The sequence below is a fragment of the Nycticebus coucang genome, chromosome 2 (assembly GCF_027406575.1).
Source record: "Nycticebus coucang isolate mNycCou1 chromosome 2, mNycCou1.pri, whole genome shotgun sequence".
Classification (NCBI taxonomy): Eukaryota; Metazoa; Chordata; class Mammalia; order Primates; family Lorisidae; genus Nycticebus; species Nycticebus coucang.
The window spans coordinates 26,027,996-26,167,565 of NC_069781.1; the positions used below are offsets into that span (position 1 = coordinate 26,027,996).

General features: G+C 38.8%; 2 protein-coding genes and 1 pseudogene across 5 annotated transcripts; 2 read left to right on the forward strand and 1 right to left on the reverse strand.

The window, feature by feature from the left end:
- Window positions 1-21,974: 21,974 nt before the first annotated feature.
- SHOC1 (shortage in chiasmata 1) lies at window positions 21,975-115,318 on the forward strand. The gene is made up of 26 exons (XM_053605743.1): window positions 21,975-22,019; window positions 27,334-27,457; window positions 31,912-31,999; window positions 34,312-34,496; window positions 38,043-38,208; window positions 38,400-38,496; window positions 40,046-40,211; window positions 53,371-53,493; window positions 65,592-65,699; window positions 74,671-74,793; window positions 75,747-76,163; window positions 79,101-79,220; window positions 80,160-80,336; window positions 84,510-84,614; window positions 88,697-88,875; window positions 89,182-89,254; window positions 93,272-93,341; window positions 94,420-94,598; window positions 96,272-96,389; window positions 97,881-97,992; window positions 99,822-99,943; window positions 104,970-105,063; window positions 108,210-108,341; window positions 108,554-108,703; window positions 109,905-110,874; window positions 115,097-115,318. The coding sequence occupies exons 1-26, from the start codon at window positions 21,975-21,977 to the stop codon at window positions 115,195-115,197; spliced, it is 4,344 nt and encodes a 1,447-aa protein (XP_053461718.1). The 3' UTR covers window positions 115,198-115,318.
- Window positions 115,319-115,519: 201 nt separating this feature from the next.
- On the forward strand, window positions 115,520-116,837 carry LOC128568196 (26S proteasome regulatory subunit 4-like; annotated as a pseudogene).
- Window positions 116,838-125,818: 8,981 nt separating this feature from the next.
- GNG10 (G protein subunit gamma 10) lies at window positions 125,819-131,765 on the reverse strand. 4 transcript variants are annotated; one of them, XM_053565904.1, is made up of 4 exons: window positions 131,133-131,749; window positions 127,365-127,487; window positions 126,890-126,951; window positions 126,259-126,396 (listed from the first exon to the last, which is right to left on the reverse strand). In XM_053565904.1, the coding sequence occupies exons 1-3, from the start codon at window positions 131,211-131,213 to the stop codon at window positions 126,925-126,927; spliced, it is 231 nt and encodes a 76-aa protein (XP_053421879.1). In that variant the 5' UTR covers window positions 131,214-131,749; the 3' UTR covers window positions 126,259-126,396; window positions 126,890-126,924. The 4 variants fall into 4 exon arrangements, with proteins under 4 accessions (XP_053421877.1, XP_053421879.1, XP_053421880.1 ...); XM_053565902.1 differs by lacking the exon at window positions 126,890-126,951 and having other exon boundaries at window positions 125,819-126,396; window positions 131,133-131,740; XM_053565905.1 differs by lacking the exon at window positions 126,890-126,951 and having other exon boundaries at window positions 126,265-126,399; window positions 131,133-131,269.
- Between the last annotated feature and the right edge of the window lie 7,805 nt (window positions 131,766-139,570).

Sequence of the window (139,570 nt, forward strand, 5' to 3'; positions counted from 1 at the left end):
ATACCTGGCTAATTTTTGTTTGTTTATTTGTTTACTGTAGAGATGAGGGTCTCAGTATGTTGCCTGGGCTAGTATTGAACTCCTGGCCTCAAGTGAACCTCTTACATCAACCTCCCAAAGTGCTAGGATTACAGGTGTGAGCCCCTGTGCCCAGCCCATTTCTTTTTCATACTTCTGACTTCCACATTTTGAATTGGTCCTTTTAGATACCCATCTATCCCAGTTTCATTTCTAACTATTTTATAATCTTATACTCTCTTAAAGGGAAATTATGTCCTAATTTACATTTTTCTAACATTCTTTTGTTTGTTTTGAGACAGAGTCTCAAGCTGTTGCCCTGAGTAGAGTGCTGTGGCATCACAGCTTACAGCAACCGCCAGCTCTTGGTTTCAAGTGATCCTCTTGCCTCAGTTTTTTCTATTTTTAGTAGAGACAGAGGTCTCGGTTTTGCTCAAGTTGGTCTCGAACTCGTGAGCTCAAGCAATCCACCCGCCCTGACCTCCCAGAGTGCTAGGATTCCAGGCGTGAGTCCCTGCGCCTGGCCAACATTCTTAATATATTTATGGTTAAGGCTTTGTCAGACCATTCTATCAGGAATTCATCTCGCTAACATTTCTGTTTCAATTGCTGATTTTATTGGCTATCTTTATTAGCAATAAATTTGTGTTTTGGGATCTGGTTTATAGCTTTAAGTGAGATTTTATTATTTTATGGGTCCCTCTCTCTTTCAACCTCTCTCCTTATCCATTTTTGCTTGTCAGCACTCTGGGTTCCTAATTCAGAACTAAGTCTCACAGTAGTGTATCAGTGGTGATATTAGCGATGGTATAGGTCTAATCGTAACTGTTGGGTTTCTTGGCTCATCTCCTAGTTGCAAGGCTAGGATCTTGACCTTGGCCTCCTGGGTCTGCCGCTCATTGGAAGTTATGGCTCCAGGCAGCAGTTAGGAGCAGCTCATTTTCATTCTCTATTCACAGTGCTGAGGGGGTCCCACCACTGTCTACATCTGTGAGCTATGTGCCTGGCTCCAGTCTCCTATCTCTTATGGAGCATTTTCAATCCTGTTAGCCCCATAAAAGCCAAATCTACAGCTGCCCCAGCTCTAGTCTTTTTCACTGCTATGAGTTTCCATTCCTTTTTGGATTTTAGATATGTTTGTCTGGTATTTGAGCCTGGCTCTATCTTTTGGTTTTCTTGTTTAATATTTTATTTTTATGATTGCTATGTGTAGGGAGCAAAGTGGGGTTTTCATGGTATAAACACACAATACCATCTTAATCTGAAAGTCTGTTTGCTTCATATTTTGGTCATGACTTTCTTTTAAATTTCTTAATTCTTATCCTGAAATTTCTAACGGCTTTTCTTTCTCTTTGATTCATTTGCATTAGCATTTTCCTCAAGTTTTCCAACTTTCCAAACTTTAGTGGAGGAACGCGTTTTGGAAGATGTCTCAGGGATATTCAGAATCAGAAATAGGGGAACAGATCCTTAGGCCTTTGTGAATCTATCTTTACATCTTGCTCAGGTGTTAGTGTGTGTACAGCAAAAGGTGACATTACAGCTAGCAAATCTCTCTCTGTGGGGAGTGGTCAGAATTTTAGATGGTCTGGAGAGGTTTTACCTTAGGACAAAGGTAAAACACCTGGATATGGGTTTCTCTGGCGTGTATTTAACTGGTTGCTCTCGGTTAGAAGAGTTCCTCTCTGAATCCTGCATTCCCTTGGGCTGGCTGTGGAGGAAGGGAGTCACAGTGAAGTTCAGGCACAGAACATCTGTGTGCTTCCTTTCCAGACAGTACCAGTCCGCTTTACCTGGGCTGGATTGCTGAGATATTTTAAGGCAGGGGGATGAGCATGAGGTAATCATGGAAGTCAGAGTTATCTGGATCCTCTATTAACAGGATAACCCCATATCAGAGGAATAGAAATTAACCTTCCCATGATTTGGGTGTGGGGAAGGCTTGGGGTGGTGGGAGTTTTTCATAGCTTGAAGATGCAGCATGCGTTACATAATATATTCTCTTTTATGAGATGGTCTGAATAGAACAGGGGGGAAGACTAGTAAATTCTGAGGTATACGAAATGTTTTCCATAATTTTAAGAAAGTCCTACTGGGTGACATGCAGAATACCTGTTTAGACACATGGACCAGTAATCAATCTGTGAGTCCTCAAACAAAGATCTAGTGGTTAAGCCAGTTCTTGCTATACTGTATTGCAGCAATATTCGTCTGTATCTGTGTGAAGCCAGACTTCCACAGTAGACCAGGAAGATGTCCCAGTAACAATAAGCAATGCAGTATCATCATTAGCACTTGAGCAGGGAAGTCAAGTTTTTAGGTTCCTCCTAGCTCTACTACTTGCTAGCTATGTGACCTTGAGCATGTTGTCTGCCTTCACTAACCTTCCCTTTGCTTTTCTGCCAAATGCAATGAATAGTATTTACCTCAAAGATTTGTTGTCATGAAGACTAAATGAGATAATGATGTAAAGTACTCAGCAGTGTCAGCACAGAGTGAGGATGTTATACATGTTAGCAATTATTAATAGCTACTAGCTCAGGAGGCCCTTCTGGATCCTTATCCTTAACCACTGGAAGATGATGGTGGGAGGATTACTTAAAGAGAATAAAGGTGTTCTCAAAGGCCAAGGCACACAACAGGAGCTGAAGAACTGTGTTTGTTGTATTAATTCTAGGTACCGCAAAGATCCAGCTTCATAATTATCCTGGGGTTGGTTCAGAGGTTGGCCATTAATAAGATTATGTGGCCTTCTCAGATGGCAAGCCCAAAGAGGATATGGTAGGATTTAACCTAGCAGAATTCCCTGTTGCTCACAGAAGAGCCCCCTTTTTGCCAAAGGTTTGGGGAGCACCTTAGTTTTAGGTTTGGAAAAGGCATATAACAATGTAATGGGAATATATCTCACAGTCACACACATTTATGTGTGCAAAATAAAAATGATTTCCTTATGACTTATTTTAGCTCTGAAGTTCTTATTCACTGATGATGGAAAAACCTAACCATGTAACCCAAAGTAATCTCGGTTTAAATTCAATCTTTTTAAAAATAAATAGTTAGCATTGGCTGGTGCCTTTATCTCAATGGTTAGAGCATCAGCCCCATGCACTGGTGGTGGCAGGTTCAAACCTGGCCAGGGCCTGCTAAACAAAAAAATGAATAAATAGATAAATAGTTAGGATTTTCTCCTTTTACCTCTTTCCATCCCTTCTTAGGAGTAATCTAAGTTTTGAATGGTCCAAATTCCGAGTGTCTATCATCCTGACTTTCGTAGAGAGGAGCATGGTTCCTAGTTGGCTTTTGCTAAGATGAATAATCCATTTTCCCTTGTATTGGTTGCCTGACCCCACCATAACCATGCTGAGATGTCTGCGTCCCCTGGACTCATCAGTCACCAGGACTCCACAAGTCACCCTGCATCCTCCTCTTCCTAACCCCTCCAGGTCCACAGGCCTCACTTTCAGTCATTGTTGTCCTCCTTTTGAAGGCATATAATTTTTTAAATATTTTTAATGTAGTAAAATATACATAACATTAAAATTTCCATTTTAATTATTTTTACTCATAAGTTTACAATTCATTGTTTTTCATATTTATATTGTTGTACAACCATCACCACTATCCATCTCCACAACTTTTTCATCATCCCAGACTGAAGCCCAGTACCTACCAAAGAATAACTCCCCCTTCTCCCTTCCTCCAGCCCTTAGTAACCACCATTCTATTCTATCTCTATAAATCTGACTGTTCTAAGCATCGTCTGTAAGTGTAGTCATACAGTATTTGTCCTTTTGCATCTAGCTTATTTTACTTACCATAATATTCTGCAGGTTCATCCATGTCATAGCATGTATCAGAATTTTGTTCCTTTTTAAGGCTGAGTAAGATTCCATTGTATGGATACACGATATTTTGTTTATCTATTTATCTGTTGATGTATATTTGGATTGTTTCCACCTTTTGGCTATTATGAATAATGCTGCCATGAATATGGATGTGCAAATACCTGTTTGAGTCCCTGCTTTCAATTCTTTTGGTATATACCTAGAAATGAAATGACTTATATGATATTTTTATTTTTATTTTTTGAGGAACTGCTGCACTGTGGAAGTTCTCCACAGTTCTCCTACACACCCTTGCATGAACTTCTCCCACATCATGCAAGGGTGTGTAGGACTCTGAGAGGCTGCCGTTTAGACCCATCTACCTGGATACCACATTCAGTCATTGGGCCTCCTTAGCTCAGATGCTGTGCTAGAGACAGGCTTTACCCCAAAGTGAGCCATTCCACCAGGCAACACTCTGAGGAGCTTGATGATGGTTATCTGTTCTCAGAGCCCCCTACACTTCAGGAGAATAGCTGATGTGCTTCTTTTATATCCCTCTTGAGACTCAGCTTGAAGAATGTAAAGGATAGAAACTACACCCATGAGGCTGAGTTCCTCCATGTCCTCCCCAATTCTCTTTCTCCTGCCAAGGGGTAGAAATTTTACTTCCTTTTGGCTAGAAAAACCTGCTTTTACATCATTCTATATTCTTCCACAGTCTGATAAGTGTGGTCTAAACTTTATATTTGGATCTTGACTCTTGATTTACAAAGCCAAGCCTCTGAACTTAAAAATACTTTCTCTTTTATACAGACTATTTTAAAGTCTCTGCTTTCAGGCCTATTTCCTCTACTATGAATTTCAAGAGCCTGCATTAGAACTCAAAGCCAAGAATTCAACTTTTTGTTCTTGGTTGTATAGGCAGTACCTTTAGAAGGCATTGCTGCCACCCCACTGATCTGGAGAGGGAGGCTTGTTTAAGAAAGTACAACAGACAAAAGGAAAACAGCCCTCAACATCTCAAAATATTATATATCAGTTAGCTTGGCTGTAACACTGATCAAGGATACAAAGTATGTTAGTTATTATTAGTAGGAATGAAAGACCAGTCATTTCTCATGATCATAGCATAACCTGAGAACATCAGAGAACTCAGGAAGCTGAGAACTCAAAATAATAGGATCCTCATGCAAGTAGGAGGAGGATCATAGGCAAATGCCAAGATCCTAGGCAAATAACAGCATTGAAAAGCTAGCATTAGTGGCTAGCTGGCTAAGTTGAAAGGCCCAGGAATAGGATAAAACCCATATCATGTAAGTGAACTACTTTACATCTTACAGTGTTCCTAGCATCCCTCTGTTCGGCATTTTAGCCTGAAAGTCTGCCCAAAGAGCCTTAGCAGGATTGTGTACTTTTATCATGCACTCATCCTTTGATCATCTAAAAGTACTTATCAGTAGACCATTGTTTAAGGAGAAATTTTCTCAATAGGGGTGTATGTGTGTGTATAAAAGTGTATGTGATGGGCGGCGCCTGTGGCTCAAAGGAGTAGAGCGCCAGCCCCATATGCCAGAGGTGATGGGTTCAAACCCAGCCCTAGCTAAAAACTGCAAAAAAAAAAAAAAAAAAAAAAAAATGTGATTTTTAAATACAATTTTCTTTGATTTTATTATTTTATACCAAGGAACAACAAGGACAAAATCCACTTTTGAATTCCATAAGCACCACCGCAGAAAAGAAACCTAAAACTGCTGAAGGTTGACAAAAGCTGATTGAACAAGGTGTTGCAATTTAAGATTCAGGGTTCCTTGGTTCTAGGCTTTTTCCTCATCCTTTACTAGCTGTGGCTTTGACTATGTCAGATAGTCTTTTTCTGTGATCATGTTCCTTCCTTCACTTGCAAAAGGAGGTTAATTATAAGGATCAGCCTCCCTCCCAAAGCAGTGTTGTGGCTGTTGACTGTTTTAATTAGCAAGGCTTATAGTACTGAGAATTATCAACATAAACCATCTACAGTCTTTATTAACAATGAGTGGAGCTGCAAATGTCACATATCTGAAGTTTTTGACAAAATGAAATAATTTGTGGAGCACTCTACTTCAATGAGTGCCATTTCAAAAGAAATAAACATTGCTTATGACACAGCATAGAATTTACATACATCTCCATGGATGCTTTTCTGGGAAATAAAATCTTAAACCTCAGGACCCTGAAAGGAAATGCAAATTAACTCCATCACCTTCATGAAAGAGCCTTACTTAGTCTTTACCATTCTTCTTTTGTCTCCTTTGGCTTTGATGAATCGTAGGTCATAGAAATGAGGACTATTTTTCCCAAGCAGAAAGAGGCATGTAATCTTCTCAAAGTTAATGGGCACTAATGTGGGTATCATTTATATCATGTGATAGTAGAATAGGTAACTACTCAATGATCTTTGGATAATGTTCACCAAATTCCAATGTGTTATCAGCTGAAGGCTTGTAGAGCGTCCAACACTAGAGGAAAAGGACCCGTGTCTGCCAGCATGCTACTGGTGCTTATGCATATCTGATGTTTCTACAACAATCTTAAGAGTATATTACATTTGGGCGGCACCTGTGGCTCAGTGAGTAGGGCACCGGCCCCATATGCTGAGGGTGGCGGGTTCAAACCCAGCCCCGGCCAAACTAACAACAAAAAAAAAAATAGCCGGGCGTTGTGGCGGACGCCTGCAGTCCCAGCTGCTCGGGAGGCTGAGGCAAGAGAATCGCGTAAGCCCAAGAGTTAGAGGTTGCTGTGAGCCGTGTGACACCACGGCACTCTACCCGAGAGCGGTACAGTGAGACTCTGTCTCTACAAAAAAAAAAAAAAGAGTATATTACATTTGAAGAAATTTAATATCAGAGAAGTTTAAGAACCTTCCTCTTCACGATAGCACCAAAATGATAGAACCAAGACTCAGACTCATGGGCGGCACTTGTAGCTCAGTGGGTAAGGGCACCGGCCACATACACCAAGGCTATGGGTTCAAACCCAGCCCGGGTCAGTAAAACAACAATGACAACTGCAACAAGGAGCCTGTAGTCCCAGCTACTTGGGAGGCTGAGGCAAGAGAATCGCTTAAGCCAAAGAGTTTGAGGTTGCTGTGAGCTGTGATGCCATGGCACTACACCCAGGGCAACAGCTTGAGACTCTGTCTCAAAATAAATAAATAAATAAATAAATAAATCCTGACTTAGACTCAAGCCAGTATGACTTCAAGCCTAGGTTTTCCTGAGATAATACATGAAAAGTATTTGGAACAGTTCCTGATTCATAGTAAGTTCCATGTAAACATCAGCTATTGTTTCAGTCATTATTATTACATTGCGGTGTCTGTCAAGACAGTGTTTCCTCTTTCTTCTGACAATGATTCCCCTGTGTCTGGAGATACTACTTGAAGACAACATCCTTACCAGATCTCAGTCACACAGAAACTTGAGAAAAAGTTTACACTGTACCAAGTATCCAGTGTGTCTAAGTTGTAGGTAAAGGGTAAAGAGGCTCTTTCCCACTTTAAAAGCCAGTTTTTCAAAGTTGTTTGGGAGTTTTGAGAGTACATCTTCTTCCCATTGTTTGCCTTCCCTCTGACCTTTGTGTTCTGACATTTTCTTGAAGACCCCAGGGGTTCTAGACCAACCATCATAGATTTACCTCTTTCTTTAACTTTGTGAGACATGATTAAGTCTTGGGACATGCATGGGATGTGCATCTCTGGCATTTAGCACAAATACACAGATCTGTGAATAAGGGAGACTTGTTTCCCTTTGCTTGAGGGAGATGTGAAAAGACACATGGACGCCACAAAGGACAGGCTCAAGGCACAAGCTACTCTGCATAAAACCTCATTCAACTTTGAATTAACCTTCTAACACTACCTTTTACGTGCCAGAAAGGGAGTATAAGTTTCCTTCTCTAAAGTAAAATAGGGAATACGGATACATCTTTTACACAAATGTTTTACCTTCAACAGCTATCCTGGTAGCCACTCTCAAGTTTCCTAAAATTATACCTGTTTTACCATTAAGTATAGATGGCAGCTGAAGTTCCAGTATATATGAAACTGGTTCCAGTGTTATATTTTTATGTGAATTCAGTTCACATTCTGATGGATAAAAATGAAAAAAAAAAAGTAGCTGAGGATGTTGGAAGAGACATTAGGGAACTCTAAGGAAATAAGGAAGGAAAGTGAGAAAGTAGATGCTGAGAAAAAAATCTACAGAATCCTTTCTCTTACCCCTTGGGAAATCCTGAATGTTCATGCAAAATGTCATTTGTAATTAGGGTGATTTGACTATGACAGCCCCAGTTTTTTCCCTGTTGCCCAGCCATGATTATTAATTTTATTCTCAAAAGTGTCAGATATGAACAATAAATTATATAGTCACCTTATTTATAATATAATCCCCAAAATTCTGGCTTTGTGTCAGCATAGTTGAGGATTACATTTTAGCAAAACAAAATTCTGATTTATGTTTCAATTTCCTGATATACAAAGGAGTATAGAAATATTGTTGGCACTACACTCCACTCTAAGAAGGTTCTGACAAGCCTTCCCAAAGTAATTGAATTCAGTTACCTGGGAGGCTGAGGCAGGATAATTGCTTGAACCCAGGAGTTTGAGATTGCTGTGAGCTAGGCTGAGGCCCTGGCACTCTAGCCTGGGGCAATGGAATGAGCAAGACTCTGTCTCAAAAAAAGAAAAAAGAAGAAAATTAACATGGATGCTACAATCCTCTTACTTGGTCTCAGTGTTGCCAAAAATCAGTATCTTGAGTCTCTCTGAGGATATATTATTTTGAAAGTTGATTTAAGTATTTTCCTTTAAAGCATACAAATATATGCTGGAGAAAAGGATATTCAGTACTCTAAAGCATATCAATACAGGGAAAATGAAAAAAATGTTTACAAACAGAGAATTTAACGATTGGAAGAATATTTTCTCCAGATAGAAGGTTCACCACTAGCATGACAGACCTAGCTTCTCTCTACACTTTTAGTTGTACCAGTGTGCTAAAGCTGGCTTTGAAAGGTGATTGGTCAATTTTCAGAAATTGTGTAGTCTGTTGTTAAACATAGTGATTACTAAAAATTAAAGTACAGCCCAGGCACAGTGGCTCACATCTGCAATCCCAGCACTTTGGGAAGCCAAGGTAGGAGGAGAGAGTCTTGCTCTGTCTTTAGAAAAAAAAAAGGAAAAAGAAACCTAGTAATAAGATTGCAGGATCAAATGGAAGGTCTATTTTGAGTTCTTTGAGGATTCTCCATACTTCTTTCCAAAAAGTCTATATTAGTTTGCAATCCTACTAACAGTATAAAAGCATTCCCTTCTTTCCACACCCTTGCCAGCATCTGCAACTTCAGGACTTTATAATCCCATTACTAGGCATCTACCCTGAAGAAAAAAAAATCATTTTACCATAAGGACATTTGCACTACATTGTTTACTGCAGCTCAATTTACCATTGCCAAGAATGGAAACAACTCAAGTGCCCATCAAACCATGAATGGATTGATAAACTGTGGTATATGTGTACCACAGAATACTATTTAGTCACCAAAAAAGGATGGAAACTTTACATCTTTTATATTAACCTGGACAGAGTTGGAGAAAATTCTCTTCAGTGAAATATTACAAGAATGGAAAACCTGGCTTGGCACCTGTAGCTCAGCGGCTAGGGCGCCAGCCACATACACCGGAGCTGGCAGGTTTGAACCCAGCCCAGGTCTGCCAAATAACAATGACAACTACAACAAAAAAATAGCAGGTGTTGTGGTGGGTGCCTGTAGTCCCAACTGCTTGGGAGGCTGAGGCAAGAGAATCACTTAAGCCCAAGGGTTTGAGGTTTCTGTGAGCTTTGATGTCACAGCATTCTACTGAGGATAACGTAATAAGACTCTGTCTCAAAAAAAAAAGAATGGAAAACCAAGTATCCAATGTACTCAATACTAATATGAAACCCGAAGATAAACTAACACACACCCACACAAAAGAAAAACTCAATTAATTCAAGTTGGAGGGAGGAAGGTGGAGGTGGTGGTAGGCTATCCATTGCAGGATATTTAACAATGGGGGGGGGATTGGTCTGCTCCCACCTAATGGGCACAGTGTAAGGGTATATGACACACCTGGGGATTCAGGTGCAGGGGAAACAACAACGGGGATATTACTTAACAAACACAAACACTGTAACCTAATTGTTTGTACCCTCATGTTAATCATGTTAATAACCCTCATGTTAATAACAAACCTTATTTGTTAAAGGTGTGTGTGGCACTGGTGTTTTTAACTGGGCAATACAGATCTTAACATAATGTAGCCTAAGATATTTTATCATGATTTATGATTTCCTTCTGTCTAAATGAACAATAAAGTAAGAATGAGTCATAGCCTAGAATACTCTTATGTTTGATGACCAATAAAACTCTCACGATTCTCAACCTGAACGAAAATATTCTTGACATTTACTCATTCATTCAATACTTATTCAATAACTACTAAGCCCTATAAGGAATGGAATAGTTTTCATATGTATGACTAGAAGTGTGTGGAGAGTGGGAGAATAGTTTCATCTAAATCAGGATTTCTTAACCTTAGATCTATTGCTGTTTTGGAACAGATCATTCTTTTTTGAGAGCATGGTGGGGGTGGTGGAAGGCTATCCATTGTAGGATATTTAACAACATTTCTGACCCCTAACCATGATATGTAAGGAGTGCCCCCTCCCTAGTTGGAACAAGCAAAAACTGTCTCCAGATAGGCCAAAATGTCTGTGAGGAATAAAATCACCTCCAATTGAGAACCACTAGTCTAGATGTTGTTGGAGTAGAATAGGGGGCCATTAAGAAATAAACGTGTAGGCTTGGTGCCTATAGCTCAGTGGCTAGGGCGCCAGCCACATATACAGGGGCTGGCAGGTTCAAACACGGCCCGGGCCTGCCAAACAACAATGACAACTGCAACAACAAAAAAAATAGCCGGGCATTATGGTGGGCACCTATAGTCCCAGCTACTTGGGAGGCTGAGGCAAGAGAATCCCTTAAGCGCAAAAGTTGGAGGTTGCTGTGAGCTGTGATGCCATAGCACTCTACCAAGGGCAACACAGTGAAACTCTGTCCCAAAAAAGAAAGAAGAAAGAAAGAAATGGATAGACTGTGCCTTGTTTGAGACTCTATTTCTCACACCGAGAACATTGCTAACATATGCTGACACACTCTCTCTATATACTGAATAAATAGAAATAATGATTGACAATTGGCATTGAAGGCCTAGCTAAAGTTGCCTAGCATATATTCATAGTAGAACCAGTGAGCTGAATTTTGTGATTTTTGTTATTTTCTCCCAAAATGATTTAGAGTCCAGGCACAGAATAGGTGAAAGAAGCCAGGAACTAGAAGAAGGCTGTTGAAAGAAGGTGGTCAGCAGTAGTAGATATTATTTTTTCTAGCCATTTTTCTTTCATATTTTTCCTATAAAGACCAGTTGTCTAACTTCCTATTAAGTTTGTACATTAAGCACATAGTAGGTGTTCAAAAATTATTAAGCAAATTTATAATCTGAGGTACAAGATTAAGTCTAAATTAAAAATATGAAGTGATCACAATTTCTATTTTACAAAACCTTTTATTAATGGGAAAGGCCTACCCTCAGCTTTTCATAAAATTATTTTTCTTGCATGTGGAATTATTATTAATGTAACATTCTTCTTTCTAAATTTAGTACAATGCTCCCTCTTCTTCATTTTTTTTAACATGAGACATAAAAGCAACTGTGGATATCTCAAACGATATTAAGAATTCTTTTGGAAAAAAAAGAAATAATAGTTTTTCTACATTTTATGATGTATTGGCTACCCTGGATATTTGAGTTATTGCTATAACTTATTCTAGCTCAAATTTGGACCTTTGGTTCATTTTCCATTAAATGAACCATAGTGGTGCTACGTTATGGCTTTTGTGGTCCATACAGCGGAATTTCCTATAGGTGTGGTTAATCTGGTGAAATATCTACGTGTGTTATCTACACAATCATTCTTTGGCATCTCTACAACTTACCTGTTGAAATAATAAAAACTTATTTTCCTTTTTATTCTCCCACACTCTTGTAACATTAATTTCCTCAGAAATAACATTTATGTAAATGTCTTGTTTTCCTACCAGACTGAAAGAGTAGAATCTATTTGCTCTCCTCGGCTAGTATAGTTCCTTGCACATAATATGTGCTTAAAAATAATTGATGGTGGCCAGGCACGAGGGCTCATGCCTGTAATCCTAGCACTCTGGGAGGCTGAAATGGATGAATTGTTTGAGCTCAGGAGTTCGAGACCAGCCTGAGCAAGAATGAGACCCTGTCTCTACTAAAAATAGAAAAAGAAAAAAAAAAACTAGCCACGCATGGTGGCATATCTGTAGTCCCAGCTACAAGAGGATCACTTGAACCCAACAGTTTGAAGTGGCTATAAGCTATGATGATGGCACTCTACCCAGGCTGAGAGAGTAAGACTCGGTCTCAAATAAATAAATACATAAATACATAAATAAATGTAATTGACAGGCTGGGTGGGGCATAGACCTATAGTCCCAGATACTTGAGAGGCTGAGGTAGAAGTCTCACTCCCTTGAAGTCAAGAGTTTGAAGCTTCAGGGTACTATGATCACACCAATGAATAGCCACTGCACTTTAGTCTGGACAACATACCAAGACCCTGACTCTAAAAATAAAATAAAAATAATTGATGGATAAATCAATAAATCATAGGGTAGAAAGCAAAAGACCTGACTTCTAGCTCTGCCTTGACAATTTTGGGCAAATTCCTTTAATTCAATGGACTATAAAATGTGAGCAATTTTAGTGTAAATGTTACCCAAGCAAATGTTAAAGTGTAGAGTTAAACCTTCCATTTTCCCCCAGTAAATGGTAACCTGATTATCACTGTTTGGAGAGTCAAGTCTGAGCACAGATAAAGTTTTTATCCTGGCCAAAATTTCACCCTACTTTTAAATGTGTGCAAAAGATCCAAAAAGCATGTGAGATGTGAAATGGCCCATAATCAGGAAAAGGTTGAGGGTATGAACTTGTGGGACAGAGAAAATTAATAGTGTTTACAAAGGTAAATGTTGCAAAACTAGGTTATGGTAACATTTGTCTTCTTGCATTCGGAAAAAAAGGTAAACTGGGCGGTGCCTGTGGCTCAAAGGGGTAGGGTACTGGCCCCATATGCCAGAGGTAGTGGGCTCAAACCCAGCCCTGGCCAAAAACTGCAAAAAAAAAAGAAAAAGAAAAAAAAGGTAAACTACATGAAAATGAACTATTAGATTCCTCTTCTATATCTGCAAAAAAATGATTTACATGCTAATACTACCACAGTTCCTTTCTAGCAGTAATTATCTAGTTTAATTAGATTAATATGTGTGCTAAAATGTTTACTCTCAATCGGTTGAGGCAAAACAGTCCCTTAATGAAGATCACGATAGCATGTGAGGTTACACCTATAGATTAGCAACCAGAAGACAATAAGTTACTAATGTAACACATTTGTGCAATATTCTTCTCATTCCATATATCCAGATTTTCTGCATGGTCTGGTTTGAGCTAATCTATAATTGTCTCAAGCTGATTATCTGCTATAATCATACCATGTTAACTTTGGTGTGCATGTGGATGTGTGCACTGAAAACCTACATTTAATAGATAATGTGAAAAAAGTGATAGTCTATATTTCACAAGAATCTAGCTGTAGATTTAAAGAAGTGAATTAAAGTAAATGTTCATCTCAGTGCTTACTCTGACTAAGGCATTGTGCTAGTTACTAAAGTACATAAAGATAATTAAGACATGGTCCATGGCCATGATCTCAAGAAGACTGCAGACTGGTGGGGAAGGCAGACATAAACAAAACAATTATAATGCAAAGCATTATAACCCTGCCCAAAGGGTTACTGACAAACATTGTAGGAATGACAAAAGGTAACAGCCAATCCTCACCAAGAGTATCAGTGGGAGGAAACACTTGAACTGGACCTTATAGAAAAAACAGGATTTAAACATATGATCAGAATACCAAATGAAATAGCAAGAACAAAGACTTAGAAGTGAGAAAATTGTAGAGATATTCAGAGACTAGCAAATGGTTCGGGGTTCTACAGTAAGTGGGGCTGAGTGGGGCACTTGTTCCATGCTAAGGATTTCAGATTTCATCTTGTAGGTGACAGAGGACTGAAAGAATTTGAGCAGGAGAATAATATTCTCAGTTAGATGTTTTAGAAATGTCCTGACAGCCGTGTTTAAAACTGCCTGAGGAGATGAAAAATAAGAGCAACTTCAGACAAGGATTTGTGAGCTTCTTAAAAGCAAAAGTTTGATTTCAAAGTCAGTGCCCAGTATTGTGCCTGGCATAACGTACATTCTCAGTAAACATTAAACATCGTAATAATGGCCTTACCGGCACAGCATGTGATTACAATAATGAAGTTTAATATCATTACAAGAGATTTCCACAGATGTGTGGAATTGGTCTGGACAGAAGGTTTTTCCTCCCCTCCAATTAAGGCTCGTCAGCTTAGTTTATTTTCAAGTATGTATCTAAATTTATTTTATTTGCATTTAGATTTAAATAATAACAGTGAATTAAAATTTATAGAGAAAGATTAATTGTTCTAAGATTCTAGTCATATATAAAATTTCAGAATTTTATATCATAAATGATGCAGAAACTTTATGTACTGGAAAAAAAAAAACAGACAATTTAGATATCCTAAAATTTCCTGTAACATATAAATAAAACTACCTTTAGAAATTCAAAAGATAAACAGGAAGAAAATATTTGCAAAACATGGCAGATCTAGTGCAAATACTCCTTTTAGAGAGTGTATGGTTTAGTTAAGTGCTTGGATCCTGAAGCTAGACTGCCTGGGTTTGTAACGCTGTCTCATACTTCCTAGTTAATCTGGGGCAATAGATTTATGTTCTCATGGCTCCAGTTTTCTCCTCTGTAAATTGGAATTTGCGATATTTATGAACTTATTAAAAGTTTCATCCCCAATGTGGCAGAGAGCCTCAAGGCAAATATCTGTTCTTTTCTTCTTATAATAATAATACAATCTCCAACTGTACATTCTATACCTTCTAGCCTTTGCTGCGGCTGTGACCATGTGAGTAGGGCCTGGATAATGAGATGTAAGCAGAAGAGTCATGTGCCAGCTTATGGGAAACTTCTTTAAAAGATAACTGGACACCTACTGGATCTCAAAATTTAAAAGTAGGAAATTACTAAAGGTTGGTGATGATACAGAGCAATGGTTCTCAACCATCCTAATGCCTCCTAATTCCACAACCCTTTAATACAGTTCCTCATGTTGTGGTGACTCCCAACCATAAAATCATTTTCGTTGCTACTTCATAACTATAATTTTGCTATTGTTATGAATCGTAATGTAAATATCTGATATGAAGGATGTATTTTCATTGTTACAAAGGGGTCGCGACCCACAGGTTGAGAACCTCTGATATAGAGTAAGAAGAACACTCAAAAATTGCTAATGACAGTGTAAATTGGTACACTTTGATAAACAGTGGTGTTATTCAATAAATCTGAAGATATACATACCCAACAATCCAGAATTTCTTCCTACATTTATAAGCTACAGAAATGGATATGTGTACTAAGATACATGGACAGGATATTAATGGTAGTATTTCTGATAGCCAAAAATTGTAATAATCCTAAGGTCTATCAACAGTAGAACAGATAAACTGAGGTATGTTTATACAAGAGAATAGTATTCAGCAACAAAACTGGATTAACACACACACATATACACATAACATGCATTGAACAGATGCAGCAAGAACCAAAATAACACAATCATCAAGATTCAAAAATAGGACAACTATGTCATCTAGAAATACATACTTTGGTGAAACACTTTAAAGAAAAGCAAGGCCATGATTACCATCAGGATTATAGTAATCTCTAAGTCTACAGAGAGATTTCCTCTAGGAAAAGTTGTGATTAGAAAAGGAACACAGGGCTTCTGAAATTCTTGAGATACTGTTTCTTGACTTGAGGGGAAGTTCCATGAATGTTTCTTCATAATTTTTAAAACTATACATTGTGGTATGCACTATTCCATATGAACATTATATTTCATAATTTAAATTACAGATACATAAAGAGACTTTGGCTTCTCCTCTTTTTTATTCTTACCTCCATTCTGTCGCCTGAACATAGATACTGCCACCTGAGACCAAGAGAAGAAAGGCTACAACACAGAAATATCAGGATCATGAGCTAGAAAGAAGGTAAGTCCCTGAAGACTTTGCAGGGCAGAATTCCCATATCAGTCCTGAACCTTGTACCTCTGCATTTTATTTACGTGAAAGAGAAATTAATTTTATATTATTTTCAGTTATTTATACAGCCAAACTTGATTTTAACTAATACATGTACATGTAAGATTTTTCAAAAAGACAACCTACCTAATAGAAAAAGTCACCTCATCTCATACATACATGAATATACACACCTGTATACATATATACACATAACACAACCATAGAATTAGGAAACTCATGAAAGAAGAAATCCAAAGTGTTCATAAACACCTAACACATCCTTAATCTCAGCAGCAATCAGAGAAGTGCAAATTCAAACAAGACAGCCAAACTTGATTTTAACTAATACACGTACATGTAAGATTTTTCAAAAAGACAACCTACCTAATAGAAAAAGTCACCTCATCTCATACATACATGAATATACACCTGTATACATATATACACATAACACAACCATAGAATTAGAAAACTCATGAAAGAAGAAATCCAAAGTGTTCATAAACACCTAACACATCCTTAATCTCAGCAGCAATCAGAGAAGTGCAAATTCAAACAAGATGGTATTTTTCATATATCAGACTGGCAAAAATTTCTTAAGAGCAATATATTTGGTACTGTTGACTAATCAGGAAAACGATCCCTGTCAGGCATTGTTAATATAAACTGCCATACATTTTTGGAAGGTAGATTGGCAATATCTATTAAATTCAAAATACTCGTAATTTGAGCCAGCAAACTAAAACAAATCTACACCTTAGAAATTATTCAAGAACATATGTCTGAGGATTCTTATTGTGGTATTATTTGTCAAGGTAAGAAACTGGTAACAATCTGTAAATCCCTAGTAGTGGAATGTTTAGATAAAATATGGCACATACTTACTAAAAAGATGAGTTAGAGCTATATATTCTGACCAGGAAGTGTGTTCGCAATATATTATTTAGTGAGGAAAGTAAGTTACCCATTTTTATATAATTAGCCAACTAATTTTGGGCATGCATTTCTGCATAGATATGTATGTACATGAAAGAAGGTGTGAAAAGATACAACCTAGATTGCTAACATCGGTTACCTGGGAGTTGAGGTGGGAATGGAGATTACTTTTTAAATATACATCTTTGGGTAGTTTTACTGGTTACAGTGAGTATGTGTTATTTTTGTAACTTTTGCCAAGACATTTACTTTAAAATTGGTTTTTATAAAAAGGTATACATCTAAGAATACAGAATAATAAATGTACCTCAGTTCCAGAAGAATATCTTTAAAATTTATTATTGGCATGCATTAAATACATATGACTACAGCAGCTGCACAAACCTGTACAAAACAATGCAAGAAGGAACTAAAGAAAATAATGTGACTTACCCGCTGTTTCACAAGTCATATTTCAACCATTTGTTAGTAAGATAAATAAATGCATGTTACTTCTTGCAATCTTTTGGGAAGGAATTTAATACCAAGGCCTTGTAGTGGAAAAGAAAACAGAAGTTAAGTAATACAGAAAAAAGGACAATTCTTCGTCTTCAGCCAAGTCTACCGATTTTTTTTTTTTTGAGACAATGTCTCACTCTGTCGTGGTGTCATCATAGCTCATAGCAACCTCAAAATCGGGCTCAAGCTATCCTCTTGCCTCAGCCTTCTAAGTAGTTGGGACTGCAGATACCCACCACAATGCCCAGTTTTTCTGTTTTTAGTAGAGATTGGTCTCGTTCTTGCTCAAGTTGGTCTTGAACTCCTGAGCCCAAGCAATCTACCTGCCTTGGCTTCCCACTGTGCTAGGAGTACAGGGGTGAGCCACCGCGCTCAGCCTGAATCTAGTGATTTGTAAGTGTGTGTGTGTGTGTGTGTGTGTGTGTGTGTGTAAGGGAGTAGCTGTCAATCAAGTTATAAAATACGTGTGTCCCAATTCCAACTCATTATCTTCCTGCCCCTACTCAAATGTTCTTCGTTATCAAGTCTTCACCAACACCTTGCCAGACACCACTTCTACGCCTGTCTCCTTCCTTTGCCGTCCTCTTTCCCTAAATTTGTTTGATTGCTAAATCTTGTCAATTTTACTTCTGGGATGCTTCCGCCCTTGCCCTCCCTCTGTCCTGCTGCTTTTTGGCAGGACTAGCAAATACCTAACCCAAGATACACTCTCAAGCCCATACTCCTTAGCTGGCTTTTCTCAACCCTTCATCCTGGCTCCCCTGGCTTCCTGCCGCCTTTTTCGCTTGAGTCTCCGCCCTGTACTCTGAAGGTTTTGCTCACCCCGGAACTCGGAGCTGGAGGGGTTGTGCCCTCGGGTCCGGAGGCGCCCCTAGCGGTTACCACCAGAAGACCGAAGTGCCCAGGCAGAGCCGGAGCCGCGGAGAAGTGGCGGGCCGGGGGGCGGGGCCTGGGCTGGCCAATAGAAGTCCTGAGTCCGTTGCCTGGGCGGGCACGTGTCTAGTGGGCGGGAATTCCCTCAGCGAAGACCCAGAGGAGGCGATTTTACCTCAGGTAACGCCCGGAAGGCTGCTGAGAGGAGGGAGGGAGGAAAATGTTCTCCAGGCGAGGAGGAGAAAAAGATCGGTATGGGGGCTGAAGTATGGTATCTCAGAAATTTCTGGAAAACACATCTGTGAGGCCTCGCCAATGCAACCCTGTTTAGGCCAGACCCGAACCAGCGTTGAGAATAGAGGATGTGAAGGGCCCCACAAAGGCCAGTGGGAGTTCATCCCTCCAGGAGAGGCAGTCTGGGTGAACAATCTGAGAAAATACACAAACCTTGCTTCCTCTGCTTAACTTCCCTTGTTAAGTGTGATTTTAGGGCGGTGCCTGTGGCTCAGTGGGTAGGGCGCCGGCCCCATATACCAAGGGTGGCAGGTTCGAATCCTCCCCTGGCTAAACAGCAGCAAACAAATAGCCGGGCGTTGTGGCGGGCGCCTGTAGTCCCAGCTGCTCGGGAGGCTGAGGCAGGAGAATCTCCTAAGCCCAGGAGCTGGAGGTTGCTGTGAGCTGTGACGCCACGGCACTCTGCCAAGGGCAGCAAAGTGAGACTCTGTCTCTTAAAAAAAAAAAAAAAGTGTGGTTTTAGGCGAAGGAGGAAAGAAGGGGAGAGAGCGCCCGCGGCCTTCATCTGGTGGTAAGTGATGGAAGCCGGCCCCGAGAGTCACACTCCCCTGTACGTGGTTGAAAATAATCTCGTGGAAGCTTATGGCCTTGGCCTTGTGTGTTAAGAGCCTGGCCCAAATATTGTATGCGTTTTCATCTGGGGAGACGGATGCCCGTCAGGAGGTAACCCAAGAGAAACAAAACCTTTAGAAATAGGCAAGGACAAACATTCAGAAATTGGGGTGGCACTTAATGGCTCAAGGAGTAGGGCGCCGGCCCCATATACCTGAGGTGGAGGGTTCAAACCCGGCCCCGGTCAAAAACTGCAACAACAACCACACACACAAAAAAATTTTTGAATTCTGCAATTCAAAAGTTGATCATTTTTGGCTTGGCCCCCGTAGCTCAGTGGTTAGGGTGCTGGCCACATACACCGAGGCTAGCAGGTTCCAGCCCAGCCCTGGCCTGCTAAACAATAATGACAACTGCACCAAGAAAAAATAGCCGGATGTCGTGGTAGGCACCTGTAGTCCCAATTCCTTGGGAAGCTGAGGCAAGAGAATCGCTTAAGCCCAAGAGTTTGAGGTTGCTGTGAGCTGTGACGCCACAGCAGTCTACCGAGGGTGACAGCTTGAGACTGTCTCATAAAAAAAAAAGTTGATAATTTTAAAATACCGTCTCTCTAACCTTGATTTTGTTTCTTTTCCCCTTGTCTTTGATTTTAGAAATAAGACCAATTTATCCCTCTTCCATCCACCCACCACTGTAAGATGGATTCAAATATCTGTATCATTATGAAATAAAATTGACAAAATTCTAAGAATGTATATGTAACATATGGTATCTTATTTAAGTACTACATATTTAGCATGAATTTTAGTTACTGTCTTCCACAGAAAGGTAATTATTTTTTAAGGTAATTAGAGTGATGAATCTGAAACAGAAAGAAATATTAGGCTTCACGGGAAAAGAAAATTTAAGATCAATGCTGACAGTAAGTTGAATGAGTAGGTAGAGTTGAGTTTGTTTTTAACTTTTTGAAATGATTTAATAGATATTTTATTCTGAAAGCGCAATATCTAGAAGTGGAAATTCTGGAATCACTATTTGCTTCAAAGATTAGTGATACACTGTGTAGAAAAGGCATAGAAGTGCAATGATTGGAAACATTCTCAGGGGAGAAATCACAAGAAAATGTCATGTAGGCAATATTTAAATAAGAGTAAAAGAAGGTGGCCACACTATGCATTTCCCATACATGCTGGCACCACAGAATCTAATGATATTAAAGGTAATACAAATAATGCATTGGGCTCATTTTAATTGGAAAACTTTTTATAATATCTAAAAATTCTTCTGAGTCATTAATAAAATGAAAGAGCTGTGTTCTAGATTGTTTTAGAAGTTTGCTTTTAGTTTTTTAAATCCAGAAATTGAGTAGTTAAGAATTTTCACTTGGGGCGGCGCCTGTGGCTCAGTCGGTAAGGCGCAGGCCCCATATACCGAGGGTGGCGGGTTCAAACCCGGCCCCGGCCAAACTGCAACCAAAAAATAGCCGGCGTTGTGGCGGGCGCCTGTAGTCCCAGCTACTCGGGAGGCTGAGGCAAGAGAATCGCTTAAGCCCAGGAGTTGGAGGTTGCTGTGAGCTGTGTGAGGCCACGGCACTCTACCGAGGGCCATAAAGTGAGACTCTGTCTCTACAAAAAAAAAAAAAAAAAAAAAAAGAATTTTCACTTGATGACTGAAAACAGGGATGGATTCACAGCCCATTAATGTAGACACTGTCTTCAGGTCTTCTGAAGTACCTTGACCGTAGATAGGGAACTAGGTAAAACTTAAACAAATTTAGAATAATAGTGAAAGTAAGGCAAGACTATTTGGTTTTAAGATGTTTATCATGACTAAAAGCTTATTGATAAACTACTATATGAAAACTTCTAGTTTACATCTGAATTCCCCAAGGCATTTTAAATAATCAAAATATGAAGAACTATTTGATAAACTGGACTCTATCCCATATTAACTTCTAAACTGTAATTCCTTGAGTTCTCACATAAGTGAGAACCCTCCTGGACTAATTCAGTTTTCTAAATTTTACTTATTGCTTCATTAGGTGAATTCGTTGATTTGCCAATAACTCATTGATTTGAGAGTAATAATAGCGATAGCTGCTTAATTCCAAATGAACTAGTCACCAGGAAATTTGAAGTTCAGGCTTTAAATTTTCTAAGTAAGAGAATAGAAATAGTTTTCCAATAGTTTCTGAATTTATGAAATCCTCCACTGCTTCATTTCAGCACAGAATTCTGCCCTTGGTTATGCAATTTTAAGACCACTTGAGAAATATGGTTACTTTGGGAATACTACTCTGCCAATCTTGGGAATTCCAGCCACTTTTGCAACAAAATGATCTCATTAAACGTGTTTCAACCTACCAATTAACAGTTATGTGATTTAAACAATATGAGAAAACATGCAGTTTTTTACCAATGTACATTACTTTGTTTTATATCAAATATCATAGTAATGATGTTATTTTTGTTTTTATCATTCAAAGCCTTTTTTAAAATGAGCGAACCAAAGTTTTTTGATTAAGAGCGATATTCTGCTTTTGACTTTGCTATTTTGCCAACATTTAATTTTAATTTTTCCATTTCCAGACTTTGAAATTTGTACGGCTTTCAAAGAAAGAAGATATGTTTCCAGCATTCAAATATTGTGCCATAGACTACTTACATGAGGTAGATTATTACTGGCTTAGCAAGAATTATGAATGTTATCTACAAGGGGTATTTGCGAAACTTGGTAAATGTAGAATGTAAATGTTTTCGCCAGAAAGGCTATGTTAACCACTGTGATAAAAATGTGTCAAATGGTTTATGAAGCGAGTGTATGATGCCCCATGATCATATCAATGTATACAGTTATGATTTAATAAAAAAAAATATATATATATAATAAGGATAATACTCTTAAAAAAAAAAAAAAAAAAAGAATGTTATCTACATTCACTACAGGTTGAGTATCCCTTATCCAAAATACTATACTTGGGACCAGAAATATTTCAGATTTGGATTTTATTTATTTTGGAATTTGCATATGTATTATGAGATATGTTAGAGTTGGGACACAAATCTAAACATTTAATTCATTGATTTTTCATGTGTACCTTATACACATAGACTGAAGGTATGTTTAATAATTTTGTACATGGAACAAAGTTTGTATACGTTGAACCATCACAAAACAAAGGTCACACTATCTTAGCCCATGTGGCATCATGTTTGTGCTCAAAAAGTTTCCAGTTTTATAGCATTTTGGATTTCAAATTTTTGGATTAGAGGAATATTCAAGCTGTATGTGATAATTTTGCAGTAATCCTGAGATTGATCCTCAGTCTAATTACTTTTAGATTCATTTTAAATTACTTTCTACATTTAATATACCCTAAAAATCCCACTTTGGGGAGGAAACTATTAAGTTAAAATAATTAAACAATTAAAATCAAAATGAATCTAAACCTGTCAGGAGAAAAAACTTCCCTTGGCAAGTTCGAGATGGTTTTATTAAGTCTGAAGTGATCTTTTTTGAAAGGAGTAGAGAAAAATCAATTCATTTATCTTTATGATAAGATACCATCAGCAGCATATATTGAATACTTATATGGGTCCGATATTTTGCTTGGTGTATATGATGTTTTACATCATTTGTTCATCATAATTACCCCATGAGAAAAATACTATTATTATATAGGTTTTATAATTTCACAGGTTAGGTGACTAGTGTCCAGAGATGTTTAATAGCTTTTATAAATATCAGAGCTAAAATTCAAGGCCAAGCACCTTGTTAAAAAAAAGTAAAATAGTTGTCACACAACAATTCATTGTTCTTATAATTTTAGTTGACAAATTAAATTTTCATTTCTTTACAACTTTAACCCCATCTACCAGGGAAAAATTATCTAGTATAACTAAAACTGTGTTATATTTATGAGAAAAAAGAAAGACATACAGGCATCTTAAGGTTTTATTATTCCCTCATAACTGAGGGAAGGAAGCTGTTGTGCAGTTATGAGATGTAGATGATAGAGAATCAAAAGTCATTATAATACAAACATATTTATGAATGTAATACAAACGTATTTATGAATGTAGTGGCCTCTTGCAAAATTAATCTGTACTCAGGCATCTTCAAACTTACTCTTGCCCATGGTATAATTTCTTGCAGGTGTATCATATCCCATGATCTAATACAATTGATTGATATGATACCAATCAATGACAAATCTAGCAAAAGATGCAGGAATTTGTAAACTTTATGAAAACAGTGCTGAAGAACCATTCAAATAATAAGTAAAGCTGTTATCAAATGAAGGTCTTGCAAAATTTAATCAGTTAACAGACAAGAAGAAGAGAGCAGCTTGAGTATCAAAAGAGTCAGAGAAGCCTTGGGAAAATCTTTAAATATTTTCTAAAAATATCTTTTTCATGATCAGATATGAAGCAGTGACTGATATCATGCATAAAATCACTTTGTGGGGCAATTACGACAAAAAATAATTATAAGCTAATTGTAAATGAAATATCATTAGATATAAAACTTATGTTTCATAATTCTATCTCATTTTTTAGGCAAAATAACTAACCATGCTTTTTTTCTCCCTATTTACTATGAATCTTTGGTCCTCTTTTGATATAAATTACCCTAAGTGATCTTTTCCTCTTTACTGTTTATTCCTGGATGATGAGAACGTCTTAGTTATTATGTTACAACACCTTTAGCAAACATTAAAGTCTTGGAAAATAATGCAAAAAGCTATCATTTGTCCAAATATATAGAATAGTGGATTCTGTGGGAAGGTTTAGTCACTGGGTGAAGGTGTCTTCAAAGAGCTATTATTGAAGATGGGCCTTGAAACATGAATGGGACTTTGATAAAGAAAAATAGCGGGAATTTTCAGAGATACACAGTAGATCCTGGTATAAATGACTGCTGAATGTTGAGGGGGTAGTTTAGACACTAGTTTCCTTATTTAGAGAGAACAGTTAGAGTAATAGGAGATAAAGTTTGGAAAGTAAAGGTAGAACTAAATTGGTGAGAACTTTGATTTACAAATATACTTAACTGATACAATCAATATTCCTTTAAAGAAACAGTTTTATTTATTAGATTTTATTCTAATTATAAACATATTTCCTGGTTGTAACAAGTGAAATAATGCAAAGAGACATAGAAGCAAAAGTTAAAACAGCCACATTATATGATTTATTGAAGAAAATCACATTGTCGAATAATATATATAAATGATATCTCATTTTTTTCTCAATAACACACATACACCTTTAGCCAAACCTTTAGCCAGAGAAAAGAATGTGTAGGAGAATACATGAAATTATTACTGATATTACTAGAGATCTTTACTTTCTCAGTTATGTGGTTTTGTGTTATTAGATACAGGCATATCTCAGAGTTCATTTCCAGATCACTACAATAAAACAAATACTGCAATAAGGCAAGTTACATACATTTTTTGGGTTTCCCCATGTGTTATAAAAGTTATGTTTATACTATTTTGTAGTGTGTAATAGCAGTATGTCTAAAGCAAAAAGTATACCTTAATTTAAAATGTGAATGAACATCTGTACCTTGAAGCAACTGTAAATTTTTTAGTGGTGGAAGGTCTTGCTTCAGTGTTGAGAGCTGCTACCTGATCAGAGAATGGCGGTTGCTGAAGATTACGTGGATATGCCAATTTCTTAAAATAAACAGCAGACCGAGCAAGGTGGCTCATGCCTATAATTCTGGCACTCTGGGAGGCCAAGATGGGTGGATTGCCTGAGCTCACAGGTTTGAGACTAGCCTGAGCCAAAGCGAGACACCGCCTCTAAAAATAGTCGGGTGTTTGGCAGCCGCCTGTAGACTCAGCTGCTTGGGAGGCTGAGGCAAGAGAATCACTTGAGCCCAAGAGTTGGAAGTTACTGTGAGCTGTGATGCTATGGCACTCTACCAAGGGCGAAAAATGAGACTCTGTCTCAAAATAAATAAATAAAAATAAGACTGCAAACAAAGAAATTTACCATATCAGTCATTACTTCTTTCATGAAAGATTTCTCTGACATGTGAAGTTGATCCTGTTTGATAGCATTGTACCCACAGTAGAACTTCTTTTAAAACTGAAGTCAATCCTTTAAAACCTTGCTGCTGCTTTACCAAGTTCATAATAACTTCACCAAGAGTAGATTCCGTCTCAAAAAACCACTTTTTTTGCTCATTCATAAGAAGCAACTCCTCATCCATTTAAGTTTTTGCATGAAGTACAGCAATTCATTTACATCTTCAGGCTCCACTTCTAATTCTATTTTGCTTGCTATTTCCGTCACATCTGCAGTTACTTCCTTCTCTGAAGTCTTGTACCCCTCAAAATCATTCACGAGTGTTGGAATCAACTTCTTCTAAATTCCTGTTAATGTTGATATTTTGACTCCTTCCCATGAAACATGAATGTTCTTAATGGCATCTAGAATGGTGAATCTTTACCAGAAAGTTTTCAATGTACTTGGCCCAGATCCATCAGAGAAGAGTCACCATCTAAAATAGATGTAACCTTATGAAAATGTATTTCTTAAATAATAAGACTTGAAAGTTGAAATGACTCATTGGTGTGTAGGCTGCAGAATGAATGTTGTGTTAGCAGGTATAAAAACAACGTCTTGTCCCTGTTCGTATCTATCAGAGCTCTTGAGTGACTAGGTGTGTTGTCAATGTGCAGTAATGTTTTGAAAGGAATCTTTTTTCCTGAGCAGTAGATCTCAACAATGGGCTTGGGTGGCACTTGTGGCTCAGTGAGTAGGACGCTGGTCCCATATACTAAGGGTGGCAGGTTCGAACCTGGCCCTGGCCAAATTGCAATAAAAAATAGCCTGGCATTGTGGCGGGCACCTCTCCAGCTATTCAGGAGGCTGAGGCAAGAGAATCGCCTAAGCCCAAGAGCTGGACGTTGCTGTGAGCTGTGACGTCACAGTACTCTACTGAGGGCAACAAAGTGAGACTCTGCCTCTTAAAAAAGGGGGGGCTTAAAATATTTAATAAACTGGGCGGCGCCTGTGGCTCAGCGGGTAGGGTGCCGGCCCCACATGCCGAGGGTGGTGGGTTCAAACCCGGCCCCGGCCAAACTGCAACAAAAAAAAAAATAGCCGGGCGTTGTGGCGGGCGCCTGTAATCCCAGCTACTTGGGAGGCTGAGGCAAGAGAATCGCCTAAGCCTAGGAGTTGGAGGTTGCTGTGAGCTGTAGACGCCACGGCACTCTACCCAAGGGTGATAAAGTGAGACTCTGTCTCTACAAAAAAAAAAAAAATTAAAAAAAAAAAATATTTAATAAACTGTTAACATGAACAGATATATTGTCACCCAGTCTTTTTCGTTCCATGTATAGATCACAGGCACAGTATATTTAGCATAATTCTTCAGGGCCCTAGGATTTTTGGAGCAGTAAATGAGCATTGGCTTCGATTTAAAGTCACCAGCTGTGTTAGCTCCTAACAAAAGAGTTAGCCTATTCTTTGAAGCTTTTTGAAGGTTGGCATTGCCTTCTGTCTAGCTGTGGAAGTCCTAGGTGGCATTTTCTTCCAGTAGAAGGCTGTTTTGTCAGAACATGTACAACATTTACCAATTAAGTTCACTGTCTTATATGTGCCCCCAAACAATTACAATAATAAAATCAAAGATCACTGATCACAGATCATTATAACAGATAAAATAATATTGAAAAACTTTGCAACATTGATACAGTTACCAAAATATGACACAGAGACGCAAGGAAGTACATGGTATTGAAGAAATGCTGCTGAGAGACTTTTCCATGCAGGATTGCCATAAACCTTCAATTTATAAAAAATCCAGTATCTGTGAAGCATAATAAAATGAGGTATGTGTATATTTTATAACATGTGTGTATTTTTATTTAAAGAAAAATAGTATAAGTTTAAAAGAAGAATTTTAATATTCCGAATATTGATACATAGTATGTTAAAAGATTTTATTATCTTTCTTACACAGCATGTAGTTAGAAAGAAGTCTTGCATAGATGCTTTTCTGCTTCGAATCCCTTCATGTTTGTATGAAGATGAAAGTTATTATTTAGGAGTTACTGATAATAAATTTAGGATGCCGTGGACAAGAGGTATGTTTTTTGTTATTTCTCGAAAGTCTGTTTTAATTAATTATTTTAAATTTTAGCACGATAAATTATTAATAAAATGGGCTGGACATGGTGGCTCATGCCTGTAATCCTAGCACTCTAGGAGGGAGGTTGAAGAAGAAGGATAGCTTGAAGTCAGGAGTTCAAGACCAGATGGAGCAAGACCCCATCTCTACAAAAAAAAAAAAAAAGAAAAAAGAAAAATTAGCTGGGCATAGTGGCAACATGCTGATAGTCCCAGCTACATGGGAGGCTGAGGCAGGGGGATCACTTGAACCCAGGAATCTGAGGTTGCAGTAAACTATTATGATAGCACTGCATACTAGCCAGGGCAACAGAGGGAGTCTGTCTAAAAAAGGAAGGAGAAAATTAAAGAAATAAAATGCTATTATTTTGGAATTCATACCATAATTCCAAAAAGTTTACAAGTTAATGTTTTTGTTACAGAACTCAGGTAACTATATAAAGAATTAAAAGCTTATACTAGATATATATAGAACACATAAAAGACATGATGGGCTCGGTGCCTATGGCTCAAGTGGCTAAGGCACCAGCCACACACACCTGAGATGGCGGGTTCGAATCCAGCCCAGGCCTGCCAAACAACAATGGCAGCTACAGCCAAAAAATAGCTGGATGTTGTGGTGGGCGCCTGTAGTCCCTGCTATTTGGGAGGCGGAGGCAGGAGAATCACTTGAGCCCAGGAGTTAGAGGTTGAGCTATGATGCCACAGCACTCTACCCAGGGTGACAACTTGAGGCTCTGTCTCAAAAAAAAAGACATGATGAAAGGTGGCACCTGTGGCTCAAGGAGTAGAGCACCGGCCCCATATACAGGGGATGGCAGGTTCAAGGCTGGCCCTGGCCAAAAACTACAAAAAAAAAAAAGACATGATAAAGACTTAAAATAGTCCAACATTCTAAACACATATTATAATAGTATTTTTCTTGACTAAGGGTGACTTTAAGTTATAATGATATAATGAATATAAAATTATTATTATTTTTTTTTTTGAGACAGAGCCTCCCTCTGTTGCCTTGGCATCATCCTAGCTCACTGCAACCTCATACTCCTAGGCTCAAATGATCCTCCTGCCTCAGCCTCCCAAGTAGTTGAGACAGTAGGTACTCAATCACTGCCCCTGGCTAATTTTTCTACTTTTTGTAGAGATGGGGGTCTCATTCTTGGTCAGGCTTGTCTTGAACTCCTGATCTCCTGCTTTGGTCTCTCAGAGTTCTAGGATTTTAGGCTTGATCTACCACACCCAACCAAAATTATTTTTAAATGTATATGTATGCTTCTATCAAGTCATAGATTAAGAAAGAGGTAGCTTCCTTGGAGAAGTCAAGTCAGTTAATAGCATTTATTTGGTATGTGTTATGGACCAAACACTGTTTACAAATACTAAGGGCATAGTTAACCAATAATACATAGAAATAGTTCCTGCTTTCAGTGGGTTTTCAGACTGGTAAGGACACAGCAATAAAACCATTAAATATCTGACATTAACAAATGTATAGAGAAGACATAATAGTATAATGTGATATGAATTTTAAGAGTAGGGAATGTTATTTCCTAATATGTTAGGGAAACATCTCTGTGAAGAGGTGGACATTTGAGTTGAGGCCTGAATGATGAGAAAATAACAACTGTGAAAAGATATGAGGGAAAAGCCTTTCAAACAAATGCAGAGTTCTTGACTCAGGAATTAACTTCATGAGTGTAAGGATCAGCAAATTAGGCTGTTATGTCTAGGTAATGGAAAAGGGCAGGTCTGACAAGTAGACAGTTTTTGAATGATATAATTTTATAGGCCATAATTTGGAGTTTATTTATTTATTTATTTATTTATTTGTTTTTATTATGGCTGCAATAGACTGAATGTTTATGTCCCACCAAAATTCATTTGAAACCTAATCCCCATTTTATAGTATTTGGAAGTGAGGACTTTGGGAGGTGAGTAGGACATAAAGATGGTGCCCTCATGAATGGAATTAGTACCTTAGACAAGTCCAAAGAGCCCCTTGACCTTTCTGCCATGTGAGGACAGTTAGAAGATGGCTATCTATGAACAAGAAAATGGACTTTCACGAGACAGTGAATCTGCCAGCACTTTGATCTTGGACTTCCCAGCCTCCAGGGCTGTGAGATATAAATGTTATTTGAGCCACCCAGTCTATGGCATTTTTGTTATAGCAGCCTGACTGACTGAGACAATTGCTGATGTTGGGGGACCATTGGACACTTTTAAGAAAGGGAGTGACGTAACCTAATTTATGCTTTAGAAAGATAATTCTGATTGTCTAAAGGGTGGAAAGGATGGGCATTGGAAGTCAAGAGTAGAGACTGAGAAATCAATTAGGAAACTATTATAGTAGTACAGAATATAGACTTTAGATAAAAAGATGATGGTGATTCAGATTAGGCTTACAGAAATGGAAATGTGAGATGTAGTTAAAATTGAGATTATTTTAGAAGTCTAGCAACACTGAGGGGATTAAAAAATTGAAGAATAAAGAATTTCTCCTAACCTTAGCAACCGGGTAGATAGATGACAGTGCCATTTCCTAAGATAGGAAAAGGCTCACAGAGAAACCAATTTGTGGCCAAAGTTAATAACTTTGCTTTGGCCAGATTATTAGGCATCTAAATGGGACATTAAGAGGGCAATTGGTTACATTAATCTTGAGCACAGCTGTGCAGGACAGTTCTCTGGGTGGCTGGGGCCAACCTATTCTTCTTCCTTTCTCACTTGCAGTTACTTCTTAAGAATAACTATAAAATATGCTAGGAATGTGACATAATGATGTAGAGGAGGAACTGGCCAGAACAACCCAGGCTCTGTTTCTTTCCCCCCCTTGAAACAGGATGTCTTTCAGTGTTTTAGCCCAGTGTGTCCTATAACCCTGGAATATAAAACTCAGGGTGGTAAGCTATCTGGGGTTCCTCAGCTGCTGTGCAAGTGGGGCACATGAAGACAAGACTCCATCCACCCTGGGCAGCTTTCCTGAGCCTTAAGGGGCTGGTTTGCAAAGAATCTTAGGCTTTTCTTATCCCTTGCTGCCTATTTGTAATAAATCTGCTTCATGTGACTTGTTATGTGGGTAGTCTCAACATACTTTGACAAGCTATTAACCAGTTCACAGTGAACCCGTGTCATAAGCTGGAAGTTCAAATTAGAGTTTTCAATATGTAGATGTAGTATATATGTAGATTGCACATATATTCATATAAAACTGAATATAGTCACTGAGAACTTAAGTATAGATAGAGCAGAGAGTATAGGGAAAGGTCCTGAAACCCTCCAACAGTTAATAGTCTGACATGGAAGGAGGAATCAGCTAAGAAGAGATAGGAGGCCAGGCACAGTGGCTCACACCTGTAATCCTAGCACTCTGGAAGGCTGAGGTGGTAGATTGCCTGAGCACACGGGTTCAAGACCAGCCTGAGCAAGAGTAAGACCCCATCTCTAAAAATAGCCAGATGTTATGGTGGGCGCCTATAGTCCCAGCTACTCAAGAGGCTGAGGCAAGAGAATCTCTTAGCCCCAGAGTTTGATGTTGCTGTGAGCTATGACGCCACAGCCCTCCACTGAGGGCAGCATAGTAAAACTCTGTCTCAAAAAAAAAAAAAAAAGAAGAAGAAGAGATAAGAAAACCAGATGAGTGTGGTATTGTAGAATTCTAAAGAAGAAAGTGCTTCAAGAAGAAAGAAGTAGTCATACGCACTGAGTGGCTTCTGTTAAAAGTCAAGTAAGATGAGGATGGTAATAGAATGAAAGTGGACAGACATCTTATCTGTACTCTTAACCATTAAACTTTAATAATTTTTTGGTGAGGCACAGTCTCAGTGATTTGTTCAAGATAAAAAAAAAAACAACTAATAATTCTGGAGGTGGAATTTTCTCATTCTGTTTCTACTGGTGGTAGACTACTCAGCTGCTTGTTCTGACGCTAGCATTTGATATGATCTATCTCATTATGGGACCCAGGTTCTAATTTGGAAGCTGAACTATAGATACAATTTTAAATAGAAGATTGTATGTGGTTAAGTATGAGAGTGCTACTGACAATATGATGGACTTTCAAAAGGAACATATCAAATTGAGCTGGAATGGTTCATAAAGACTTTATGAAGCATAGCATGAGCTGTTCAACAGGACTGTCTGGGATGGTAGTGATGTATAAGCAAAAGAGAGGCTATAAAATGAGGATGATGTATTCAGGTGATATCCTTCTGAATGTAGTTAATTTGGGGGAAGGGTAGGTTGATAATAATGAGGATAATTAAATATTTGAAATCAGGTATCACTTCAAAAAATTAAATTTATGAACAAATAAAGATAACACCATAATGTAAAAGGTAAATGTTTGGCTTTTTTGTATTAAGTGTAAAAGACAATTCTAAAAACTGATGTGTACCATCCTCCTTTCTAGTCTCAGCTATTCCGGTTTGGGGAATGACAGATAACTCCATCTTTGATCAATGGAAAGCAAGTCTCGCTGTGGAGGATTTCCTTGAGAAGTATGTGTTTGTCTTTAACCTCAAATTTCCCTTTTATATCTAGAAGATGATAAACAGTGAGTTCTCTAGGTACCTAAAGGGGGAAAGTCCCTTCCTTTATTTCCTCATAGATTTTTCTTCTTTTACCTAAAGAAAAAGCCCTAATTTGAACTACAAAAAGAGGTTATATTACAGAAGTGGCTGGACTCAGTGGCTCACAACTGAACATCTAACTCATTCAACATTGTTAATGTAGACATAAATTCTTGATTTCAGTCCAGATATAAAACTTACCCTGTTACTTCACTTTGTGCACAAAATACTGATCAGATCCAGGAAGGATTTCATTATTATTCACATATTCAAGCTTTAATAATTTAAGTTTTTCTTAATTGTGCTTAAAAGCCATTTAAATGTGTGTAGACCCTATGTACCGTGAAGCCCAACATACCATTCTGTTATCTAGGAATTTAAAAATCAGATTAGGGAGATAATATATCAACATAGAAGAAAAAACAATGCAAAAAATTAAATGGCAGTAAAAGATGACCAACATAAGGTCTATCACAAGTCATAAGGCCAATAAGAAGTATCTATCACATGAGTAAACTCCTGAGTAGCGAGGAATCAGCAAGATACAGTGAAAAGAGCTCTGTGCTATGGATTAAAAGATGTGAATTTCAAATCTTGACCAGAATCAAATGCTAACTATTTGATTAGTCATTTTACCCGGGACCCACAATTCCTTTAAGATACTGTATCAGTGCTCTCAGACTTTACTAAACATATGAATCACCTGAGAATCTTATTAAAATTCAGATTCTGATTTAGTCAGTCTGTGTTGGGCCTGAGATTCTGCACTTCTAATCTGTTTCTAGGTTTTGCTGATGCTACTTTTCCAGGGACCTACTCTAAGTAACAAGATACAAAATTCTCTCTAAGATCTCTTTTTACCCTCTGAGTTAGATGGGTAGGGAATTTGTAAGGAAAGGTCAGCTTCACAAAGAAGTAGAAATTGAGCTTGGGCTGGACATTGAAGAAGGAATTAACTTGACAAAGCCATTAAGGCAGAGGAAACAACATGTTTGAAGAAATAAAGGCAGGAATATGCAATAAGTACTGTATTCAGCAAAAGCAATGACTAGACTAGTTTGAAAGAATAGCCACCCTATCATATTTGACCCTCCGTTCATTTTGCAAAACCAAGATAGATTCCATGTCAAATAACATAGGATCTGTAGCACCACCCAGAACCAAATTCATATTTCTCAGCCCTCTTGTAACCAGACACAGCCATGTGACCCTCTTCTTCCCAATGGAATATAAGCAAAAGAGGCTTATGCAGTTTCTAAGGAATGTGAAAGAGAAGGGACGTGTTTTTCTCCTTTACTTTTTTCCTTCTTGATGACGGAATAAGGATGTAATAACTAGCTACAGTAACCATCTTGGACTATGCTAACAAAAGCTAAATGCAGGAATATTGGAGTGGAGCCTTAGTCTCTAACATTGTGGAATTGCCTTACCAGCCATTAACTGTTAACCTACAGAGTTAGGGGTTTGTTTAAGTCATTATTAATGTCTCTTTTGTCTCATGCAGTAAAATTTAATTTTTATTAATTTAGGAGCTAGTACAATTTTGTATTAGCTCCTAATACAAAACTTAGTAGGAACTTTATTTAGTATTACATAGATTTCCTAAATCTTTCTTTTCTTTCTCTTCAGTGTTCTTTGTTTCTTTTTCCTATTTTTGTTGCTTCTTAACATTGATTCTAAAGCCTCAATTATTTTACTCTCGATAGTTTGTCAGTATACTATATTTAACATATATAGGCATTTTCTGTTCTATGTACCTGAAAAACCTTATGTTCTGCAAAATTTCGCACCAAAAATAATGGTCATACAGTAAAATTAGTTTTCATGTAGTCCTTGCATTGTTGTTCATAATAGCAGACAATTAAAATAAAACTTAAATTTCCAGCAAGAGGAAACTGGTTGAGTAAACTGTGATTTACGGATACAATGAGATCTTATTAATCCATTCAAAAATGAAGTGAATGTACATTGATTGACAGTAAATGTACTTCATTGTTTAGCAGAAAAGAACAGGTTACAGAATACTCTGCTCATGATTCCACTTATGTTTTAAAATATTCAAAAATAATTGAGAAATTTACATAATTTTTGCATTCATCTGGAGTGATGAAACTATGGATGATTTTTCTGTGTATCTGTTGGAATTTGATAGTTTTTTCTACAATGAACATAGACTATTTGTTAACAAAAATGTTTCAAAATAAGACATACATATAATCAGTAATTTTATAATGTCATAGAAAAACAATTACTGGAACGGTGACCCAAATTAATTGTAACTTTGAGGAAATTGTTCCAAGTTCAAATCCAAACTCTCAGACTGAATTAGAGGAAGCCAGTTTATATACCCACAAGGACTACAATGAAGTCTTTACACCTATCAACTGTTCAGAAAAATGTCCAGCACTTCCAGTACAGTACCAAGGTAAAACATTTGTTATTTCAGTTGTTGTAAAATGTTTCTTACTGTTATACAGATTTTCATTCTGTGAGTTTTAAAATTTTTTATTTGTACATGATATTGGCATTTTATGTATAGATTTCATCACGTAGTAATCCAAATGTAATGGGCAGCGTCTGTGGCTCAGTGGGTAGGGCGCCTGCCCACTGAGCGTGGCAGGTTCAAACCTGGTCCTTGCCAAACTGCAACAAAAAATAGCCAGGTGTTGTGGCAGGCGCCTGTAGCCCCAGCTACTCAGGAGGCTGAGGCAAGAGAATCACCTAAGCCCAGGAGTTGGAGGTTGCTGTGAGCTGTGACACCATGGCACTCTACCAAGTGTGATAAAGTGAGACTCTTGTCTCTAAAAAAATTAAATAAATAAAGATAAATAAATACTATATTGTGAATTGGTGGTTATTTTTTATTTTTCAAAACATGCTAGAGGTTTTCAATTTCATCTAATTTATGTGAAACCAAATTCAAAGTAGAGATGGAATAGTTACATTATTAGGTTAGGAAATATACTCAGTATTACAAACTTATTATCAATAATAATTAAAAGTATATTTTATCCAAACTATATTCCAGATCTTACTAGAGGGTGCTAACTTTCTAACCATGTTAAAACTTGCTAAGAATTCCTTTTCTCATGTGTATAACAGCGTATTCCCTTTCTAAATTATAAAATTAAAACTCTGTTATATAATTATGATTATCATTTAATAAATGTTGTAGCTTGAGCATGATAAATAATTTGATTCTTTTATTTTTGTGTAGAAACATAAATCATGTATATAAACTTTTTAGCTTTGGCAAGTGGGTATGTAATGATATAGAGAAATAAATTCCTCTTATAGTTTGAGAAGAGAGGAAATTAATTGTACTTAACTAAACTTGAAAGCACAATATGGTAGAAAGAACCTGTATTTGGGATTAGAAGATTTGAATTGTCAGTCCAAAAAGGAAGTAGCACCCTTGGTAAAATAATCATAGTATAATTATGAAGAATATTGGTTGTGGTGTGATGCTGCCCCCAAGTGGTTCAATTAAAAAAAGGTGGTTGGAAAACAACCTCATAACTGATGTGTGATGTCTCCCACAAATTCCCAGAAATGTCAGAATGAGGCTATAGATGGGGAAGACAACTGGAGGGTCTGTGTTTGGAAGTGGAAGGTAGATAGGGGATATAACTATTTGGTTTTTTATTGTTAATATATGTCTTTACTATTAATATATTGATATGATTTCATTAATACTTATAGAATGGATTATAAATAAATCCTTTCTAACTTTCTCAGATAAACGGCCTTAAATATGAAATTGATTGGCTAGCTTTCTTTGGTGTATCATAGGAAGCTTTTGGTCATGAGATTGTCAGGAATTCAGCAGGTTCAGATAAATAATCTCTTAAGAAGCTAGATCATATCACAAGTTCTCTTTTGAACCAGGCAAAGGGATTTTCCCTGCCTGGCCGTGTTACATGACATAATTATGAGGAACATGTATACCAGTTATGTAGTTAATCATGGGAGACATTTCTATCTGAAAACTCCATACTGTTTATTCTTCTCTCATGCCATTCTGTATCACTTAACTGAAAAGCCACTGCCAGAATAGAAGATCATTGTTCCCCGCTCAAGGTGGCTTTCACATTTGGGAGCTTGGTTTTATGAGCAATTCCTCATCTGAACTTACATTTCCCTTTTTCTCTATCTAGTCAGGAGCTTATTGAAGAATGGGAATAGGTTTTATGTTCCCTCCTATGGGTCAGAAACTGTTAAAGTTTGTAAATTAAGCCAAATATTGCAGAGTGGGGATGTAGAGCAGGGGTTTATTCCAGCAATTAACTGTTAGAAGCAGTGTTTCTTTTTTTTATATGTAAACCTTCTTTAATTCTAATTAAAAGTTATTACAGGTTTTTTTTTCCTTTTATTAAGTCATATATACATAGATCATGAATACATTTATGCCTTTGTGGGATTCAATATGTTGATTTTTTTGTACAAATTGGAGTGCTTACATCCAACTAATTAATATAGCTTTCCCTCATTTACTTAATTAATGTATTAAGATATTTGTGTTCTATACTTGATAAATTTGACTTGTACCCTTGCAATATGCTCCATAGGTGTGGCCCCACAGTTTACCCTCCCTCTATCAAACCACCTCCCTTTCCCTCCCCCCTCATCCTGGGCTATAGTTGTGATTCATCTTTCATATGAAATGTGAGTGATTATAAATTGGTTTCATAATAGTACTGAGTACATTGGATTTTTTTTTCCATTCCTGAGATACTTTACTAAGAAGAATATTTTCCAGCTCCATCCATGTAAACATAAAAGAGGTAATGTATCCATCTTTTTTTAATGCTGTATATTCCATGGTATACATATACCACAATTTATTAATCCACTCATGGGTTGATGGGCAACTTGGGCTTCTTCCATGACTTGGCAATTATGAATTGAGCTGCAGTGAACAATCTGGTGCAAAAATCTTTGTTGCAAAGTGATTTTTTGTCTTTTGGATATACACCTAGTAGAGGAATTATAGGATCAAATGGCAGGTCTACATTTAGATCCCTGAGTATTCTCCAAACTTCTTTCCACAAGGAATGTACTAGCTTGCATTCCCACCAACAGTGCAGAAGTGTCCCTTTTCTCCAGTAAGAGTAGCCAAGAAGTAGTGTGTGGCTTAATATATCACACTTCTCAAGTAAATACTTTGCTTTGAAACTTTCACTGTAATTAATTTTATAGCAACCATCTATGGTTAACTTTTTAACCTTAGAATGATAGAACCAAAATTAGTCCTATTTGTAGGTTCCCTAGGCCATCTCCATTCCCTGCATGTCAGAGATTCTGGGGGATGGGTTGGAGACTTTAAGAGTCAGCAAAGTCAAAGGCTTCTTTTTGTAGAAACAGAGTCTAACTTTATGGCCCTCAGTAGAGTGCCGTGGCCTCACACAGCTCACAGCAACCTCCAACTCCTGGGCTTAAGCGATTCTCTTGCCTCAGCCTCCCGAGTAGCTGGGACTACAGGCGCCCGCCACAACGCCCGGCTATTTTTTTTTTTTTGGTTGCAGTTTGGCCGGGGCCGGGTTTGAACCCATCACCCTCAGTATATGGGGCCGGTGCCCTACTGACTGAGCCACAGGCGCCACCCCCAAAGGCTTTTATTTCTTTAAAATTTTGCTTGGGTTGCTCCCAGCTATTTTGAAGCATAAGAAATTTTCTTTCCTTGATTAAACTAATTTTTGTTAATCAAGTATAAGCCTTTACAGGTGTTTTAGAATATTTGGCTACTCCTTGATGTATTAAATAATATTAAAATTTCTTGCACTTTTAAATATGTTAGAAGTACTATGCTACTTGCTTTATATGCACAGTACAATGAAGAATTGAAACACATTTTAAAATGTGTCTGAAAAACTCAAACTAATGACTTATTACAGTAACTCTCTAGACCGACCCTTGTGTGTAACTTTTATATTTTTTCTCTTATTATTCTACATTTCTTATTTCTTTTCAGATTTATGTATTGATGAAGAAGAAATAATATTTTTAAATAGATTAATGACTTATAAAAATCATCTACCATCTTTGCATACTCTCTTGAGTAGACTAAAACTATATTTGGTAACGGACCCCCTTTTAGATTTTAAAGAAAAGATCTTCACAGAAGCTAATTTTCCCAGGTACAGTTAAGCTCAATGCTGTAAATATTTTTAAGAGGAAAAAATAGTCTTTGATCACAAATTTAGATGCTATCAATAATAATATTGATTATTGCTTTACCTTCATTTTAATTTTGATCTTTAAGTGATTTGGTTAGCTACATTTGGTGCGTAACGTGCTTTTAGTAAACACTAATAAATGTCTTTTTAAGGGAATGCTTCTCTTTTCAAGAAGATCTGGAAGTTTTTGTGAAAGAAGACTTGTGTATGTATGAAGAGAACTTTTGTAAGGAGAAACTAGAAGATACAGTAGGTTTAACAATCTTTTAAATATTTAAAGGTTGTACTGTTTTTTTTCCAATAGTATTTTTATGAAAGTAGTAAAGCACACTTTTGTGAATTTTACCATGTAATTTGGCTATCTATAATTGTCAGGTTAAAAAGATTTGATAATGGAATAAATGTTAATAAATGTGAATGAAAGAGTCAAATTACTCCTAAATAATGATCCACAGCCTTGGTGCATTTTGGAAGTACCTGAGGAGTTAAAAAGAAATGTTGAAGCCTGAGTCCTACCCAGATGTATTTTGATTTAATTGGTCTGATATAGGGAATTTAAAAACCTCTCCTGATAATTCTCATCAATATACCTGGTACAGAAAATTAAGTAGTAGTAATGTCCAATTTACCAATTGGAGACTGGAGCTAGAAATGTTGATTTGTGAGTTATGCACAAAATAGATACTACTTGAGCTGTAAGAGAAGTGATCTCATGGAAGATGTAAGAGAAGTGATCTCATGGAAGATATAACTGGTCCAAAATGAAATATTATGTGCTATCAGTGTTTAATAAAAAAGATAACATCTTTTGCATTTTTTTTTATCTTTTGCATTTTAAGGACCAAACTTCTCCTTTTTAGCATATAGTTCCTATAGCACACAAAATCATTATTATGATATTAGTATGTAAAGAATTCTAGCAGTTGAGAGTACAATAACTATTTGCAGTTCAATGAGCTAATAAAAACAAAACTAGGCCCATATAGATTAGATGCTTGTACAAAATTACTTTAAAAAGTTTTTTTGAGGGCTGTCTGAAGGTAGTGAGTTATCTCACTTGATTGTTCACAGTCAGTTACAGATTGAACTCCTTGTTCTACTCACTCCCCCCTTCTCACTACTGCACTTGGCTAGTCTTAAAAAAAAATTAAATTAAAAAAAAAGTTATTTTGAGGACGACTGAAAATTTTTTATACTTGTAACTTTTGTTACTAATTCAAAGGATAGGAACATTTAAAGAGTTTCCTTACAATTAAAAGTTTAACATAATGGTAAAAGTATTAATTCATTATTGGCCCCTTGTTTCTGGTCTTCCTTTGCCACCCCTATTAACTCTGAGAGTGGTGTATGAAGTCAGTCTCATTTGTCAGACTCCAGTTGAAATGAAAGAGAAATATATTCCATGGAGTGCAGTAAAGATCCATTCCATCCTGTCATCTCTTCACTTTCTCCATTTACCATCTCTCATCTGCTGCAGGATTGTTTTTAATTTAAAATGTTTTAAATTCACTATTGTCAAAAAGAAGACATTTCTGCATCTCGAGATACTGTGCATTACTAATGTAATGAGCCACCATAAAAGACATTACTCAGAACATTGCTTGTAATTAATATATTCTTGTTTACTACACTTATGGTTTTTAAATGTATCTATAGCATTATAAGTTTTGGAATATGAATTTTGTTTAAAATTTGGTATACCATTTAAACAAATATTATCCATTTATGAAGTCAAAATACATTTTTTGAAAACCTCCCTAAAAACTTTTAAAAACTGTATATTATTTCAGCCATCAAGTTTTTCCTGTTAAGTATGAATTCTTTTTTTAAGGGTCAATTCTTATTATCTACAATCTTCAGACAAGAAACTGATATTCCATCACCCTCAGAGCAGAAGGAGCCATTAAATTTAATGCCAGAAATAATAAATTATGTAGATGAAAATGAAAAGCTTTTCGAAAGAGGTAAAGAATTGATTTTTAGGGCGCCGGCCCCATATGCCGAGGGTGGTGGGTTCAAACCCAGCCCCGGCCAAACTGCAACAAAAAGATAGCCGGGCGTTGTGGTGGGCGCCTGTAGTCCCAGCTGCTCGGGAGGCTGAGGCAAGAGAATCGCGTAAGCCCAAGAGTTAGAGGTTGCTGTGAGCCGTGTGATGCCACAGCACTCTACCCGAGGGCGGTACAGTGAGACTCTGTCTCTACAAAAAAAAAAAAAGGATTGATTTTTAAATGTATCACTTAGAGTAACAACTTAATAATGTTTGTTATACAGGTCCTTATACATTAAAATACTTTCTGAACCTCCAGATATTGTAAAAATATTCTAAGATTACATGTTAAAAATCTCTGAATTAGGCCAGGAGTGGTGGCTCATGCCTGTGATCCTAGCACCCTGGGAGGCCAAGGCAGGTGGATCACTTGAGCTCTGGATTCAAGACCAGCTTGAGCAAGAGCGAGATCGTCTCTACTAAAAATAGAAAAAAAATAGCCAGGTGTAGTGGTGGGCACCTATAGTACCAGCTACTGAGGAGGCTGAGGCAAGAGGATTGCTTGAGCCCAAGAGACTAAGTAAGGTTGCTATGAGCAATGATCCCCATGATACTCTACCAAGGGCCACTGAGTGAGACTCTTTCTCAAAAAAAGAAAAAACCTCTGAATTATTATTTATGACATTCTTTCATCATTGTCATTCTCTTTATATGACTTTCAGGCTTAAAACTTCTCTGAAATGAATCTGCCATTTCAAGATAATTATACAAATAAAATTAAAATACCTATAACTATACTAATTTTTTAAACATTATTTTCTTAAATACAATAGAAATACCATAAAGTTCTGTACTGACTTTAGTTAACTATAGAGAGCATCACATTAAAAAACTCAGAGTTGGGATTTATGGAATCAGATGACTGGGAGAGTCATAACCTAGAATTTACATGGTCATTCACAGTTAGGCTTACTAAATATTATTGAATTATTTTTAATAAAAATTTCAGCCCAAATATTTAACTGTCCTCTTATAACTTCCATTTGAAATCATCAAAGGTAAAAATTTCACAAAGGAATGAAGGTACATCTATGCTATCTATTGAGAAAATCCATGCTTACTATCAATAGATCACATGAAGTAATTCAGACAGATAAGACTAAATCAAGGGAATTACTGGTCAACCTCCACTTCAAAGTGAAGGAATGAAAAGCCAATTTGAGAAAGTGGGTTGAAGCTATACTAGAATTCAAAATACATCGGAGCTCATAACTGCAGGGTGGACCATCGGCTTGCTGGAAGGATACAAATCTCAACTCTAAATGCTAATGGAAAAGACAGCCAAAGACATGACTGAGTGATTGTATTATTATACTCCCAGCCTTCAGTTGGCTGAGATGCTAACAAAGTAAAACAGAATAATTACCACAGAGGAATTCTAACAAGAAAACGTATGTATTGAAAGAGCAAGGGATGGATAATGTCCCAGGCACCTTTGAGTTGTGACAATACCAGTAAAACTGCTTAGGACAGAACTAAAGTTACTTGCTACAAGGATATCACAAGCAATAACTTTCTCCCTGTTTCCATAGTCAAATGGTAAGTAAAACTATCTATAAATTTGACTATTTTGAACATTTAACAAAAACATGAGAAACTATGTCTTCTAATCAAAGAACTACTATGTATGCTGTTACAAGAATTGCACCTAAAAGAAGAAAGAAAGCCAAAAAGTAAAAAGTAAACAGACAGGCAAAATGTATCAGAGTGCTGATAGAACATACACCAAAACAGTAGTATTAATATAAACAAGTAGAATTCCAGCTAAATGGGTCAAACATCTCACTCTTTGAAGTTTGTGGCTTTTGGAATTCCTACCCCAGCTTAGCTTCCAATGATTATGTAGATTTTTCCCATTTTATTTTCCTTGATGGTTGAGGAGTAAAAGAAGCTGTGCATGGGGTAATATTCACCTGAGTCAGCATTTTCTTCAGAACTTTAATCTCTACTTTTCTCTAAACCATTAGTTCTCAACCTTCCTAATGCCGTGGTCCTTTAATACAGTTCCTGTGGGTCGCAACCCACAGTGAGAACCACTGCTCTAAACAGAAAATTGGCCTACAATAAAGCAATGAAGATACTTTAAAAGGAAAAAGCCATGAACAAGGTTACAAAAAATTAATTTAATGGTACTTTGGCTGATAGTAGAGTTTTTTTTTTTTTTTTATTTTGATAGTAGAGTTTCTTCTCCTTTTTTCAGATCTTACTACCACGCACGAAGTTGACATTGAGGATAGAGTGATAAACTGCTGCTCCACAGAGACTTTGACCGTCCAAAGCCAGAGTGAACCAGAGTGCCATGAACCAGAGAGCTGTGAATCAGGTAGAAATTTTGAATACATCATTGAACTTATGAGGGGTTACCTGATACAATACATTCACATATACAATGTACCGTGAGTCGCTTTCATATTTAAAGTATATTAGACTCCTAGTTGTCTTTTTTCTCTTATCTGCCCCTTTGTATTTATTACTAACATTAACTCAGAATCTTATCAGCATCAAAACTGAATTCTACATGGAAGAGCATTACAAAGATTAGAGAAGAGGAATGGCAGAAACAGCAATAATATTAAAAATAGAAATCTTAAATTCTTATAACCCAGTAAGAAAAATTTTATATTTTATAGCAGCATTAGCAATCTTGCAGATCTTTCATACACTTTAAAAAAAAATTTTATCTCCCTTGGGCGGTGCCTGTGACTCAAAGGAGTAGGGCACTGGCCCCATATGCCGGAGGCAGCGGGTTCAAACCAAGCCCCGACCAAAAAACTGCAAAAAAAAAAAAACAAAAAAACTTTTTTATTTCCCAAAGCAATCCTATCATTCTTTCTTCTGTTATTATTGTTAGTAATATTACCTTACCAGATTTGAAATCTCAGAATCATCTTTTGCTCCAGTGCAATGCCCAATTGTGTTCCTTCTTAAATGTATTGATGATATATAGTCATTTAGCTACATGTATAATTGGATTAATTTAATCATCTATTTGGAAGTTTACTGCTTTATTTACGAAAGTGATAAAACCATACTGACTACCCTGTTTCCCCTAAAATAAGACATCCTCCGAAAATAAGACCTACTTAGGAAAGATAAAACGTCCTCTGAAAATAAGACCTAGCTCATCTTTAGGAGCACACCTTAAAATAAGACACTGTCTTATTTTCGGGGAAACGGGGTACTTAACAATAAGTGAGGATTAGGTTTTTAAGTGCACTCTATAAACATATAACTCTGTGATAGACCATCTAGAAGCCAGACTCGTTAAGGTAAAGAATTACTATCCAAAGGCCAGCTGCGGTGGCTCACATCTGTAATCCTACCACTCTGGGAGACCGAGTTGGTGGATTGCTTAAGCTCAGGAGGTCAAGACCAGCCTGAGCAAGAGTGACACCCCGTCTCTAAAAATTAGCCAGACATTATGGCAGGCACCTCTAGCCCCAGCTACTCAGGAGGTTGAAGAGGATTGCCTAAACCCAAGAGTTTGAGGTTGCTCTGAGCTATGATGCCATAGCACTCTAGCAAGGGTGACAAAGTGAGACTCTGTCTGAAAAAAGAAGAATTACTATTCATAATGCTTTTCGCTTAACATCACTAATATTTAGTATGGAAATAAAAATAGTATTATTTCAGGCAGCTGCCCATAGCTCAGTGGGTAGGGCGCTGGCCACTACACCGACGCTGGCAACTTCAAACCTGGCCTGGGCCAGCTAAAAAACAATAATGACAAGTGCACCACGAACAAAAGAACAGCTGGGCTTGTGGCAGGCGCCTATAGTCCCAGCTACTTGGGAGGCTGAGCAAGAGAATCATTTAAGCCCAAGACTTCGAGGTTGCTATGAGCTATGATGCCAGGGCACTCTACCAAGGCCAACATAGAGAGACTCTGTCTAAAAAAAATAAAAAATTAAATTAAAAAAAAAAGAAAGCCAAAAGGCAAAAAGTAAGCAGGCAAAATATGTCAGACCCTTGAGAGAACATTTACCAAAATGGTAGTATTAATACAAAGAAGTAGAATTCCAGCTAAATGGACCATAGATCTCACTCTTTGAAGTTTGGGATTTTTGGATGTCCCACCATAGAATAGCTTCCAATGATTATATAGATTTTTTCCCATTTGTATTTTCCTTTAGTAATTTTGATTGATGGTTGAGGAGTAAAAGAGGGTGTGCATGGGGGAGTATTCACCTGAGTCAGCATTTTCTTCAGAAGTCTCACTCTCTACTTTTCTCTAAACAGAAAATTGGCCTGCAATAAAGCAATGAAGATACTTTAAAAGGAAAAAGCCATGAACAGGGTTACAAAAAATGAATTTAATGGTACTTTGGCTGATAATAGAGTTTCTTCTCTTCTTTTCAGATCTTACTACCAAGCATGGAATTGACATTGAGGATAGAGTGATAAACTGCTGCTCCACAGAGACTTTGACCATCCAAAGCCACAGTGAACCAGAGTGCCATGAACCAGAGAGCTGTGAATCAGGTAGAAATTTTGAATAGATCTTTGAGCTTATGAGGGGTTACCTGATACAATACATTCACATATACAATGTGCTGTGCATCCACTTTCACGTTTAAAGTTTGATTATTAGACTCTTGAGTTGTCTTTTTTCTCTTATCTGCCCCTTTGTATTTATTACTAACATTAACTCAGAATCCTATCAGCATCAAAACTGAATTCTACATGGAGGAACATTACAAAGATTAGAGAGGAGGAATGGCAGAAACAGAAATAATATTAAAAATAGAAATCTTAAATTATTGTAACCCAGTAAATAAAATTTTATATTTTATAGCAGTATTAGCAATCTTGCAGATCTTTCTTACGCTTCTTAAAATTTTTTTATCTCCCTGGGGCTGTGCCTGTGGCTCAAAGGAATAGGGTGCCGACCCCGTATGCCTGAGATGGTGGGTTCAAATCCAGCCCCCGCCAAAAAAGTACCAACAAAAAACCTTTTATCTCCCAAAACAATCCTATCATTCTTTGCTCTATTATTATTGTTTGTAATATTACCTTCCCAAATTTGAAATCTCAAAATCATCATTTGTTCCAGCGCAATGCCCAATTGTGTTGCTTCTTTTTTTAATTTTTTTTTATTGTTAAATCATAGCTATGTACATTAGTGCAATCAAGGGGTACAATGTGCTGGTTTCATATACAATCTGAAATATTCTCATCAAACTGTTCAACGTAGCCTTCATGGCATTTTCTTAGTCATTGTATGTAGACATTAGTATTCTGCATTTAGTAGGTTTCGCCTGTACCCATTCTAAGATGCACCGTAGGTGTGTCCCCATCCATTACCCTCCCTCCACCAGAACCCCTCCTTCCTTCCCCTCCCTTGGCCCTTTCCCCATATTCTTGTGCTATAGTTGGGTTATACCCTTCATATGAAAGCTATAAATTAGCTTCATAGTAGGGCTGAGTACATTGGATACTTTTTCTTTCATTCTTGAGATACTTTGCTAAGAAGAATATGTTCCAGCTCCATCCATGTAAGCATGAAAGAGGTAAAGTCTCCATCTTTCTTTAAGGCTGCATAATATTCCATGGTATACATGTACCACAATTTGCTAGTCCATTTGTGGGTTGATGGGCACTTAGGCTTCTTCCATGACTTAGCAATTATGAATTGGGCTGCAATAAACATTCTGGTATAGATGTCTTTGTTATATTGTGATTTTTGGTCTTCTGGGTATATACCTAGTAAAGGAATTATAGGATCGAATGGCAGGTCTATTTTTAGATCTCTAAGTATTCTCTAAGTATTTTGTAAGTATTCCTTACAAAAGGAATGTATTAGTGTGCATTTCCACCAGCAGTGTAGAAGTGTGTCCTTTTCTCCACATCCACGCCAACATCTCTGGTTTTGGGATTTTGTTATGTGGGCTACTCTTACTGGGGTTAGGTGATATCTCAAAGTAGTTTTGATTTGCATTTCTCTGATGATCAAGGATGATGAGCTTTTTTTCATGTGTTCGTAGATCGTGCATCTGTCTTCTTTAGAGAAGTTTATCTTCAAGTCTTTTGCCCACCCTGAGATGGGATCACTTCTTCTTTTCTTGCTAATAAGTTTGAGTTCTCTGTGGATTCTGGTTATAAAACCTTTATCAGAGGTATAACCTGCAAATATTTTCTCCCATTCTGAGGGCTGTCTGCTTGCTTTACTTACTATGTTCTTGGCTGTGCAGAAGCTTTTTAGTTTGATCAGGTCCCAGTAATGTATTTTTGATACTGCTTCAATTGCCTGGGGATTCCTCCTCATAAAATATTCACCCAGGCCAATTCCTTCAAGAGTTTTCCCTGCACTTTTTTTAAGTATTTTTATAGTTTTCTTTTTTTTTCCTTTTTTTTTTTTTTATTGTTGGGGATTCATTGAGGGTACAATAAGCCAGGTTACACTGATTGCAATTGTTAGGTAAAGTCCCTCTTGCAATCATGTCTTGTCCCCATAAAGTGTGACACACACCAAGGCCCCACCCCCCTCCCTCCTTCCCTCTTTCTGCTTCCCCCTTCCATAACCATAATTGTCATTAATTGTCCTCATATCAAAATTGAGTACATAGGATTCGTGCTTCTCCATTCTTGTGATGCTTTACTAAGAATAATGTCTTCCACATCCATCCAGGTTATAGTTTTCATGTCTTAAGTTTAAATCTTTTATCCAGTGAGAGTCTATTTTAGTTAATGGTGAAAGGTGTGGGTCCAGTTTCAGTCTTTTACAGATTGCCAGCCAGTTCACCCAGCACCATTTGTTAAATAGGGAATCTTTTCCCCACTGAATGTTTTTAATTGGCTTGTCAAAGATCAAATAACGGTAAGTAGCTGGATTCATCTCTTGGTTCTCTATTCTGTTCCAGACATCTACTTCTTTGTTTTTGTGCCAGTACCATGCTGTTTTGATCACTATCGATTTATAATACAGTCTCAGGTCTGGTAGCGTGATTCCTCCATCTTTCTTTTTATTTCTGAGTAATGTTTTGGCTATTCGAGGTTTTTTCTGATTCCATGTAAAACAAAGTATTATTTTTTCAAGATCTTTAAAATATGACAATGGAGCTTTAATAGGAATTGCATTAAAATTATATATTGCTTTGGGTAGTAAAGACATTTTAACAACGTTGATTCTTCCCAGCCATGAGCATGGTATTTTTTTCCATTTGTTAACATCCTCAGCTATTTCTTTTCTTAGAGTTTCATAGTTCTCTTTATAGAGATCTTTCATGTCCTTTGTTAGATAAACTCCCAAATATTTCATCTTCTTTGGCACTACTGTGAAAGGAATAGAGTCCTTGACTGTTTTTTCGGCTTGGCTATTGTTGGTATATATAAAGGCTACAGATTTATGGGTGTTGATTTTGTAGCCTGAGACATTGCTGTATTCCTTGATCACTTCCAAAAGTTTTGTAGTAGAATCCCTAATGTTTTCCAGATATACGATCATGTCATCTGTGAAGAGTGAAAGTTTGATCTCTTCTGACCCTATGTGGATACCCTTGATTGCCTTTTCTTCCCTAATTGCAATGGCTAAAACTTTCATTACAATGTTAAAGAGCAATGGAGACAATGGGCAACCTTGCCTGGTTCCTGATCTAAGTGGAAATGATTTCAATTTAACTCCATTCAATACGATATTGGCTGTGGGTTTGCTGTAGATGGCCTCTATTAGTTTAAGAAATATCCCTTCTATACCAATTTTCTTAAGTGTTCTGATCATGAAGGGATGCTGGATATTGTCGAAAGCTTTTTCTGCATCAATTGAGAGAATCATGTGTCTTTATTTTTTAGTTTGTTTATGTGCTGAATTACATTTATAGATTTATGTATATTGAACCAGCCTTGAGACCCTGGGATAAATCCCACTTAGTCATGGTGTATAATTTTTTTGATGTGTTGTCGGATTCTGTTTGTTAGGATCTTATTGAGTATTTTTGCATCAATATTCATTAGTGATATTGGTCTATAATTTTCTTTTCTTGTTGGGTCTTTCCCTGGTTTAGGGATCAAGGTGATGTTTGCTTCGTAGAATGTGTTGGGTAGTATTCCTTCTTTTTCTGTATTTTAGAAGAGGTTTAGTAATATAGGTACTAGTTCTTCTTTAAAGGTTTGGTAGAATTCTGACGTAAAGCCATCTGGTCCTGGGCTTTTCTTTTTAGGGAGATTTTGTATAGCTGATGCTATTTCAGAACTTGATATAGCCTGATCAACATTTCCACTTTGTTCTGGCTAAGTCTTTCAGAGAGTAAAGTTTCTTGTAATATTCGTTAAGGATTTTTTGAATTTCTGAGGGGTCTGTTGTTATTTCATCTTTACCATTTCTGATTGATGAAATTAGAGATTTTACTCTTTTTTTCCTGGTTAGGTTGGCCAAAGGTTTATCTATTTTATTGATCTTTTAAAAAAAACAACTTTTGGATTTATTGATCTGTTACATAATTCTTTTGTTTTCATTTAATTCTGCTCTGATTTTGGTTATTTCTTTTCTTCTACTGGGTTTGGGGTTGAAATGTTCTTTCTTCTCCAGTTGCTTGAGATGTCCCATTAAGTTATTAACTTTCTCTCTTTACATTTTCTTGAGGAAGGCTTGCAGTACTATAAATTTCCCTCTTAGGAGTACCTTTGCGGTATCCCAGACGTTCTGATAGTTTGTGTCTTCATTGTTGTTTTGTTCCAAAAATTTGGTGATTTCCTTCTGAATCTCGTCTATAACCCACCTATCCTTCAGCGTAAGGTTACTTAGCTTCCATGTTTTTGTATGGGTATGCAGATTCCTGTTGTTATTGAGTTCAACGTTTATTCCATGATGGTCTGAGAAAATGCAAGGGATAATTTCTGTTTTTTAAAATTTGCTGAGGTTATATTTGTGGCCTAGGATGTGGTCGATTTTGGAGTATGTTCCATGGGCTGATGAGAGGAATGTGTATTCAGTTTTGTTGGGATGAAATGTTCTGTAGATGTCTGTTAAGTCCAGATGTTGAATGGTTAAGCTTAAATCTAAAATTTCTTTGCTTAGCTTCTTTTTGGAGGATGTGTCCAGCACTGCTAAAGGGGTGTTAAAATCTGCAACTACTATGGAACTGGAGGAAATCAAGTTGCTCATGTCTGTTAGAGTTTCTCTTATAAATTGAGGCACTTTCTGGTTGGGTGCATAAATATTAATAATTGAAATCTCATCATATTGAGTATTGCCTTTAACAAATATGAAGTGTCCATCCTTATTCTTCCTTATTTTGGTTGGTTTAAAGCCTATTGCATCTGCAAATAGGATTGCAATGCCTGCTTTTTTCTGCTTTCCATTTGCCTGGAGTATAGATGACCATCCCTTCACCTTGAGTCTATATTTGTCTTTTAATGTAAGGTGAGATTCTTTTTTTTTTTTTTTTTTTGTAGAGACAGAGTCTCACTTTATGGCACAGAATCTCTTCTCCATGAGATTATGAAAAAGAACTTTCCAGACTCTGGTAGAGTGCCGTGGCCTCACACAGCTCACAGCAACCTCCAACTCCTGAGCTTAAGCGTTCTCTTGCCTCAGCCTCCTGAGTAGCTGGGACTACAGGCACCCGCCACAATGCCTGGCTAGGTGAGATTCTTGTATGCAGCAGATATCTGGCTAGAGTTTTTGTATCCAGTCAGCCAACCTGTGCCTCTTTAGAGGACAATTTAAACCATTCACATTAATTGAGAATATTGATAAGCCTTTCGATAGTCTGGTGGACATTTTTAATCCTTTTGCGACTGTAGAAGTTGGAATTTGATCAAAATTTTCTGGGTGGGTGTACTTTTGTGGTGGAGGATTACACTGGTCTTTATGGAGGATAGGTCTGAGAATATCCTGGAGAGCTAGTTTAGTTATGGCAAATTTCTTCAACATGTGAATGTCATTAAAGTAATTTCTCCATCATAAATGAAACTCAGTTTAGCTGGGTACAGGATCCTGGGTTGAAAATTATTTTGTTTAGGAGATTAAAAGTCAATGACCATCCTCTTCTAGCTTGAAAGGTTTCAGCAGAGAGATCTGCAGTTATTCTAATATTCTTCCCCTTGTAGGTAATGGTTTTCTTTCATCTGGCTGCTTTCAGAATTACCTCCTTCATATTAACTTTAGTGAAATTGATTATGATATGGTTGGGGGATGTCTTATTTGGGTTGAGTTGTGCTGGAGTTCTGAAACTGTCTGCTATCTGAATTTCAAAATCTCTTGGCATGTCTGGAAAGTTCTTTTTCATAATCTCATGGAGAAGAGATTCTGTGCCTTGTGTAGCCACTTCATCGCTTTCGGGGATCCCTATAAGACGAATATTGGTTTTCTTCAAATTATCCCAGAGCTCTCTAAAAGAATGATCTGTTTTTGCCCTCCATTTCTCTTCCTCTTTGAGAGTTTGGAAGCATTCAAAAGCTTTGTCTTCAGTGTCAGAAATCCTTTCTTCTGCTTGCTCCTTCTGTTACTGAGAGATTCTACTGTGTTTCTCAGATCTTTGAGGGCTGCAACTTCTTGTCTCAATGTGTCAAAATCGTTGAATTCTTGAGACATCTTTTGGGTTACTGCTTGGAATTCTAATTCGATCTTATTTGCTATCCAAATTCTGAATTCGATTTCTGACATCTCAGCTATTTGTTTGTGCATGAGATCTTGTGCTGTGTCTGCCCCATTGTTCCTTGCGGGAGTTGATCTACTCTGATTATTCATATTGCCAGAGTATTTCCATTGATTTTGCCTCATGATTGTTTTTCACCATTGCCTCTGGCTGTCCTCAGAGTGGGGAGGTATCTCTCCAGGATTAGACCCCAGCGGGATCACTCTATTGTTGCTGGATCTTTGTAGGGAGTGACCCTGTGTAGCTCCTCTGGGGCTGCCCCAGCCAGGGAGTTCTGGTTGTGGGAGCAGCTCTGGAGTGTGACACACCCAGATCCAGCAACAGGGTGGGGGGTGGTGCACACAGTTCTGGGAGTGCCTGGCGCCCAGTGACTTTGGCACAGAGGGCCCAAGCTCCAGCAGTCTCTGGCCAGGAGAAGGGCTCCGTGCAGAGGCAGGGTGGGCTCCGGAGGGCATGTGGCTACCAGAGTCCCTGCCAGATGAGTGGGCCGGTGTGGAGGCAGGGAGGGTAAAGGAAGGAGGATGCGGGGTTGCGCGGCTCCCAGAGTTCCTGGTCAGGACATGCGGAGGCCCAGCAGGCGCAGGTCGCGGGTTGTGGTGCAACTCTTATGGGGGTCCGGGAGGGTGCCGATGGTGGGTCGCCGGTCGCGGCGCAGCTCTTACTGAGGTCCGGCAGGCCTTGTGTTGCTTCTTTTTTTTTTTTTTTAATTATTTATTTATTTATTATTGTTAAATCATAGCTGTGTACATTAGTACAATCGCCCGTACCCATTCTAAGATGCACCATAGATGTGGCCCCACCCATTACCCTCCCTCCAAAGCTTTTGGCCAGGGTTAGGTTTGAACCCGTCACCTCCGGCATATGGGACTGGTGCCCTACTCCTTGAGCCACAGGCACCGCCCGTGTGTTGCTTCTTAAATGTATTAATGATATGGTCATTTGGCTACATTTATAATTGGATCAATATAATCATCTATTTGGAAGTTTGCTGCTTTATTTACGGTAGTGATAAAACCATACAGACTAGTTAAGAATAAGTGAGGATTGGGCGGCGCCTGTGGCTCAGTGAGTAGGGCACCAGCCCCATATGCCGAGGGTGGTGGGTTCAAACCCAGCCCCAGCCAAACTGCAACAAAAAAAAAATAGCCGGGCGTTGTGGCGGGCGCCTGTAGTCCCAGCTGCTCGGGAGGCTGAGGCAAGAGAATCGCTTAAGCCCAGGAGTTAGAGGTTGCTGTGAGCCGTGTGATGCCACGGCACTCTACCCAAGGGCGGTACAGTGAGACTCTGTCTCTACAAAAAAAAAAAAAAAAGAATAAGTGAGGATTAAGTTTTTAAGTCCACTCTATAAACCTATAACTCTGTGATAGGCCATCTAGAAGGCAGACTCAGTAAGGTGGAGAATTCCTATACAAATGCCAGCTGCAATGGCTCACATTGGTAATCCTAGCACTCTGGGAGACTGAGGCTGGTGGATTGCTTGAGCTCAGGAGTTCAAGAGCAGCCTGAACAAGAGTGACACCCCATCTCTAAAAATAGCCAGACATTATGGCAGGCAGTTGTAGTCCTAGTTACTCAGGAGGCTGAAGAGAATTGCCTAAACCCAAGAGTTTGAGGTTGCTGTCAGCTGTGACGCCATGACACTCTACCAAGGGTAACAAAGTAAGACTCTGTCTTGGAAAAAAAGAATTATTATTCATAATGCTATTGCTTAACATCACTAATATTTAGTATGGAAATAAAAATAGTACTATTTCATACAGCGCCCGTAGCTCCGCAGGTAGGGTGCTGACCACCACACTGAGGCTGGTAGCTTCAAACCCCGCCTGGGCCTGCTAAAAAAATGACGACGACAAGTGCACCACCAACATAAAACAGCCACACATTGTGGCAGGTGCCTGTAGTCCCACCTACTTGGGAGGCTGAGGCAAGAGAATCACTGAAGCCCAAGACTTCAAGGTTGCTATGAGCTGTGATGCCATGGCACTCTACCGAGGGTGACACAGTGAGACTCTGTCTGAAAAACATAAAAATAAAATAAACGAAAGAAAGCCAAAAGGCAAAAAGTAAACAGACAGACAAAATGTGTCAGACCCCTGAGAGAACATTTACCAAAATGGTAGTATTAATACAAACAAGTAGAATTCCAGCTAAATGGCCATAGATCTCACTCTTTGAAGTTTGTGACTTTTGGATTTCCCACCCTAGCTCAGCTTTCAATGATTATGTAGATTTTTCCCATTTTCATTTTCCTTTAGTAATTTTGATTGATGGTTGAGGAGTAAAAGAGGGTGTTTGTAGGGGAGTGTTTACTTGAGTCAGCATTTTCTTCAGAAGTCTAAATCTCTACTTTTCTGTAAATGGAACATTGGCCTGCAATAAAGCAATGCAGATACTTTAAAGGGAAAAGGCCATGAACAAGATTACAAAAAATTAATTTAATGGTACCTTGGCTGATAGTAGAGTTTCTTTTCTTCTTTTCAGATCTTACTACCAAGCATGGAGTTGACATTGAGGATACATTGATAAACTGCTGCTCCACAGAGATCTTGACCATCCAAAGCCAGAGTGAACCAGAGTGCAGTGAACCAGAGAGCTGTGAATCAGGTAGAAATTTTGAATATATCTTTGAGTTTATGAGGGGTTACCTGATACAATACATTCACATATACAATGTACTATGAGTCCGCTTTCATGTTTAAAATTTGATTATTATACTCCCAGTTGTCTTTTTATTCTCTTATCTGCCCCTTTGTATTTATTATTAACATTAACTCAGAATCCTATCAGCATCAAAACTGAATTCTACATGGAGGAGCATTACAAAGATTAGAGAAGAGATGGGCAGCAACTGTGGCTCAAAGGAGTAGGGTGCCAGCCCGACATGCAGGAGGTGGCGGGTTCAAACCCAGCCTGGGACAAAAACTGCAAAAAAAAAAAAAAAAAGATTAGATAAGTGGAATGGCAGAAACAGCAATAATATTAAAAATAGAAATCTTAAATTATAATGACCCAGTAAATAAAATTTTATATTTTATAGCAGCATCAGCAATATTGCAGACTTTTCTTATGCCTTTTTAAAATTTGTTATCTCCCAAAACAGTCCTATCATTCTTTGCTCTATTATTATTGTGAGTAATATTACCTTACCAAATTTGAAATCTCAGAATCATCTTTTGTTCCAGTGCAGTGCTCAATTGTGTTGCTTCTTAAATGTATTGATGATATGGTCATTTAGTTACATTTATAATTGGATCGTATTAATCATGTATTTGGAAGTTTACTGCTTTATTTACGAAAGTGATAAAACCATACTGACTGCTTAACAATAAGTGAGGATTGAGTTTTTAAGTCCACTCTATAAAAATATAACTCTGTGATAGGCCATCTAGAAGCCAGAATTATTAAGGTAAAAGAATTACTATCCAAAGGCCAGGTGTGCAGTGGCTCACATCTGTAATCCTAGCACTCTTGGAGTCCAAGCTGGTGGATTGCTTGAACTCAGGAATTCAAGACCAGCCTGAGCAAGAGTGACACCCTGTTTCTAAAAGTTAGCCAGACTTTATGGCAGGCACCTATAGTCCCAGCTACTCGGGAAGCTGAAGAGGATTGCCTAAACCCAAGAGTTTGAGGTTGCTATGAGCTGTGGCACCATGGCACTCTAGCTAGGGTGACAAAGTGAGTCTCTGTCTAAAAAAAAAAAGAAAAAAAGAATTACTATTTATAATGCTATTCACTTAACATCACTAATATTTAGTATGGAAATAAAAATTGTACTATTTGGGGCAGCACCCATAGCTCTGTGGGTAGGGTGCTGGCCACTACACCGAGGCTGGCAGGTTTAAACTCTGCCCAGGCCAGCTAAAAACAACAATGACAAGTACACCACCAACCCAAAAAACAGCCATGCATTGTGGCAGGCGCCTGTAGTCCCAGCTACTTGGGAGGCCGAGGCAAGAGAATCACTTACACCCAAGAGTTCAAGGTTGCTGTGAGCTGTGATAGCACCGCACTCTACCAAGGACGTCATAGTGAGACTTCTCTCAAAAAAAAAAAAGAAAGAAAGAAAGCCAAAAAGCAAAAGTAAACAGACAGGCAAAATGTGTCAGACCCCTGAGAGAACATTTACCAAAATGGTAGTATTAATACAAAGAAGTAGAATTTCAGCTAAATGGGCTATAGATCTCACTCTTCTAGGTTTGTGACTTTTGGATGTCCCACCCTAGCTTAGCTTCCTATGATTATGTAGATTTTTCCCATTTTTATTTTCCTTTAGTAATTTTGATTGATGGTTGAGAAGTAAAAGAGGGTGTGCATGGGGGAATATTCACTTGAGTCAATATTTTCTTCAGATATCTAAATCTCTACTTTTCTCTAAACAGTAAATTGGCCTACAATAAAGCAATGAAGATACTTTAAAAGGAAAAAGCCATAAACAAGGTTACAGAAATTAATTTAATGGTACTTTGGCTGATAGTAGAGTTTCTTCTCTTCTTTTCAGATCTTACTACCACACATGGAGTTGACGTTGAGAATAGGTTGATAAACTGCTGTTCCACAGAGACTTTGACCATCCAAAGCCACAGTGAACCAGAGTACCATGAACCAGAGAGCTGTGAATCAGGTAGAAATTTTGAATACATCATTGAACTTATGAGGGGTTACCTGATACAATACATTCACATATACGATGTACTGTGAGTCCGCTTTCATGTTTAAAGTTTGATTATTATACTGCTAGTTGTCTTTTTTCTCTTATCTGCCTCTTTGTATTTATTACTAACATTAACTCAGAATCCTATCAGCATCAAAACTGAATTCTACGTGGAGGAGCATTACAAAGATTAGAGAAGAGGAATGGCAGAAACAGCATTAATATTAAAAATAGAAATCTTAAATTATTACCACTCAGTAATTAAAATTTTATATTTTATAGCAGCATTAGGAATCTTATAGATCTTTCTTACTCTTTTTTAAAATTTGTTATCTCCCAAAGCAATCCTATCATTCTTTGCTCTATTATTATTGTTAGTAATATTACCTTACCAAATTTGAAATCTCAGACTCATCTTTTGTTCCAATGCAATGCCCAATTGTGTTGCTTCTTAAATGTATTGATGATATGGTCATTTAGCTACATGTATAATTGGATTAATTTAATCATGTATTTGGAAGTTTACTGCTTTATTTATGAAAGTGATAAAACCAAACTGACTACTTAACATCACCAATATTTAGTATGGAAATAAAAATAGTACTATTTCGGGCGGTGCCTATAGTTCAGTGGGTAGGGTGCTGGCCACTACATCAAGGCTGGCAGTTTCGAACCCGGCCAAGGTCAGCTAAAAAACAATGACAAATGTACCACCAGCAAAAGAATAGCTGTGCATTGTGGTGGGTGCCTTTAGTCCCACCTGCTTGGGAGGCTGAGGCAAGAGAATCACTTAAGCCCAACAGTTCAAGGTTGCTATGAGTTGTGATGCCATGGCACTCTACTGAGGGCAACTTAGTGAGATTCTGTCTCAAAGAAAAAAAACTAAAGAAAGCCAAAAGGTAAAAAGTAAACAGGCAAAATATGTCAGACAGCTAAGAGAACATGTACCAAAATGGTAGTATTAATATAAACAAGTAGAGACTAGCAGGTGGCGGCATGGTCCCCTGACTCCAACTGGTCTGGGAAGCAGAGGCTAGCTGTGTGTGGACCGAGACTGGAAGGCGGGGCCCAGTGCCTTTTCCAACAGAGCCTGTGAACAGAGGCTTTGCCAGGCAGTGGACTGAGACTAGCAGGCAGGGGCATGATCCCCTGACTCCACCTCATCTGGCAAGCAGAGGCTAGCTGGATGTGAACGGAGACTGGTGGGTAGGGGTGTAGCCCCTGGCTCCGGCTGGGCCTGTGAGTAGAGAAGTGGATAAGAGTGTGGCCTGAGTCTGGCGGTCAGGAGTGTGGATCCCTGGCTCCAATTGTGCTGTTGGAAACCCTTGTATCTCTCTCTGTTGGGCAGGATTTGCACTGCCTGAGACAAATTGGTTGGGACCCGTGTCTGGCGCTGTCCAGTCCGGGACATTCTGAGGTTGACCTTCGAAGTTCTATAGCAGAAAAGAACTGAAGGGTGGGGGCTGGGTGCCGCAGCTGTTTGTATTCCTCACAGCTGAGATTTAAACCTAATACTGTGGTTTCTTAAGATAGGGTAGAGGTTGGCTGATATCAAAACAGAGCTAGCTTGTGCTATCTCACCTAGTAGGTCCTCAGAGTCTCTGGCTAAAACTCTGAAAGGGGCCTTTGTAAGGTTGAAGATAAGCCACAATTACAAAGCCTAGTGCTACCTGGGAACCCCAATTCAATCTCACCCTACCAGTTCTAACAACCAAACGGTGGAAAATAAACATGGTGTGGACCCAACAGAAGAACTCTGGCAACATGAATAACCAGAGTAGATCAACCCCCGCAAGAAATGACAAAGGAGATACAACTGAAGATGCCATGCATAGACAAATGGCAGCAATGTCAGAAGTCGAATTCAGAATATGGATGGCAAATAAGATAAATAGACTGAAAGAGAAGATAGAAATTGAATTCCAAAGAGTAGTTGTAAAGTTGTCTCAAGAAATTAATGAATTCAAACCCCAAGTCACCAAAGATATGGACATAATGAGAAAAGAGATAGCAGAGCTCAAGGAAATGAAAAAGTTAGTAGGCACTCCAAAATACAGTAGAATCCCTCAGTAATAGAGTTGACCAGACAGAAGAAAGGATCTCTGAAACTGAAGACAGCTTTAGAACGTTCCCAAACGCTCAAAGAGGCAGACAAATGGAGAGCAAAAACTGATCACTCCCTGAGAGAGTTGTGGGATCACTCCAAAAGATCAAACATTCCTCTTATAGGAATTTCCAAAGGAGAAGAAGATGATCCTAAAGGTACAGATGCTCTACTCCAAGAGATTTTGGAGGGGAATTTCCTAAGCATTGCAAGAGATACAGAACTTCAGATAGCAGACAGTTTTAGAACCCCAGCAAGACTCAATCCAAATAAAGCATCTCCTAGACACATTGTGATTAACTTTGCCAAAGTTAAGACTAAGGAGAAAATTCTGCAAACAGCCAGACATAAGAAAAGCATCACCTACAAAGGGAGAAATACTAGAATGACTGCAGATCTCTCAGCTGAAACGTTTCAAGCCAGAAGAAGATGGTCGTCAACCTTGCCTAAGTCCAGGAGTTGGAGGTTGCTGTGAGCTATGTGATGCCATGGCACTCTACTGAGGGTGATGAAATGAGAAGCTGTCTGTACAAAAAAAAAAAAAAAAGTAGACTCAGGGTGAAGGCATGGACTTGTATAATACAGGCAAATGGAAACCAGAAAAAAGCAGGGATTGCAATTTCAGTAGCAGACACAATTGGCTTTAAACCAACAAAGATAAAGAAAGATAAGGAAGGTCACTACGTATTTGTCAAGGGAAACACCCAACATGAAGAGATTTCAATAATTAACATTTATGCATACTATCAGAATGCTCCTTAATTCATAAAGCAGACCCTAATGGATATGAACAACTTGATATCTTCCTGCACTATAATAGTTGGAAGTTTTAACACCCCTTTGACAGTTTTGGATAGATCTTCCAAGGAGAAACTAAACAAAGAAATCTTAGACTTAAACCTGACCCTAGAATAAATGGACTTTACAGACCACTACAGAACATTTCACCCTAATAAAAATGAATATACATTCTTCTAATCAGCCCACAGGTCATTCTCCAAAATAGATTATATCCTAGGACACAAATCTAACCTCAGAAAATTTAAGAGTGTAGAAATTATTCCTTGTATCTTCTTGGACCACCATGGAATAAAGTTGAACTCAACAGCAATAGGAATCTTCATACTCAAACAAAGTCATGGAAGCTAAATAATCTTAGGTTGAATGATAGCTGGGTCAAAGACGAGATTAAGAAGGAAATCACCAAATTCTTGGAACAAAATGATAACGAAGACACAAATTATCAAAACATGGGATACCACAAAGGCAGTCCTAAGAGGGAAATTTATAGCATTGGAAGCCTTCATCAAGAAAACAGAGAGGAAGCCAGCAACTTAATAGATCATTTTAAGCAACTGGAAAAGGAAGAACATTCCAACCCCAAACCCAGCAGAAGAAAAGACATAACCAAAATTAGGGCACAATTAAATAAAATTGAAAACAAAAGAATCATTCAGAAGATCAACAAAACAAAAAGTTGTTTTTTTGTAAAAGATTAACAAATTGATAAACCTTTGGCCAACCTAACCAGAAATAGAAAAGTAAAATCTGTAATATCGTTTATCAGAAATGATAAAGGAGAAATAACAGATACTTCAGAAATTCAAAAAATCCTCAATGATTACTACAAAAATCTCTATTCTCAGAAATGTGAAAATCTGCCACCTTCCTAGACTCAAACAGAAAGAAATCTTGAATAGACCTATATCAACCACTGAAATAGCATCAACAATACAAAATCTCCCTAAAAAGAAAAGTCCAGAACCAGATGGCTTCACATCTGAATTCTATCAAACCTTTCAAGAGGAACTAGTACCTGTATTATACAATGTTTTCCAAAGCATAGAAAAAGAAAAAATACTTCCCAACACATTCTATGAAGCAAATATCACCCTGATACCTGAACCAGGAAAGGACCCAATAAAAAAGAAAATTATAGACCAATATCATTAATGAATATCGATTCAAAAATATTCAATAAGATCTTAGCAAACAGGGCGGCGCCTGTGGCTCAAGGAGTAGGGCCCTGGTCCCATATGCCGGTGGTGGCGGGTTCAAACCCAGCCCTGGCCAAAAATCACAAAAAAAAAAAAAAAAAAAAAAAAAGATCTTAGCAAACAGAATTCAATAACACATCAAAAAAATTATATACCATGATCAAGTTGATTTTATTCCAGGGTTTCAGGGTTGGTTCAACATATGCAAATCTATAAATATAATACATCACACCAATAAAATAAAAAACAAAGATCATATGATTCTCTCCATTGATGCAGAAAAACCCTTTGATAATATTTAACATCCTTTCATGATCAGAATTCTTAAGAAATTAAGCATAGAAGGCATGTCTTAAACCAACAGAGGCCATCTACTGCAAACCCACAGCCAATATTGAATGGTGTAAAATTGAAAACATTTCCACTCAGATCAGGAGCAAGGCAAGGCAAGGCAATGCCCACTGTCTCCACGTCTATTTAACATAGTAATGGAAGCCTTAGCCATCGCAATTAGGCAAGAGAAGGTGATCAAGGGTATCCAAATAGGGTCAGAGGAGATCAAACTCTCACTCTTTGCTGATGATATGATCCTATACCTGGAAAATCCCAGGGACTCAACTTCAAAACTCTTAGAAGTGATCAAGGAATACAGCAGCATCTCAGGATACAAAATTAATACAAAAGCAGTAGCTTTTATATACACCAACAATAGTCAAGCTGAAAAAACAATCAAGGACTTTATTCCTTTAACAATAGTGCGAAAGAAGATGAAGTATCTGGGAATCTACCTAACAAAGGACATGAAAGATCTCTGTAAGGACAACTGTGAAACTCTGAGAAAGGAAATAGCTAAAGATGTTAACAAATGGAAAAACATACCATGCTCATGGCTGGGAAGAATCAACATTGTTAAAATGTCCATACTACCCAAAGCAATCTACAGATTTAATGCAATCCCTATTAAAGCACCATTGTCGTAACTTTAAAGAACTTGAAAAAATAGTACTTTGGGCTCGGCGCCTGTGGCTCAAGCAGCTAAGGTGCCAGCTACATATACCTGGGCTGGTAGGTTCGAATCCAGCCCAGACCCACCAAACAACAATGATGGCTGCAACCAAAAAAAAAAAAAATAGCCAGGCATTGTGGCGGGTGCCTGTAGTCCCAGCTACTTGGGAGGCAAATGCAGGAGAATTGCTTGAGCCCAGGAGTTGGAGGTTGCTGTGAGCTGTAATGCCACAGCACTCTACCCAGGGCAACAGCTTGAGGCTCTGTCTCAAAAAAAAAATAAATAAATAAAAAAGAAAGAAAAGAAAAAATAGTACTTTGTTTTTATATGCAATGAGAAAAAACCTTGAATAGCAAATACATTACTCAGAAATAAGAACAAATCAGGAGGTATCATATTACCAGACTTCAGGCTACACTATAAATTTATAGTGATCACAACAGCATGGTACTGGCACAAAAACAGAGCAGTAGATTTATGGAACAGAATAAACAACCAAGAAATGAACCCAGCTACTTATCGCTGTTTGATCTTTGACAAGCCTATCAAAAATATTCAGTGGGGGAAAGACTCCCTATTTAACAAATGGTGCTGGGTGAACTGGCTGGTGACCTGTAGGAGACTGAAACTGGACCTCCACCTTTCACCATTAACAAAAATAGATTCTCGCTGGATAAAAAGTTTTAACTTAAGACATGAAACTATAAAAATGCTAGAAGAGAGTACAAGGAAAACACTTGAAGACATTGGCCTGGGAAAATATTTTATGAGAAGGACCTCTCCAGGCAATCTCCAATTGCCTGGAGCAAGATTAAAAATATATCCCTGGGATCTGATTAAACTAAAAAGCTTTTGCACAGCCAAGAGCACAGTAAGTAAAGCAAACAGACAACCTTCAAAATGGGAGAAGATTTTTGCAGGTTGTGCTTCCGACAAAGATCTGATAACTAGAATTTACAGAGAACTCAAACTAATCAATAAGAAAAGAATAAATAACCCCATTTCTATGTGGGCAAGAGACTTGAACAGAAACTTCTCTGATGAAGACAGGCACATGGCCTACAAACATATGAAAAAATGCTCATCATCCTTAATCATCAGAGAAATGCAAATCAAAACCACTCTGAGATATCATCTAACTCTAGTAAGATTAGCCCACATCTCAAAATCCCAAAACTACAGAGGTTGGCGTGGATGCGGAGAGAAGGAAATGCTTCTACATTGCTGGTGGGACTGCAAGCTAATACGACCTTTTTGGAAAGAAGTTTGGAGAACACTCAAGGAACTAAAGTTAGACCTACCATTCAATCCTGAAATTCCTCTACTAGGTATATACCCAGATGATCAAAAATCATTTTACAACAAAGACATTTGCACCAGAATGTTTATTGCAGCCTAATTCATACTAGCCAAGACATGGAAACAGCCCAAGTACCCACTGACCCATGAATGGATTAACAAATTGTGGTATATGTACACCATGGAATACTATGCAGCCATAAAAAAAGATGGAGACTTGACATCTTATGTTTACCTGGATGGAGCTGGAACATATTCTTTTTAGTACAAAAACAGAAAAAAAGTATCCAATGTACTCAATACTACTATGAACCACCTATACACTCACACAAATGGCAAAACATAACTATAGTCCAGAAAGTAGAAGGGAAGAAAAGAGAGAGGAGAGGGGAGGGGAGCTATGGGAGGAGGGAGGGCATTTGGGAGGACCTCACCTAATTTGCACAATGCAATGATACATTCAAAACTATTAAGAAATGAGTATAATTGTGATGGATTGATGGATGTGTTACCAAGTTCAATGTAAGCATTTCACATTGTATATTGAAGCAGTACCCTGAACCCCATAAATGCATCAATGTACAAATTTAAAATAATAATAATAATGATATAAACAAGTAGAATTCCAGCTAAATGGGCCATAGATCTCACTCTTTGAAGTTTGGGACTTTTGGCTTTCCCACCCTAGCTTAGCTTCCAGTGACTATGTAGATTTTTCCCATTTTTATTTTCCTTTAGTAATTTTGATTGATAGTTGAAGAGTAATAGAGGGCATGCATGGGGGAGTATTCACCTGAGTCAGCATTTTCTTCAGAAGTCTAAATCTCTCCTTTTCTCTAAATGGAAAATTGGCCTACAATAAAGCAATGAAGATACTTTTAAAGGGAAAAAGCCATGAACAAGGTAAAAAAAATTAATGATACTTTGGCTGATAGTAGAGTTTCTTCTGTTTTTTTCAGATCTTACTACCACACACGGAGTTGACATTGAGGATAGATTGACAAAGTGCTGCTTCACAGAGACTTTGACCATCCCAAACCAGAGTGAACCAGAGTGCCATGAACCAGAAAGCTGTGAATCAGGTAGAAATTTTGAATAGATCATTGAGCTTATGAGGGGTTACCTGATACAATACATTCACATATACAATGTACCATGAGTCCGCTTTCATGTTTAAAATTTGATTATTAAACTCCTAGTTGTCTTTTTTCTCTTATCTGCCCCTTTGTATTTATTACTAACATTAACTCAGAATCCTATCAGCATCAAAACTGAACCCTACATAGAGGAGTGTCGCGAATCAGGGCAGCGAAGGGGAATGAACCAGAGTGGAATTGGTGGAGAATGAGGAAAATACAGCACAAGACACGGAAACAAAGGGTGGGGCAGGGAGGACTGACTGAGCTGATGGCTACAGCCAGCACCAAAGCACATAATCAGCTTTATTTTATAGTATATGTACAGTGTTGTCCAGGGGGAAGTAGCATAAACAAAAGACATAGTTTTGGTCTTACAGTACAATAGGAAAATGTAAGTAACTTTAACAAAGACAAACTATCTTGTTAATGGTTTCTACTCAACTTTGTTAACATATGACAAGAAACAAGAAGGGATAGTTAACTAGACAAAGAAAGGGCTACATGACTTCTGGCAGAGGGAGCAGGAAGAAAGAAATATGGCTGTTTGGGGAATGGAGGAGAAGCATTTGGGGGTTCATTCTCTGAATGTTCCCCAGGCTGTGAGGGCTCTGCCATCTCACAGAGGAGCATTACAAAGATTAGAGAAGAGGAATGGCAGAAACACATTAATATTAAAAATATAAATCTTAATTATAACTCAGTAAATACAATTTTATATTTTATAGCAGCATCAGGAATCTTGCAGACTTTCTTACATGTTTTTAAATTTTTTCTTTTTTTTTTTTTGAGACAGAACCGCAAGCTGTTGCCCTGGGTAGAGTGCCGTGGCATCAAAACTCACAGAAAACTCCAACTCCTGGGCTTAAGCAATTCTCCTGCCTCTAACTCCCAGATAGCTGCCACAACGCCCAGCTATTTTTGGTTACAGCCATCATTGTTGTTTGGCAGGCCCAGGCTGGATTTGAACCCACCAGCTCAGGTGTATGTGGCTGGTGCCTTAGCTGCTTGAGCCACAGGCACCGAGCCTAAAATTTTTTATCTCCCAAAGTAATCCTATCATTCTTTGCTCTATTATTATTGTTAGTAACATTACCTTACCAAATTTGAAATCTCAGAATCATCTTTTGTTCCAGTGCAGTGCACAGTTGTGTTCCTTCTTAAATGTATTGATGATATGGTCATTTAGTTACATTTATAATTAGATCATATTAATCATGTATTTGGAAGTTTACTGCTTTATTTACGAAAGTGATAAAACCATACAGACTACTTAACAATAAGTGAGGATTAAGTTTTTAAGTCTACTCTATAAATATATAACTCTGTGATAGGCCATCAAGAAGGCAGACTCAGTAAGGTAAAGAATTACTATCCAAAGGCGAGGTGTGGTGGGTCACAGCTGCAATCCTGGCACTCTGGGAGACCAAGCTGGTGGATTGCTTGAGCTCAGGAATTCAAGACCAGCCTGAGCAAGAGCGAGACCCCATCTCTAAAAGTTAGCCAGACATTATGGCAGGCACTTATAGTCCCAGCTACTCAGGAGGCTGAAGAGGATTGCCTGAGCCTAAGCATTTCAGGTTGGTATGAGCTGTAACACCATGGCTCTCTACCAAGGGAGACTCTTTTGTTTATGCTACTTCCCCCTGGACAACACTGTACATATACTATAAAATAAAGCTGTAACACCATGGCTCTCACAAAGTGAGACTCTAAAAAAAAAAAAACAGTATTTCTATTCATAATGCTATTTGCTTAACATCACTAATATTTAGTATGGAAATAAAAATAGTACTATTTTTATAGTAGCTCAGTGGTAGGGCGCCAGCCACTACACCAAGGCTGGCAGGTTCGAACCCAGCCCGGGCCAGCTAAAAAACAACAATGACAAGTGCACCATCAACAGAAAAGCAGCTGGGCATTGTGGCTGGCACCTATAGTCCCGGCTACTTGGGAGTGTGAGGCAAGAGATTTGTGTAAGCCCAAGAGTTCAAGGTTGCTGTGAGCTGTGATACCACAGTACTCTACCAAGGATGACTCTCTCTCAAAACAAACAAACAAAAAAATGAAAGAAAGCCAGAAGGTAAAAAGTAAACAGTCAGGCAAAATGTGTCAGACAGCTAGCACAACATGTACCAAAATGGTAGTATTATTATAAACAAGTAGAATTCCAGCTAAATGGGCCATAGATCTCACTCTTTAAAGTTTGTGACCTTTGGATTTCCTACCCTAGCTTAGCTTCGGATGACTATGTAGATTTTTCCCATTTTTATTTTCCTTTAGTAATTTTGATTGATGGTTGAGGAGTAAAAGAGGGTGTACATGGGGGAGTATTCACCTGAGTCAATATTTTCTTCAGATGTCTAAATCTCTACTTTTCTCTAAACAGTAAATTGGCCTACAAAAAAGCAATGAAGATATTTTAAAGGGAAAAAGCCATGAACAAGGTTACAAAAAATTAATTTAATGGTATTTTGGCTGATAATAGAGTTTCTTCTCTTCTTTTCAGATCTTACTACCAAGCATGGAGCTGACATTGAGGATAAATTGATAAACTGCTGCTCCACAGAGACTTTGACCATCCAAAGCCAGAGTGAACCAGAGAGCTGTGAATCAGGTAGAAATTTTGAATAGATCATTGAGCTTGTGAGGGGTTACAACCTGATACAATACATTCACATATACAATATACTGTGAGTCTGTTTCATGTTTAAAATTTGATTATTAGACTCCTAGTTGTCTTTTTATTCTCTTATCTGCCCCTTTGTATTTATTATTAACATTAACTCAGAATCCTATCAGCATCTGAAGGAAAGTACTACCAAATCCAAAAAGGGGGGGGGGGACCAGATATGTAGCAGCACCCCTCGCCCCCTACCATAAGAATGTGACCTTTTGTAACTGTCCTAGGAAATAGCCCCGAGCTGAAGCAGATAACCGGTAACTGGTTCTGAAAGAAAAAAGCTAAGCAAATGTTTAACTGCTGATCTTGTCTTAAGACAGATGAGTAATGAACCAGAGTTCTTCTTATCTGGAAAAGCCCCTATGTCTGCTACCCCTCCCTAAAGCCCCTGCTATGTCTGCTACCCCTCCCTACTTTGTGGTTTTTGCCTTTATAAGCTTGTAAAACCTGCTGTTCAGGGCTTGACTCCTTGGCTCCTAAAAGAGTTGCGAGTCAAGCCCCAGCGTGCTGGAATAAAATCCTCTTGTTGTTTGCATCAAGCGCCGTCTCTTGCGGTTGATTGGGGTCGTCATCGCTCAGGGCAGAGTGGGGGGTCCTGCCCCAAGTCTTTCATTTGGGGGCTCTCCCAGGATTTGACGACCACCCCTCACCTGCAGAGTTGACCTTGGAGGTAAGAAAGGGGTACCCCGAAAACTGTCTGGTCTGTGTCTTCAGTCCTTTGTTTGACTTTGTGTGCACGCTTTCGATTTCGCAGCCGTTCGGCACCTCGTGAGAGTGGCCGGACAGTGGTCGGTAGACGTGCCCGGAGGACCACAGGCTGAAATCCTGGGGGACGCCCCAGGAACTGAGGAGAACCAGGGACGCCTGGTTGTCTCCTGCTGTAAGGGTGCTGATCAAGTCCAGTTGTTTGATCAAAAATTACGAGAAACGCGCCCATCTGATTCTGTTGTAGGCTTGTGAAGGACCAAGTGTGGTAGGTAGGTCCTTGTATCTGTAATATTTCTGTTATTCCTGTTATTTGTGTTTCTGACATATCTACTGACGATGGGACAGACTGTGACAACCCCTCTGAGTTTGACTCTAGATCATTGGACTGAAGTGAAGAGAAGAGGTCGTGACCTGTCAGTAGAGGTTAAAAAAGGCCCAAGGCAGACTTTCTGCTCCTCGGAGTGGCCCACTTTTAACGTCGGCTGGCCCTCAGGAGGAACCTTTGACTTATCTCTTATTTTTGCTATCAAAGAGATTGTTTTTCAGAGAGGACCGGGAGCCCATCCGGATCAACAACCTTACATCATAGTCTGGCAGGACCTGGTGCAGAATCCGCCCCCCTGGGTTCGGCCATGGACTGCCACACCCAGGCCCCTGTCTAATCCTCGGGTGCTCGCTGTCCAATCTTCCGGCTCCAGAAAAGGGGGCGACAGCTCAGACCCCCCCCTAAGAAGATGCACCCGGAAATTCAGACTGATCATCTTCTCCTCGACCCTCCGCCCCCTCCTCCCCCATACCCTCCTGCCTTGGCTCCTGTTGGGGGGCAGGGAGGACCAGCATCACCGGATCCGGCGATTGCTCCCTCTGCACCCCCGGGGGAACCTTCACTGGGGCCCGCACAAGGTACCAGGAGTCACCGCCGGGGAGGAATGTCTCCCGACACTACTATTGCCCTGCCCCTGAGGGCATACGGCCCCCCGCTGGTGGCAACAGATGAGGGACCACCTCCTCTCCAGCCCCTCCAGTACTGACCATTTTCTTCCGCAGACCTGTATAACTGGAAAACTAATCACCCCCCTTTTTCAGAAGACCCCCAACGCCTTACTGGGCTGGTAGAGTCCTTGATGTTCTCTCATCAGCCCACATGGGATGACTGCCAGCAGCTCATACAGACTCTCTTCACTACTGAAGAGAGGGAGAGGATTTTACTAGAAGCTAGGAAGAATGTACTCAGGGCGGACAGGCATCCTACCCAGCTCCCCAACATCATCGAGGCTGCCTTTCCCCTCTCCAGACCTGACTGGGACTTCAACACGGCAGAAGGTAGGGAGCGACTGACAGTCTATCGCCAGGCTCTAGTGGCTGGCCTCCGTGGGGCGGCAAGACGCCCCACTAATTTGGCTAAGGTAAGAGAAGTAATACAGGGGGCCACGGAACCCCCCTCAGTGTTTCTTGAGCGACTAATGGAAGCTTTTAGGCGCTACACCCCATTTGACCCTGCCTCTGAAGGACAGAGGGCTTCCGTGGCTATGACTTTCATAGGGCAGTCAGCTGTAGACATTAAAAGAAAGCTGCAGAGGATTGAAGGATTGCAGGACTATACCTTGCAGGATTTAGTTAAGGAAGCTGAGAAAGTATACCATAAAAGAGAAACTGAGGAAGAAAAAGAGCAGAGAAAGGAGAAAGAGAGAGAGGAAAGGGAAAATAAGAGAGACCGAAGACAGGAGAAAAACTTAACACGGATTTTTGGCCGCAGTAGTAGGGGAGAAGAGCCAAGAACAGACCCAAGGTAGAACTAAGAAGTCAGGTAGCCTGGGCAACTGCATCCCGTTAGATAAGGATCAATGTGCCTACTGTAAGGAGAAGGGGCACTGGGCCAGGGAATGTCCTAAAAAAGGAAGAAAGTACTGGCCTTAGAGAAAGAAGAAGATTAGCGGGGATGGGGCTCGGAACCCCTCCCCGAGCCTAGGGTAATACTTAAGGTGGAGGGGAAGCCAGTTGAGTTCCTAGTAGACACCGGAGCTCAACACTCAGTCCTACTCGAACCATCAGGACCTGTCTCCAAGAAAAAATCCTGGGTTGTAGGGGCCACAGGGCATCAGCAGTACTCATGGACTACCCGAAGATCAGTAGATCTGGGAGTGGGACGGGTAACCCACTCATTCTTAATTATCCCTGAGTGCCCTGCACCCCTCCTTGGGAGAGATTTACTCACCAAAATGGAAGCCCAGATCACTTTCACTCCTGATGGCCCAGAGGTAACCCAGAATAAGAGAGTAACAGCCCTGACCATGCGTTTGGAGGATGAACATAGACTCTTTGAAAAGCAACGGGAGAAAGGGACTAGTCTCATACATGACTGGCTAGAAAAATATCCCGGGGCATGGGCCGAAACTGCCGGAATGGGACTGGCCGCAGAAAGGCCGCCTATAGTCATAGAACTCAAAGCTACTTCCACTCCTGTGGCAGTGCGCCAGTATCCTATGACTAGGGAAGCTCGGGAAGGGATTAGGCCTCACATTCAGTGTCTCCTACAGCTGGGCATACTAGTAAAGTGCCAGTCACCATGGAACACCCCCTTATTACCCATCAAGAAACCCGGCACAGGAGACTATTGCCCTGTGCAGGACTTGAGAGAAGTAAACAAGCAGGCACAAGACATCCACCCCACTGTGCCTAACCCTTATAATCTGTTGAGCTCTCTCCCTCCGGACCATATCTTGGTACACTGTCCTGGATTTGAAGGATGCCTTCTTCTGCCTCCGACTACACTCCTCTAGCCAGAACATCTTCGCATTTGAATGGAGAGACCCGGACTCTGGAATGACGGGGCAATTGACATGGACCCGACTTCCACAGGGGTTCAAGAACTCCCCAACCATCTTTGATGAAGCCCTCCACCAAGACCTAGCTCACTTTCGCGCCAGCCACCCTCAGGTAACGCTCCTACAATATGTAGATGACTTACTACTAGCTGGAACGACAAAGGAAGAGTGCCATCGGGGCACAGAACTGTTACTGGAAGAGCTAGCCCACTTAGGATATCGAGCCTCCACCAAGAAAGCCCAGATCTGCCAGAAAGAGGTAACGTACGTGGGTTACACCCTAAGAGGAGGGCAGAGATGGTTAACAGAAGCCAGGAAGCATACTGTGACTCAGATTCCAGTTCCCCGCTCTCCCCACCAGGTGCGAGAATTCTTAGGGACTGCGGGGTTCTGCCACTTATGGATACCGGGGTTTGCTACTCTGGCAGCCCCCCTCTACCCTTTGACCAAGGAAAGCACTCCCTTCGAGTGGGGTGCCAGCCAACAGCGGGCCTTTGACAACATTAAAAAGGCATTATTATCAGCCCCGGCCCTGGCTCTACCAGATGTAACAAAGCCCTTTGTCCTATACGTAGATGAGAAGAGAGGAGTGGCCCGAGGGGTGCTGACGCAGCCTTTAGGGCCATGGAAAAGACCGGTAGCATACCTCTCCAAGAAATTAGACCCCGTCACTGGTGGTTGGCCAGCCTATCTGAGGTCTGTGGCGGCAGTGGTGGTACTGGTAAAAGATGCAGACAAATTGACTATGGGGCAGAAGTTGACAGTCATTGCCCCCCATGCCTTAGAAAGCATCATCAGACAGCCCCCCTGATCGGTGGCTGTCCAATGCCCGCATGACACACTACCAGAGTCTCTTATTAAATGGAGACAGAGTCCAGTTTGGCCCGCCTGTCATCCTCAACCCGGCTACCCTACTACCTGATACCTCTGTCCGGGAGGATGTATTACACACATGCCAAGAAGTACTGGCTGAGGAGACTGGAACTCGGAGGGACCTCTGTGATCAGCCCCTGCCGGATGCCCAATTGACCTGGTTCACTGATGGGAGCAGCTCCATAATAGAAGGTAAAAGGGTGGCCGGGGCGGCGGTGGTGGACGATAAGCAGACCATCTGGGCAAATAGTCTGCCTGAAGGGACGTCGGCCCAGAAGGCCGAGCTGGTCGCCTTGACCCAGGCCTTACATTTGGCAGAAGGAAAAAAAGTTAACATATACACTGATAGCAGGTATGCTTTTGCAGGAAGCATTTACAGACAGCGAGGACTGTTGACTTCAGCAGGAAAAGAAATTAAACACAGGGAAGAAATCCTAAGTCTACTGGAGGCTGTTCACCTCCCTAAGAGAGTGGCCATAATCCACTGCCCTGGACATCAGAAAGGGGGGTCCAGAGTTGCTGAGGGAAACCAAAGAGCCGACCGAGAAGCTAAGCTAGCGGCTCAAGGGCTCAACATCCTACCGCTATATGAAAACACTTTAAGGCCTAGCCTTAAAGAAATAGCACCCCCCCTTATCAAAAACTTTAAATATTTGGAGCGGGATCTCGAGAGGATGGACAGATTAGGCCTCCACCTAGAATCCCCAGAGGGGATCCGAGAAACCCCGGAAGGGAAAAACATCCTCCCTGAGGAGCAGGCAATCACCTTTCTCAGGCAACTTCATAAATTAACCCATCTGGGCCCCAAGCATCTGAAAACCATTGTTCAGTCCTCTCCATACTATATTATAGAATCAAGTAAGCTCGTTGATGCAGCTGTAAAAGAGTGCAGACCTTGCCAATTAGTAAACACCCAGCCTAGCACACTACCTCAGGGAAAACGACTCTGAGGGGATCACCCTGGAAGCTACTGGGAAACAGATTTTACTGAGATTAAGCCGGCTAAGTACGGATACAAGTACTTGCTAGTGTTCATAGACACTTTCTCAGGATGGGTCGAAGCTTTTCCTACAAAGAGGGAGACTGCTCAAGTTGTGGCCAAAATAATATTAGAAGACATTTTTCCAAGATTTGGGCTACCCAAAGTAATCGGATCCGACAACGGTCCCGCTTTCATTGCCCAGGTTAGTCAGGGTTTGGCCAAAATTCTGGGGCTTGAATGGAAATTACATTGTGCTTATTGGCTCCAGAGCTCAGGGCAGGTAGAGAGGATGAATAGAACCCTAAAAGAGGCCATGACTAAATTATCCTTAGAGACTGGCATTACTAACTCGACAGTCCTCCTTCCCTTTGCCCTGTTCCGTGTGCGCAACACCCCTAGTACTCTCAAGCTGACCCCCTTTGAAATCCTATATGGAGCTCACCCCCCGCTCATTGCCATGCAGCACCTCCCTTCCCCAGAATCTTACTCCTCTCAATCTCTATACACCAGATTAAAAGCCCTTGAAACTGTGCAAAAGGAAGTGTGGAGCCGGCTGATCGAAGCCTACAAGCCCGGAGATCTGCAAATACCTCACCAGTTCTAGGTTGGAGATTCGGTGTACATCTGGCGCCACCGGACAGCCAACCTTGAACCACGGTGGAAAGGACCATACCTAGTACTGCTCAAAAGATGGAGGGTTATGCGCTGCACTGAGAGAAGAATGCTGTTTCTATATAGATCACTCTGGCATGGTAAAAGACTCCATGTCTAAACTCAGGGAGAGACTGGAAAAAAGGCAACGAGACCGGGAGGCCCATCAAGGGTGGTTTGAAAGTTGGTACAACCAGTCCCCGTGGTTCACCACTCTCGTTTCCAGTTTAATAGGTCCCCTTATCATACTGCTTCTAATTCTTACCTTTGGGCCCTGCATTTTCAATCGTATAATCACCTTCGTCCGGGAGAGAGTAAGTGCTGTACAAGTGTTAATGCTCAGACAGCATTACCAGTCTCTCCGCTGGGACGATAGCCATGAGAATGAATACATAGAGCCAGAAGTTCCATGATTAGAACTTCCCAAAAAACAAATGGGGGAATGAAGGAAAGTACTACCAAATCCAAAAAGGGGGGGGACCAGATATGTAGCAGCACCCCTCACCCCCTACCATAAGAATGTGACCTTTTGTAACTGTTCTAGGAAATAGCCCGGAGCTGAAGCAGATAACCGGTAACTGGTTCTGAAAGAAAAAAGCTAAGCAAATGTTTAACTGCTGATCTTGTCTTAAGACAGATGAGTAATGAACCAGAGTTCTTCTTATCTGGAAAAGCCCCTATGTCTGCTACCCCTCCCTAAAGCCCCTGCTATGTCTGCTACCCCTCCCTACTTTGTGGTTTTTGCCTTTATAAGCTTGTAAAACCTGCTGTTCAGGGCTTGACTCCTTGGCTCCTAAAAGAGTTGTGAGTCAAGCCCCAGCGTGCTGGAATAAAATCCTCTTGCTGTTTGCATCAAGCGCCGTCTCTTGCGGTTGATTGGGGTCGTCATCGCTCAGGGCAGAGTGGGGGGTCCTGCCCCAAGTCTTTCACATCAAAACTGAATCCTACATGGAAGAGCGTTACAAAGATTAGAGAAGAGGAATGGCAGAAACATCAGTAATATTAAAAATATAAATCTTAAATTATTATAACTCAGTAAATAAAATTTTATATTTTATAGCAGCATTAGAAATCTTATAGACCTTTGTTACGCTTTCTTCTTCTTTTTTTTTTTTTTTTTTTTGAGACAGAGCATCAAACTGTCACCCTGGGTAGAGTGCTATGGCATCACAGCTCACAGTAACCTCTAACTTCTGGGCTAAAGTGATTCTCCTGCCTCCGCTTCCCAAGTAGCTGGGACTACAGGCGCCTGCCACAACGCCTGACTATTTTTTGGTTGCAGCCATGGTGGTTGTTTGGTGGGCCGGGGCTGGATTCGAACCTGCCAGCTTATGTGGCTGGCACCTTAGCCACTTGAGCCACAGGCGCTGAGCCCTTTCTTACGCTTTTAAAAAATGTTTTATCTCCCAAAGCAATCCCGTCATTCTTTGCTCTATTATTATTGTTAGTAATATTACCAAATCTGAAATCTCAGAATCATCTTTTGTTTCAGTGCAATGCTCAATCGTATTGCTTCTTAAATGTATTGATGATGTGGTCATTTAGTTACATTTAGAACTGGATCATATTAATCATTTATTTGGAAGTTTACTGCTTTATTTACGAAAGTGATAAAACCATACTGACTACTTAACAATAAGTGAGGATTAAGTTTTTAAGTCCACTATATAAATATATAACTCTGTGATAGGCCATCTAGAAGCCAGACTCATTAAGGGAAAGAATTACTATCCAAAGGCGAGGTGTGGTGGCTCACAGCTGCAATGTGGTCTCTGGGAGACCAAGCTGGTGAATTGCTTGAGCTCAAGAGTTCGAGAGCAGCCTGAGTAAGAGCGAGACCTCGTCTCTAAATGTTAGCCAGGCATTATGGCAGGCGCCTATAGTCCCAGCTACTGTGGAGGCTGAAGAGGATTGCCTGAGCCTAAGAGTTTGAGGTTGCTGTGAGCTAGATGCCATGGCACTCTACCAAGGGTGACAAAGTGAGACTCTCAAAAAAAAAAAAAAAGAATTACTATTCATAATGCTATTTGCTTAATTATTTACATCACTAATTAATTAATATTTACATTACTAAGTAATTAATTATTTACATCACTAATATTTAGTATGGAAATAAAAATAGTACTATTTCGGGCCGTGCCTGTAGTTCAGTGGGTAGGGTACCAGCCACTACACCAAGGCTGGCAGCTCAAAACCGGCCCAGGCCAGCTGAAAAACTACAATAACAAGTGCATCACCAACAAAAAAATAGCCGGGCATTGTGGTGGGCGCCTATAGTCCCAGCTACTTGGGAGGCTGAGGCAAGAGAATTGCTTATGCCCAAGAGTTCAAGGTTGCTGTGAGCTGTGATACCACGCACTCTACCAAGAGCGACATAGTGAGACTCTGTCTCAAAAAAAAAAAAAAAGAAAGGAAGAGAAAAATGAAAGAAAGCCAGAAGGTAAAAAGTAAACAGACAGGCAAAATGCATCAGACAGCTAGCACAACATGTACCAAAATGGTAGTATTAATATAAACAAGTAGAATTCCAGCTAAATGGGCCATAGATCTCACTCTTTGAAGTTTGGGACTTTTGGATTTCCTACCCTAGCTTAGCTTCGGATGACTATGTAGATTTTTCCCATTTTTATTTTCCTTTAGTAATTTTGATTGATGGTTGAGGAATAAAAGAGGGTGTACATGGGGGAGTATTCACCTGAGTTAGCATTTTCTTCAGAAGTCTAAATCGCTCCTTTTCTCTAAATAGAAAATTGGCCTACAATAAAGCAATGAAGATACTTTAAAGGGAAAAAGCCATGAACAAGGTTACAAAAAATTAATTTAATGGTATTTTGGCTGATAGTAGAGTTTCTTCTCTTTTTTTCAGATCTTACTACCAAGCATAGAGTTGACATTGAGGATAAATTGATAAACTGCTGCTCCACAGAGACTTTGACCGTCCAAAGCCAGAGTGAACCAGAGTGCCATGAACCAGAGAGCTGTGAATCAGGTAGAAATTTTGAATAGATCACTGAGCTTATGAGGGGTTACCTGATACAATACGTTCACATATACAATGTACCATGAGTCCGCTTTCATGTTTAAAGTTTGATTATTATACTCCTAGTTGTCTTTTTTCCTCTTATCTGCCCCTTTGTATTTATTACTAACATTAAGTCAAAATCCTATAGCATCAAAACTGAATCCTACATGGAAGAGCGTTACAAAGATTAGAGAAGAGGAATGGCAGAAACAGCATTAATATTAAAAATATAAATCTTAAATTATAACTCAGTAAATAAAATTTTATATTTTATAGCAGCATTAGGAATCTTACAGACCTTTCTTACGCTTTATTAAAATTTGTTATCTCCCAAAGCATTCCTGTAATTCTTTGCTCTATTATTATTGTTAGTAATATTACCTTACCATATTGGAAATCTCATAATCATCCTTTTTTTTTTTTTTTTTTTTTTTGAGACAGAGCCTCTAGCTGTTACCCTGGGCCAAAACTCCTTATATTCCTACCAGCAAGAGGGCTTTTCTAGAATTTCTTCTTTATCTGATACAGGTCCTATAGTAAGAAAGAGTTCCTAAATTTTTATTCTTTTTAATGATTTGGTTTAGTTAGAACAAAAATTGGTTTTTAAAAGCAGTAAACACAATAAAAAATAATAAAAAAATAAATAAAAATAAAAGCAGTAAACAAAGTACCCCTAATAATCAAATTATATTAATAAGAAACTACAACTAGGTGGCGCCTGTGGCTCAAGGAGTAGGGTGCTGGCCCCACATACCAGAGGTGGCTGGTTCAAACCAGGCCCCGGCCACAAACTGCAACAAAAAAAAAAAAAAAGAAAGAAAAAAGAAAAGAAACTACAACTAAAAGTTATCCCAGTACTCTCATAGAACACTCATTTAGGCAGAGAGGTCATTTGGTTATTTTTTGTTTTCTGTTTTCAGCATGGCTAGAACATAAAAGTAGTTCCTCATCTCTTATACTTATTAATGAGAAATCTACAAATGATCTTTTATCACCTCCACAAAAGATTCCATCACTGACAAAAGAAGTACCAGCTCTTTGTTTTTCTGATGAATATATCTCTGTTAAAAGACCAACAAAAGAAGAAAAACCAAAGAATGATCAAGAACTAGTTGATGAAGTGTTCCAAAAGAAAGAAACTAAAGATCACTTTGAACTTGAGTTTACAGTACCATCTACGGAATCATTTCCTTCCTTAAGAATTAAAAAAGCACCTGCTGAACATGGTAAAAAACAAAAGAATGATTTGGATCTTTTGAGTGACTTCATGATGCTAAGAAATAAACATAAGACTTGCATTTCAAAGACTAAAGTCACAGAGAGCAATAAAAAAGATGGTGGGTAATTTAGTAATATTTTGGCATAGATATGATAGACTAAAGGATTATGTATAATTTATTATATATAGAAGGCAAAGAAATAAAGCTCTTTTAGGTAAAATTATTTATCATAGTAAAAGAAAATGTCATAGAGTCATGATAGTTTTTGTATATAGATATAGACATGGATATAGATATAGATTTGGATATAGATATATATTTTTCCAAAAATTTTAAAGTGCATTTGAATTTTTAACAAAAGCTTCTATTTGTAAAATTTGCTTCCTAAAAGTTGGCCACGCAAATGCATAGTATTTCTAACTTTTGTTGATCATTCTGCCATTCTTTTTTCTCTTTTAGTTGACAGTCCTATCTCAATATTTTAACTTATATTTTAATGTATACTTGAGAACTTTCTTTAATTGCTTTATTCTTTCTAACATAACCAGAGAGTTTTTGTGTGAGTTATAATTGTCTTATGTCCATTGATTTTAAGCACAAATAGGCATTCTAGAACAAGTTTGACATAAGTTTCCCTGATGAAATAAAAACTAAGACATTTATGTAACTTAGAGCATAGTTAGGTCTTAGTGCCCTATATAAATGGACAAGATCTTCAGTTCTTAATATTTTGATGGTTGTATATACTTTTCCAAAAGATGTGGCAATCTTTTATATATCTATTTAAAGTTATATTACTGTGTCAGCACATTTTTCACAATGAAAAAAATTGGTGAAAATGCAAAATGGTATCTAAAGATTTCAAAATTTTGTGAGCCTTTATGTTTTTATATACTCACTTTAAATTTTTTTTTATGTAAGTTTGACCACCTTATAACTTACCTTCCTAGATGACAATTCTATATGTAACTGAGATCTAACAAATATTTGCATGATAATTAAAGCATGACTTCTGAAAAAAATGAACAAAATATAAAGTATTTTATAAATACGTTGTGAAAAGGGGAATTTTTAAAGGATTTGATATATTCAGATTTTTTAATGTTTTCAGATTCTATTCATGTTAGTTGTAAAAATGAAATCTACTCCAAATTAACACTGACATCCTTTTCTGGTTGCCATATTTGTGACGATGGTTTATAATAGGATATATTAACAACAGAAAATGAGGGAGGCTCGGCATCCATAGCTCAGTGAGTAAGGGTGCCAGCCACATACACCAAAGCTGGCAGATTCCAGCCTAGCCTGGGACTGCTAAACAACAATGACAACTACAACCAAAAATGGCTGGGCGTTGTGGCGGGCGCCTGTAGTCCCAGCTACTTGGGAGGCTGAGGCAAGAGAATCGCTTAAGCCCAAGAGTTTGAGGTTGCTGCGAGCTGTGATGCCACAGCACTCTACTGAGGGCAAAATAATGAGACTCTGTCTCAAAAAAGAAGAAAAAGAAAATGAGGGAAAGTGGAGAGGAGAAAGGAGAGGGAAAAGAGAAAAGAGAGGGAAAGGAGAAAAAGATAAAAAGAACATGTTCTTGTAAAAAATAACCAGATATTAACTTACTGAACAATTAAAGAAATATTAATGTTAGGCAGGAATGCTTCTATAATCCTGTGTTTCCTCAATTAGTGTTACATTCCTGGCTTCTTTGCCCCTTTGCATAGTCTTTTCAGAAGAGGTAGAAGGAATTATCTGAATTATAATTTAAAATAAATGGAAATAATAAATTAGACATAAGTTTATGGGAATGAGCTGCCCAAGAGGAACAGGCATTCTTAGCTTCATGATACTTTCCTGCGCAGGGTCTACTCCCTAGAGCCTGCTCAGCAGGTATCATATTCTGGTTCATCATACCCTAGTGTTGGGTTGGTAACTCTGCGTACTTCTGGTATTTAGTTGTCAAGTTCATCTGACTCTCAAACTAAGCTCTATTCTCCAACATAGCCTTCAGTAGTAATAGAGGTAATATTTTTATAACTATTTTGCTTCTTGTCTTATTTTATAGTTGATTCAAGGGCAAGAAATGTTATAACTTATTTGGCCTCCTCTTAAATTCCTATAATTAATTTTATTTGATCATATCTATTTGAATTATTTATAATTAATTGAAAGTATTATTTGAAATAACATTATTAATCCCGTTTAGGATATACTCCATTATATTTTTAACCATGTGTTTAAAGATAACATGTTTCTAAAATTATCTTATTAATGGATGAAACTTCTATTTGATTAAAATAACTAGAAGTGCGTGTGTGTGTATATATATCTTCTACAATACCCAGGAAAGAAGAATAGAAACTAATATTTATTGAACACTCTGTACCAGGCACTACATTACATATTATAGATAATATGATGCTTTTGCTGACCTTCTCACACTGTAATAGAGTAGGCCAGACATGCAGATAGATCATTTCTGCACCATAGGTGCTGAGAGAGGTATATAGAGTGCTGAGAAAACAAAAAGAAGGGGCACTTTGCTGGCCTAGACCATTGGGTGGACAGTTACATTAGACATCTTATAGGAGGTACCCGAGAGCTGCAAGGTGAATAGTAAGGATTGACCTAGTTAAGAAAGGATGGAGACAGAGAAGTCTTGGGGAAGAGGAGAGGATTAGTAACAAAGGGAAGAGTATATGGAAAGTCACAGAGAAGTTAAATAGAACAGACCATAACTTTTTGTGTATCAGAAACTATATTTGGTATTTAATCCTTATAACTATTCTTTTTCCATAAATGAGGAAACCAGGGCTAGTGTCAGAACTGAGATTGAAACACTGATCTGATGCAAAAGTGCTTTCCATTTTTACCATTCATCTTCCTACCTGGCACAATGTTAGGTCCAATGAGCTGAATAGTTGTTCAGTTTAACGCTAATGTGTATGAGCAAAGAAGTTTTAACAACTGTAACCGTATTTTAGAAAAAAGCATAAAAATAAAGCAACATTAAATTTCTTCTGAACAACACAAATTAATATTTCTTACTAGAATTTCAAGATAAGGAAGAATGTTCTTTGACTTGTCAAGAAGAAAGTCTTATTATTTGTACTAATAAAACTCTGGAGAGAACAAATCAGGAAAGGGGAACAAATAATGTCATTGAAATTCAAGCATCAGGTATGCTACATGCTTTTAATATGCACTCAAATTTACTTAGTTTGAAAGCCCTTTCCTGGATATCTAGAACATACCTAATTTTCCGTGAAATTTTCTTTTTTCATAAAACTCACACTTCAAAGTTATTTCCAGACCTAGGATGCCCTGGTCGCTGTCTCTCCCCGTCCCCATTTCCCTATCCCTGTCTATAAGTGTTATTTCTTCCTTCATTTAAACTGCTGCTGCTTCCCTACATTAATCAGAGAACAACTACAACTCTTCAGACCCTTCTGTCCAGTTTGGAAAATGAACTGCTAATGGTTGCTCTCTCTCTGTTCTCTTACCCACTATCAGGATGATGTAAATAAATTGCTATTGATTCCTACATTGATTTTTTATTGTTGTTCTGCTGTGTAGAATATTCTTTGATTCTAAGGAACAGCCTGCTTAAGAACATCATCCTCATTATTAAAATCAATAAGGAAATATAGCACTGATTCTCAAGTATCTTTTCACTCTTTTGACTCAATTTTATTTATGTTCCCTAAGTGATTATGCAAATATTTAAATAATGATATTTTAGTGGGAACTAGAAAACAATTTTTCATTGTTACAAATTTGTTTGGCTTAAGGTATAAGCTAATCATGGAGGAAAAAGAAAAAAAATTATGTGATTCTCTTTATAAGGATCATCATACTCACCATGTCAAATTAGTTACTGAATAAATCCTTTTTAATAAATAATATGCTCATAAAATTATATCATTATATTGGGGTTTTGTTTTTATTACTCTAGAGTAAATATCCTAAACTAAGTCCCTATACAATCTCATAATTTTAACTCAGAGAAGAATTTAGATAGGAGTTCTGGCTTCCCTGATGTAACATATTTAATTGGTATATCAAAAAGTGTGTATCTTCCTTATGAAAACACTGCCTTTAATGCTTTTATTTTTGCAGATAGTCAGTGCCAAGCATACTCTCTCCTAGAAGCAGCAGCTGCTCCTGTCTTAAAAAAACTTGTATGCCTCTGTACTCTCCCTGCTGCTCATTGGAAATTTGCCATTGTTATTTTCGACCAAACAAGGTTTCTTTTAAAGGAACAAGAAAAAGTAGTAAGTGATGCTGTTCACCAAGGTGAGTGCAAATAAAAGTCATATGTTCTAAAAGATAAAAGCTTGGAGATTATTGTATAAAATTTGTAAAAACTGAGTATTAGAGAGTCAGAAATTAGTCATGGATGAAGGTATAACTATAATTCAGCATATGGTACTCACCCAAACTAATACTGAAAGATCAGCTAAATAAGCAGAAAAAGGTTAGAAATATCATCTGGTATTTCTTCTCAGTGAAGCTCCTCATTGATATATATGTATTACTTGACAGATTGCTATTGCAGAAACTAAATTACTTTACTGTTATTAGCATCTGAACCACTTGATCTCCTCCCCAAAAAGGAGGTCAAAAACTACATCAATTAAAGTCAATTCTAGATATTTTTTTTTTTTTTTTTTTTTGTAGAGACAGAGTCTCACTGTACCGCCCTCGGGTAGAGTGCCCTGGCGTCACACGGCTCACAGCAACCTCTAACTCTTGGGCTCATGCGATTCTCTTGCCTCAGCCTCCCGAGCAGCTGGGACTACAGGCGCCCGCCACAATGCCCAGCTATTTTTTTGTTGCAGTTTGGCCGGGGCTGGGTTTGAACCCGCCACCCTGGGCATATGGGGCCGGCACCCTACTCACTGAGCCACAGGTGCCGCCCAATTCTAGATATTTTCTTTTGGCCAAGATGGAGTAACAGGGACTAGATTTACCCTCTTGCCAGGAACAACGAAAAAGACAAAGGCAAAAGATACAAAACCAGTTTTTAGGGACTCTGGACGTCAGGCAATGAAGGACAATGGTTTCTGAGTTATGGGAAACAAGTCAAGTGAGCCTTACCATTACCCCAGCTTACTTCCCTGAAAGAGTTGCCAGGCTGTGGCACAGGGAGCCCAGTGGACAATCTGAGCTGTTGAAACAGAGATGAGAGTCCAGGGAGACCAAGACAAATACAGTTCAAGAGTACAATGTTTGCGAGAAGACAGAGAGCTTCACACAGAGCCCTGGAGATATCCCTCAAGCATTTAGCAGAGTACAGAGCAAAGAATATACATACGGAAACTACCTGAGGCTGTGGGAACAAAACATGAAAGAAATAGAAGGACCAGTTTTCTGCATTTGCACAGGGCAGGGAATAATATCTGTTCCCACAAACTAGACTAGAAAAACTCATAATTCATAGGTGATTGAGTACAGTACTCAGAAAAAAATCTTAACTCAGTAGTGGAGAATACTTATCCTGAGGCTTAGCACTGCTCTGGACCTGACTAATAAATCATAAAGCAAGATCCAAAAAAATCAATCCACTTCCAAGAAACTTAGCTACATCCCAACAAAGCACAAGAGGATTTATATGAATACAAAAATACCTAGCACCCAACAAAGTAGCATTCATAATGTCTGCCATCCAACCAGATTACCAGGTATACAAAAAGGCAAGAAAACATAACCCATAATGGGAATAATCAATCAAAACAAGCCCAGAACTGGGCAGAGCATGGTGGCTCATACCCGTAATGCTAGTACTCTGGGAGGCCAAGGTGGGGGCAGAAGAATCCCTTGAACTCAGGAGTTCGAGACTAGCCTGAACAAGAACAAGACCCCATCTCTACTAAAAATAGAAAAAATAAGCCACGCATTGTGATAGGTGCCTGTAATTTCAGCTACTCAGGAGGCTGAGGCAGAAGGATCAACTGAACCCAGGAGTTTGAGGTTGCTGTGAGCTAGGCTGATGCCACTGCACTGTAGCCTGGGCAACAGAGTGAGACGCTATCTCAAAAAGGAAAGAAAAGAAAAAAACCAAGCTCAGAACTGACAAAGATAAAAGAATTACCACAGAAGAATATTGAAGCTTATTGACTGTTGTCCATATTTTCAAACAGAAACATACCAAAAACCCAAATGAAACTTCTAGAGACTAAACTACAATGTATGAAATGAAAGGTGCACTGGATGGGATTAATGGCAGATTACATATTGCAGAAGAAAGGATTTACTTGGAAGCATAGCAATAAAATTTCTGGCTATAAAAAAATCTATAAAGCATTAGTTGGTAAAACAATGAAAAAAGAAAGAAAGAAAAAGCATCAGTGGGCTATAGAACAACTTCATATAGTTTAACATACTGAAAATTGGAATTTTTGGAAGAGAAAAGATGGTAAATGGAAAAAATATTAGAAGAAATAATGACCGAAAACTTTCTAAATTTAATGGAAACTACGAACCCACAGATCCAAGAAACTCAAAGAACCCTAACTACAAAAAGCCTGAAGAAAGTTACAAGATGTACATAATCAAATTGCTCAAACCCCCAAATAAGAAGAAAATTGTAGGAGCAGCTTTGTTTCTTGTACATGTTATATACAAGAAACAAAAATAAGAGTGACATGAGATTTGTTGACATAAATAATGCAAATGAAAGACAGTAACATTTTAAAAGTACTGACAGAAAAAAATCAACCTAGACAAAAACATATTTGAAAAATAAAGGAGAAATACATTTATGTTTTCCCCAAATATAAAAAAGCTGAAAGAATTTATTAGTTACAGATTTACACTGTAAGAAATGTTAAAGTAGCACCTCTACGCAGAAGAAAAATGATACCAAATGGATCTATCTGAAGAAATGAGGATCACCAGAAATCGTAACTACATGAGTAAATAAGATATTTTTCTTATTATTTAAATCTTTATAAAAGGTAACTGATTGTTTAAACAAAAATAATAGCAATATGATGGGGTATTTATACATATATTAAAAACAAAATTTATGACAACAGCATAAAGGCCTGGAAGGGAGAAATGGAAATATATATCATAAGGTTCTTATATAATATGTGAAGTGGCATATTATCATTTGAAGGTAGACTGTGAAAATGTTAAAAATGTTACTATAAATCCTAATCCCATTAAATGTCTAAATTAAGGATCTAAATGCTCACAATAAATTCTCAGTCCTATAATCCCAGGTTTTAAATTAGTTGAAGATGGATTGAGCTTCTACAGTCTTTGAACACAATTGAGCAGAATGGTGATTATTATAAAAAATATATAGGCATAGGTATTTATGAAACATAACAGAATACAAAAAGGGAACATAGTTTTGGGTATCCAGCTGGAACAATATTGTCTTAACCCTGAGCAAGTAATATAGTTGCTATACTTGATACTCTTTCGCTGGCCCCCTTTTGAAATAAAGCTAAGCCTACAAGTAACAATTAAGCAAACCTAGATAAGAAGTCAGACCACTTCCCACAACTATGCTAGTCTGTACTCCATTTTCCAAGCATTTTTACATTTCCAGTTCCCCAAATATGGTTTCTCTGCTTTATTCCCATCCTTCCCAGGTCATGATTGACTTATTCTCAAAAGTTCTTCCAGAGACTGGATATACTTACCCATAATGGGTTTACCTATTGCCTCTTAATTTCCAGTGACTACTACATATTTGTCTTGATCTTCACCAATTAGAGCAGCAATTTGCAAACTTTTTAACATTCTCTTTGCTCAAATAAATATATTATGGCATCCTAACATATGAAACAGAAAAGTAGAGCTGCTCTGGTTAAATTGGGATAATGGACCTAGAATCCCATCTTCTTGGTCTCACCTTTACATGCAGAAAAAGCCAATCTATCATCTTCAAAAAGCTCTAGAACTAAATGGAACACAATAATTAGCCAATTATCCTGTCCCTGTTCCTGTGCATACATCTCTTGCTTGAGTCATATTTTTGAACAAATATTCCCAGGTGTCCATCTCCATTTCAAGGTATTTCTTCAGGTTATGGTCCTCCATCTTTATTTTAGCCATTTGGTAAGTTAGGAATTTAATTTTCTTGTTTTACAACTGGGAATAATTGACCTTTTTTTCTCAACAAGAGTGGAAAATACCTGAATATTTTCTGGAAGCAATAAAGACATGAATTCTAAGGTTAGCTGTCTGGGTTTGAATGACAGTCACACCATTTATTTACTAATTGACCCTAGACAGTTACTTAATCTCATTAAAACTATTTCCTCATCCATAAAATGAGGATCATATTAGCTTTCAATGAAATAACTAACTTATACACATACATATACAGCCTGGCATATAGTAAATACTCAAAAAATAAATGTTAGCTATCATTATTAAGCAGATTCTGATACATATTCTAAAATTCTAATACATACAGTCTGTTTTAAAATATGTTTTTCCTTACTTTAGGTGCAAATGGTGAAAGTGAAATAGCATTCAAGTATGCTGCCCTTATACACCTTCTGGTAACAATCAGAGATGTCCTTTTAACATGCAGCTTGGACACAGCATTGGGTTTGTGGAGGAAAATTTTATTTCCCCTTTTCTTCCTACTGAAATATTTCATCTTAAATAAGTTATTTTTCTGAAAAGAAATTATGTGGCCATGTTTTACTTCTGTTACACTAAGCATTATATACATTTTGCCATAATTATAATGGAATATACATTTTTATTCTGATTATGTTCATTTAAAGAAATTGTCTTTAACCATTATCATCATCTAGAAAAGTAGGCTTAGAATTCTCTAAGTCTGAATTACAGAGTCCTGATGGCTTTAAAAGATGTGATTGTATAATTATTATCAAGTGCTACTCTTTAATATGGGATTTGACATTTTGCCATGTACATTTTATGTTTTCATTTCATGTTTGTGGCTTTGAATCTTTGCTATACAAAACAGAACTAAGTTATTATGAGGAGTAAGATCTTTTGCCATTAGTTTTGGGGTTTTTTTGTTTTTTTTTTTTTTTTTTAGCTGTATATACATTAGGATATGAACTAATTGAGTAATGGAATAAAACTGTTTTGGGTCAGACATGGTGGCCCACACCTGTAATTCCAGCACTTTGGATTGCTGAAGTGGGAGGATTGCTTGAAGCCAGGAGGAGTTCAAGGGCAACATAGTGAGACCCTGTCTCTGCAAAAAAATTTAAAAACTAGCCACATGTGGGGCCAGGCACGGTGGTTCACGCCTGTAATCCCAGAATCTGGGAGGCCAAGGTGGATGGATTTCTTGAGCTCAGGAGTTTAAGACCAACCTGAACAAGAGTGAAACCCTGTCTGTAAAAATAGTCAGGCATTGTGGTGGGAGCCTGTAGTCCCAGCTACTTGAGAGGCTAAGGCAAGAGGATCACTTTAGCGTAAGAGTTTGAGGTTGCTGTGAGCTGTAATGCCATAGCACTCTACAGAGAGTGAGGGCAACAAACTGTCTCAAAAAAAAAGTTTGATGTTGCTGTTAGCTGTGACACCAAAGCACTCTACAGAGGGCAAGAGAATGAGACTCTGTTTCAAAAAAATAAAACCTATTTTGAACATATTTGAGATTTTGAAGACTTTGGAAATTTCTTTCTAACCTATTAAAATCATTAAAATATCTATTTTACTACATTACTGCTTCAGGCCCCTTATTGCAGGATATTTAGACTCATTCAATAATTGTATGCTGATGGGATTATGATTCATAATTTAGAGTTTCTAGGACCTATCTCAAATATAAAGTAAAATAATTTTTCTCTGATCTAAGATCCAGACATTTTCTCTTATCTGTGACCCAGATGTAAGTATTATTTCTCTAATCTAAGATTTTGGTACATATCGAGCATCAGTGAATCACAATTGTACTCTCTCTAAAGCACTAGGAGCTCAGATATTCTAGATTCTGCTATCCTTCTTTGATATAAATAATAGCCTCACTATATTACAGAACAATCCTTTATGGAAGCCGAGAAGTAAAATGAAGATGGATGACTTAATGGAAGGGCATGTAACACTATACCCTTACAATTGTTCCAAGTGCTGGAAACCTAGAGTTGTAGTCCCAAGCCTTACTTGTGTAAGGATGGAGATAAGTCAGCCTGGTCCAATAGCAACATTTAAATGGTTTCATTGAAGAAGAGAGGAAAAACACTGTGTTGGGCTTTCTAAAAGTAACTGTAGCTTAGGTATAATAACTTGGCAGTATGTGATCTGTCCAAGTATAATATGCTCAATAGTCATCAAAATCTTAGATTGTAATAATAATATTTATAAAGGATTGCTTGAACAACATTTACCTTTAAGTACTTTATAACTTGCCCTAGTTAGGTGAGACCATTGAGGGGTATATATTTGGACTGAATTATTTTGGCTCCCCTAAGAAATGCATTTATTAAATCACACTTTGGCATTGCTGTCTGGCTACCTTGAGGAACACTTATAAAAGTAAAGATACTCGTTGGAAAACTAACTTCTTAAGCTCTAGGTACCAACCAATAACAACTATCTTGGAGCTTTTTAGCAGAGGACTTTCTCACTCCTTTGAAAACCCTTGAAAGGAAGACCAAGGCAGGTTGTTTTCCTTTCTTCCTCTCTATATAATGGCAGAGGAAGAAAACTCCACAGAGTTCTGATACCTATCCTACTTGCTCCCAGAATTCTGTATTTTCTACCAGCTTCCAGTTTGCTTCTTCTTCTGAGCAAGCAAGGTAAAGAGTTTTAAGGTTCAAGGTACAGTTTCCCTTCTGGGCTTCAACCCAGAAATAAATTCAGTATTTATTACTGAATGTAATTTATATTAATATTATATAGAGATACATAGTAATAGCACAAAGGATGGACACTATTATCCTTAAGATGAATATGTTTTTAAAAATGAAGTAGAAGTTTGCCAAGTGATAAAGAATAAAAGAATATTCTGGGCAGAATTAAAGAGTCCAGAGGAATGGCCACTGGGTTGGTGTGTTGCCAACAATTCTTTGTGGCTAGATTGAAGAGAACAAGGTAGAAAGCAACAGGAACTAAGACTGAAGATGTAAGAGTCAGATTAAGAAGAGCCCTTTAAGCTACACAAAAGAATTTAGACTTTATTCTGTAGATGATAGGGAGTCATTGAAACAGGGATGCTACTGGATTAGATTTATTTTTCAAAAGGTTAAGTCTGGGCTTGGCGTCCATAGCACAGTGGTTATAGCACCAGCCACATACACCAAACTTGGCGAGTTCAAATCCAGCCCAGGCCAGCTAAACAACAATGACAACTGCAACAAAAAAATAGCTGGGCGTTGTGGCAGGCACCTATGGTCCCAGCTACTTGGGAGCTGAGGCAAGAGAATTGCTTAAGCCCAAGAGTTGGAGGTTGCTGTGAGCTGTGACGCCACTGCACTCTACCGAGGGTGACATAGTAAGACTCTGTCTCAAAAAAAAAATGTTAAGTCTGATGGTAATATGGAGAATCAGTAGGAGGTCTGAAAAGTAGGAGGCAGAAAAGAATGTAAATCAATCTCAAAGTTGCCCATCAGCCTAACAATTCTAGTATAAAATTAAAATAAATATACACATACATATAACACATGAACATAAACATTAATTTTTTAATTTATTATTTAGTACTCAAATATTCATTAAACACCTGATCTACATAAGTTACTGTGCTAAGTGCATTACTGCAATAATTCATGAAACTCACTGTGCCCCAGAATCATATGGAGAACTTTTTAAACACAAAAATCATTAGGACACAATCTAGATTTACTGCATATGAGCCTTTAAGGATGAGTTCCAGGAATCTATCTTCAAAAGTTGCCCTTAGTGAGTCTGGATTTAAGTACTGCTGTTTTTTTTTTTTTTGTAGAGACAGAGTCTCACTTTATGGCCCTCAGTAGAGTGCCGTGGCCTCACACAGCTCACAGCAACCTCCAACTCCTGGGCTCAAGTGATTCTCTTGCCTCAGCCCCCCGAGCAGCTGGGACTACAGGCGCCCGCCACAACGCCCGGCTATTTCTTGGTTGCAGTTTGGCCGGGGCCGGGCCTGAACCCACCACCCTTGGCATATGAGGCCGGCACCCCACCAACTGAGCCCAGGTGCCACCCTAAGTACTGCTTTTTTAGCAGTTATACAAATTAATTATGTATAAATACTGCTATGTATTCTGTCCTGAAAGAGCTTATAGGGTAATGAGGTTATTAAGTCATATACATAAATAACCAGAAATCAAGTACAAAAGTCATATAAATAAAAAAAAAAATCAAGAAAATTATAGTTAAGTAGCATTTCAGCAATACCTGCGTATGAAGATTTAATAAGAAGTCCTAACCCTAACCCCAACATCTAATAACTCATTTGGCAGGAAAAGATAGGTTATATAATTAGAAAATATGTCTAGTACATTTAGGCATATTGGTGTTGTGCAGCTTAATGAGAGACATTTGGTACATATTTTTAAGCTTCACTCAATTTTAAAGTTTTCATTAGTCAACAACTGACCAATATCAAAAATAATCAAAGGAAATTTTAATTATCTCTGTTATGACTCTAATTTTATTTCAGCCTTTTTACCATGGATTTCTCAAAGAATAAAAAGACCTATGCAATTTTTTTTCTAATTTTGCTGTAATAGGATATTTGTCAAATGCAAAAAATATCTACAAAAGCATTTTAGGCTCCTATTTGGATGCTATTTGGAGGCAGCTGGAGATTGTACAGTTTATAAGGGGAAAAAAGCCTGAAACCAACTACAAAATACAGGAATTGCAATGTCAGATACTAAGTTGGATGCAAAGTCAACAGCAAATTAAGGTTAAGTATTGAAATAAATCAGATTGGGGTAATCAGTTTAAATAAGAATTGGATATAAGAGAAAATTTAACATTGAAATTATGATATAGTTTAGCTAAGAATGTCCTGCCCCAAAATATCTTCTTCTTGATGTTACCAAAATTGATTCCTTTGTATTTAAGCAATGACATCTTTTACAACACAAATATGTACTTTGTAATCTTATTGTCATTAGTTTCATGTGTTTATTTTGTCCCTGTATCAAAACTGTGAAAAAATAATCCTGCAGACATGTATTACAGATATGAAATTCTTATTTTTGATTAGGTGCTGATAATACTAAGAATGGACTCAGATGGTGAAAAATATTTACTCACTAAAATCCTTAGTAAAATGGAAGGTAGGAAGTTGTCAATTATGTTTCATTTGGCAACAAATTACTGATCATATAAAATGTATTTAACCAGCTCTTTAAATCAAAATATAATTAACATAACATAAAATTCACCTCATGAAAGTGTACAACTCAGTTGGATCCAACCAGTTTTTAAGTCAGTATGGACTTTAAGGGTGTAATGAAAATATTCTACAATGCATGTATTTCTTATTAATTAACTCCTTTTACTGATTGCCTACTAGTTGATAAATAATACTGGCTGCTTACAACTCTGTGAGTAAGTTTTATTAACTCTGTTTTACAAGTAAACTAAAGTTCATAAAGGTGACATAGCAGGCCAAATCTCACAGGTGGTTATTAAAGAAATCAGGATTTGGACTTAGGTCTGTCTTGTTTCAATCTTTCTTCAACTCTCCATTCTTCAATTCTCTTGGTTATTTTCTCACCCACTGCTGCCCTCTTCTGTCAATTCTTATCTACTTTGTGCCTTGCTTACATAAAGTCTTCTTCATCTCTCATCTTAACTCAAGCCCAACTTTCCCCCACATGATACTGCTTCCCCTATATCCCGCTCTTATAGAAGCTGATCATTTTCTCTATATCTATTCCTCATAGGGACAAGAAAGCCATTTCTTAGTTTCCATCATCATTTCTTAGACATTATTCCACCATCCTTTGAGGCCCTGCCATATTGCCATACCATTCTCTCCCACTCCCCATTGCCATCCTCTACTAACTGCCTGGTCACTTCCTGTCATCCAGGGACAGTTGTGCACTTGAGTCTTGATAGTCTCTGGGTGTCTCTGATGTCTCTAATGTGGATGATTCACTCAACACCCTAGAGTTATAGTTTCATCAATGTCTACAACAAAAATTATATTCCTCTTAATTCACTCCTGGCTTAATAGACCTTGTGATAATGCAGAACTTTCCTACCTCCTAACTTTAAACTCTGGTACATTGATCTTTGTCTGTAGCTAACTTTAGCTCTTTCGTGATCTTCAGCATCTTAAAGATCTACAATCTGCCGATTCCTTTTTTTGTTTCATTATCTTTTCTTTCCAGACTTGGTGATTTGACCCACCACTTTCATCAGTCCTATCCTTCTATTGTACTTTGCATTTAAACCTCAACCCTGAATCAGTTAATACATTTAACCTCTCTACTCCTACCTAACATACTGAACACAGCTGGAGAAAATTACACTGTCATGTATATAGATTGGAGCCGCTACAAACTCTTGCCCTCTGAAGTTACCCAGGCTCTTACTACCTCTTAACAATCTTTCTGCTTATCTTAGGTCCCATTCCTGTTTTCCTAGTGGCTGTACCACAAACCCCTCCCAAGCTACCCATCCCCTCATTTTTAGAAGGGAATTATGCTTCCTAACTTTCATTAATCAAGTAAGATTCCTCCTCAGTTTCCTTCCCTACCATCTACACACTTACGTTCATTTCTTTCTAATCTATAGCAAACATGAGTGTCCTCCCTTTGATGACCAGTCTTTGAGTTGTGGTTTGGATGCCATCTCTTCCTGCAGTCTCAAGCACTTTCTTCCATCAGTTATTTCCCAGCCCAACTCTCTAATGACTTTTTTCTTTAACGCTTAAGCCGTTTAGTCTTAAAAATAAGATAAAATACCACCGTCAACCTATGCCACTCTTTGGTTACTATTTCTTTACTTCTACAAAGTGCGTCTTTTGCCCTCTCCATCTCCAAGAATTTTTTCTTTACTCTTACCTTACTAAACTATTTATCGTGTTGTTTCATGATAAATGCCTTTATGCCTCCTGTTCCTGCTATGAGAATGCTCTTCCCTCTTCTTTAGGAAGCTAACTCCTACACATACTTTAAAAATTAGTTAAAACATTTGTTCAGGAAGTCTTGATTTAAATGCTTTTTCTCTGTGCTCTCAGGGAATTATGTGCATACTGGAGGTGGAAGGCACCAATTACCACCTAGATTATAATAACTGATTCTCTCATCTGTTTTCTGGGTTAAAATGTCAGGTTCTGGAGGATAAAGATCATACCCTAATTTGTATTCCAATCACCCAGGAAAATGCCTACATCATAGAAGGCACTCAGTAAAAGTTTATCAAATAAATAAAGAAGCCAATGAATGTCTCCCTATCTACCTAGTACATACTGAGACTAGTGAAAAATACTGAACTAAAATATATACAAATATACAGCAACAAATACATAGTATCTGCTTATCCATGCAGGTAGTGATGTTACCTAAAAAATTATAGTAATAAGGGAATGGAAAGCTTTTTCAAGTAAGGCCTTAGACTCTTAAAAGGTACTATTTTTTTAATGTTGTTATCATCTGTCCAGAGTCCAGATTTGCAAGCTTAGATCTTATTGATTAGTTTATTCGGTTTTTCAGTTCTGTAAAGATGACTTCATATTCACCAAATTTGTAAGATCTTTACTAATAACAAAATGTTAGATCAACAGGTAACAGTTATGGAGCTGCGACTGCCACAGTTATCTAGAATCAAGGAAATTAGAAACATTTTTTAAAAAATCAGGAAAGCACTAAGCAATATTAACATTATAAAACAAAGGGATTTGGGTAACCAAAGGAAGATTTTTGTGAAGAAACTGAAGAAGGATTCCTGCTCCACAGAGACAAATACTTAAAAGCTACTTATTGGGGCACCTTCTCCTTTGATGTCACTTACGATACATCGACAGATTTTTTTTTTTTTTTTTGTAGAGACAGAGTCTCACTTTATGGCCCTCGGTAGAATGCTGTGGCGTCACACAGCTCACAAGCAACCTCCAACTTCTGGGCTTAAGCAATTCTCTTGCCTCAGCCTCCCGAGTAGCTGGGACTACAGGCGCCCGCCACAACGCCCGGCTAACATCGACAGATTTTTAATCTGTATCTCTTCTTACCTAGGCTTCATGCTAAACACCCCTGTGTCTTTTGGCATTTGGGATTATATCATCACTATTTTTGTTATTTTAATTTCAACAAGATCTACTGACACAAAAATACTGAATCCCAAACTGGAGAATGTGTTTTTCTTTTTTAGACTGCCAACTGTCCTCAGTCTCTATGAGCTAGGCCATCTTTTTTCTGCCTAATGTTAAAAAAGTAAAAATGTGGTTCTATTTTCTATGTGTTTGTTAAGTCTAGTAATGCACTCGCTAGTTATTAATCTGCTTTGGGATCATCATAGCTAGTACAAATTATTTAAGCATATTTGGTTTTAAATAATATGAATCGCCTTATGAATTATAAAAGAGAAATAATACTCACTCCTTGTAAAGTTATAGGAAGTTATTAACCATTACTCTGTCATTCTAACATCATACCTTTATGAACTTTATGGTTGACAAAAGTACACTAGTAGTGTAAAATTTATTTGCATTAGAATTAACTGTTCTTGAATTGTATCTACAAAAATAAACTCTGTGTATGGGTACAAGATTTTTTGAAATTTATTTTATTTTGTTCAAACATTAGTAAAATAAGAAATTTAAATTATAATTAAGAAGCAGGTGTAAAACCTGCTTTATCGGGCACAGATGGTGCTCAATGAATCTTCCGCTGCTTCTATAGCCAGTAGAAGGCGGGGGAGAAAGCATTCCTGTCATATTGAAATACAGTCTTTTGCTGTTTAGTTATATACTTAAATTGTTGGCTAGAGAAAAAAGATAAAATCAATCATGATTTTTAGTAAAATAAAATTAATTGCACAGGATTGGTGAATGTTTACTTTGACTACATTAAGTTTTTGAGCCATTTTATTATTTTGCATAATACATTTATATTTTCCGTGCTCTCTCTGTACACACACATGCAAAAAATAATGCCCCTGGTTCAAACTCTATGATATATTAGACTTAGAAAAATAATTCAACAAATTGTACTTGGAGCAATTTCCTTGTTCATGGATTTTTAATTTATTTTTATGATAATGAAAAATATATGACCACACCAAAAATATATATCTGAACAAAACACTAAAAAAATCTTTTTTGTATTACTCTTTTTTTCCAATAGGTTTAGCATTGACTGTCCTTCATCAAAATGAAAGAAAAGATTTTCAGAAATCTGAAAGTGTTCTGAAAGGGTAAAAATTTATTTCTTCATCTGTGCAGAGCAAACATATCAGTTTCACAGAAAAAAGAAAATTCTCTTAGAATTTAACTTAAAAAGTTGAACAAAACCTGATATTAATCAATATCTCTATCCTCTTCCTGAAAAATGCTTTACATAAAACACTTTAACTCATGTCATTGCTTTATGTATTGTACGTGTATCTTATTAGTGTCCAGAAATTTAGTCCAATCTCATTTTGATATCACCAAATTATCATTATTGTTGTTATGGTTAGTACAGGAGCACCTGTTTAGATTTACCCTTATCTTAACCAGTTTTTTTGCTCAGAGTTGGTTTTTACATCTCCTTTCTTCTGGGTTGTTCTTCCTGAAATACACCCTGTAGAAATTTTTTCAGTGAAGGCCTTCTAATAATAAACCTAGTATTGATTTGTCTAAAAAAGTCTTAATTTTGTCTTATTTTACATAATTAGAAATTATTTGTTTTTAATATTGGGGTCCAAATAATAAAAAAAGATATAAATCAAATAGAAGTAAAAAAAGAGCATAAGCACTTTTTAACTTCTAGATTGCTCTAAATAAAAAGCAGTGGTAGTTTTAATTATAGTAGGTGATTGTTACATGAAATTTCAAGATAGTAAAACTAAACTTAACAATATTTGTATCCATCTTTTTGTTATTAAATCATTTGTGTAACCCCATTTCAAAGTTGTCAGGTAATATTCTATTATATAGATTCTCAAAGATTTAGACCTTACATTTGTAAGAAAATGAGATTGATTTCTCATGCTAATTTCTGTTATTGATAGTACTCAAATAATAAAATCCGGGTCTCTCTCATTTTAGGATATGAAATAATCTACAGGTTTTTTATATCCTAGTATAAAAACTGTATAATCATCGAAAAGAATGATGTATAGAAATTAACATAACTGAAGAGCAAGGTCAGCAGAAAATACACCAGTCCCTTTCCATAATGAGTGGACATAGATTAGAGAATAGAACAGCCAGACATAGTCATCTTTTAGCATTTCCAGTAAATAATGACACAAGAATAATTCCATTTTCTTGGCTTTCTTTTGTCTTCAGTACAAGTTCCTGTGTAGTTGTACATAATCAACATATTGGAGCAGATTTCCCCTGGAATAATTTCTCATTTGTGGTGGAATACAATTATGTGGAAAACACTTGCTGGACTAAACACTGTGAAAAGTTGAATATTCCTTACATAGCCTTTAAAGTGATTCTTCCAAATACAGTTTTACAAAGTAAGGATATAAACTAAAATCTTTTTTTTTTTTCATTAGAATGAAAATTTTCTGTCTATGGAAAGACAATAAGCTCAGGGCGTTCATTAGGAGACTTGAGCTCAAACTCTAACCCTGCTATTATCTGTGCAACCTCTTACCTCACAGTCCTCATTTATAGAGTAAGCTTTGCTAATTGTATGTCTTCATTCCTTTATCTCACTTCTAAATTTTACTTATAGTAGCACAATTTTATTACAATTATATTCATGATCTTAATCTGCTGCTTTTATGCACTATTACTTTTTATTAATTTTTAGAGAAATATGTGTAATAGTATGTTGACTGGTTCAGAAAACTTTAACATGAAAAAATTAGTATGCAAAAAAATTACCTACAAATAGAAAAAGTCTAAAATCACTTCATATATCACTTGATTTATTTGTATTTGTAACAGTTCACATGACTAAGACTGTGAATTCTCAGACTGATAAATCTCATACATTTTAAATCCCAGCATGACTCTCAATAGTTGCCATAAATTATTTTCTATCCGGGCTGGATAGCCTATGGCTAGGAGGAGTGAGAGTTACAATACTTGTACAGCTCAATATTGGAACACCTGGGTGAAAAAGGCATGCGGAGAGATTTAGCTCTCCTAACAAGCATAAGAGAGCTCCCGAGATGAGAGTGTTAGTGAATTGGCAGTCTCTACACCTGTGGATTGTGTCTTTAAAAGGCTGGAGGAGAAGGCCACTGGATTGTGTCTTTAAAAGGCTGGAGGAGAAGGCAGTCGGGAGCGTGCACATTTTATCATGGACCCGCTTACTCTGACTCTGTCGCTTCTCCTTGCTTGCAGAACGCCAGCACTAAAGACTGCTAAGACTTATTCTTCTAAGACTGCTTCACCCTCAAAGACTATCTCTCTCTCTCTCTTTCCCTTCTGCTAAAGTAAATAGCCCTCAGGCACCTAAGAGCAATTGTTCCTGAGTGAGATAACAGCATAGAGTGGCTGGAACCCAGATAAGCCAGGGCCAAAGACCAACCAGTCCTGGCCCTGATAAGTGGCATACACCAAGGGACCCCAACAGAAGTCTAAATAGATTCTGAGCATTCCAAGTCAATTCTAAAACTACAGTCACCAAATTATTTCTTTGGAAATTATCTTTTATTTGACATATTTTACAAATTATGTGTTATATCCTTTGCCCATTTATTGAAGTATTTATTTTTTTCTATTGATCTGTAAAATGTTTTTTCCTGTGGGTTACTACATATAATTTTAAATTTTGATGTAAAGCAGTATATATTTAGCAAATGTTCTATATACACTTACATAAATAAAGCAGATTTCAACATTTTAAGTAGCGAATGATCCTCTTTTTCCTTATTTCTTTTTTTTTTTAAGTGAGTGTACAAGTGTGAGTATAAGCAATTAAATACATAGAAGTCTGGAAATACATACAAAACTCTGTTTTGGGTGTATAATAGTTATAGTAAACTCTATTAACTTTTATTCTAGGTAGAATAATGTGGTTTTCATTTTCTTCTTCAGATCTTCTGTGTCTGATTTTTTTACACTGAATACTATTTTTATACTACTCCGTGAAGATACATGTATTACTCTAATGTTTAAAAAAGAGAAAGAGCTGGAGGATTAGAATAATAGAAAAATATAATTTTCTTTTATTTAGGAAGCACCTTGCTAGATAGATTTGGTGGTTTTCTTCTGGACATTCATATTCCATATGTATTTTTTGCATCTGAAGGACTTCTTAATACTCCAGACATACTTCAGCTGTTAGAATCTAAGTAAGTTATTGATTTTATAACTTTAGCAGAAGTGTTTATTATGTGTGTATATATGTGTTCTGATAAGTTAAATATTATGCTCCATAAGTGGCACCATATCTCTCTGTTCAAGCCTGGAATTGTATCATATAAGAATAGTTTTCTAGAGAGTATATATCAATTTATACTTTTTGCTCTATATCACACCTTCATAATTACTGAGTATTATCTTTTTTGATAATATTTATCCATTTATGGATTAAATTATATTTAATTGTTATTTAAATTCATATTTTATCTTTCTTTTGTTACCATTTTTATCTTTCTTTTTGTTACCATCACTAAATGTGCTTTTTGTTCTGTGAATTATATGTTCATAACTTTGGGTTATTAGTAATATTGAGTATGAGTATTCTTTTTTCTTTTTTGCAGTTTTTGGCTGGGGCTGGGTTTGAACCCGCCACCTCTGGTATATTGGGCTGGTGCTCTACTCCTTTGAGCCACAGGCACTGCCCGAGTATGAGTATTCTTAATTAACAGTCTTAAAATACAGCCTGGGAAAAAGGACCATGAACTTCTAAGTGAATTTTCAAGGTTTTAAATCTTAGTTCTAAGGTCATACCAACATTGAACATTTAAAAACTATAAAACAAGGCCGGGCACGGTGGCTCAAGCCTATAATCCCAGCACTCTGGGAGGATAAGGCAGGTGGATTGCCTGAGCTCACAAGTTTGAGACCAGCCTGAGCCATAGCCAGACCTCGTCTCTAAAAATAGCCAGGCATTGTGGCAGGTGCCTGTAGTTCCAGCAACTTGGGAGACCGAGGCAAGAGAATTGCTTAAGCCCAAGAGTTTGAGGTTGCTGTGAGCTGTGATGCCACAGCACTCTACCGAGGGCAACAAAGTGAGACTTTGCTCAAAAATAAAAATAAAGTAAAAATAAAAACCATAAAATACTTTATCATACCACACAACTTGTCACAGGAATATTGGCTCTTGGGCTGCATATCAAGGAAGGATAATTGTGCTATAACCATAGTAAAAAATGCAGATCTATGTTGTATACTTTTGTTTTTGTATCTTAAGGCTGTGGGTCATTAATAGAAAACCATAAGTATATACTGTAAATGGTAGTTAAAATAAAGGCCATTTTTAAGGGGAAAAAAAGAAAATTCTAATAAACACGGAGTATTTTAGTCTTATAACAATGCTTTGATCTCATGAGTTATTATTTAAAGAGCTGGAATAAGTTGGTCAGGACATTTGGAATAGCATTATGTGCAGTAATATTTAGCACAATACCTACAGCAATACCCATCTCAACTAATTTATTCTGTATACTGAATAAATCATAATTTCATTCTTCAGATTTATAAATAGAAAAAATTGACATATGAATGAAAAAGCACAGTAATCCAAATAACTTAATATGCAGGAGGATAATACAAGTTTCTTAAAGAATTTTGCTTAGCCATTTCATTTTTCAACCAAGAATATTTATTGTCTTTTACAGCTATAATATCACATTAGTAGAGAGGTGCTACAGTGAGTCATTGAAACTCTTTGGAAGTACAGAACGTTATATAGTGGTGACAATTGATGAACATACTGCTATAATTTTGCAGGTAAGACTGTAGTAAAACATATAAACTTATACATTAACATTGATATACAGCCATATAATTTATTATTATCTTTTGTATAGGGAGCTTAACTATACTCTATTAGTGATTTCTTCTAAATTTTACAAATGGGCCACAAGTGCTAAAATCATCACTATGGAAACAGACTATTACCAAGCTTTTTTGATGCCTTATAATTTTTAACATACTTTAAGAAAACAAAGCAAATAAAAGAAAATTTTACATTGTATATTGACCCATTTTTTTTACATGAGTTAATTTTTATGTCTAAGCACAAGGATATTGAAAAATATTTTCCACACAAAATATTATATACATTAAATAACATACAGTGGTAACAATGCAGTGTAGGTTCCTGGGACGCGGATTCTGTGATAGAAATGTACACGCAGTGCTGTCTAGATGAGGACAGTGAGAGTGGAAAAACAAAGCAGGACAGACAGAGCAAGAAGCTGAACTCTATGGAAGTCCCAACAAGTGTCTCAGTTGATCCCTTGAGGAACCTCTGAAGTTGGGAGAGCCCCTTAAAATGTCTTGAATTGAGGCAATGGCCAATCTTTGGATATCTGCCACCCCACAAATATGAGCCCCACAAACATGAAGATAACTCTCTTTAGCCAGAGACAATTTGACCTATTTTTAAGCTGGTTTTGAGAAAGAGGGAAAAAGTGATTTTCTTCAAAAATGTGTATAATTTGGAGTATATGATGCCCCATAATCATATCATTGTATACAGTTATGATTTAATAAAAAAATTAAAAAAAATGTGTATAATTTGGAATTTAAGATGCGTAAATTCTTGGCTGAATATTTTATTTCATTGTACTACCAATTGCAAAGAAATTAACTTAATGGGATGGAAGTGGGGAATAGAAATCAGGTTAAATTTTATGAAATATAAATTAAGGGAAAATATGGCAAAGTATAAATCTGATTTGATGAGCAAATGTAACAATATAGAATCTTATGATGGAAAAACATCCCTTGTTAGGGGTTTTTCCTGGGGGGTGGGGGAGGGTAGCTTTCAAGAGACCAGGTCCTATTGCCCAGGCTAGAGTATAGTGGCATGATTATAGCTCACTGTAACCCTAAACCCCTGGGCCCCAGCAATCCTGCCTCAGCCTTCCAAGTAACTAGGATCAGAGGCATGCGCTGCTATGCCTGGCTAATTTTTTTAAGTTTTTGCCGAAAGGGAGTTTGACTGTATTACCTAAGCTAGGCTCAAACTTCTGGCCTTAAGCAATCCTCCCACCTTAGTTTCCCAAGGTTTTCAAGAGATATTGTATCTTGCACGTTTAAAGTTCTTAATTATTTTTCTGTTTGGCAAAACTGTTTTAATCCACAGTTATATAACTTATTGTTAGAGGAAGAACATTTTCTGAATTACTCTGTTGAAAATTACTTGTATTATAAAGGAAAAGGGGATTTCATACCATTTAGTAGAAATTCCTAGGAAGTCCATTAATTGCTGCTTTTTCATTTTCCTTGAAAAAGCATGCAGTGTGTATTATCTCACAGATTTTTAAACATGTTTGCTATTACCTTGAAATAGACCCATAAAGGCATTGCCAAAATAGGGGCACTCTGTAGGCTTTCTTCTTATCTAGGACCTTGGAAGATTTGTGAGCCCTCCTTACTAAAGTTATCACTTGTTTTGTCTACTGTATTGTTTCCAGTGTGATTATAATTTTTAGATGAAATGGGAGCCCATACCCATGCCTTTCTCAAGTTATCACCAGTTCTTGAAATATGATAATAAATTCACAACTGTTCAACCTAATGAATTTTTTATTTTCTTTATTTTCTGATAGGACCTAGAAGAATTGAATTGTGAGAAGGCATCCGACAATATCATTATGAGACTGATGGCATTATCATTCCAATATAGCTACTGTTGGATAATTTTATATACTAAAGAAACATTAAATTCAGAGTAGGTAAACATTTATTCATCAAAAGTCATGTCCATACTTTTTAAGATATTTAGTCCTCTTCTTTGAATACAAACAGCTGTGCAAATATTCTGCTTGCTTATTTAGTTTGCTTTAAGTCAAGGATCCTCAAGATGGAGGCATGATTATAGGAACACAAATTGCAATTTTGAAGATGATACATGTTCCCCTAAAGATTCTGTGCAAATCCTCCTCCCCTACACCCATCTCACCAAGCAACCAAGCATTGCTGCTTTAAGTATTTCATTATTTTGTAATCCTAGACTTGTCTGAAGTCATTTTAGTCATTCTAAAATCACTTCCTCTAAAATCTTGTTTTAAAAAAACAAATAGTATCTTACTATATATTCTTTCATTGATGTGCTTAACTGAAAAATTACAAAACTTGCATACCAAAACATTTGCTCCTCAAGTTGTCATCCTATGTCTCTCCTTTCCCTTATATCTAAACATTACAAACCCACTGCTTACTCTTTCACCTTTTAAAAACCACCATCTGGTTTTCCTCCCTACCTCTGTATTGATCTCTGTCTCTCCCAAAACTCACTCATGACTTTCTTGTGATCATCTCCAAAAACGGTTTTATCTTTCACTGCTCTGAAGTATTTAACATTGTTGTCAGTGTTTTTTTTCTTGAAACTCTTCAGTTGCATGAACACTTTAATATTTTTGATCTTATGCCTCTCTACTCCTTTGTCTTTACCTCCTCTTCTTTGTTCTAGTCTCCAAATACACTTTTTATAAGTTATCTTCTTTCTTTTATTCTATCAATTGAAAATCTTATCCACTCCCATAGCTTCAGTCATTATCTCTCTGCATATAATTACTACATTTATTTCTGCATCTGTAGTCTCTCTTTGGAATTCCTAACAGGCGTCTCCAATTTTCATTAAATATTTCCATCCAGATATTTTATTTTTATTTATTTTTTTTTTTTTGAGACAGAACCTCAAACTGTCCCCCTGGGTAGAGTGCTGTGGCATCACAGCTCACAGCAACCTCCAACTGTTGGGCTTAAGCAATTCTCCTGCCTCCACCTCCCAAGTAGCTGGGACTACAGGCGCCCACCACAACACCCAGCTATTTTTGTTTGGTTGCAGCCGTCATTGTTGTTTGGCGGGCCAAGGCTGGATTCAAACCCACCAGCTCAGGTGTATGTGGCTGGCGCCTTAGCCGCTTGAGCCACAGGCGCCGAGCCCCATCCAGATATTTTATATTCTCAAACTTAACATGTTCAAATACGAATTGATTAAATTTTCTATCAACTCCAAACCGTCATCTTGGGTTTTTTGGTTTTTTTTTTTTTTTTGGGGGGGGGGAGACAGAGTCTCATTATGTTGCCCTCGGTGGAGTGTGGTGGTGTTACAGCTCACAGCAACCTCAAACTCTTGGGCTTAAGCGATTCTCTTGCCTCAGCCTCCCAATTAGCTGGGACTACACGCACCCGCCACAACGCCCAGCTATTTTTTTTGTTGTTGCAGTTGTCATTGTTGTTTTAGCTGGCCCGGGCTGGGTTCAAACCTGCCAGCCCGGTGTATGTGGCCAACGTCTTACCCACTGACTTACAGGTGCTGCCATCTTCTTGCAACATTCTTTACTTCCTCCAATTATTTCATGTGATTAAATTGTGCCTATTATTCATAACTTATTTCCAAATATCACTTTTTCTATTTGACTTTTCCTCAATATCCGTCTTATGCACACAAACATTGAGATGTGACCTTTCCATCCTTTGAATTCCTTGGCTATTTTTTCCTTATCTTTGGTATGTTCTGTATTTTGGAGTATTTTTCTTAGAGCACTGAGCATATTGCTTTCATATTATAGATGCTTATTAAATATTCCTTGATTGAGTGACTGAATCTCTCCAACAAAATTGCAAGCTAGTCTTAGTCCTTTTAATCCTTACAGTACTATATAACACATATTACATCACTCAAGAGAGAAGTTTTTTAAATATTCCTTAATTATTAGAAAAGACACAGACATCTTTTTCAACATTGCTGGTGTGATTTTTTTTCTTTATTGACTTTCTGGTTGCAGTTCAGCCGGGGCTGGGTTTGAACCCACCACCCTTCGTATATGGGGCTGGCGTCCTACTAACTGAGCCACAGGTGCCACCCGTATTGACTTTCTTATTTGACTCTATTTTTGTTTAACTAATTGTATTTGCTGTGTATAATTATTATCATATCAACATATGTATAAGTTAGAACATGAGTCTAGCCAGCACCCATAGCTCAGTGGGTAGGGCACCACCATATACACCGAGGCTGGCAGGTTCGAACCCGGCCTGGGCCAGCTAAAACAATAATGACAACTGCAACAAAAAGAAAAAACAGCTGGACCTTGTGGCAGGTGCCTGTAGTCCTGGCTACTTGGGAGGCTGAGGCAAGAGAATTGCTTGAGCCCAAGAAGTGTGAGGTTGCTGTGAGCTGTGACGCTACAGCACTCTACCCAGGGCAACAGCTGGAGATTCTGTCTCAAAAAAAAAAAAAAAAAGACTATGAATATAAACACCTTGGTTTTTATTCCTTTATCTTACAAATAACTTCTAGTAAGTCATTTAACCTAATTTTTCTTTTCTACCAGAACTGAAAAATACCGTTTCCCCTAAAATAAGACATCCTCCGAAAATAAGACCTACTTACAGGAAAGATAAGGCGTCCCCTGAAAATAAGACCTAGCGCATCTTTGGGAGCACACCTTAAAATAAGACGCTGTCTTATTTTCAGGGAAACAGGGTAGTAGTTCAGCTCTAAAATCTTCATTTTGAAGACTAGTAAAAACTGTGAAGTATTTTAAGCTTGAAATTTCTTTCATTTTTTTTGGAGACAGAGCCTCAAGCTGTCCCCCTGGGTAGAGTGCCATTGCATCACAGCTAACAGCAACCTCCAACTCCTGGGCTCAAGCGATTCTCCTGCGTATGCCTCTTAAGTAGTTGGGACTACAGGCGCCCGCCACAACACCCAGCTATTTTTTTGGTTGCAGCTGTCATTGTTGTTTGGCGAGCCCAGGCTGGATTCAAAAACCTCCAGCTCAGGTGTATGTGGCTCGCGCCTTAGCCGCTTGAGCCACACAGGTGCTGAGCCTAAGTTTGAAATTTCTTATAAAGCATGTTAAGCTTTTTCTAGAACTTAGAAGTGTTCTGAATAAATAACTGATTTGGCAAATTTTAAAAGTCTTTTTAGACTACTATCTACCCATAGTTTTAGCAGTGCAACTGAAGTACAAGGGGAAAATAGAGGAGATTCAAACTTATTTTTACACAGATCTTCATGAAAAAATTATGTAATATTCTGAGATGTGAAGAGTTATTTATTCACAATACTAAATTATTTTCAGACTTCTAGGTATCTCAGTTCTATATTTTTAGATGTTTGGAACATGTGGGAAGTATCTTAATCAGCTGACCAAATGAGGTAAACTGAAAATACATGGCGGCGCCTGTGGCTTAGTGAGCAGGGCGCCGGCCCCATGTACCGAGGGTGGCGGGTTCAAACCCAGCCCTGGCCAAAATGCAACAAAAAAATAGCTGGGCATTGTGGCAGGCGCCTGTAGTCCCAGCTACTCAGGAGGCTGAGGCAGGAGAATCGCCTAAGCCCAGGAGTTGGAGGTTGCCACGGCACTCTACCGAGGGCCATAAAGTGAGACTCTGTCTCTACAAAAAAAAAAAAAAATACAAAAGAAATTATTTTAATTACTTCAGTAGTTCATGCCATTAGTTCCTGTATGAGTAAAGAGTGTCAGGGGTTCATAAGACCACCCCCAGGGTTTGGTGGTTTGTTAAGAAGGCTCACAGAACTCAGCATAGCTGCACTCATGGCTATGATTTATTATAGTGCAAGGTTACAAAGCCTTTTACGTGTAGGGAACCTGCAGCCTTGGGGCCACATGTGACCTTCTGGATCCTTGAGTGAGGCCTTTTGACTGAACCCAAAATTTACAGTACAATCCACCCGGCCCCGGCCAAACTGCAACCAAAAAATAGCCGGGCGTTGTGGCGGGCGCCCGTAGTCCCAGCTACTCGGGAGGCTGAGGTAAGAGAATCGCTTAAGCCCAGGAGTTGGAGGTTGCTGTGAGCTGTGTGAGGCCACAGCACTCTACCGAGGGCCATAAAGTGAGACCCTGTCTCTACAAAAAAAAAAAAAAAAAAGGTGTAGGATGGAGAAAGATGAAGCTTTTCTTGCCTCCTTTGGTGCTTAAAAAAGAAAATCTTGAAATTAGAAGGCGGCAGGTTCCCCACCCTAAAGCAAGTGTTCAACAGCAGTCACAGTGTTTGTACAGTTTAGGCATAGTGAGCCACTCTTAGCCATTCTTATGGAAAGAACCTGCCTAAAAAAGAAACCAACACAAAGGAAAGGAGAGCCAAGACATAAAGAGTCCCATTATCTCAATGAGGTTTTTTTGAATCCCTGGATCCAACAATGTCTTCCTTTGGACTCCTTAGTAATATGAGCCAGTAATTTCCTTTGTTGTTTAGGGTACGTAAAGTGAGTAAAAGTGGTAGAATTATCTACCCACAGCTCAATACTCACAGCTGCTTAGAAACCATAGAAGAAAAGAGAGGAAAAAAAATTTTTTTTCTAACAGTTCAGGAAAAACACCCAAGGAACGATTCTAGGTATTCTGACACTTGTCATATGTTCACATCTGAACTCGTTACTTTGTCTAGGGATATGGGATAGTCTAGTTGGCTAAGCTTTGGTCATATAGCTGTCCCTTGGGACCAAGAAGGGGATGGGTTAAACTCCCAGAACGCATACCTCATGTACTCTCAGCATCCCCTAAGTCTACCAGGATTATTAAAGAATGGAGGTGGAAATGTTTTTTCAAAAGAGTGTAGAGTAGACAGAAAAAAAAAAAAAAATGACTTTGCTGCACTAACATTACCTTAGCCCAGGTTATTCTAATAACATTATGAAATGTGGAAAACAAAATATGAGTTTTTAATAAATACAATCAGATGTCAAATGAGTAGAAGTATAAAAATATTATTCTTTGTAGGTACCAACTTAGAGAAAAGATACTTCATCACCTAGCACTGATTTATGCAGCTTTGGTTTCATCTGGGCTAAACTCTGAAGAACTAGATGTTAAGGTATTCTTTTCCTATATATTTATTTGTAAGTAAATTTCATAAACAAAAATTGTATTCAAATGCCCTGTGGAAAAAAAATTGAGTGAATTTAAAACTTCTAGAAAGCTAACAACATTTTCAAATTAATAAGTATCCTACCATTTAAACTTCTTTTTTTTTTTTTTTTTTTGCAGTTTTGGCCGGGGCTGGGTTTGAACCCACCACCTCCGGCATATGGGGCCAGTGCCCTCCCACTTAGAACCACAGGCACTGCCCCCCCATTTAAACTTCTGTTCTAAAAGCCTTTAAGCTCAATAAATTTAAAATCATATTTTATCTCTTTAGTACTATGTAGATTTTTTAAAACATGTTAGGATATGAATAAAAATAAATATTTTTTGATCAAAAATGTTCCTTGCTGGGCGGCACCTGTGACTCAAAAGGAGTAGGGCAACAGCCCCATATACCAGAGGTGGTGGATTCAAACCCGGCCCCAGCCAAAAACTGCAAAAAAAAAAAAATGTTCCTTGTGAAAGATATACTAAGTCATTATCTTGTATAATATGGAAATTTTATGGCATATGAGTAAGGTAATATATTGGTGATCTTTAATCAGTCTCCTTGCTTTCCCCTATTTTATTTTATTTATTTTTATTGTAAAGTCCCTCTTATAATTGTGTCCCACCCCCAAAAGGTGTGTCACACACCATGACCCCCCACCTCCCTCCAACCTTCCCTCTCTCTGCTCTCCCCTTCCCCCCCACATCATGTACTAAGTCATTGATTGTCCTCATATCAGAACTGAGTACATAAGATTCTTGCTTCTCCATTCTTGTGATGCTTTACTTAGAATAATTTTTTAATGGCTGAATAGGATTCCATGGTATACATATACCAAATACTACAGCTTGTTAATCCATTCCTGGGTTGGTGGGCATTTAGGCTGTTTACACATTTTGGCAATTGTAAGCTTGGCCCTATTTTAAAATGTCCTGCTCTGAAATTAAGACATTTGTCCAAGTTCAGGGCTCAGCATTCTGTTATTACTTTACATTCTTTCCTTTATCAACTCAGATACTTTCACAGCTTTCATTTCTGAGTATAATTCTTAAATGTTTCCTGACATTTCTTAAGGTTTGCACCTAGATTCCAGCAGTCTACTAGAAATCTCCGCATGAATCTCCCTTGAGAACCTTAAACTCTACTTGTCCAAAACACAACTCCTCATCCTTTCCCAGGCTTAGTTTATATCATTACTAATCTAATCTAATTAGTAGCCAAATCATGTCTGCAGTGTCTCTGTAATATATCTTTCTTGCTACTACCTCATCCATAGCCCAAAATTCAGACTTTCATTGACTCTCACTTGGCTTTTAAAGTAATTTCCTAACTAATTTCTGTTGCTACTTTTTCCCCACTCCAATCTATCATATATAGACACCAATTACAGTTCTGAAATACAGTTGTGAATATTTCACTCCCTAGACCATAAGCTTCTAAGGTAAGGAAACAGCTTTATTCACTCTTGTATTCTTGGCACCTTCCACGATGCCAGGTACATAGTATGCTTTTGATAAATATTTCCTATTGAGTTAAATTTCATGTTCAAAAATCCTCTATCAAATTCCTCCACAATTTGGCCCTTACTAATTCTTCCTTTAATATCATTTTATTCACTATTTTCTAAATATGCCCCCTACACTGTCACCTCTCAGACATTGCATAAACATATCATTCTGGCCTGCCCTTCCCCAGGAATACTATTCCCTCCATCCCCTTACCACAAGCTGTCAGAGTTATATCTATCTTTAGCTGTATAGCTCAAATACTGTCTTAAAAAATTTGTTCCAGTCATACCTTCTCAAGATAAAACTCTTCTTGTCCCATTCTCCCAACAATACAGTACTTTGTACCTTTATTATAGTATGAAGTATTTATTCATATATCTTCCACTCTAAAGGGTAAGAAGTAGATCTTTTTCACTCATTAAACCTGTACCAGTTAGCACAGTGCTTAGTACAAAGCAAAAACATTCAACACACAACTACTAAGTAGAATTCAATCAAAGCACACCTGTTAAGAAAACCAACAAATAATTTATTTGATACTTTTGATCTTTTTATATGTACTGAACCAGGAAATTATCTAAATAAAAAAATTAGAAAAATTATCTAAATAAATTAATGACAGATTTAAATTTGTCTCATTTATCCATTCAAGTGAAGTTTTTTTTTTTTTGAGACAGAGTCTCACTTTGTTGCCCTTGGTAGAGTGCTGTGACATCACAGCTCACAGCAACCTCCAGCTCCTGGGCTTAGGCGATTCTCTTGCCTCAGCCTCCCAAGTAGCTGGGATTACAGGTGCCCGCCACAACACCCAGCTGTTTTTTTGTTGTTGCAGTTTGGCCGGGGCTGGGTTTGAACCTGCCACCCTTGGTATATGGGGCCGGTGCCCTACTCACTGAACCACAGGCACTGCCCTCAAGTGAGGTTTGTTTTATTACCACTTATTTGGCCGCTTCTCTCTTTAGCTCACAGTAAACAGTTATATGTAAAATAAGCTTTAGAAATTTTTTTTTCCCTCTATATACCAGGCTTATGATACCAGTGAGTGATACTGTATTTAGGTACCATGACATGGCCCAGAGACAGCATGCTTCTAGGAAGGCATTCAGAGGTGAAAGAGTACTTCCCAAGAACAATCCATCCTAAGCAAATGTCTGCTTCCACCTGGGTCAAACTATTCCAAAAGCTTTTCAAGTTTTACATAATAATCTAAAACGTAGGTCATTTTTTTCCATGGAAACTGGTAAACATTATTAGTGATATTCAAATTGCTTTTTTTCTAATAGAGATGAAATATAATACTAAATATATTTTAAAGACTTTATTAATAAATGCCAAGGGAAAGTAAAAACAATTTAATTCTAAAAATTAAAAAATATAAAAAAATTAAAAAATATAAGGATATCATTTAAAGAAGGAAAAAATTGGTTATACTAACAAAATGTCCTGGATTTCACATAGATAAATCAATAAATTATGTCTAAAACAGTATTTAAAATTAGAATTTCTTTTTTAGTTTTCTCTTCTAATTACAAACCATTTTGAGTTCTACATTTTACTTCATAATGTTTTGAATAATCTAACATATAAAATTTTTTTTAGCTTATAATTGCCCCAGGAGTAGAAGAGACAGCATTGATAATTCGACAAATTGCTGACCACAGTTTAATGACTTCGAAGAGAGAGCCTCATGAATGGTTGGATAAGTCCTGGCTTGAAGTTTCACCATCTAAGGTTTATTTTCTACATGTATAAATTAAATATTTTCAAGGCAAATATAAACACATGTACTTGAATTTCTTTTCTGGTAACATTTATTTTTTCCCAAGTATCCCAAATTGAGTGGTAGATGCAATGACAAAAATTTTGATCTGGTGCAATGAGTAGAATAAAATGGATCACTTTCAAGAGGCCATTGGCTGATTATTCCTTAAACTCTTTTCTAGGAAGAAATGTACTTACTTGATTTTCCATGTATTAACCCACTGGTGGCTCAGCTCATGTTAAATAAAGGACCTTCCCTGCATTGGATATTAATAGCAACTTTGTGTCAACTTCAGGAACTCCTACCTGAAGTTCCAGAGAAAGTGTTAAAGGTGGGTTGTTTGAGATCAATATTCTTTTTTTTTTTTTTTTTTTTTATTTGGCCGGGGCTGGGTTTGAACCCGCCACCTCCAGCATATGGGACCGGCGCCCTACTCCTTGAGCCACAGGGGCCGCCCGAGATCAATATTCTTAAATGAGTTTATTGTCTTGCAATTTGAGCATCTATCTTTACCTTAGGTTTTTCTTTTTTTCTTTTTCTTTTCTTTTTTTTTTTTTGGCAGTTTTTGGCCAGGGCTGGGTTTGAACCCGTCACCTCCAGCATATGGGCCCGGCGCCCTACTCCTTTGAGCCACAGGCACCGCCCTACCTTAGGTTTTTCTTTTTTTTTTTTTTTGAGACAGAGCCTCAAGCTGTCACCCTGGGTAGAGTGCTGTGGCATCACAGCTCACAGCATCCTCCAACTTCTGGGCTCAAGCGATTCTCCTGCCTCAGCCTCGCAAGTAGCTGGGACTACAGGTACCCGCCACAATGCCTGGCTATTTTTTAGTTGCAGCCATCATTGTGCTTAGTGGGCCCAGGCTGGATTCGAACCGGCCAGCTCAGGTGTATGCGGCTGGCGCCTTAGCCGCTTGAGCCCTAGGCTCCAAGACTACCTTAGGTTTTTCAAAATGAAGGTATCCAAGTTTGTTTTGGACTTCACCCAGGAAAGAAATAATTTACTTGAACTATATTTCATATAGAATTCTCATTAGCTATCAGTCATGTTATAAATTTTGAGGCTCTCTTATATAGATAATTTAATATCGTGTGTCACACTTTGAATCATTTTGAAATATTATGCCCACAAATAATTCAATTATGTACTCTATTAACATGTCCTTATAGTACCTCTTCCAAACAGTCCTGACACACTGGTAAAAAGAACTTTAGCCTTATTGGTAATATTTTAAAATTTTTATCAAGGAGACAATATTTATGTATAATTTACATAACTAAAAAGTCTATTACATTTGCTGTGAACCTAAAACTGTTCTGAAAAATAGGCTATTCAACAATTCTAAGTCATTAGAAAAAATATGCAAATTATAGTTTTCTTTTAATAGAACCTTATTATTTTATAATACCTGAATAATTGTAATAATTGATAGACTACTTATATTTTTCCTTCTTTCCATATAAATAAGCATCATTATTTATGTTTACTAAACTTGTTTGTATTGTATTATAATGATTAATTTTCTATTTTTTTAGCATTTTTGTAGCATCACTTCCTTATTCAAGATTAGTTCTTCTTCCACAACAAAATCACCTCAAATTTCATCACCATGGGAAAATAGGAATCAGAGTGGTACCTTCACTTCTCAGAATTCAGCTTCTGATTCTTCTGACTCTATCATTCAAGAACATGATGACTATTACCAATATCTGGAATTAGAAGAGACAGTACAGGAACACATAAACACTACTTCAAATTATAACTCTTCCTTTATGGAACTAAAAGAAATGCCATACATTTCGCCATCTGTGACTTCATACAATCAGACTAGCTGCTGGAAAGACTCTACTTATAACCCTAATATAGTACAGAATAATAATCCTTTTCTAGTTGATACAGACTCAAGGAAAGCAGCCTGTAACTCCTTTGTAACACAGAATGATTCAGAGTCAGATATCTTTTCTTTGGGCCTAACACAAATTAACTGTGAAACTGTAATATCACCAATTGACATTCAGAAGAGAGTTGTTCCGAATTTTATACAGGATCAGAAAAAAGGAACACATGAAGTAAAAGGACTCATAAACAAAGAAGCATCAGCCCCTGTCTTTCCACCAGAAAGCTCTCAATCTCTTCTTCATTGGAACTCTAAGAAAAATGTATGGGAACAAGAGTATGACTCGTTCAACTTGAATAATGGTACAGAGCAAAGTACACGTGACAAATGGTACCATCAGAAAGATCATTTATTCACTACTCAGCAAAAATGTCTGTTGGATAAGTTAGAAGACTTCACATGTGAAAGTTCAACTGTTGGGACTAAAAAGACTTTCTGGAGAGAATTACCATCTGTCCCCAGTTTGGATTTACTTTGTGCTTCTGGGTCTAATGTAAATCCAAAAGAATTAAATAGACATTCTTTCTACCAAAGAGCCAGCAAGTGTGTAGGACAGAAAAGGCACCCTGAATCTTCATCTAACTCAAGAGATGAGGAATCATCAACAGGTAACACTGGCTAGGTGTGATGGCTCACACCTGCACTCTGGGAGGCTGAGCCCAAGAGTTTAAAGTTGCAGTGAGCTATGATGATGCCAGGGCAATAGTGACTCTGTCTCAAAAACAAACAAACCAATCAAAAAACAAAATAAAACAGGTAACAACTATCCAATAGTTGATAAAACTACTCTCAAATTTTATTTTAAAAGATTTTAAAAACCCCTTCAAATTTAAAAAAGATTGTTATTTTAATTACTATACTTAAAAATTCTCCAATAACTTTTGAGGAGGAAAATTAAAACCCTAAAACAAATGCAAAGAAAATATAATCTGGGATATCAAATTCTTGTAGCTTTAAATAAACTAAGCATTCAACTTAAGAAGTTAAAAGTAAATGAGCGGCGCCTGTGTCTCAATGGAGCAGGGCCCAGCCCCAGCCAAAAACTGCAAAAAAAAAAAATGTTAAAAGTAAAAAGAAAAATATAAGTGAAGGAGAAGACCAAAATCAATAAATATTAAACAGAGGAATCCAAGAATCAGAAAATTAACCTCTTTGTATAGCAGGTATATTTAAGTGGATAACATTAAGAGCTTAGTAGGTACCAGCCACCATTGAGAGCCCTTTATGTGGATTGTTTACTTTAATTCTGCCAATTCTGTTAAATAGGTACTGCTGTTAACTACGTTCTGATTGATGTTTTTGGGGTTGTCTGAACATATAATCATATCAAATTTTTAAAAGAACAATTTTGGCTAGATACAGTGACTTATCTAAAGGTTTATTCTAAACCTAGAATTTGGGAGGCTGAGGTGGGAGGATCACTTGAGGCCAGGAGTTCAAGAGCAGCCTAGGCAATATAACAAGACCTATCTCTACAAAAATAGAAATATTAGCCAGGCATGGTGGCATATGCCTATAGTCTAAGCTACTCAGGAGGCTGAGCCAGGAGGATCACTTGAGCCCAGGAGTTTGAGTTACAGTAAGCTATGATTATACCGCTGCACAATAGCCTGGGCAGAGGCAGATCCTGTCTCAAATAAATAAATACATAAATAAGGACAATCTTATTTTCTCATTTCTGGTGATTCTGCCTTTCTTTCAGTGTCATTTCTTATTGCATAGCCCAAGCACCCAGGACAAAAACTAAATTCTAATGACCATACAAAGGTAACCTTACCAGGAAAGGAAAATAAGGATGAGGGATAGGGGAGAAGCTTAAGCTTCAAAGCTTCTCTTTTGCATAGGTCCGTTTGTGAGGCCTGAGAGGGCCTCAGAAAATCTTGTATTCTTTTTTTTTTTTATTATTAAAAGAGGGCCTCCCAAATTATATAAGCCTCAGGACTCACAAAACTTGGATTAGCTCTCATTTAATAGTCATTAACTTGTTTCATTCCTAATTTTAATGGGAAATATTCTATCTCTAGTTTTGTAAGAACTTCTGTGTGGAATAGATGTTGAATTTTATTCAAATTCTTTTTTTTTTTTTTTTGGTTTTTGGCCGGGGCTAGGTTTGAACCCACCACCTCCGGCATATGGGACCGGCACCCTACTCCTTGAGCCACAGGCGCCGCCCTATCCAAATTCTTTTCGGACACAGAGTCCAAAAAAAACTCTGTTGCCCTGGGTAGAGTGCTGTGGCATCACAACTCATAGCAACCTCAAACTCTCGGACTAAAGCGAGTCTCTTACCTTGGCCTCCCAAGTAGCCGGGACTACAGGCTATTTTTTTTTTTTTTTTAACAGTTGTCATTGTTGTTTTAACTGGCCCAGGCTAGGTTTGAAGCTGCCAGCCTCAGTGTGGTGGCTGGCGCCCTACCCACTGAGCTATGGGCACTGCCTGAAATAGTACAGAGTCTCAAGCTGTCTCCTTGGGTGGAGTGCTATGGTGTCATAGCTCACAACAACTCCAATTCTTGGTCTGAAGCAAGGCTCTTGCCTCAGTTTTTTCTTTTCTTTTTTTTTTTTTGTAGAGACAGAGTCTCACTTTACCACCCTCAGTAGAGTGCCATGATGTCACAGGCCTCCAGCTCTTGGGCTTCCGCGATTTCTCCTGCCTCAGCCTCCCGAGCAGCTGGGACTACAGGCGCCCACCACAACGCCCGGCTATTTTTTGGTTGCAGTTCAGCCGGGGCTGGGTTTGAACCCGCCACCCTCGGCATATGGGGCTGGCGCACTACTCACTGAGCCACAGGCGCCACCCCCCTCAGTTTTTTCTATTTTTAGTTAGAGACACGGTCTCACTTTTGCTCAGGCTGGTCTCAAACTCGTGAGCTCAAGCCGTTCACTTGCCTCGGCCTCCCAGAGTACTTGGCCAGAAATTATTTTGTAATAAATTTTAGCATTTATGCTTTTACGTGCATGGTTGGAATAAAGAAACATCTTACCTACATTTTAACTCATTAATTTAGTTATAAATGTATTTTTAATCACATATAAAATAATGTCAGTTTAGAAATAGTACTTTACATCAGCCATAGTAGGACTCTTCATACCACAGAATGCTACGAATGCTACAAATCAGGCCTTACTCCTTCCGCTGACACCACCCCAAGTGAAACACCAGCATGCTACTGGCGCCAGTCCAGGCTCTCCCACAGCTCTGCAGTGAACAGCGAGGAGCCTGTCATCATTTACATTCCCCGTGTTTCATCTAATGATTTATTTAAGGATTCTTTAACTCTTTAATTGGAGTCAAAGATGTACTTTCCAAATATGACTTAAAGACATGAATTTAGATAGATTCCTAAACACATAACCCCTCCCTAACAAGAAATATGACCCTATGTTCATCAGAAGGAGGATACCCAAAGTGAAAAAAAGCTGCAGAATAAGAAGGGCTGGGCACAGTGGCTCACGCCTGTAATCCTAGTGCCCTAGGAGGCTGAGGTGAGTGGATCACCTGAGCGCAGGGGTTTAAGACCAGCCTGAGCAAGAGACATCATCTCTCCTAAAACTAGAAAATGTGGCGGGCACCTGTAGTCCCAGCTACTCTGGAGGCTGAAGCAGGCAAGAGAATCATGTGGTCCAAGAGTTTGAGGTTGCTGTGAGCTATGATGCCACGGTACTCTACCCAGGGTGACAGAGTGAGATTCTGTCTCAACAACAAAAAGAACAAACTTAAAAAAGAAGAAGAAAACCTGATAGAATTGTACACATTCTCACCATAAAGACAGATACACAGACATCAAATGGTATGTCTTTGTTTTAGGTTCAAAGGCAGTCAAGGTAAGCCTATCTTAATTAGCAAGGATTAATTAACCTACTGAAAACCTTCAGAATTATGAAGCCCTCCCTGCCTGAGCTGCTTCCCAAAACATTTGGATTGTTTTACTTAAAAATAGTGGAATGAGACGATCTTAAAGATCACACAGTATAATTTCTCATTTCACTAAAAATAAAATGAAATCCAAGAGATTTAGAATAACTATTTGTACAAGTCAGGTGCATAGAAAAATGTGTATTTAACACTAATTGTTAATACTGGACCATTAAAGCTCAGTACCTGTGGCTCAAGCAGCTAAGGCGCCAGCCAGATACACCTGAGCTGGCGGGTTCAAATCCAGCCTGGGGCCCGCCAAACAACAATGACGGCTGCAACCAAAAAAAAAGCTGGGCATTGTGGTGGGTGCCTGTAGTCCCAGCTACTTGGGAGGCAGAGGCAGGAGAATCGCTTGAGCCCAGGAATTGGAGGTTGCTGTCAGCTGTGATGCCATGGCACTCTACCCAGGGTGACAGCTTGAGGCTCTGTCTTAAAAAAAAAAAAAAAAAGAAAGAAAGAAAAAAAAATACTGGACCATTAAGTCCAGCTCCATTTATATTTAAGACATAGTTTTAATTTTTATTTTATTTCACTTTATTGCCCTCGGTAGAGTGTCGTGGCGTCACAGCTCACAGCAACCTCCAGCTCCTGGACTTAAGTGATTCTCTTGCCTCAGCCTCCTGAGTAGCTGGGAATACAGGCGCCCCCCAGAATGCCTGGCTATTTTTTTGTTGCAGTTTGGCCAGGGTGGGGTTCAAACATGCCACCCTTGGTATATGGGGCCGGTGGCCTACTCACTGAGCCACAGGTGCCACCCAAGACATAGTTTTTAATAGTTATTATTTTATCACAGTTTAGAATTTTTGACTTTTTGTTGACAGATGAGGAGAGACAGGAAAATGACTGAAAAAAATAGCTACACTGTACTATGATAAGCAATAAAATGGTTTTTCTTTTTCTTCTTTTAACAGGTTTCATGTCCTCACAACTACCACAATTCAAAAAACAGCGTCTTATGTATGAAAAAGTCCCTGGTAGAGCTGATGGACAGACTCGGCTTAAGTTTTTTTGAAGGAGGGAAATAACAGTGCTACATGCCATGTTCCACTGCTTTTGATGATAACCTATTAGCAAAATTACTTAGATTTGTTCATACATAAATAAAAATTCTATTATTCACATATGTTCTTGGTGTTTCTGTATTAAATTTTCATAATATATACGGTTTGCATCTTTGTAAGTTAACTATTCTAATTTATCAGTTAGCATAATTATCATAAGATCCAGAATATCTTCCAGATTCAGCTAAACACAAGCAATCTCCATCATAGTCTCCATCATAGTCCGACCTGTTGAGTCCAGAAGTGAAGATCGAGATGGAGCGGCCGAGCAAAATGGGTCAAAGTCAGAGTGGTGGCCATGGTACTGGAGGTGGCAAGAAGGGTGACAAGGATAAGAAAAAGAAATACGAACCTCCTATACCAACTAGAGTGGGGAAAAAAAAGAAGAAAACAAAGGGACCAGATGCATCCAGTAAACTACCACTGGTGACACCTCACACTCAGTGCTGGTTAAAATTGTTGCAGTTAGAATTAAGGACCATCTTCTCATGGAGGAGGAATTCATTAGAAATCAGGAACAAATGAAACCATTAGAAGAAAAGCAAGAGGAGGCAAGATCAAAAGTGGATGATCTGAGGGGGACCCCAATGTCAGTAGGAACCTTGGAAGAGATCGTTGATGACAATCATGCCATTGTGTCTACATCTGTGGGCTCAGGACACTAGGTCAGCATCCTTTCATTTGTTGACAAGGATCTGCTGGAACCAGGCTGTTCGGTCCGGCTCAACCACAAGGTACGTGCTGTGATGGGGTGCTAATGGATGACGCAGATCCCCTGGTCACAGTGATGAAGATGGAAAAGGCACCTCAGGAGACCTATGCTGATATTGGGGGCTTGGACAAACAAATCCAGGAAATTAAGGAATCTGTGGAGCTTCCTCTCACCCATCCTGAATACTATGAAGAGATGGGTATAAAGCCCCCTAAAGGGGTCATTCTCTATGGTCCGCCTGGCACAGGTAAAACCTTGTTAGCCAAAGCAGTAGCAAACCAAACCTCAGCCACTTTCTTAAGAGTGGTTGGCTCTGAACTCATTCAGAAGTACCTAGGTGATGGGCCCAAACTTGTTTGGGAATTGTTTCGGGTTGCTGAAGAACATGCACCTTCCATCATGTTTATTGATGAAATTGATGCCATTGGGACAAAAAGATATGACTCAAATTCTGGTGGTGAGAGAGAAATTCAGCAAACAATGTTGGAACTGTTGAACCAGTTGGATGGATTTGATTCAAGGGGAGATGTGAAAGTTATTATGACTACAAGCCGAATAGAAACTTTGGATCTAGCCCTTATCAGATCAGGCCGTATTGACAAGAAGATCGAGTTTCCCCTGCCTGATGAAAAGACTAAGAAGCGCATCTTTCAGATTCACACAGGCAGGATGACCCTGGCTGATGATGTAACTCCGGATGACTTGATCATGGCTAAAGATGACCTCTCTGGTGCTGACATTAAGGCAATTTGTACAGAAGCTGGTTTGATGGCTTTAAGAGAACATAGAATGAAAGTAACAAATGAAGACTTCAAAAAATCTAAAGGAAATGTTCTGTATAAAAAACAAGAAGGCACCCCTGAGGGGCTTTATCTCTAGTGAACCACAGCTGCTGTCAGGAAAATGGGAGTTTACCTGACCCCAGAGGGATGAGGTTGGAGAAGCTGCCCAGAGTCATCCATGTTCCACTTGACTGATATTAGCAAACATCCTCTGTATCTTTTGGAATATGATGTATAAGCTGCCCCTTGGGTGGCCTTCATCTGCTGGTCAGTGTGCAGCACTCTGCTTCCCAATAAAGCGGGCTCTTGTCACAGGAAAAAAAAAAAAGTGAAGATCATCGGGCGGCGCCTATGGCTCAGTGTGTAGGGCACTGACCCCATATACGGAGAGTGGCGGGTTCGAACTGGGCCCCACCTAAACTGCAACAAAAAAATAGCCAGGCGTTATGGCGGGTGCCTGTAGTCCCACCTACTCAGGAGGCTGAGGCAAGAAAATCGCCTAAGCCCAGGAATTGGAGGTTGCTGTGAGCTGTGATGCCACAGCATGCTACCAAGGGCGATAAAATAAGATTCTGTCTCTGAAAAAAAAAAAAAAAAAGAAGTGAAGATCACCCAGTCTACCAACCCTCCAACAACAAGAAAGTTGAAATCTAGAACAAAAAGAAGTTGAGAACTTTCAATTTAAAGTGTTGCCTTCCATAAAAAAAATTTAGAAACGAATGTGACTTAGAAGGAATATTTGCAACCCAGTTATAGGAAAATAGTTTACTAACACATAAAGATAGGGAAAAGACAACCTAATAAAAGAAAGGACATGAATAGATATTTCCTCGTAAAAAAACAAAAACAGTCAATAAACATTTGAAACAATATGCAGCCTTATTACTTAGTAGATAAATATAAATTAAAGTAAATTATCATGTTACTGCCTATTAGACTGACAAAATTTTTGAAAATCCATAATATCCAATGTCAGTATCATTTTCTTATAAGTAAAACTTCTTTAGAGTATCATTTGTGTAACATCTATTAAGATGAAAAATGCACATATCTTTTGATGCAATAATTACATTTTCAGAAATTTGTCTTAAAGAAATATTCAATTACTCAAGGAAATATATTGTAGTATAAATTGTAATAGGTAAAAACTATAGACAACAAAAATGCTATCCATAGGGGAATAGGTAAATAATTTAGACTACAGAATATCAAACCATTAAGAAGAAGGTAAATCTGTGTATTCTACAAGGAAGGCCGCCCACATTAAAAGCAAAACAAACAAACAATATACAAAACTATATTTTGTACAATAACTCAATTTTTGTTTTTAAAAAGTAGACCTTGAAAAATTTAAAGGTTTTCCAAAATGATCACTGTATATTATGGGAATAATGTGGGTATAACATGAATTTTACATCCTGATATGTGATTTTGTTCACCAGAAATAGTAGATGAACTTAAAAATTGCACCCAACTAAAACAAGCTGGATAGGAATATACAAAACATACACACCACACATCTCACAAAATCACCAATCCACACCCAATGTGGCTCGATGCTACATCTGGTGTTCCAGTTTTCTGACTAGAAAACCCCCTTTTCACCACCTCAGGATAACACAAGTTGAAACTTGGCTGAGCAGTCCTGTACCATTCCCTTTGTTTAATTTTTCCCCACTTCCCTCTCAGTTCTCTGCTGTTTTTTTCTCTTTATCTCTGTTCTTTCTCTCTTTCATTGTTATCCTCGAGCAGAAAGGGTGGTAGGCATGGAAGGTAGATGGGGCTAGTAAGTGGAGAGTGGGGCCTGAAGGTCCAAAGGAATCTCCACGTCTTGTTCAAGGTAAAGACCCATATGTACTGTAATATTTATGTATTCTTTAATCACCTAACATGTCTAAAACTGTGCTATCATTTGTATTAGGTTTCTAGCCTTTTTATTTGTCACTCATAAATTTTTTTTTTTTTGAGACAGTATCACTATGTCGCCCTCAGTAGAGTGCCGTAGCGTCACAGCTCATAGCAATCTCAAACTCTTCGACTTAAGTGATTCTCTTGCTTCAGCCTCCCAAGTAGCTGGGACCACAGGTGCCCGCTACAGCGCCCAGCTATTTTTTTGGCTGTAGTTGTCATTGTTGTTTGGCAGGCCTGTGCTGGGTTCAAACCCACCAGCTCCAGTGTATGTGGCTGGCACCCAGCAGCTGAGGTACAGGTGCTGAGCCATGTCACTGATAAAATTTTTGAGTGTTGAATCCCTAACCTCATTTTCCCCAAAGCCCTGTGGTTATTATTGTGATTGTGTACAGCTTGGTGATTTTTAGGAATGCATATGTCATGTTATAGCAGTTGCTTAATATGATATCCCATAATCTATTTAATCATCCTCTTGCTAATGGACATTCAATTTCACTCCAATTTTGGCATGAAAAATGTATACAGCCAGAAATGGTGCTGGACACCTATCACCCCAGCTACCCAGGAGGCAGAGGCAGGAGGATTGCTTAAGTCCAGGAGTTTGAGTTTGCAGTGATCCATGAGTCCACGACAGAACTCTAACAGAGGTGACAGAGTGAGACCCTGTCTCAAGGGAAAAAAAAAGATAAACAAAACTTTTTTTTTTTTTGAGACAGAGTCTCATTCTGTTACCTTCAGTAGAGTACCATGGCATCACAGCTCACAGCAACCTCAAACTCTTGGGCTTAAGCGAATCTCTTGCCTCAGCCTCCCAAGTAGCTGGGACCACAGGCGCCCACCACAACGCCTGGCTATTTTTTGGTCATAGTTGTCATTGTTGTTGGGCAGGCCCTGGCTGGATTAGAACCCGCCAGCTCCAGTGTATGTGGCTGGCACCCTAGCCACTGACCATAGGCACTGAGCCAATAGACAAAACTTTTAACAGTGAAAAAGTTAGAAGAAATACAAAGGTTTTTACCAGAATCAAGGTAAAGCTGTCACCAAAGCTTTTGGCCTGAGAAGCTAAGAGATTGCCTAGATTGTTAGAATATTGCCACTATTGATATGGGGAAGGCTGAGAGACAGGACCATAATTTAGAGATCAAGAGATGCTTGATTAATCTAACTTGGGAAAGTTAAATTTGAAATACCTACTAGACTCCCAAGTGGAAGTCTATATTAAGTAAGCATTTGGATTATAAAAATCTCAAACATTATAGAATATATAAACCTGGGAAGTATAAATTTGGGAATCATCAAAGTGTAAGTGGTCTTTAAAGTCACGCACTGGGTAAGATTACTAAGGGAGTAAATGTAGATAGAAAATTCCCGGACTGAGCATGGGAACAACATTACAGAGAAATGGAAGGGAAAGAAAAGGAAATGGAGAAGAGGAAGCCAGTGAGGTAAGAGAAAAGCCAAAAGCATGTGATGCCCTGCAAGCCAAATGGAGAAGATGTTTCCAGGAGAGTCGTCAGTTGTGTCCAGTGAAAGGCAGTAAGAGAAATAACCACTGGAGTTACCTTTGTTGATCTTGACAGGAACAGTGTTTGGAGGAATGGTGGGGGTGAAAGCCTGATTAGAACAGATCAAAGAATGCAAAAGGGAGGAAAACGGGAGGTGGGGAGTTTAGAGAACTCTTTCTGGAACATTCACTGTATAGATAAGCGAGATGGTGCATTGGCTACAAGAAGTCAAGGGATATATTCTCAAGAGAGAAACCTCACTATGTTAAGTATGCTGATGGGAAAAATCCAATAGAGGGGTAAATGCTAATGAAGGCGTAGAGTGAGAGGGAGATTTGCTGGACACAAGTCCCTGCACAGGTGAGAAGAGATGGGATGTAGTGCAGAACAGGAGGGTTTGGGGCTTGGCGAGGACCTCAGAGAGTTCCTCTATGGAAATAGGAAGAAGCTGGGATTACGGGCACAGATACAGGCAGCTGTAATGGGAGATTATGCACTTTTCCAATTGCCTCCATTTTTTTTTCTATACTGTCATTCTCCCCTCTCCCACCATACAAATACAAAACACACGATAGCAGAGTCGGGGACCTCAATAAACATTCCCATTTAAAAAGGGAAAGAATGAGAGAGACATGCCACAGTTAGCATTCTGAAATCCAGCACTGCAGATGCAAACCCCTCTTCCACCAGGTCCTCCCTGTGCTCTCTGAGAGAAAACCCTTCCCCAGTGCTCTCCTTGGTCTCCCAGCTCCACCTTCTAGAATCCTCCCCTATCCATTATTCTTCTTGCCCCTATCTTCCTAGGGACTATAAAGTTTCATCAACCTGCTTTTTTTTTTTTAATTAAATCATAGCTGTGTACATTAATGCAATCATGGGCACCATACACTGTTTTTATAGACCATTTGACATATTTTCATCCCACTGGTTAACATAGCCTTCCTGGCATTTTCTTAGTTATTGTGTTAAGACATTTATATTCTACATTTACTAAGTTTCACATGTACCCTTGTAAGTTGTACCGTAGGTGTAATCCCACCAAAAACCCATCCTCCCCCCTCCTCTTCCCTTCCTCTTCCCCTTCCCCCATTCTTAGGTTATAACTGGGTTATAGCTTTCATATGAAAGCCATAAATTAGTTTCATAGTAGGGCTGAGTACATTGGATACTTTTTCTTCCATTCTTGAGATCCTTTGCTAAGAAGAATATGTTCCAGCTCCATCCATGTAAACATGAAAAGAGGTAAAGTCTCCATCTTTCTTTAAGACTACACATTATCCATGGTGTACATATAACACAATTTATTAATCCATTCGTGGATCGATGGGTACTTGGGCTTTTTTCATGACTTAGCAATTATGAATTGGGCTGCAATATACATTCTGGTACAAATATCTTTGTTATAATGTGATTTTTGGTCTTCTGGGTATATACCTAGTATATACCCAGTTGATTAATCTAACTTGGGCAAGTCTAATTCCTAGTAGAGGAATTATAGGATTGAATGACAGATTTATTTGTAGATCTAAGTGTTCTCCACACATCTTTCCAAAAGGAATGTATTAATTTGCATTCCCACCAGCAGTGTATAAGTGTTCCCTTTTCTCCACATCCACGCCAACATCTCTGGTCTTGGGATTTTGTGATATGGGCTAATCTTACTGGAGTTAGATGATATCTCAAAGTAGTTTTAATTTGCATTTCTCTGATGATTAAGAATGATGAGCATTTTTTTTTTTTTTTTTTTTTTTGTGGTTTTTGGCCAGGGCTGGGCTTGAACCCGCCACCTCTGGCATATGGGACTGGTGCCCTACCCCGTTGAGCCACAGGCACCGCCCATGATGAGCATTTTTTCATATGTCTGTAGGCCGTGCACCTGTCTTCTTCAGAGAATTTTCTCTTCAAGTCCCTTGCCTAGCCTGTGATGGGATCACTTGTTCTTTTTTTTTTTTTAGATTTTATTTTATTTATTTATTTTTGTGTGTGTGAGTGTGGTTTTTGGCCAGGGCTGGGTTTGAACCTGCCACCTCCGGCATATGGGACTGGTGCCCTTCCCCTTTGAGCCACAGGCGCGGCCCGGGATCACTTGTTTTTTTCTTGCTAATACGTTTGAGTTTTCTGTGGATTCTGGTTATTAAACCTTTGTCGGAGACATATCCTCAACCTGCTTCTTGACATGCAAGTATAGGGGCCTGAAGTTGTTTGTTCAACTTCAACAGTTACAAGCCTATTATTTCTCAAATTTTCTCAAAAACTGAATGGGTTCTAATCCATTTGTTTCCAGTTTTTTGTTCCATTAGAATCAAATGTTCTTTTCCAGGCATAATCATCATGCCTAATTTATTCGTTTGCTTCCTTTTCCCATGCCTCTCTTTAAAACTCGGTGACAGTTAAATTGAAGCTGATGGGCTTGGTGGAGTGGAAGATACCCTTACTCTGATCTTTCTCAATCTTGTTTTCTTCTGATTGGAATTACAGAGATTTTGCCATATTATTCTCCCAAAGGATGGTAGCAGTCCATATCTCACTAGTAAAGTATGAAACCTACAATGGCACATAGCAAAATGGATTGGGTGAGGGCTCTAGAGCCAGACTATGAGGATCAGATCCTGGCTGAGGCCACTGCAGTCTAGCCCAGGGGACTCTGACTCAAAAAAAGAAACAAATAAACAACAACAAAAACTATTCTTGGACTTAATTTTCCATAGATATTTTATAACCAGTTTTGCTAAAACACACACACACACAAACATAAAAACACAGGAATTCCACTAAATTCATATGCAAAGTTTAGTTAAGATTGAAATTTTAATGAAATCGCCTTTGGGTTGTGAGTGGTGGTGACCAGGCTAGAGTGCCATCATTATAGCTCAGCGCAAACTCAGACACCTGGTTTTCCTGCCTCAGTCTTCCAAGTGCCTGGGGTTGCCGGTGTACACCACCATATCCAGCTAATTTTTCTATTTTTTGTAGAGACAGGGTCTTGCTCTCTCGCTCAGGCTGAACTTTCAGCCAAAACTGTCTTAATATCCTAAAAATTGATGTTCCTCTGATAAAAGACAAGTGGCGTTCCAGCCAGCTTGTGAAGCTGGGGGTGCAGACCAGCTGCCTCTGCCTTGGCAGTGTTGATGCAGTGGCAGCGAGCAGAGGAATCAGCGGGCTGGAGGGTAGGCAGGGGGGCCCTGCAGGAGGCTCCAGTAGCCAGAGGGGCCAGACAACTGCTGGGGAGACACCAGCACCTTAGGTTTCCCTCCCCTTGCACTTATGGCTGAACAGGGAACACCCATTTTCTAGGCCTGGCCTAGGCCTGGGAATGAAAGGCATTGTAGCCATTCAGTCACGTCCCAGACATGTCCCAGAAATGCTAAATGTAACTACCAGCACACTAACCATAACTACTGAGTGTCCCAGATGCATCACAGAGGGTCCCAGACACGCTAAATGTAACTACCAGCACGCTAGATACATTACAGAGGGTCCCAGACATGCTAAATGTAACTACCAACATGCTAAATGTAACTACCAACCCTAAATGTCACTACCGAGGGCCCCACCTGACTATATATACCCCTAGAAAAAGAGCCCGGGGACAGACAGACAGGGAGAGAGCATTTTTCCCTCCTGACTCGAGTTTTCCCGCTCTGCCAGGAGCTCTGGTGTTTTTGTATTCTTTTCTGTAAATAAATCCTGTCTTACCACTGATCTGTGGTCCGTGGATTTATTCTTCAGATCACTGAGACCAAGAACCTACTGAAGAGCAAAATTTTCATATCACCCCCATGTGTTTGCACCCTGTTATGCAAACATTGATAAAACCTTTTCTTATGACTCTTGCACTTTTGTTAATGGTTTTATTGCTAAAGTGAAAATGGCATATAGTTCCCCTTTCCACTTTCAGCTAAGGCCAATGTATAAAATGCCTTTAATTTTTCTACTGTGTATATGTACTTTGTATCTAGCCTTAGCCTCCCAAATTCCACTACAAATTCATGTATTTCATGAGCTAGACTCTTGTGAGTTTTCAAGGTATACAAGTATATAACCCATAAATACAGATAATAAAATGTTTACACCATTTTCTTTTTTCTATTTTTTTATTTTTATTTTTTTCTATTTATTTATTTCTTTTCATTTTTTTATTTTTTTTAAGCTGTAGTCTCACTCTGTTGCCCACGCTAGAATGCTGTGGCTTCAGCCTAGCTCACAGCAACCTTAAACTCCTGTGTTCAAGCCATCCTCCTGCCTCCCAAGTAGCTCAGAATATAAGCAGGCACAATGCCTAGCTAATTTTTTCTATTTTTAGTAGTGTTGGGGTCTCACTCATGCTCAGGCTGGTCTCAAACTCCTGAGCTCAAGCATTCCATACACCTCAGCTTCCCAGAGTTCTAGGATTACAGGTATGAGCTACTGCGCCCAGCCCATTTCATTTTTTTAATCTTAACAGAAATAGCTAAGATATCCAAAGCAATGCTGAATAATAGCATTGATAAAAGGTATCCTTGCCTTATTCCTGATAATGTTGAAGGCTTTCATTTCACCATGTAGTACTATATTTGTTACTGGTTTTGATAAACTTTATCATCTTAAAATAATGTCATTCTACTCTCATTTTATTGATCCACTTAGTTTTTATTCAGAACTGATTTTTAAATCAAATGACTTTTTGGCATAGATCCCCTTCTTTTTTTTAGAGACAGAGTCTCATTTTGTCGCCCTCAGTAGAGTGGTGTCACAGCTCACAGCACAGCAACCTCCAGCTCTTGGGCTTAGGTGATTCTCTTGCTTCAGCCTCCCAAGCAGCTGGGACTACAGGCACCTGCCATAACACCCGGCTATTTTTAGAGATGGGATCTTGCTCTTGTTCAGGCTGGACTCAAACCTGTGAGCTCAGGCAATCCACCTAGCTCAGCCTCCCAGAGTTCTAGGATTATAGGGATGAGCCACCACGGCTGGCCTAATCTAGAAGTTTAGTGGCTAGAATTGACAGGCATTCCCATCTAATGATTTCTGTTTTCTCAACTGTAACACTATTTATGCTCACAGATACTTCTCAACTGTAACACCATTTATGCTCACAGATATTTTCATTTCCTTATTTATGAGTTTACACATAGCTATTTCCAAGAGCAAATGTTGCCAGTAATTGAGATATCTCTTCATATTATATGTATACATACATAAATTTTTTGCACAAAATTCCACAAAACTTAAAAACAATTTCACTTCCCTCTTCCAGCACTCAGTTTCACAAAAAGAAGGCTTAATACAAAATCAGACACAAAATTTTGCTGTCACAGAATATGATGAGTTAAGTAGAAATTTTATTTCCAAGTTCTTCAAAGATTATTACAAACACAAATAATGTATCCTTCTAAAAGTGTTCCAATTAAATCAAAGGCACATCATAAAGTACTAGTGTCATTATGAATTCTTTTAAGTTGTAATATTTTCAAATTACGTTATTTTTAACCATTTACAAAGTTCTGTAGGTCACATTTTAAATGTGTTTAAAGACATGAAATAATGTAAAAATTTTTTTCACATACAATTACAAAGTAGACGAACATAAGAATACAAAGGCTGATTCTGCTTCTTAGACAGGGGCAAACTAAAACACAACGTTCATCTTTCCAAACAAGTTTGCTAAGAAACAGCTCTCATGTTTAGTGTTAAAAATAAAACAATCTTCTCATTTAGAAAAATCAAGACATCTTTTGATTTGTAAAGCTTATTCTTCTCCCCCAATTGTAACTTTCTTGTTCATTTAGAAATTGTAAATTCATGAGAAAAGAGTAAATTTTGTTATGATATAAAAATCCTTGTCAGGAAAAACCATTACAAATATTCGATTTTTTTTTTTTAACAAACAAAAATGTTTTCCTTCCTAAAATGTAAACATCCAGTAAATAAAATAGACCTAATATTCCAGGCATAGCAACAGCAGTAATTTACTTATGAAAGATGTCTGTTTGGTATATCTAGTGGTAAGTTTTTTTCTTAAGTATAAAGTACTTCACAAAAAAATTCAGGCTATTATTATTTAAAACTCTACTCCTTCACTCAGTTTCTTTATTTGTAGTAGAAACTCATCAATTCCTGTGGGATTTTGGCTATGGGACCTGGCCACCGGAAAGGACTAAAATATCTAAAAGTCATTGGCTGGGGAAAGTGTTTTCTTGAGACTTGGAGGCAGTCATTCATCACTTTGTACTTGAAGGCATTCCTCAGAGAACTTCTTCCCTACTGGAAAGAGAGTTTGGTTGGTTTTCACTTCAGTAAGAGTTATTCATAAAATTAACTAGTCATCATTTCATAGGGCATTTTAGTATTTGCAAAGTAGAAAGTAAAGCATTAATATCAAAAACACCCAAACCATGCTGCCATGCCAACATAAGACTATATTGTTTTAATACTATGAGTGTGAACATTTCTATTACAAGGTACAATGGTGCCTGATAGATTACTTCCTTTTTAAAAATGTGAACAATTTCCTTTTACAAGTGTGTGCAGAAGAACCTACGATAATTAAACGCCACTTAGAATACACAATTGAAAAAATGCTGATCCAAAAGACTCTCATAATCTATGCCCTTGATCACGTAAAAACTAAAATAATGAAAATGTTAAAAAGACCCCAATATGAAGCATTAAAACCCGTGAAATTTATAATATGCCACCAGAAAGATATGTGCATGCCAGTTATCAATTTCTTAAGCCCTTTTACCCTACTCACATTTCTGCTGAGTAGCTGTTCTATTTCTTCCCCAGTTAAAACACAGAGATATATTCTGAAAGCTTTTAGAAAAGAAGTCACAGCTGGTGGTAGGCACAAGTCTCCCCCTCTGGGGAGTCCCTAGTCCCAAGAATAGCAATTCCATTGATAGCTCCTACTAGCAAATCACCACCCTGGGATGGTGTAAAGACAAAGGATAGGATTAAGGTGAAGAATTACTACCAGCCAACTCAGTTCAAGAGCTTAAGCATCTCATGAGTTAGTGTAAAAGAGAATTAAGGAGACTTGTAATTATAATAGATGTCTTATACAGGATGGGTAACCGTATACCAGAATTGCTTTTCAGGGGAAGTTGTGCATTTTGCTGGCTTTTCATTTTAATCCCCCCAGTAGCAGATATTCAAAACTCAGTTGCCCAGATCCCTTGGGAAGCCCTGTGATAAGGCCATGGCCCCTTCACTGTGTCATAACTCACGAGTAAAGCACAGGATCTGGGCTCCCGGAAGGGGTTGCTTCCAGCTGGAACGCCCACCAGCAGGGCATCCTTGCAGGCATTCTGCGTGCAGTACTGCTGAAGCTCTGCGGCCGCCTGAGAGACCTGAAACGAAGGGACAGCAGCATGGCACAGCGCTCGCCGCCAAAGCCAGCCAGCACCCCCAACATTATGAAAATGACCGCACAATCTGGTAGACATCAACTTTTTGTAAACTCTAAAAGTTTCTTTTATGCTGAAAGTTCTAATAATTGAACTTCAAAGAGGAAAGGTTACAATTTCTCTGAACTTCCATTTAGGATATTTTTGGTTTAGTTGCTTATTCAAAAAAGGTAAGAAAAAGCTGTATCTCTGATCCCTTTAGACCAGTGGTTCTCAACCTTCCTAATGCTGTGGCCCTTTAATACATTTCCTGTGGGTCATGACCCACAGGTTGAGAACTGCTGCTTTAGACTAGTAAACAAATAGCTCATTCTCGTGTTCTCTTTTCAAATTTTCATTTATATAAGCCATGCATTGAGATGCATGCAAGTTTGCCAAGTAAGCAACTTATTTTAATATTCACAAGGCTGGAGCCTTACTCAGTGTGCTCCAGACATGTGATAAAGTTCTTCCATCATGCTTTTGAGGCAGTACAGCTTATTGGTTAAGAGTGTGGTCCCTGAAAACAGACTGCTGGACTCAAATTCAGTTGTCACTACCTATATGACCTTGGGGAAGTTACTTAAGTTCTTGGTACCTGTTTTCTCACCCTTGAAATATTCAGAAACAGCAAGTACCTCATTGGGTTGATGTAACAATTGAGTTAACAAATGTTAAGTGCTTAGAATAGTGCTACATCTAGCAATACATTTGTGGCAGTTTGTAAACATGGTCATGATACTTTGCAGCTCCAAACCATAAGAGGTAGAGTCTATTTACCCACCCCAGGAATCTGGCTGGTCTTGTGACTTATTTTGACCAGTAGAATGTGGCAGAAACAACCAACAAATTACAAGCTAGTCCTGAAGAGTCTCTGTAGCTACCTTTCCTGCTGCAGTTAGAACGCTAAGACCACCGTCTGAGTGAACCCAAGATAGCCTTGTGGAGAAGCAGTAAGCCAGCCCCAGTCACCTGCCAATCAGACTCCAAATTCACGTGAGTGAGGCCATTAAGTCATCCAGACACCAGACACCCCTTCATCTGATTGCAGATGCATGGGAGAGCCCAGTGTAGTTGAACCTAGCTCAAATCGTCAGCCTAGGAACAAACTGTGAGTTAATAAATGTTTTAAACCACAAGTTTTGTGGTGATTTGTTAGGCAACAAAAACTGATACAATATTATTATGTCTTTTCCTCCTATCCTGTTTTTGATGCATATGTCTATTTAGAGGCTTTCCTTTCCTCACTGTACATTTTTTGCACTGAAAAGCTGTTCTGTATAAAACTCACCTATATGGTACAAAAATGGTTCTGACTGCTATCCAAGTATTACTACTAATTTGTGTTGTAAGCCTCCCACTAACTGGAAAATTAACTGTTTATATCATAAGTGTTATCAAGTTTCTGGAAGGCTTTAGGATTTTTTTTTTTTGAGACAGAGTCTCACTTGGTCATCCTGGGTAGAGTGCCATGGCATCATAGCTCACAGCAACCTCAAACTCTTGGGCTCAAGTGATCCTTTTGCCTCAACCTCTCCAGTAGCTGGGAGTACAGGGGCACCACCACGCCCAGCCTATTTTATAACTATAGATAAGAACATCTTCTCCAGCTGCTTTGCAGGGTAGGTGGGCGCTAGACTCAGTTTTTCTTCTTATCTCGGGTCCTACATCATCTTGGAAGATTTTCAACAACCCTAGTTTTAGTTCCCTAACATCCTCCCTTCAAACAGCCTTCTCCTCAAAACTACCAGATACAGTTACAACACCTGCAACCGCTCCAGGTTGGAGACCTTACACTCCAGTATGCTAGTCTCTGATCAGTCTCCCTGCTTCCTTTATTCTCTTTCCCTCTGTCATGCCCATCACCAGGAGCCTGGCCCGGTTCCTTCTTCCAGCTATGGTTCAGCCCTTTTGTGGCCAGACCTTCACCTCCTTGCCCTCTAGCCCCACCTCACCTTCCTGGCATACCTTCCCTGCCAACCCCTACCCAATCATCAATCGTTCACCTTCAGCACTCAGATTCCTGACTAGCCAAATGTTGCTGGAGAAAAAAAAAATCACAAGCGGTCTCCAACCTCACAGCAGCTGGGTCTTCAGAGGCAGAGTGTACCCCAGATGCCTGCAGGGCCCACTCCCTTGCCCAGCAGCACGCCGCCTGCTTTCCACTCCCACAACCGCATTAGCCTCCTTCCCCCTGCCCCTTGGCCTCCTATTTCACAATAAAAAATGTCATCATATACGTCCTTTGGCCCACGTCTAGAAACATCTCTCTTCACCCATATCCTTCCCTCCTTCCCTCCTGTCTCAGAAGCACCACCATCAGGCCCACGTCTCTGGGACATGGACCCTGCCTCCTCCACCTTCATTTGCTCCTTTTTTTTTTTTTTTATTATTGCTTCAGGGTAATTTAAGGGTACAAAGAATTAGGTTACAAAGTTGGCATTTGTTAGGTAGAGTCCCCCTTATCTTTGTGTCCAGCCCCCAAGAGAGTGCCTGCCGTACACTAACACTGTGCCCTGTAAGTGGGAGTACACCCATCCCCCCCCTTCCCAGCCCCTCACCTTAAATCAATTTGCGTTTTTCTCTTATGTGGGCGTTGTTCCTTCTTTTCAACCTGAAGATAGTTTATTCCTTCCTCTCAACCCTGAAGTATGGCTTTCCATTTCCTAAATTTAAAACGCAAAGCCCCATTTCCTCTTTAAAGACCAGATTTCTTTCCAAAATAAGTCTGCCTACCCTTTTATGATCCAGACTCCGCTGCAACCTCTCTGCATCCCTTAGCCCTCTACATTTTTTGTCATTTTTATAATCTTCATTCCAGTTATTATCTGAAATTATTTTATGTATCGGTTAGTTTGCTGATGGCTTCTCATCCCCACTAGAACCACCCCACTCCCTGAATAGTGCCAGGCACCGAGGCATCCGTCCTCGCGAACGCGCTTCCACTGCACAAACGGTGCTGCCCGAGATGAAGCTTCTCAGTCTACCGCCTGCGCCCTGGACATGCCGACTGACCCTCAGTTTCCGACGACCCCTTCCCTGCTGCAGCCACCCCTCCCCAGCTTTGTGTTCCCTCTCCTTCCAGCCGTCTGTCTGGTCCCTGGGCCTCACACAACGCGCTCCTGTGACTCCCCCGCGTTTGACCGACCGACCTCTCTCGGCCTTGCGCTTCAGCCAAACACCCCCTGCAAGGCTCCTCCAAGGCCGCATCCAAACGGAATTCACCCTCACCAGTTCACTAACCCCCCCACGCTCCCCACTTAGCGAGTGGCGGCGCCCTCCAGCCTGTCACCTCGCCAGAAACCTGAGCATCCTTTCTGCTCCCTCTCGCCCTCTGCCTACCGATCCATCACCAAGTCGTGCCCTGGCCCGGCCCCCGATCTACAGCGCCCGCCGCGTCCAGGTCGCCAGCGTGTCCCCGGCGTCGCCGCCCGCGCCGTAACGACCAGGGGGAGCTTCCCACGGCCGGCACGCCCCGAGCCAGGGTCCCGACCTAGCCCGCGGGGACAGGCCCGGTCCGGGATGGGCCTCGCGCGCTCCCCGGGCTCGGGCCGGGTCCGCGGGCGTCTCCGCGCCGGGCCGCCGGCCTCCTCCCCACACGGGCCCTACCTTGATGCGCTCCACGCCGGCCTCCAACTTGAGCTGCTCCACCAGGCGCTGCAGGGCGCTCGCGCTGGCCCCGGAGGACATGGCGGCGGCGCTGGGCTCCGAGGGCGGCGGGGCACGGGCACCGCCCCGGGGCGGGGAATCGGCTGCGCCCGCCTAGCCGCGCCAGCCGGAGGGCGGAGACCGCGTGGGGTCCTCAGGCAGGGGGCCACGCTGACAGCTCCGGCCGCAGTCTAGGCCTGACGACACCCGCATCCATCTGCACATGGAAGCCGCGGCGGGGACGGTGCGCGGAGGGCGCGGGGCCGGGTCAGGAATCCGCCGCGAAGGCGCCTCCCCCGGACATCAGGGAGCTCCGAGGCGCGGGCTGTGCCCAGGTGTGAAACGGACAAATAAGGGGCCGAGCGAAGACAGTGTCCCCAGGGAAGGAGGGTCGGTAGGAACGCAGGGAACCATGAAATGGTGACGGGGTTGCCAGAGAGCCGGAACTGCTTCCTGAAGAGCCTACTGTTGATTGGTGAGGTCGGTAGAGAAATTGGATAAAACCCTGACACCTTTGGGAAACGTACGGAATAAAATTAACTGCAGCCCCTCACCATTGTTTCTGCCCTGCCACTCTTTCTTTTTAATGTGCACATTCATTTTACAAAACTAGGATCAGTGCTATATGGAAAATATTGTGGTTTTTTTTTTCATTTTTTAATCATTAATATGTCCTTTTTAGTCTTATAAACCACTGTATTTGTCGGGACCCGCTTAAATTGAGTAAAGCAAACAGCTAATATATTGGCTTGGATAACTGAGAAGTCTGGGGGCCTTAAACTGGTGAATTGCCCAAATAATACCTTCGAGGCTCATCTGTCAGCCCTACTTTTTCTGAGCGTCTGCCTGGTTTTCTTCGTTGGTAGCAAACCAGCTCTTAGTACCCTAAAGGAAAGCTCCACGCTTTCACAGGCCCAGCCTAGCAAACTCAGGAGCAAGAGGACCTCTTTCCTAACTGTTCCAGCAAAAATTCCCCTCAGATCTCACTGGCTTGTTTGAGTCATGGTCCTGCCCCAGGTCCAGTCACTATTTGAAGCCCAGGGGATGCCCAGATCAGCTGTGCCCGGGCCAAGAGCATGTGGAGGGGTAGGTTCAGCCCCACCTCTAGCAGGTGTGTGGTGCATCGCTCCAGTCCCCAACTCAGGACTGAGGCCGTCTTTTCTGCTACATCTGAGTGGTAGTTAGGCAGAATCACCCAGACCAAGGTCACCCCCCTCATCCACTGAGTGATGGGGGGCTGATCCCTTGCCTCAAGCTGAGATGACATGGGAGGATCATTCTGCTCCAAAGTTCCTGCCGGGATCATCTGAGGTCTTCAGAGCAACCACCTCAAGGTCAACTCCTCCTCCCGCCCAACCCCCACTTCCTGGACTCCCCACAGTGTTGATTTTAAGGATATTCCCTAATAATCTTTCTGAAAATCTACATCTCAGGTCTGTTTCTCTGGAGAACCCAAACTAAGACACCTTCTCAAACTTGGACTGAGGAGGAAGGAATACTGCCCCCTCCCCCAAATCAGGATGCTGACCACAGAAGAGGCAAGGCCAGTAGAAAAAGAGAAGTGGCCTGAGCTATTCTTACTGGATCATGATTGACTGACCTACTACTCTATTTTTAACACAGGAAGACCATCTTCAACAGTTCCGTGCACATAATTATATTTCCATAGGACGTATTCCTGAAGGTGGAATCAATGGATCACAGAATATTAAGTTTTTAAAACTTCCTTGAACTTTACCCTCCAGAAGGTGTTATCAACTAATGTGCCTACTGGAAGGCTACACGATTGCCTATTTCTGTGCACCCTCACAACCATATACTAATTTTATCAATCTAAAAGATGAAAAACGGTATCTCAAGTCTTTTAAATGTTTTAACTATTGAGGGTGAACGTTCCCTCTATTCACTTTGTGAGCTATGTTTTCAAGATTTCTTTTTTTAATTTTTTTTTTTTTGTCACAGGGGAATTTTTCCCTTTTTTTTTTTTTTTGTAGAGACAGAGTCTGACTTTATGGCCCTCGGTAGAGTGCCGTGGCCTCACACAGCTCACAGCAACCTCCAACTCCTGGGCTTAAGCGATTCTCTTGCCTCAGCCTCCCGAGTAGCTGGGACTACAGGCGCCCGCCACAACGCCCGGCTATTTTTGGTTGCAGTTCAGCCGGGGCCGGGTTTGAACCCGCCACCCTCGGTATATAGGGCCGGCGCCTTACAGACTGAGCCACAGGCGCCACCCTGTTTCCAAGATTTCTTGCTGCATCAAAGAGACACTCTTATTAGTGACAAGGGCAGAGTTGCACATTGGAAAGCTGTCTCTAGTGGCAAGTTACCTCACTACAAAGAATTTAAAATACATTTTAGCAAAGAGATGACCGTACATGTCAGAAACATTACTAGATTGATGAACAGGACAGAATAGAATGGCTGTGTGTTTAAAAGATATGGCAAAGAACTCAGTGCAAAGTTACATACTGGAAGGCTCCAGAAAAGCTCCTCATAGATGGTGAGAACTGGACCTTGACAATGTGTGTCTTGCAGACAGCCTAGAGCAGCAGTATGCCTTGGCACACTGGTGCGCCCTGAGAGGATCTTAGGTGTGCTGTGGAAACTTTTAAAGATCATTAATTAAATTATTTGTGAAAGAAGTTCAAAGCACAATATATATATAATGTATATATATATATATATATATATTACTCTTTTTTGATCAACATAATTTAAGTGTGCCACAGAAGTTTAACTAAAGGTTCAAGATAAAGAATGTTTGGGTGCGCCTGTAGTCCCAGCTACTTGGGAGGCTGAGGCAAGAGAATCGCTGAAGCCCAGGAGTTGGAGGTTGCTGTGAGCTGTGTGATGCCACGGCACTCTACCAAGGGCCATAAAGTGAGACTCTGTCTCTATAAAAAAAAAAAAAAGAATGTTTGGGTGGAGCCAGTAGCTCAAGTGGCTAAGGCACCAGCCACACGCACCAGAGCTTGCGAGTTTGAATCCAGCCCGGGCCTGCCAAACAATGACAACCACAACCTAAAAATAGCCGGGAGTTGTGGCAGGTGCCTGTAGTACCAGCTACGTAGGAGGCTGAGACAAGAGAATGGCTTAAGCCCAAGAGTTTGTGGTTTCTGTGAGCTGTGACACCTCAGCACTCTACCCAGGGCAATAGCTTGAGACTCTTGTCTCAAAAAAATTTTAAAAAAGATAAAAACGGTTAAAAAACACTGGTCTAGAGGAAAAGGAAGAACATTCCAATATGAAGGAGAGCAGCAGGCAACACACACACGTGAATAAATTCAAGTATGGAGAAGGCTCTAGAAAATAACAGAAGATAATACACAATACAAGGTTAAGGCCAGAAGTCATGGAGAACCTAAAAAAAAAAAAAAAAAGTTTGTGGCAAACAGTGGGATAGCTGCATGGTAAGACATTTTAGGATATTAATCTGGAATGAATGTGCAAAGTGAACTGAAGTGGGGAAGAGTAGCCCGTGGGTTGTCTTTCCGGTGGGGGGACTGGCTGGAGTGAGGCCCTGGGTAGCCCCTGAGGGTAGGAAGGAAGGGAACAATAGTGCTTCGTGGTGGTTATGAAAGTAAAGCAAAGAATTCTTTTTTTTTTTTTTTTGAGTCAGTCTCACACTGTTATCCTGGGTAAAGGACAAAGAATTCTAAAGCAGAGAGTAAACCAGAACTGTCAACAAAACAGAAATCAGAAAATAAGACTAAGCTTAAAATGAGTAGTAAAAAATAATATTGACTTTGGTTTAGGAGAAACAAAGAGCCTTCAATGGCCCTGCTACATCTGTGTCCCCTAGGCTGCTGAAAACGTTTAATACGAGAGACAGCAATGACAGTTGAAGTATTGAGATTATCCTGAAAAAAACTAAAAGTGAAGCCTGAGAAACACAAGCAAACTCCATTTCTACAAAAAATAGAAAAATTAACTGGACGTGATGGTACACACCTGTAGTCCCAGTTCCTCGCCAGGCTGAGGCAGGAGGATGGCTTGAACCCAGGGGTTTGAGGTTGCTGAGAGCTACAGTGACACTACTCACTCTAGCCCGGGCAACAGAGTGAGAGCCTGTCTCAAAAGAAAGGCTGTGGAGTTCCCCACAGTGATGGGGAGACGCACAAGGTAATTCTTGTGTGTCAGCCATTAGCGGATGAAGAGCCCAGGCGTGCACCGTGTCCCCTCTGCATGCCTGCACTCACTACCCCTGACGCCCGTGTTTTTTGTGGTGTTCAGAAGAATGGTCTAGTTCTAAAACAAACAGCCAGGTGTTAGCGTACAGCCCCCGAGATCAGTGCTTTTCAGCCTTTTTAATCTCACGGCACACTTGAACCTAGAGCTAATCTTCCGTGGCACACTTAAATCGATAAAAAAAATAAATAAATAAGAGTAAAATAAAGAATATACTTACTGTGAACTTCTTTCAAAAATAATATAATTACCGATCCTTAAAAAGTTTCACCACACACCTAAATCCCTCAGGGCACTGGTTGCGAACCACTGCCCTCACCAGAGCGGTCTGCGCCGGGTGCCACGTGTCCAGAGCGGTCTGCGCTGTCCTCGGTAAGGGCTGACCACCTACATGATGCTCCAGAGTTTAAACTTCACCATAGTATCTTCTCAGCCAGTATTTTTGCATCATAGAGTTAAAAGGAACCATCAGGCCGTATGGTCCGTCTACAATTTTAGAGCCAGAAAAACAGACCCTCTAAGCAAAGTCAAGTGACTTGCCTACAGAAAGTGGCAGCGGGAAAAGGAGAAGTCACTGCTCAGGTGGAGGACTGGAGGCCCTTCCCAGGTGTGCTGGTATTTCCAGAGCTCTGAAAGGAGGCCAGGGATGGAGACAAAGAGTATTCTTTCCTCTGAATCACAGCTAAAATGTCACCAGTATATTATTTTTAAATTTTTACACATTTTTTCCTTGGCTAAGCTAAAAACATACAAATCTCCAGTTTCCAAGAACTTTAGTACTTTTTAGAAACGTCTTTGTTTCTAAAGACATTGTAAAGACCAATGTTTCATCTGTTTCCCTGTTATGATCTACAATTCCTCACTCATTTGACTTGTATTTTGTCACCTTTCTACTCAAAGTGGGTTATTTTTCCAGGAAAGGGGTTGTGAATCTCTCTTCTCCATAAAATGACAATATAATGGGAAGGTATTTCTTTCTGCCAATGTTACATCAAAATACCAATAATGTATACCTTCTGTGGTTTTCTAAAATGATTAATAAGAAACAGGAAAGGGCATTTTCAACTATATTTAAGGTGACAGTAAATAACATACCATAAAAATTTATTTCGCCTCCTTATACCTAATGCATTATTTTATAACTTAGAATAATGAATCAGGAGCTAAACGAATCACCAGCAAGTTTGTAGATTCAGAATGGCTTCTCCATAGAGATTGACTTTTAGTCCCAGCTACTCGGGAGGCTGAGGCAAGAGAATCGCTTAAGCCCAGGAGTTGGAGGTTGCTGTGAGCTGTGTGATGCCACGGCACTCTACCGAGGGCCATAAAGTAAGACTCTGTCTCTACAAAAAAAAAAAAAAAAAAGATTGACTTTTGTGGAGGGCGGGGGGCGGGGAGGAGCCAGTCTCGCTCTGATGCCCTGACGAAATTGCCATGGCATCATTGCTCACAGCAACCTCAAGTTCTTGGGCTCAAGCGATCCTCTTGCCTCAGTTTTTCTATTTTTAGTAGAGACAGGGTCTCCCTGTAGCTCAGGCCGGTCTCAAACTCCTGAGTTCAGGCAATCCATTCGCCTTGGCTTCCCAGAGTGCGAGGACAGGTGACAGCCACCAAACCCAAACCATTTTTGAGACTTTTGGAGGAGACAGCTAAACTTAGAACTACGAGATATATCTTTTTGAGCACTTGTTGTAGTGATCTGTTTGCTATTGCTCTTCTTGCTGACAGAGCCCGTCAATAAATGCAGACCTTAGGCTAGTGAGTTGCCGGTCATTTTGTCATCTCTCAAAGTTCTTTCTTTCCTGAGTCATCTCAACTGCTTCACCTTAAACCCCAACAGCAACAAAGGCAGGCAGCTACTTTTAAAATACACAGTTCCGTCCAGGCATGGTGGCTCATGCCTATAATCCCAGCATTTTGGGAGGCTAAGGTGGGAGAATTGCTCAAAGCCAGGAGTTCAAGACCAGCCTGGGTAACATAGTGAGAACCTGTCTGTACAAAAAAGTAAATTAAAAACTTAGCCAGGCATCCTGGCACACACCTGTAGTTCTAGTTACTGAGGAAGCTGAGGCAGGAGGATTGCTTGAGCCCAGGAGTTTGAGGTTACGGATGAGCTATGATGGGACCACTGCACTCCAGTTTGAGTGACACAAGACCCTGTCTCTAAAAAATTAAAAAAAAAAAAGTTGTATTTTTAAAATACCCAATTTCAACCCTAAGGAGCATTGCGTTTTCACTCTAGCACTACACCTTGCACAAAGAAATCCAAACTCCTACTAAAAGTATAAAGAAACAATGGATTTGTAATTGTCACTACAACACTCTCCTATTACACATGGATTTTTAACAAATGAAACTTATTCTTTCCCATTCCCTCTGAAGGGAAGGGAACTCACATTTATTGAACATTTTACACCATATTTGCCAGGCACCTTACCCTTGTTATCTTGTCTAATTCTCACAAGAATCCTTGAAATAGTACCCTCATACTAAAGAAAACAAGGCTCAAAGGTTAAAGTAACCTGCCCACAGTCAACTTAGGATCATCTGGTTTCAAAGCCAGAGCCATTCTACTACATCCTGCCTCTTGAGGTTACAAAAGGAGAGACTGTCAAATGGTAGGAGGTTTCTTATCCCCCAATGCAACCTGGAAGAAGGAATCTGTAAGAAACTCAATTCATAGGACACTGATCTCAGACCACACAATCTATTCCATATACAATTGTCAAGAATATCCCAAATCTTTTAAGAATTAAGAAGGTGAAATAAGGGCAGTGCCTGTGGCTCACTGAGTAGGGCACCAGCCCCATATGCCGAGGGTGGCGGGTTCAAACCCGGCCCCAGCCAAACTGCAACAAAAATATAGCCGGGTGCTGTGGCGGGCGCCTGTAGTCCCAGCTACTCGGGAGGCTGAGGCAAGAGAATCGCTTAAGCCCAGGAGCTGGAGGTTGCTGTGAGCTGTGTGACGCCACGGCACTCTACCAAGGGCCATAAAGTGAGACTCTGTCTCTACAAAAAAAAAAAAAAAAAAAAAAAAAAAAGGTGAAATATGTACCACTATTAAAGTTTACGACAAATTATGTAGGCTTTTTACGTAAGTACCCCTAATATTACTAGCAATCTAGTCTACTTCAGACTCTAAACCTTTGTGAATTAGGCAGATTGCAGAATTTTTATTTTAAATCTTGATTATCTAAAAAGATCCCCTCATTTCACGGATGAGGAAATGAGAAAGGTTAATAATTTATCTAGCAAATTTAACTTAATTAAATAGGTTCTAGATTTGGCCTTAGCCCATATTTAAGTGTCTCAAAAAAAAAAAAAAAAAGCTTATTGCCTCATGTCTCCCCCCCCAAAAAAAAATTTCAAGGGAAGTAAATCATAATTTTCTAGGCTTGGTGCCTGTAGCTCAGCAGCTAGGGCACCAGCCACATACACCAGAGCTGGTGGATTCGAACCCAACCCAGGCCTGCCAAACAACAATGACAACTACAACCAAAAAATAGCCAGGCATTGTGGCAGGTACCTGTAGTACCAGCTACCTGGGAGGCTGAGGCAAGAGAATCTCTTAAGCTCAAGAGTTTGAGGTTGCTGTGACGCCACGGCACTCTACCGAGGGCGACATAATAAGACTGTCTCAAAAAAAATTATAGTTTTCTAAACATAAATTCAATAGTACTGAAATAGTTAATTCTCTAAACTGTAATTTTTTTCATTAACACCTTAAAAATTGTATATACCAATGTTAGCACTTAAGATTCTAGGCATGGTACCTGTCTAATAGATGTATTATAAATCTGTAACCTATGGTTTGTAGAACTTAGGAGAATTCATAACGAAGACAGACCAATGAGGAAAGACTTAGTAGTGGAATCGAAGACTATTTGATGTGAATATAACCCAAGGGGTATTTATGTGATATGATGATGAATAGACAGCAATGAACAGCAATGCTCTATAAATTCCTGAATACCAACCAAAAAGGAAATGGTAATAGCCCCAAAATGAAGCACAAGAAAAATTTTCCAATCAGTAGAGTTAAGGGCTCCTCTATCCAGGATTCCTCTCCATATGTTTCTTTTTTTTGGGCCAGGGCTAGGCTTGAACCCACCACCTCTGGTGCCCTACTCCCTTGAGCCACAGGCACCACCCTCCATATGTTTCTCAAATGAAGAAACTTTTGGTTTTCTTAGCAGGGGACGGGCAGAAGA

Bases quoted from the DNA above. Each gene is read 5' to 3' on its own strand.
- SHOC1 (XM_053605743.1), top strand. From the start codon at position 21,975: ATGTTTCCAGCATTCAAATATTGTGCCATAGACTACTTACATGAG. The intron at 80,337-84,509 runs GTGAGTGCAAAT...TCCTTACTTTAG, and splicing joins AAGTGATGCTGTTCACCAAG to GTGCAAATGGTGAAAGTGAA. The intron at 97,993-99,821 runs GTAAGACTGTAG...ATTTTCTGATAG, and splicing joins ATACTGCTATAATTTTGCAG to GACCTAGAAGAATTGAATTG.
- GNG10 (XM_053565902.1), bottom strand. From the start codon at position 131,213: ATGTCCTCCGGGGCCAGCGCGAGCGCCCTGCAGCGCCTGGTGGAGCAG. The intron at 127,488-131,132 runs GTAGGGCCCGTG...CCTTCGTTTCAG, and splicing joins CCGGCGTGGAGCGCATCAAG to GTCTCTCAGGCGGCCGCAGA. The intron at 126,397-127,364 runs GTGAGTTATGAC...TCTTTCCAGTAG, and splicing joins CCAGATCCTGTGCTTTACTC to GGAAGAAGTTCTCTGAGGAA.